Source organism: Neopelma chrysocephalum, unplaced genomic scaffold (assembly GCF_003984885.1).
Source record: "Neopelma chrysocephalum unplaced genomic scaffold, ASM398488v2 Primary Assembly neopelma1_42b, whole genome shotgun sequence".
Lineage (NCBI taxonomy): Eukaryota > Metazoa > Chordata > Aves > Passeriformes > Pipridae > Neopelma > Neopelma chrysocephalum.
The window spans coordinates 4,940,931-5,075,743 of record NW_020897701.1 but is presented as its reverse complement, the minus strand read 5'-3'; the positions used below and the strand labels follow the sequence as shown (position 1 = coordinate 5,075,743).

The 134,813-nt window shown below is 42.0% G+C and overlaps 1 protein-coding gene and 1 long non-coding RNA gene across 3 annotated transcripts; one reads left to right on the top strand and one right to left on the bottom strand.

The window, feature by feature from the left end:
• The first annotated feature begins 11,792 nt into the window (after nt 1-11,792).
• Nucleotides 11,793-14,998, top strand: LOC113964660. Its single transcript, XR_003533251.1, has 3 exons — nt 11,793-11,879; nt 12,016-12,084; nt 14,908-14,998. It is a non-coding gene; the product is annotated as an uncharacterized LOC113964660 (long non-coding RNA).
• A 21,063-nt stretch (nt 14,999-36,061) lies between these two features.
• On the bottom strand, nt 36,062-116,216 carry ELOVL6 (ELOVL fatty acid elongase 6). 2 transcript variants are annotated; one of them, XM_027677032.1, is made up of 4 exons: nt 115,940-116,216; nt 64,190-64,321; nt 41,853-42,004; nt 36,062-39,855 (listed from the first exon to the last, which is right to left on the bottom strand). In XM_027677032.1, the coding sequence occupies exons 1-4, from the start codon at nt 116,026-116,028 to the stop codon at nt 39,431-39,433; spliced, it is 798 nt and encodes a 265-aa protein (XP_027532833.1). In that variant the 5' UTR covers nt 116,029-116,216; the 3' UTR covers nt 36,062-39,430. The 2 variants fall into 2 exon arrangements, with proteins under 2 accessions (XP_027532833.1, XP_027532834.1); XM_027677033.1 differs by lacking the exon at nt 115,940-116,216 and adding an exon at nt 70,323-70,399.
• Between the last annotated feature and the right edge of the window lie 18,597 nt (nt 116,217-134,813).

Below are 134,813 nucleotides of genomic sequence, written 5' to 3'. Positions count from 1 at the left end.
CCACCTTCAGAAGACAGATGTATTGCACCTACTACTGCTTACTGTATGTTGTAATTACAATAGTCCTTTTCTCTTTTCTCATACCTAATAATCTGTATGAACTATAGGAAGTACATCAAAACACACTATGAGCCCAATTTTGTAATAGAGGGGTGACCGTGACCCTAGAACTGAACACTATCAAATGTTAAGGCAGTTGGATCTGTATCTGACCTACCTTGAGGCTTAATGTAATAATAAACCAAACCTAAAATCTTCATCCAGACAGTGGCTCACTACTCTTCTTCTGCATCCCATATAACATTTACTCAAAATGCAAATTTAGGGGTTTGTGGCTGAGGATGCTGCTACCTTAGAGAGTGGTAGTGAGCACTCAGGAGCTCTTGATTCTTTTCCTCACTCCACTACTCATGGGATGACATAAGGCAAATAACTCAACAGGTCCTTGCAAGGTTTTCCACTCTCTCCACTAGAAGAAAAAAAGAGAAGGAAAGAAAGAGAGAGAGAGAGAGAGAGAGGCAGGGCATAAGAATTGTTACATATATTCTAATAGCTCTTGGTGTGACATGGTTTTTTTGATTTTTGAAAGAAGTAACCACAGAAGGGCTACTCTTGTAAACAAAGCTAACATTAAAATCAGTGGACTTGGGATCAAGCTGATTGAGATTTATATTTCTTTCTGCTTCAGAGACAGACTAAGACCTGTTTGAAGTGGGTGCAGCTTTAGCAACGTGTTGGCATATTTTACATCAGATCTGAATCTTACCCCATTGTCACATTATTATATGAAAAGAGTGAGTATTGTACACCCTAACTTATTCAATATTTAATTTTTAAATGATGTTAATTAATCTTTTTTTTGGTAAAACTCAGCCCTTTGTCTAGAGCCTGTTCACCACAGAGTCCATCTTAAATCTTAAAACGGTTAAACTGTGCTAATCTGTGCTAACAGAGGTGAATTCACCCTCTGTTTATATGTGTAACGATAAGCAGATCCAGATCTAAGATTTTAGAAATGCTTTACAGAGCAGAAGTATTGAAGCTCTGCATCAGCAGCTTCAATAAGTAAAACACAGGTATGTTTGCTTCACTGTGTATTTTAGGACAAAGGGAGCATTAGAAGCACTAGAATGTATTGGGGTCTTCTGTTCTACAGTAACACAGGGCGTGCAGTGTGAAGTCTGGTTCAAGAGCCTTTGCAAAGATTTCAGCCAAGCTCATGGTGTGTAAGCCGGGGTGTGCAAATGCGCTCTGTACCACCCAGCTTGCTCTAAGCAAGAGAGGGAAGGGTGGCTGGGTTCTTTAAACAGTTAGACCTAACAAATGACTCGTTTTGAAGTCTTAGGAAAGAATGTGTACTAGAGTGCACTAATACTGGCAAACAACAGAAGAGAAACGGATACAGCCAAAAGTTGGCAGATCTTCTCTTGGAATGTAAAGAAGGTGGTGGGGGAAGCCAACGATAAAAAGCCTAGGTGTTATTCTTTCCACATGTGTTTATAGAAAAGGGATAGATTTCACACTTCACCTTTTTCCAGTTTAATGTGTATTTTTTCTTCTGGTTTCTTTTTGGCTGCTTTTTTTTCCACCATCTATTGTTCTATTACAGTTCATTCAGCCCTACATTTTAGATGGCTTTGTAACCTGGGCAGTATCCCTCTGCTTCCCATCTGCAAAAACAAAGGGTCATATTTGATACACCATCAAGCATTTGCATTTATCCTGCATGCTGTGCATAACTAACAAGCATCCATAGTCTGCTTCTTCAGATACATAAAAGCCAAATAAATGCCCACAAGCACAGGAAGCATCCTAAATGATGACTTAAGAAACAGCTGGCACATTTTGAATCTCCTCATCATAAAGATGAAATGGGAGTTTATTTATCCTGTTAATGGTCTAGAAGAGACAGAAAGAATGAAGAAACAATGGTTAAAGGCAATGGTTCATCAGAATAGCCTTTCCTGAAGACAAATTTAGAACATAGCTCATATGACATAAATTAATGTAAGTTCTTCCTTACAGGTTTCTCCTCCTATTACTTCCACGTGTGAAACTACTATTTCTAATGCAGTGTTTTGAGGTTCTTCTGGGTGCATGTTTGTGTGTTTCCATCTTTACAGTAGCATATTTTGAATTAAAAAATTAAAGATTTAATAGAACAGATTATGTTATTAAACTAATGAACAATGAATATATTAAAAAAGTACTACAAAGCTGGTTTGTTCAGAGGAACAAAACTTTTTCCAAGGGCACAGAGCCTCACTTTTGCCCCAGCCCATGAAAGAATCAGGTCTGAGCTACCTCTGTGGGTGAGGTTCAATTCAGTACTTCTGGGCAGAGAGGTGATAGAGCCAATCTGCAACATGTATTCACGCTGGATTATGCTTTACACACATGCCCACTGTTGCACTCAAGCCAATAGGGAATCTGGATCAAATGCCAGCATAATTTTGTTGATTACCTAACTGAACTGTATTGACTTATCACACACTCTCTGTCTTACTGAGTGACCACCTAGCCCCATTGAAACACACAGATTTGTGCAGGAAAACCATTCATCTGCTTCACCACCACAGCTAAGAAGCAATGTCCATTGACACTTTGTCAAAAAGGAATTTAGATATTCCTGGAAATGTGTAGCTTAAAATTTTCCATCCTATCAGGTGAAAGGGACACAACAGTGAATTGCTTCAGTGTTTCAGATGTTAGACGAAAGTGACATCCATCTACTGGTACTCTGAGCAGGATGATATATTTTTCTTTAAAACTCTAAGAGCTAAATATAATTGTGAGTGTACGATTTGCCTTCTTGGCTGCTGGATAAATAAGGGATTGTGAGCTTGAGGTAGCATCTCCCTACTGATGTATGTCTACAATCAGTATTGAGATAACGGAAAGGCTGGCTAATTCTCTGCAAGATTTCCAGTCACAGCTTCAATCCTGCAGGTCATGAGATGTTTAGGGTTTTCTTTTCGTGTGGTGGGTTGGGTTTGTTTTGGGTTTTTTTTGCCCCCTTCAAGCCTTTCTGGTTTTTTCTTGCAGAACTTTGCAGGTCACAAGAGTTTGGCTAAGCTTCAGATGAGTCCATGTGAATGTATAGGATCACAGGTGAAAGGAACCTTTCACTGATCTGGTGAATGCTGCTAGAGCATCTGGTTTTGTAGAACTCTCAATTTGTTTTTAGATTTTAAGAGTATTTGCATTCATTCAATTTTCTTCCTATACTTTGATTACTCCATTTATTTTCTTAGGAAGGGCTTTGGGGCCCAATTTTTAATCAAACTTGTAGCCGAGGGCATGACTTAGCTGTAGGAGCAGAGAAAAGCCTCAAAAACAAAGATTGAAATGATCAAGAGAATACTAGATATATTGTAGAACTCTTACAAACCCCCCATAAATGAAAATCCATTTATTTACTAGCAAAGATGATCAATTGAAAATGATTAAATAGTACATCAAAACTGTTTGTACAACATTAATTCAACTACTTTGTTCATGTGCATTACATTAATTTATTTTCTTTCCTCCTATGGATTTTTGGTCTAATCAAAAACAAAATGATTTAGAAAAGATTTACATTAAAAATTTAATTTTGGTGCTCAATCCTGATTGTAGTTTGTTGGCAAAATCCCTAATGTGGTTTTAGAGAAAGGAAGCACTAAATTCATTTAAACAGAATCCCAAAAGTATTGAACCATTTTCAGATAGAGCTTAAATTCTAAAGTTGAGTTCAAACGTGCCTGGTTCACAGCACTAACACCATTGTGCAGACGTTCTGTGTTGTCCCTTTGTCCTACTTCACTATCGCTGTTCAAGCTGCTCCATCAGAAAGACTCAAAAAGTAGAAATGTCCCTGATAATGTCAATTAACTCCAAACCCATATGCCTGTTGTGCTTATCTTTCAGTAGGGACAGCAAGACTTTTATGAAACCTGTTCACATCTGAGATGCATGCAGAAGTTAAACTCAGTGAGTTTAGGAAAGGATGGAGTTCCAGCTAGAACAGTGAATTTCCTGACTTCTGATTAAAACCAGATGCTCCGTACTGTTATAACACAGAGTTTTATGGGTGAATACAGCAATATTTTGTTTCATAAATGTGTGCTTTACAACAAATCTAATGGGAATTGTAAAGTAGTACCTCACAATATCAATGTTTAAATGTCCCAGCATAGTATATTAAAACCATAGCAATTCTTTGCTCATGACACAGCTGAGGTGCAAATCCATATGCTGATACCCTCTGTAAAATGTGTCAGATGGAAGATAGAAACACAGTCTCTCAGGACAATATTTCAGGGCCAAATGCAGTCTCTCATGGGAGGTCTTTACAGATCGATTTCTTGAGGTTATGAAAAATAAATGTAAACATTCTTGCAAATGTCTGTCAGCATTTAGGGCTTTGCATTATGTATAACTTCTGTCCATTTATGTCAGAAAGAAACATCACGGTGTGTCATACAGACTTTCCTATATTACATACTAAATGTATTGGTGTGTCAATGGGATTTGGAAGACAATCTTGTCTAGCTCAATGTTTGCCTTCCTGGAAAAAATTATTTGCACATCTACATCCTTCTCCAATGGAAAAATCCCGTGTAAAGCATTTTTTCCCCTTTCTTCCCCCCCCCCCCCCCCCGATTCCTTACTCTGGAAAGGTATCCAGCCATGTAGAAAGAAAAGCAAAAGTATTGAGAGATGTACTCTTGGGCCAGTAAGGGGTGGAGCCAACTGGGGAGCTGTCATTCCAGTTGCTCTTTCCCCTGCCTGACCTGTTAGCACCAGTGCCACAGACCCATTCATGCCAGTGCCAGACCCAATAGTTCATACAGGAAATAAGGAGGCTTTGGTTGTGTCAAGGCTACTCGAGCTTGGTGCCCCAAGTTTTCACCCTATATTACATTTTATAGCAGAGGAAACTTGCCTCTGGAGTAAGGTAAGGGTTGGACTTACTGCACAGACAGTGGCCAGAGTACTGAGGTGTGATTTGTGACTGAAGCAGCTGTACTGACAAAAGTTCCTCGTGTGAATGGATGTACACAGATTAAATTTACCTTTAATTGGGGTTGGAGGTGTGGTGTGGTGCTGGCTTTCTATGTCCACTTTTGGTTTTTTTTTCTGTTTTGCTGGAGTCACTCCCTCTGCTTTCATTGATATTTCCCCAAATCCAGTATGAACATGAACCCATGAAGGCAGATTTCAGACGCACAAGGTTTCATTAAGTAGCAGATATTAGAGCTATAGTGTTTCTTCTATAGTGCTCACTCCAAAATATCGGAGGAAAAGAGCTGTCACAAAACATTAAACATCATTTTTCTTTAGGAACGTGAGTCAGGACAAAACACCATCATGGAGTGGTTACCTCATTTCAGAGTTACAGTGGTCAAATTGTTGCAGTGGTTCACCTGTAAAGATCAATTCCTAAATAAGGCATTATGCTTTTTTTCCAGTTACTGCTGGTATGGTTGAGATCAGTAGTGCTGGAATGGGTTGGTATCTTCAATCTTTCTCCTGATTTCTGTGTCAGGGTGTCTGTATTTCCATAGGGAGTACAAATGAAGGCATTATATGGATGAAAGTCTGGATCATCCTGGGCAAGGTCCATCACTATAACTTTTTGATCTATGGGGGAAAAACACGTCCTTTTACTTTAGATCTATTTGGTGTTTGTGAAGACATATGGAGTGAGAATACTGGAAACCACATGCCTGCATTTATCTGAAGGTTGGGGATTACCTTCCTGACGGGTGAGAAAGAAGTTGTCTCAAATCTCATTCAAACGTTTCCTTTGTTTCAGTAAATCCTGGAAGAGCGACGAAGTATAGCAAATATGTAATTTTGACATGAAAAACAGTCCAAAAGGGCCTGAAATGAAACCACAAATTCCCTTCAGCTAGGCACAGAGATTGAGTGTGACTCTTGCAAATGATCTGTTCTCGCATGTTGAAATTCCAAATGTTGGTCTCGCTCCTTCTTCTTCTCTTTTTAATTGAAAAAAAAAAAGATCATTGCTCCCCCATCTCATTAATTTTTCCAAGTCTCCAGGGGTATTGAATCTCTCTTCCAAGTAACTTAAAGCAGCCCTTGTACATTATCTTAAATATGTGCCACTGTCGGCTCTTTGAGGGTCCTGCATCCAGGTATCAATCTGGGGTGCTGGTAAGAGAAGGACTTTAAGGAGAGGATCTTCATGTTCGATCAGACTCCTTCTCACTTTGACCTTTGCAGATCAAATATGACCTGAGGGACTTTATGAGTCAATGCAATGTAGCAACTTTCTGTTCTGGTTCCAGGTTCACCACTTACCTGCTCTTTGAGGTTGGTCAATGTGGTGCTTTATTTCTGTGTCTCTACTTTGTACCTCTTGAGACAGACAACCAGCTCTTTGGACACATGAGACATCCCTACTGTGCAAAGCCTGCTTATGCCATGTCCTGCAGTCCTGTGCCCAGAGACTTGCCCATATCTACTCAAGTCAAGGCCAGAGCAAGATCACCCATTTAGTCTGGCAGGCTGGGCATGAGGCTGGACGATGCCATTGCTGGGCTGGAAGCAGAGCAGAAGAGTCTGGATGCTGCTGCAACATGGTGTGGCTTAATAATGCTCACAATTATCCACAAATGGTAATAATGAAAATACAAAGTATGGTATTGCTGTAGCATGCAGCACTATTGTCTATGTACAAAGTAGAACATGTGGGGTTTTTTTCCACTGATCTTCCACTGGAACTGGCAGATACGTTCTTGTTAGGAAAAAAGTGTACCACTGAAAGACCCATGAAAATTACTTTTCTGAATGATCATTTGCACCAGCTCAGTAGTCATTTTGCAAATTCTAATGTTAAACATTAATATATTTCAGTGAGTGTCAGGTGCCAACATATTTTTATTAGTATATAGGTTGTCACATCATTGCTCTCAGCAATACAAAGTGATGGCATTCTGAGAAACATAGAAAGCTGCTGTTAACTTTGCCATCCTCTCCTTCCCCACTGAAGGTCCCTCTCCATTGCATTGTATCATTTGAATTTGAGAGCAGTGTTTTACCTTTCTACAGATTTACTTAAGGCAAATATTGGTGTGATGGGAATCTGTAACAGACTTTCTGCTCACAATTGTGATGTCACATCAACTTTGTGACCACTTCACTTCTGTTTTCAACTTCTCTGGCATCACCCTTTAGGGCATGATGGAGAAAAATAAACCAAACCCAACCATAAAGTTCCTATATAAGCAAAATAAAACGCTGGATTAAACTGTCTGCTGGATCTGACTGAAAGCTCTGCAATAAGGGGCAAGCTGCTTTTTAGAGGGGGTTGGAAATGGCGTAAGCAGGAATTTGCAAAACAAGGCTGTACATCTGTGCAGGCCTCTGGAGAAACAGAGGGAGGAAGGCAGGGAGGTCTCCTCTTTTATTATCTGATGAACATCAGTCCCTTTGGTCAGACTGCTAGGCGCCTACTGCAGCTTAACCTCAGATTAACATCTGCTTCATTTCAGTGTCTGTCTGATAGTGATATCAATAAACATCATCATCTTACAGTAAAAGCTGATAATTAAATCTGTGCCTGCTGACTCACTATCTATTGTGCCCTGGGGAATAATTGCAGATAGTGAAGATTTAATAGATAAAAAAAATATTTTGTATCTCACTGAGTAATGAATATGAAGCTCTTGTAAGCGCGATTAACTACATACAATGTGTATCTATAGATCATATGAAGTGCAGCCAGAGGCAGGCTGAACTTCCCTGTGTTTTTGTAGACTTGCTGTAAATGGGTAAGTCCTGTTAACCAGATCTGGATCCGTTACACCAGGATGGTACCTGCAGGTGTGACCCCTGTCTCCTTTGGCTTTGCAAATATCTGTGACAACTGAAAAGAGTGTATTGGAGGAAAAACGCAGGTGAGCACAGTGTCACATTGCACATACATTTGCAACGAAGAGCTCTTCCACTCTCTAGCAGGCAAATCTACTGCCAGGCTTCAGTTGGACAGACCCGCTTTTGAGCTACAAAAATCAATTTTTCATGATTTTCCTCTAGACTGCCCCATGGTATCTGGTAAACAGTCTCTTGAAGTGGTGGGGCGGCACCTACCACCAGCGACAAGGAGTAAGAAACATCCTGAAGGAAAGTGTGAGGCATGAAATGCTTTGAGCAAGGCAAGGGCTGACAAGCACTTTCTAGTGTTACATGTGAGGCCCTGTTAAGAACAGAGCGTCGTTCAGCGGGGAGACTCCTGGCCAGCAGAAACAGCTCTCCAAGGGCCTTCTGCACAGTAGTGGCTGAGCATCCTGCTGAAACCAGTGCACAGCCCCCAGCAAAGTGATGGAGAGGTGCTCTTGTCAGCCTCCATTCATCACTCGCCTTGCCTCTTACTGTCACTGCCAGGCTGAGCTGTAGAAGACAGGAGCTGCAGAGAGCTCAGTCCCCAGCCCTGGAGAGGTTTATGTGGATGTTCAACTCTCTGGGCTGCCAGAGTTTCTTCAGTGTTGCTGCAGGCAGGTTCAGAGTCTTAATCTGAGGGGTTTTGATTTGTCTATTGAGAAGACAGAATGGGAAAAAGAGAGAGAAAGGCAAAAGTTGATTCCAACTCAGTGTATTTTATGATTTAATTTTTCTAAACAGCCAGGCTACGTATTTGTATATTCAGAAAAAGTCACTCTCAAGAAATGAAAATGCGAAGGCTGAATTGGAAGAAGAGTACAACAATGTAGCTCTGCCATAAGCAAGAGAAAAGAGACTTCTTTCTTGCATTTTAAATCAAGTTTTGTCCTGCTGGTTTGGGAAAAAAGATAGAGCATGGTGTAAAATCACTTGCATAAAAACTAATTTAAAAATAAGTTTTTAGTAGGTAAAAGAGTAAAAATCAGTTAAAATGTTTCAATTATGTGCACATTTATTTTCTTCAGTCTACCTGTTCAAGACTCATTGGTGTAATTCACCTAATGTCATTTCTTCTGGAGACGGACCAAGGGACACATTTTGATCCTTCTGTGATTGCGGCACTACATCATCAAACCTGCATGAGGATTTGGGCTCACTTCTGAAATAGTGTGTGCAAGGTATTTGGGGTGCTGCTAGCAAGTGATGTACTCTGGTATGTAGAAATTCTAGCTCTGCATTTGGGATCTGCTCTGCAGGATATGTCATGGAGCCAGCCAAAACTGAAACTGTCCCTGGAATCTTTCAGGGTTTAATTTGAAGGTCTGAATTTAGTGCAGCTTGAGTTGTTTATGAGTGAGGATATTTAAATACCCCTTCTAGACGTTCCTAGATTGTAATACAGTTAAAATTTATTTAGATATAATTAAAAAGCCCAAACACCGACAAATGTCCACCCCAAAACCTCACAGTACTACACTATACTGGCTGTCAGAAGATTAAAGCAGAGGGAGGTGAAATATCACAGTGTTCTAAATATGAGAACACACAAAACAGGAATCTGGGGACCCATATTTAAAGAATCTTTAGAGATCTCAGATATGCTGTTCCTACTTTAGTTGCTTGCTTTCATTAAAACATGCACCGTTATCATGGATTAACACATATCATGTCATGAAGGCCTGATCCTGTGAATAGCAAAGGTAATTTGGCCCTTGATCTTGATGGGCTTTCAATTCAGTTATTGAGACAATTTCTATTTAAAAGAAAAAAAAATATCTGTAGCTCTATGTGTGTATTTGATGCAGAGACCCAACCAGAGATCAGTGACTTGCACCAATATTTTATGCAATGCTTCAAACTGATGCCCATTTGGCAGGGAAATAGCAGACTGAGGAAAGACAATGGGACACATTTGTCAAAGTTTTCATTGGCAGGACAAATCTCCTTTGCCAAGACTTAGGCTAAAATCTTTTGCTTTCACTTTTCCCATAGGGACAGTCCCCGTGGTTCAGCTATGTGCATTAACCCACTTAGCTGCCCAAAAGTGTCTATTGAGAGAAGGGAGAAACCCTCACTCTTACCCTCTCCAGAGGGGAGAGGAGGGGACACTTGAGCTTTGTTTGGCTTAGCCTCTTTGTGATTGTATTTGCATTAGGAAAAGAAACTTTGTGTTTAGTGATAGATGAGAGTGGCAAAAGCCTCTGGGAGACTGTGGGTGGTCTCATAGAGTCTGAATTTCAAATCATCCTTTGCTGGAGATTCAAGGGTCTTCCATACCCCAGTGAGGCCCTGGGCAGCTTGGAGAGAACCAGGCATTCCTCCACTGCTTTGAGCACATGGGAGCATCTTGCAGTTTTGGGTCTCAGAGGCATCTTCACCTGTAAACTGGGGATAGGGCACTGGGGGACACACAGCCCCCTCCTGCCCCGCTTGCTGAGCCTGAAGCTTGGACAAAGGTTTGCCCTTTCTCTGGGCAAACCTTTCTCTGGGCTGGGTCCTGCAAGCTGCTGTTGAGCTTAGCTACAGTGCTGCTTTGCAGCTCAGAGAGGGGCAGGTTCTGGTAGGTGCCGGTGACCAGAAAAACTTGCTAGGAAAGGTGGTCTGAGGCTCGATGGAATACCATGGGTGGCCAGGTGGGGTCAAGGCAGCCGGCCAACATACACAAGGCTGTATCATCCATCTTCCTCCTGGCATGGGCTGCTGAGCCATGCAGGTGGGCATGGACCTGGCCAGTGCAATGGAGCAAGAGAATCCTAGGGAGCTGGCATTAATTGGATAACTTGTGCATGTTGCTTTGAACATATGAAAAGGTATAAAATGCTAATTATTATTATGAGCCCTTTTTAATTTACTGGTTGCTGTTTTCTTTAGTGTGCATTTATACAGGGCTTCTGGCAAAAGGGACTGTTATTGTTAAAGTTTGGGTTACATGTCCAGTGCTGTCTTGGAAAAATTATATAATTTGTCCAACTCAAGTGAGACCAAAATTAATGGAGCAGGACTTACATAAATGGAGCAGAGCCAGCTCATAGCCTTTGCTCTCTGGCGTATACAGATTCCCCAGAAGCCTTTCTACATGACTAAATGTATTTCAGTTGTGTTTCTTGAAGGAATGGTAGCTCAGCGTGTAATAATATTTGCCATATCTATAGAGAAAACACTTTCATCCAAACTCGTAAGTGCTTCACTGACATTAATGAATCCTGGCTGGAGAGAAACATTATTTGTATTTCTGAACAGGGCACCTGAGGCATGGAGAGACAGTAAGTTTCGTGAGTGAGAAAGGCACTTACATCCACCTGTGCAACGTGATCTCTGTGGCTGCATTTGCTAAAGCTGGGCGGATGTTGACACCTGTGGCTCAGCAGCACCCTCATGGATGGTGTCAGCATTAACCCACCTCTGTCCTTCTCTCATTGCCCTTAGTGTTCTCACACCTAAAGTTAAAATGCCAAAGACTTTCAAAGATCTTGCTGATTCTGCATGTTTTCACTGCTTTCAGTGGTTTCTGGTTGGGCTTGAGCTTCCACAAATTGACACAATAGAAAAAAGTAACTAATGATACTGGGATTTGTGCCTGAACTGGGATCGCTTCCCAGCTCCCAGGTCACCTGCTTGCCTTGGCCAAACCTGTCACCATTGCTGAATGAGACCTGCACGTATCTCTTCTGCTGGCACCTGGTATCTGAGTGATGGAAACCTAGGTGCACAGGAAAAAAAAGGAGCTGTGACAGCCTCCACCAGGTCCCTGCATGAATCATCAGGGCAACATGATACCCAGACCATGCAAGCAGCACGTGTGCCAGAGAGCATGAGCAAAGATATAGAGTTCAGCAGCAGCTCGCTGGATCTGAGCGGGGTTCTCCAAACCGCCAACTCCTTTCGGCTCCTTGAAGCATATCTGAGGAAGCTGATAGGGATGGAATGACAGGATCACAGCCTGTGGGGGACTGTTTGGCAAGGGAATTGTACAGGCTGTCTTCCAGCAGGTGGTTTTCTATGAGCTTGGTGAATCAGAAGGAAAATAATTTGTAAACCCCTGTTATCGAGAAGGTGTCTATTTCTTTTCTAGATCCTGTTGCTGGTTCCTGGGTTACATCTCTAATTTTTGCATCTGGTACACAGCTCAAGCATGAAAAACATTGTTCCAAGTCAGCAGATGGATGAACCACTATAAAGGTAGTGGCATCTCAGGTGAGTTTCCCATTGGCTTTACACTACACACTGTTTCCTCCCTTGTTTTCTCTTTAATTTTTCCCAATAAGTATTCCTGGAATTGACAACTATCATGTTGAAATCCACAAATGCAAGTTGCAAACCCAGGGAACTTACTTTTCTTTTGGAGCTGTAAAATAAGGTATTATTAAAAGCCCAAGCTGTACTGTTGCCAGACAGTACCATTAAAAAGAGGTGTGAAATAATTTGTATGCAGTTAAAAACCTGTGCAGTGTTTCTCCCAAAGCTCATATCAAGGCTTTTGGGGGCGTGTTGGGAGGATTTGACAATGATGACTATATGTTTGAGAAAATGCACAGCAACAGCCTTGAATATGTTAGGGAATTTGTGCGTATTTTTTTCTTTTTTGGGGAGTTATCTACAGCAAATTGTTTTGCATTATATTGTCCCTAAACTATCAATTGGGAAGAAATTTGATAAAATGTGCACAAGAGGAATAGAAACTAGAACTATTGTTTTGATGTGACAGGTATGAAGATGAAGAGATAGAGAACTGATTTAATTTCTATACAGAAATGTGTAACTGAAGAAAAAAGGGAATTGGGGGAGTTTGGTTTAGAAAGAAGTTCTTTTCTTCTTCAGGAAAATTTGAAGGTTCGTGCTGGGCTCTGTGTGGTGGCCAAAGGCTTCTTTGGGAAAGCAGGATGTCACTGAGCTGCAACCTGTATAATTTGTCCACGGACAACCAGGAGTTAACTGTAACTCTGATTAAACTAACTTTTTCAATTGCCAAGGGGTTCAGTGTCCCTGGATTTCAGAGTATCTTGCAGACAGATCAGGAATTGGGCTCTAAACTCCATTGGAGTCATGTCATGTAGTTTTTATTTGTAGGAGAATTGTGTGCTGGAGTTTGGTTTTGGGCATTTGTACTCAGTGTTAACATCTTCTTTCCTTTAATTTTATTGTTCAAACCCTTTAGATATGGGGTTTTACATGGATTAAATTAGGATATAACAGTCATTGTTTAGTCTTCCATTCAAAACTACAATAAGTACATTTAAAGAAAAGAAGATGTAGCATTTAAGTAAAGGACAGTAAGGAGTGTATACCCAGAGGGGCTGTCACTTTAGATAAGTGCGACCGCAAGTTCTGTAGCATGCTAACATAGAGAGCTGGTTTCTTCATGTGTTAGTTTTGTTCACTACTTGATATGATCAGGAATCCAGGAACTGTTTAACCCAACTCAGAAGAATAAAAGCTATATTGAAGTAGAATGCTGATAGGTTTTCAGGATCTTATATCCCATAGTATATAGGGGAAAGATTACTCCAGTCTGTATTCAGCACGTAACAGTAAACACTAATCTTGTTATTTACCATGTTCTAAAAACATATCTTTTCAGTAATGACATATATACCTGGATGACTGGGTTAATCTTTACACCTTGATTTATGAACCTGTTAACAAGCCTTTCTATTCTCTCTGAAGGAGGGTGCTATAAACACTGTAATTTAATCATAAAGCTTTTGACCTTAGCACTATCAATAGGCGGCCTTGTTGCTGGTTTAGCTTGTATAGGAGTATGTTTGAAAGTTGGTATTCCAAAAATATGTTTGCTATGAATTAACATTTGAGTGAATTTTGGCAGCTACTTTTATGTCTGGTTTTGTCTGTTCTCTGGTAAAAAACTTTATCTAGAAAATATCTGAGAGGAGTTACATTCAGACTCCAAATGCAAAAGTATTCAGTGATACAGAAATGTATATAAGCTACACAGTTATTTTTGCTCTCTCAGCCAAGGGCTGGAACCAGTCCCAGTCATGGCCAATAATAGCTGAGCAAAGCTCAGTCTGGAACATTAAGTATTTCTTTACAAACTGACTTGGTAGATAATTATATATGTGCTTATTGAAATAATTGGTTAATTAAACAGTTGCAGATATTTGCAGGATAGTGTTTGCAACTAGAGTTCTACAGAACAAAATAATTCATTTGACAATGGTAGAAAGCAAAATGCATTTGAGGAAATTACAATTGGTTTTAGATATTCTGCAGATGGAAAGAGACTCTTACATCATGGGATGTGTTATTTATTGAGAATCAGTTGTTCCAGCTCCAGTTGCAGATGAAAGACAAAATTTAAACAGATCAAAAATTACAGAGCAGTAAATGTGAGATTTAAAATTCAAGTAGGAAATAGAAAAGAGCTATTTCCCCATGGTTGAATTGAGATAGTGACTTGGGATGAGATCCTTTTGACACAGTTTTGCTTCAAGGAAGAAATGGTCTGGAGGGGAAGAAAGAGCCTTATAGAGTGCATAGGGAGAAGGAGAAGACAACAGGCTAAAGTTAACTTCACTGTTTTACACTTCAGCAAATCCTCTGGATGTCAAGGAAATGCGTTGTGAAAGCTTTGGTCATACCATCTTCTGCCTAATTTTTCTTTTGTCTCCCATTTCAAGGAATTTAAAGTGGAAACTTGGGAAATGTTTTGTTAGCTAACACTACTGACCAAGACTTGTGGGGGTTTTTTGATTAAAAAGTTGGTGAGCTTTAAAAGTACACTTTGAAGTGGGTTTTACTGGTCTGTTTGATTTCCATGTGGGTTCGAAGACTGACCATCAGGAAGAGGCAGTGACTACAACAGCAAAGCAGCAAACAGTGCTTCTTCTTTTGTCTCAGAGGGGTAGGATGTTCACATTTGGAGCACAAGGCCTGAAAAGAGTGCCCTGTGTTCATCTCTTTCAGGTTATCACTGTACCTGTGCTCTTGCAATCTCATAGCATTTATCCTTAAGAAGGTCTGATAAAGCAGCATAGTAACATTATTCTAATTTTTCAGGTTGTAGAATCAGGAAGAGAAGGTAACTTTTGTCCACTGTGACAGAAGCATATTTGAAGCAGAAAGATGAGTCTCAGTATCTCACAGTTTACTCACATGGAACACAAATTCCAGAAAATAAGTCATTTGAGGACTCAGATTAATATACTGATTACTGTTTTCCAAAATAAAGGACTGTTATTTATTTTTATTGCTTTTCAGGTGTAATGGTTCACAGCAAATAGTAGGGACTGCTCCTCCTCCAACCCTGTGATGCTTTTCCATGAAACTGTGCCACCTCTTCTACACCCATGTCTTTCCTTTCTCCCACACCTTGATGCCCCTCTGACATTTTTACCTGCACTGAAAATGTTGGTTAAATGTATTGTTATACTAATTACTCCATTTACAAAAATACAGTTGTAAGCTTTTCCTTGAGTACCTTGCCTTACATGCTTTTCACTTAAATCCTCACAAAATTACAAGTCTTCTTTCTCCTCAGTCATATGTTTCAGCAGCTTTTTACTCTCACTCTTCAGTGGTTTCTGGATCTTTTCTTTCCAGTTCTTCCCTTTGCTCACTGGGGATGCTTCCTCTTTTGTCTTTGTGAGATGCTGTCACATAGTTCCACCAAGCCACGTGTAGGAGAGATTTATTGCAAACTAATGATAGCCCCTGTGTTTATTTGAGCTGCTGTCATGTTTAGTCTCCATCAAGGCGCAGTGAGTGGCTGCATCACTGCCTCTCACTTACAGGTTTTTTTAAATGCCACTTTCAGCACATGTTGTAAAACACTGCATGGTGAAGATAATTCATTTTGTTAGTTCTGAAACACAAAACTCCTCTCACCAGCCACCAGAAAGAACCTCACATAGGTTGTATAAATGACTTTGTTATGGCCAGGCTAGATACTGGACTCATAGATTTTTGCTGTCATTACCTGCTTAAGTGGAAGTGCTAACAGGAAAATTCACACTGACAGTATAGCATTGGTTTACTATGAAGTCAGGTAGTAACAGCATCCAGTTTTCTCCAGCAAGTATCTACAGCTATTCCACTTCTTGCATGTTAAAAGTTACTCTTGCTGTAGCCAGCAGCTCATTGAAAAAAGCCATAATAACTGATGTCCTAATCCTTTATTGAGCACCTGGACAGGAGTCATCTCTAGATGCAGCTTTTATGCTGGGTGTGACACTGGTAAGTAGATGGGGCAATTGGGAAGCTTTCCTGGGAGTCAAGATCGACCTGGAAGAAAGCAGCTCATAATGATGGAGCTTGTCTAAAGAATCAGATACCCATGAGAACATATCAAATGTAACTGTGGAGTTGCTTTGTCTACAGTGGCTCTTGAATGAAGGGAACATACACAACACTTAGCTAAATCAGAGAAAGGAAGCTATGGATTTATTTCTCTGCAGCTCTCTCAGAACGGAGTAACTAACTCTTCAACATCATGTTTAGGAAAATAATAATCTTTACTTTTACTCTAGGACTTCTCTGATGCTGAGTGATTTTAAGGTGTCAGAGTAGCCTGCTCAACTCACTGGGACACTTCAGTTTTATTCTCCACCTTTCCGACATCTCGCCCAGTTTAGACATTCCTCAATATTAGGAGGATCATCTACACAAAGACGAAATGACTGGCAATACAAGATATCTCTTGAGGGCTGGCATCTTCCTTCACCAGATAAGAACTTCCTTGGCATGCAGCATGATATCAGGAAACAGCCTGAAACTTGGGAGTCCTCCACACTTTGGAGAAAAGGCCTTCTGTCCACCTCATGTGTGGGATAGATAAAGTATGTGTTCATCAAATCATGATGTGTTTTAGAAAACCACTTCTGTGACTCGTATTGCATCAGTCGGGAAAAGGGCTCCCTAGAAAAGGGACAGCTGGCTGAGAATTGCTTCACTGACTTGTCCATTTTCTGGGGAGGAAGTGGGACGATCTGCTAGTTTTATGTGTCAGGCTGGTCCAGCAGAGGGGGCTTTTACACAGACGAGAGACAGCTTTGTGTGTGCAGTTACCAACACCCAGGTGCAAATGCTCCTGCAGCAGGAAACAGCAGTCTGACCAGAATCCAATTACAGCATTTAGGATGTAAACACAGTGAAGGGTTTATTAGATTAAATTTGTGATGCAGGAGACATTTCATATTTTATTTGTGCCTGGACCAGTCGACTCAAGACAGCTGGTGCAGTATTGTTATTGTCTATTACAAAAAAAATGTTCCCTTGTTGTCACTCCACCTTCCCAATCACAGGATGTTTGAATAATTGCTATAAAATATGCTCATGCTGATGAAATGTAGCAGCAGCTATATGATCTTGGAGGAAACAATGATATAAAACCTCAAAATATTTTAGAACTATTTATGCAGCACCTAGAATTGACCCTCTATAACATAGAAAATGCTCTATTTGTGGTTCTGAAATGCCTTGCTTGATTGTTAAGCTAGTTCCCTACACATGTAAAATTAACACTCCATAAAATAAAACTTGGTCATTTGTGCAAGCAGGGCCTCAATGAATAAGAGAAGTTATGACCTTATTTTTGACCACTAAGCCCCACTCCTTGCAACCAGCCACACTGTGGGTACATTACCTTTCTCAGATTTCATTTATACATCCCAAAATCATGCTTTACAGCAGTTCCTGGCTCCACCTCTAGTCAGATAGTGTTGCTATTTTTCTTTCATGCAGAGGCATATCTGAGTTGTGACCAAAAGTATTAAATAATGTATTTTCAGATATTTCCAGCATGGCTGAAGGTTTGATATAAATAATTTTAGGTGCAGAATGAGAAATGAAAGTTCTGTTAAGGTGGCTTCTACTGTGGAGCAACCCTAGCTGTTGAAATCCAGATGTGACTTCCACTGGCTTTGTACGTCCCTGTGCAATGTATATTTTAATCTGCTACTGTTTGTAAGCTATTCATCTTCTAAGATTTCTATATACTACTGCATATACAACAGTAAGCACTCTGGCAGACTCATCTCAACATCTTAATTGTGTTAATTTTTTTGTACTTGCTGGTTTGGTTTTGCGGGTTTTTTTCTTGCTGTAAATACAGTCTTTTAATCTGAACTGGTTTGCAACCTGCACTGCATCCTCAAATAGAATATTGTCAAATAATATTCAAGAAGAAGAAAGTATAATTTAACAGACAAGGGTTAAGAAAAATGTATTTTAGCAACCAAGTAGGAGGAAAAGAAGGAGAAAGGTGTGGGAAGAGCACCGTAGGAAGGACATGGCTGCTGCAATGTTTAAGAGTTGATAGGAAGGTGAAATCTGCATTTCATGAGAATGTCTCCTGGCAACTCTCTTTCAGAGTGACCATTTTTTCCTGAACATTTCTGCAAATTGAATTTATTATCCGTTTGGCAAAAATTTTCATCACAAGGTCCATATACTAATGGAAAAATCCAGGAAACTATCCGAGACTTTGGACCCAGGACTCTGCAGGGCAGAGGGATTTATGCAAGGCAATGCAGGTGATACAGTTTGTGATCTGCTTTCATGGTAGAGAAAGGATATGATGTCTGAATGAAGAGAGAATGTGCTTGCTTGGGAAAAACACTTGAGCAATTTGAATTCTTTGTCATCCTTTTAAGCATTTGACTCCCCGTGGCAGAGTGGAATCCATATTTGTATGAATTAAAGCCCAGCCACAAAGAATAACAAGTTAGCATAGCATAGTTGGTTCAAGTAATTAAAATCTGACAGTGCCTCTCTCAGCTTCTTTTTTCTGACTCAAATTTTTCCTACCTTCTCAGGCATGTCCAATAACAAGTAGCATAACTCCAAAACGTCCCATGTGACTAAGTAAATGAGCTTTATTCATTAAATATGCTTTTTTAATACAGTGAATTTTCAGTGATGCACAAAGACCATGCATAGTAATTGAATATTGGAACCTATTCTTCAAGCGTAGTCCCATGCTATCTAAATTGTGGTAGTGGTTTAATCCTTTGTCTCTAGGCTAAATCTCAGCGGGAAGACAAAAGATACCCCATTATGTTAAAAAAATAAAGACACCTAATCCTATACTTTAACACTTGCTGATGAAAATCCACATAAATTCTGCCACCATCACTGGCCAAGCATGACCACTGAAAAAATACCAGTTGATTTTTATAGAGTTACAGTTTTTCTATTATAATTTGCTATATATGACAGAAAGATTGATTATGCTTTTAATACCATTTTGCCTAGTAGCTGCTTGAGAACTTCTTTTGGCTGTTTTCTGCAAGTTGAGTACACTTACTTGGTCATATCTAATCCTCTGGAATAAACCCCAACTGTTCATTTTTAGAAAGTGAACTTTTACAACTTTATTACTGACCATACGAATTGGTAGTCATGAGTTTTATGTTTCCTAGTTGTACTTTGTACAACTCTAGCTTGGTAAAAGTAATTGAGGAAAACCCATTGAGGGTTGCAATAAAAATCACGGAAGAAGAGGGTTGAAAGGCAACCCAGTAGCTTGTCTGGTTCTTTCTGTTCCAGGATAAGAACAACTACCTTTATACTAATGTTGTATTCTGTTATCATATCTTCCTAATACATTTTTCAATACTTGTGGAAACACCACATCACAGCCTTGCCTGCAGTACACTGCCCTACCACTTACCACTACCCTATGTCTAACCTTGAAACAGTGTGTACTATAAATCCTTTACTCATTCTGTGAATGCTTTGAAATATAATAGATGAGCCCAAAAAGGTCAAACCACATGTCTGTTTCAGAACAAAACTTTCTGAATGACCTTCCTCAAAATGGCAGTTTTGCAAAACCAGCATCACTGAAATGGTCAGGGCTTTCTGGTTTACGAATAATCAGGACTATGATCAAGAAACATGACATGAGTGTGAGTAGTGAAAAATGTCCCCTAAAGAAAAGCCTTTGTACGTGGTATGAGATGAAAAACAACATTGCAGCTTGCATATATGTGTGTGTTTAAAACAGGATTAGTTTCCTATTCATCTCCAGAAAAGGAGATGCTCTGTGGTTTGCAAAGTTCAGAAGAAGCTCTGTGAATGATATTTCATGAAGTTTTGAAATTACTTAATAGCATGGAACAACATGTCCCACTGTGCAAAATCATTTTGACTGAAAGCCACTGGAATATAATAAAAATTATTGCTGCCTCTGCAAAATTTCTGCCTATCCCCAGTACAAGTTTATAAAGAATTAAAGGAAGGAGATCACTATGAAAAAAAATTAAAATCTCAGCTGATACATAAATAGCTAATCATACAGAACTAATTTGTAACTTGGGAAGAGCAGCAAAACACTGACCCTTGTTTGCTTTTTATCACATTGAATAGTTGCTGTGTTTGGACAAATGGGAATAACTTTGCCAAGATTTCCTATAAGCTGTTTCTGTGGTTTGATACTCTAAGGGAAAAATTATACCACAGAAGAGCTCGGGTTGTGTTATGGCTTGGTACACTGACAAGGGGTAAAAATATGTTCAAAGCTTACCTGCTATACGACTATGAGAATAGCCTACCCTCAGAATTTGATGGAAAACCAGACAGCCTATATTTAGGCAGTGGGCAACTAAAGACCTGACCATCTCAAAGCAAAGCTCAACCAGCTCTACAGCTTAGGTGAGGCTTGCAAATGTTACTTCAATGCAGATATTTACTATGCAGGTGAGCACAAGGCATCTTCAGCACCTCAAGGTTTTCTAGGCAAACCGTGCCTAGGGCCAGACACTCCCTACTGACTAAAACTCCACCAGCCTGGCACTGAGAGCAAAGAAACTGATGGAAGAAGATCTTCAACTGCCCAACACTTGCTCAGAACCTGGCTGAGCTGGTGCAGCCCTGCTGTGTAGCATTTCTGTGCATGTACTCCTGGCTGGATTAAAACCAAGGAGAAGCTCCCATTGCCACTGTCCCAGATTATCCACTGAGCTCCTACTCCAGCGTGCTGCAAAACCCACATGCTAGGGGTATTAGCAGGATAGTGGATAAGCCTAGGAGTCAGATCTCCTCCTCTTCTTCACTCTTTTTCTCTGGATTAAAAATAAAATTGTAACAAAGCACATCTAATTTGCAGTGTTTTACACATAGATATTGTAGCTAATGCAATGAATTTAATTCTAGTGATGATCTTTGATCTTGCTCCATGGCAAGATCTTTACAGTGTAAACAATAATTGAGTGAATAGTCTTAGAATAAGGATTCTTTCATCATTTTTTAGCATTATCATTTTAAGCTATTTTTTGGATCAATAATATAGCCTTTTTTTTTTTTTTTAAAGTAGCTGCTGAAATTCCATGTGGTAGTCAGGCTATTAGGAAAGACATATTTGCTTCAATATTCTTTATGTCAGATTCATGGAAAATTAATAACTGCATCATAAGAAAGAAAAAGAGTGGTTTCTATTCCCAAACAAGAGTCTGCCTTGTTGAAACCTCCGAGCATCCACTTCACTTTGATTGCGTATGTTCATTTTTTCTTTGATCGCCTCATTAAAAATGGAGAAATGATTGATTTGCTCTACTCTGTTCTGGCCTTAACAACTTTGCAAGCTGTGTGAGACAAACAAAGACTCCTCAGAAAGGAGAAGAAGGAAAATGAGAAGGAAAGAAAATGCTGAAAGGTCTCTTGGCACTGTGAGTTGAAGCAAAAAAAATTGATTATGACAGTTCTTTTAGTGGCAAAGCACAGACCTGCAGAAATCAAGTGTTTAACTTCTCAGGAGGTTGGTCTCGTGGTTGATGTATTGCCTAACAGCAATGCAAGCCATTCATGTTACTCTGCAGACACATCACCATGCTTTTACTGATCATTTCTGCAGAGGGAAGGATCAAAGATTACTCTCTCGATTCAGAAAAAAATTACTTAATCCTGCTAAAATTCCTTACATCATTGCATAACTGCTCTGCTCTACCATGGAAAGCAATGCGAAGCACTGGGTAGCAATTTGTGCTAGTTGGTTCCCTGCTGTGAGATGAACTCATGCTCACTTGAAGACCAAGTTCTAGTTAGAGGCTCTGTTTGCTCCTCACACAACCATCTCCATATTCATTCCAGCCTTGATGCATCTGTCTTGCCTCTGCGTGAGCAGAGTTACTGTCTCAGAGTTTTAGGCCACTTCTGGCTTTACCATTTCTTAAGGGCTAATCTGTCCCTTTGGGCTGCTGACTTTCTGGATAGCTCCTTCAAGGACAAAGTTTCATAAGACCTTATTAACAGCAGTATGTAATATTGATCTATGGAATATCAAAAAGTTTTGCTTTAAAAAACTTTCAAGAGAAAAAGTGACACTAGAGCACTTAGTCCTTAGTGAATGGAAAGAAAATTAGCTTTTTGCCTCAATGTAATTTTCTGAATCTTCTCAAGGGGGTGCTGCCATCTTTGCCAGTTTGCAATGTGTGAGTAGTTCCCCACTGACTTGCTGTATAGCCTCCATTATTTATTTGAATACTTCCTACTCCATTACAACTCCCCCAAATCACATAAACACCACATTTAATGTAGAGAGAACCCTGGGGCTAGCTCATATTTTGTAGATGTAGAGGATTAACTCAAAAGCACAAGTTGTCTGAAATGTTTTGGGCATCAGATAAAAGATGAGAACCAGTGGGTTGACCCATCTACCATGTATGTGCAATCACCTCCTGGTCTGCATTCCTGGGACAATGGACAAGAGGAGTGAGAAAGAAGTTAGGATGAAAGGGACAACAGGTGGGAGTGAGGATGTGCATCTGAAATACACAGTATTAGTAGGAGTCATAGAGGGACCTGACTCTGACACACCTGCAGGTCAGCTGAGAGAATGTTGTCATTCCATGCTGCCGGCTCTAAGCTGATACAGGTTACCTTGGCTTGCAGTTGTCCCTCTGGTGCTCTGAATGCTGCCAAAGAAATCATAGAGCCATGACTGTCTCTGGAGAATGGTTTTGTCCATCCCATTATGGGCAAGTAGCCCATGCTTGCATCTATATCACACTGCTTTTTACCTTAATGGGCCAAGGATGCATTAGAGATGCTTCCCACTGCTAGGGCTCTGCCAGGTGATCCAGCTTCTCAGAGGCACCAGCAGAGAGAAATTCATCATACTCCCACCTGTCTGCTCCCTCTGTCAAAGAAAGGCAACACAGGGCTGCTGGATGCAACCACACAGGGCGAGAGCAGGAGCAAGACAGCACGGCTGTTGGGCAGGGCTTTCCCAGAGGTGTGGGAAATGCCGCTTCCAGATCCTGCTCTACTTGATTCATATCAGGATTGGTAAGAGAAGGCTTTTCTCATCAGTCAGACAAACCCCAGGTCTACTAATTGAAGAGACAGTGGGCAGAGTGGGTTTTCTTCACAGCTTCTGTATGCACAGTCCTTCCCTTTTAAATACAAAATATTATTATGGAAGCAGGAATGTGAACTATGGTCATTTATGCAGGAAAAACAGATCCTCAATCCAGACCATTGAATGAGTCGCTCCATTGCAAATTCTCTCTGGTTTTCCAAGAAACAAATTTTAAGTATCCAACAGGAAGCAGCTATTTAATATGTGTAAAAAAATTGAAATCAAAAGTGCTAGGGAAACTGTAGGAAAAGTGGCACTGAGCCAGCACTTAGGTGATTCCCTTTCTCTGGATTCAGTGCCTGTCACCTTGTTCTGCTACGTGAGCATTTAGAGAGGAAAATCAGTTTAGTTAACCTTTTTTTCAGCAGAATGTCTGAGAACTCCATTAATAAAAGTCTGCAGGCAGGAGGAGAAACATGACTTTTGTTTTTTAATTTGAGGACTGTAAATTTTTATTCAAGGGACTGATGTTTTACCAGGTAATGAAGCAGCCTGATTAGCAAATTTAGAAGTCTTTCATTTGTGCAAAAGAAAACAGACCAGCAGTCACTTTCCAGACCCACATTACTTTTAGCAGGATCTCTGCACTCAGGTTGGTGACCCGTGGAGTATCCAAATTGATGTTGTGATTTCTTTTGCATTTAGCAGTACGACATGGCACGACCTCTGTAACAGAGCAGGGCTGTGGCCCAGCTTTGTCCAGCAATCAACTGGGCAGGTTCTGGGAATGCTGTGCAGCCTGACTCCACAGCAGGTCCTGTTTCTGATGCAGGGCTGTGTCTGCACCACTTGTGAGAGTCTGGGTTGAAACAGAGAGATGCAGCTTAGATAAGTGCTTCCCACCTTCCTTGGGGAGAGCCTTCAGCTGCCCTATGTAACTTCTTCTGTCACTGCTTGCCTCACCCTTATCTCACTAGGAAAGAAACCAAGAAACCAAGGCTGGTTCTTGTTTTTAATTTTCATGGCAAGATAAAATAAAGATTCCTTCCCTCTCAAAATATCTGCTGTGCTTCTCTTAAGGGGTACCTTAAAGGATGATTAAAGAATGCCCCAGAGACATTCACTTTCTTCCAATGATATATGTGTTGGCATATATATTTGTTAGTCACTCATTTGCAGTCACTTTCTTATTCCTGCCTGATTTCAGCTCTCTTGTCTAGAAAGCAGGAATTGTTGGGAATGTGTGTTTTTTTGCCTTATTAGATTGACTGAGAGGGTTGTCAAACAGGTATTTTTCCTCTGGATGCTATGCAGCTTTAAGAAGTCAGGTACTCTCCCAGTCATTTTCTCTCCCAGGTTTTGCACATACCTAGCTGTAGGCTTTGCTCATGGATCACAGAGTGATCCATGGTGGACGCAAGCTCAGAATTACATCTCGTCCACACCCTCCATAGTACAGGTTCATCACCACACAGTCCTCCTGATGGAAACTTGTTTTTTTTCCTTTCCTTCAAATTCCAGAAAACCTCAAATAGGCTTACATGTGAAGGAAGAAAAACAATATGAAAGAGAAAACACCCCTTCCTCCCTGTTATGTTCCCAGTGAGTATCTGCATGTTTCCTTCCACCAGGGTTAACTTTTCACATGAATATCCCTTTATGTACTTGAAAGCTTGTACAAACACAAACATATGACAATCCCCTTCCAGAGCATAAGGAAATCTTGTATGTATCTGAGTATCATGAGGGAGAGTAAGAAATTACATCAGGGCAGGCAAATTAAAGCCCATTTGTTACCTACTCCAGAGGCTTGTGCACTGGCTTGGTTTATCTCCCTTTGCAGGCTGGCCTGCTCAAGCTACTAATTTCCCCCTCTAGATGCACCTCCCAGCCTCCTGTCTCCTCTGAAATAACTAACTCCCGAGTTTGGCTGGAGCACTTGCTTCTTCCTCTCCTGAGTTGCAACAGCAAAACTCTAGGCACACTGTGATTTTAGGGTTGGCGCTCTCTGCTTTTAGCCAAGAGTTTAGTAACAAATGTATTTCTAGGAAGAAAAGGTACTGGCTGTTAAACCTAAGGGCTGCTATTCCAGCCCACAGCCACCCTCATGGCTGTCAGGGGCCCAGCTGCTGCTGCTCCTGCCCCTCTTCACTCAGGGACTCTGGGATATGCGTTCTACTTGTGGGCAATGGACAGTCCCGCAGCACGCATTGCCTTGGCAGCAAGAAGCAAGGCTTTCCAAATGTACGTCCTGCTCTTCCAGGTCAATACAATCCATGTACTGCTGACAGGTGATGGGAGGCTGGCATGGAGGTTTCACCTTCATGCTGTGTGGCAAAAAGGAAGGTGATGCTGGAAAGGGCATGGCATTTCTTAGTTGGAAAGCAACTCGGAAAAAAAAGTGCTAGAGGCCAACTTCTTCCACACACTTTGCATTTGAAGTCAGTGCCTTTGTCTACAGATCTGTCATCCTACTCGTTACCTTCTCACCCAGTCATGCTCTTTCTTGGCAAGGCAGTAACTACTTGATGGCTCCCTGCATGGGAATAAAGTTTCTTCCAAGCAGGAGTAGAGACCATTTTCCCTTCAATTTTAAACAAAGATTATTTTTTCAAAGTTTCCTTTAAATCCTGGTACCAGAGGAATGGGAAGAGGAGTTAACACAAGAACAAAATTAAGCTTCCCTTTAAGTTCAAGCCCAGAAAGTTGAAAACCTGGTATCTTAGGATCCAAGCCTGTGATGAAAGATCTGAAGTATTTTTTCTGAAAAGGCAGATTCCAGAAAGTTTTAAGGGGAAAAAAATGCTGTTATGGTTTCCAGGTCCAAATAACAGAAGGAAGTCAAATACCCCCTCATTCCCCAAAACACCATCTCCAGAGAGAAGGAACTTGTGAAGAGCAACAGTCGCTGGTCAGCTAGGTGCAATCCAGATGTAGGATTGCAGGCCATTGCAGAGCCCACTCTCCCCTTTGCTCAGCATGTGAAAATGCAGATTGCAACATACACAGTGTCTTTGCCTCTCAAATCCCATTTTTGGAAGGATTGGAAGAAACAGAGAAAGGCAGGTCAGTAGATAATCTGCACATGGATTGTGCATCTGTGGTAATTTTGTACTGCAGAGCAGAACCTGATAATACCAGCATGGTCTCTCATAAACCAAGAGAGGTCCTTCAAGGCATTTCTTGTGCCTTGTGCCATCTTCTATCTCGTCTCCAAATGGAAAGCTGCCAGGCTAAGTGAGGACATCCATATTCAAGTGAAACATGAGTAAAGTAATGAGTGGCAAGAACTTTGTTAGAAGATGGTTCATGCTTAGAGAGTAGGTCACACAAATCTCATAATTATGTACTACCCTCTAATTACAACATCAAGATTTTAATTTTCTGTCTTTGAAAACAACTTCAAGAAGCCTTGATGCAGTAATTACTCCAAATTTAGGATTTGTGACAGTCCTGCTGATGAAATATCTATTTCTAAGAAAAACATTGGCTCCCATTCATGATCATTGACATGACCACTGTAGAGACTAGCTTTAGTTAAAATACAAAAATATTTTCTTATGGATTTCTTGATATTTGTTTTGGAAGCATTCCCAGTTAATAATAATTATAACAGTACTCAAGCTGTAAATGTAGAAGATACTTAAAGAACTGATGAGTCACTCTTTAATGATTGATTCTTTCTGCAGTTAAAGTTCTATAGTTTAACTTGAGTTTTTTATTTTAACTATTCCTCTCTCTACAGTTGCAATCCCTGTAAGGTATATATTACTTAACAGTATAAACAGTCTCTGAAATAAAGAAGGACTATTTGTACTACTCTTGCACAATTTATGTCTACTGCCATCAGTAGGCACAGGCAGGGAAGCGTAACTTGGAATAGCTCAACAAAACAGCAAGCAGGACTGGATGGTTTGCGCTTGCAGCTCTTGTAAAGAATTATGAAAGTGGATAATATTATGTTACTCTTTGGAACCATGCCAAGAAAAGGAGCAGCAAATGATGAAACAAGGAGGTATCTTGTAGATACCTGGAGTGTTTGCCATACTGTAGCATTAAGCTTATCAGTAGGAGTAAAGAACAGTTTGCTTCCAGCATTATTGCTTAACTTCAAAATTAAAAAGTGACAGCTGCAAAATTACCAACTTGTTGATGTCTGATACCACACTTTGCTCTGCAGGCATCTGACCAGTGCTGTGGCTTTTTAACTACTGAGAACTTTCCCACTAGAAGAATGAATTCATGAAGGACTGACAAATGCATGCTGCGTATGGAATCATACAAGCCCTTTTTGAAGGCAGCATCAGGAATAAAACTGTATTCTGTAAACTTACTTTATAGTTGGTTGCCATTTCACAACACTGCAAGTTCAAAGTTTGCATAGGATACTTCAAGCAGTGAGCTGTTATTCATAATGAAAATTATATGTTCTTTTAAAAATCTCCGATTTTAAGAAGAAATTCAGTTGCTACCTCATAAGAAAATAACTTCAAGAAGTTCTATACATCAAATATTCACCTATGAGACCTCTGCATTTAAAATATTGGTATTTTATATATATAAATGCACACATACTTTTGATGAGTTTTCTAGATTTCGACAGAATTTAAGCAGCCAAGTTAGCTCCTGGTGCCTCATACTATCACTATCATACACAGAGGAGTATGAGAAAGTGAAAAAAAAAAATTAGAAAAAAAAAGTTTTCTAGAGACCCTTGTACAGTTTGGACTTACTGAAGCTGTACACAATTGAAGTTCACTCCTTTGAAAGATGGGATGCCAAGGAGTGATGCATGTCCAGCAGCCCTGGGCAGCCAGGAAGATCAGGACAGGTGCTGCTCAGCCCCTCTGGGGTTTGCAGATGAGCAGATGGCTCTGGCTGTAGCAATGTACGGTACTAGAGACACCACAGCATGTGCTGGTTTTCCAAGTTGTGGCAGAGACTTTTGGTCAGATGTGCAGTTATCTGCAGTTATACAAAAGCAGGCTTAGGAAAGTCTTTCTGGGTAATGTGACAATCAATTTGTCCTCTCCAAATACCAGCAACCTTTTCTTTCTGTTTTACATCTCAAGTTGTTTAATTTTTTAGAAGTTTAGTGCTTTTATTTCCCAGCATAAGACCCTCAAGCTTGTTATCATGACCCTAATGAGGGAGGTTGAAAGGAAAGGAAAGGAGCCTTTTTCTTGCCCAGTCTTTGCTGGCTCCTTCACTCAATCCTCCCTGTAATGTTATATGATGTTAGGAGACAGAGATGTCTTTGTTTCTGAGGCTCCCATGCAGTATTGTCTTGCCAAGCTTGCTTTTTGTGAGCCATGCCATTTTGTGCATGTGTCCTGGAGCCTACACCAGTGCCACAGGCAGCTTAGAGGACCTGCTACTGGCATTCCTGCTGCCCTCCAGGGCAGCACACAGCTTTAACACAGCAGCTACCTCCTTCCCTGCTACAAATGAATAATTTCCTCTGCTCAGAGCAAAGCCCTTAGTCTCACTCACTGATACACAGACAGAGGCCACACCCTGGGGTTGCAGAGCAGGGAGTAAGTAATATTTTGTCAAGGCAGTGCAAGTGAGGAGTCCCTGGGTGCCAGAGTGCTCCTACAGCAGCAGGGATGGGTAATTTAGCAAAGGAAGGTCAAAACTGCTTACAGCTGCATGGAAGAAAGCAACCCAATGCTAAAGCTGTGTAAGACCTTGGTAGTTGTCTGCCAGTGATTTCTGACTTCCTCACACTGAGCAAGCCAGGGGTTCCCAGCCTCTGTATGCAAATCTGAACAAGCCACCAACATTATATGCTGCGTGGAGTGGTCCTGGACAGCTGCCATATCTCATTTCTTGTGTTCTTCTTTTGCTTGAAGGAACAGGTTTTACCTGATTTAATTCAAACAAGTCTAGGATCAAGCAGAGAAATATCAGCTCAAAGGTGTCCTCTCAAAGAGACATATATTGCATAGGACCAGATATTCTGGAAGTTTGTTCCCGGGGTGTAGTGCATACTCAAAAATGTTTAACTCATGCAAATTTTTCTCCTGGCCCCCATGATTTATTGCACTGGATTGTTTCGTACTGACAAGGCTGGCTGTGAAAGTGGGGTGGGACCTCAGCTAGGACCAAGACTTTAGGCTGGAGTCTCTGAGGTTTTCCGAGTTTTCTCTTGAATGTCCCATCAGTTAAAAGCAGCAGAACAGAAACCAAGTTGCCTATATATACCATCCTTTTCTGTTTTAAATTAGCCCTGTGAAGAATATGACTATCTATCCTACACTCAACATCATAAGAGCATGAGCAGCCACCCATTCAAATTGCAGCTAGGAGCTTCAGGCACTCTGCATGGGTGGGTCAAGGTTCTCTTCTGCCAATCTAAAAAACCAGCTGCATGGGGTAAGTCAAGGGGCAGAAGGCCCACAAAGAGTCACCCAAGGCTGGCCAAGGCTGACTAGGTGTGGTGGTTTGAAAAACCTTTTCTCTGGGGCAGTAATGGTTTGCCCCACTGATAATACTAGACCAATCAAAGGTTCACATGTGCCCTACGGAAATTACATACCCACAGCAACGGAAGAGAAGGTGGTGAGGTAGTTTTTTAGTAGGTTGGTAGCCATGATCTGAACCACGAGGAAGCAGGGGGCCAGTGAGCCCCCTCTGGGGGCCAAGAGCCCCCAGCCCCAGCTGAGGCTACGGGTGTAGTGTCAAAGCTGGACCAGGTAATCAAGAGGTGGGAGAATTTCCTTACTGGCAGCAGCAGCAGAAAACATTGAAAGCGGCAGCGGAGCAGTCCTGAACAGACAGCGATGGCTGAAAGCCAGAAAGATAGCCAGGAGCAACAAGATAACATGAAGCCGGCTGAAGGACGCAGAGATGTTCCTGCAGGAGGGAGAGCTGGCAACGAAACAGAGGAAAACTCAACAGAGCTGGTTTGGGGTAAGACTGTATTAATTTCCCAAAACTCAGAGACCTGTTGAAGAGGAGGGGTGGACTTCCAAACCTTTAGGGAGTCCCAAAATGCAGCAGCAGCTAGAGCGAGACAGAGGAGCCGAGAAACCCGGAGTCGTCCAGAGAGTTGAACTAGGATGGAACACGGGGGAGGTGGCCGTGCCCTCTGCTGCTGCTGCTTCTGTCATGCTGGGAAGCTGAGACAGAGCAAAAGAGCTTTGGTAAGACTGAACTGAAAGCTGCCTTCAATGTTCTACCCCAAGAAGAGTGAAGATCTACAAGGAAATCCCCCGAAGGCTCGGGCTCGGGGTTGGAATTTCCACAAAGTAAGAACCAAAATCCTGACTGCCATACTTAAATCTGCTGCCTTAGGAAAATGAAGGACACTAACCAGTGCCACAAAAAACTGAAACGAAGGAACTGTGGCCTGTGCAGTGACAGAAAGACTTTTCTCTTTCCTTCTTGGACTTTTATTGAAGGAAAAGAGGAATTTAATTCAATGTAAATATGTATACATATATATAGGTGTGAGTAAATAAACCTTTGTAAATATTTTTCCCTTCCCCCAATAACGAATGGTTGTGTTTTGTCTGAAAACTCTCCACATGAAGTGAAAAAGATATCAAGTCCATACCATCACTAAACCCTCTCACAGGGGCAGACTGTGGGAGGGGGGGCTTGAACTTAAAAATTGGATCCTTGGGAGTTTCAAACCACCACACTAGGTCTTCTCCAAGCTCCTTGGGAGCACTGGCATCCCCTCTGAGGGAGACTCGTTGCCCACAGACAGGGCCAGGGACCCCTGGGACGAGTATTTCTCACAACTGCAGGATGCCAGGCCCAGCACATCTGCAGATGCTTGCTCTCTAGCTTTTGCATATCGGCACAGTCATGCTGGGTGATGTGGGACAAAGGAGGTGATATTTGCTTGGGGCTTGCAAAAGCTCTACCTGAAGCAACAGTTTCATGAGCTATGCTGGAAGTTTAACATACTTCCAGCCTAAGAATCTTGGATGCCAATAGTTGTGAGTTAAATTCTGAAATGGCACGGAGTTACCTTTATGAAATGCATAACTCTTTGAAGTGATAACAGGCCTGAACTGCTTTTATCTCCCTCGACAGGGACTCCATTATAAAACAGCAATAATGTTCCCAAGCAGACAGCATGCCCCGAAACAGCTGTGATCTTACCTATCTTACAGATAGAGACCTTGAATGATCATCGGCCTTTGTGTGCTCAGTTTATCTTATAAAGCCATGTTGAAAGAAAAAAGCAGAGGAGGTGAACAGCAAAGCCTTTGCCAACTGTATTTCACTGTCTAATGAATACTTAGGAAAAATCATTTAAACACTCTTAACAGTTCTAGTGACACCATTTGTATGCGAGTGCCATCATTGTACTGAACAAACTTGGGATCCCTGGTATTTCTAGAAAAATTTTAAAGGAAAAAATACTGACCAAAAAAAAAAAAAGAAATGGTTTATGTGTGACCTTTAAGGCCCTTTTAGCAAAAGTAAATTAATCTATATAACATTCCAAACTTGGTATTTTCTATTACTGATTCCTTTATTACAACTTGAGTTACTACCATTTCTAGGGTTAGATGAGTTAGATGCAAAATACACAAGAAGCCTCATGGCTCATTTTTAACAGGTCAAACTAAATTTCTGCATCATTTGATACTGCAGCTGACACAGTTAAGTGTTAGCACTTCATTAATATTTTTACTTGGAAGTGCAGTATTTCTATTAATGGTGAGTCGCGCTAACATTCCTAAACCAGCCTGATCTGAACAGGTGGCACTACACTCTGCAATTTCATTCCTACTGGAGGTGCAAAACAGGCTGTGGAAAACTTAGTGCCATTTTTTAATTTGTCATCTGGGCTGTGGAGGTGGTGGTGGTGCTGAAGCAAGGGTTTGCTCCCTACCAAACTCTTAGGCTTCTGAAGGGCTGGAAGGTGGCAGAGCAGGCACAGCTGAAGGCATTAATGTGAGATTTTCTGCCAGTGATTTTGTGGGCACATCACCCAGAGGGAGCACAGAGGTCACCAAGCTGCTTGGAAGAGAACGGATAAAGAATGTTTATTCAGCATTTTCACATTAGGCAATGTGGGAAACACTCAAGAAACTCCTTGGCCATGTCCAGCATCACTATAGAATCTGTGTTTGCTTGCATGGACTTACTGTCAGCTTTGTCAAGCATTTCAGCTTTGTCTTTGAGGCAATCGCTATGCATGAGGGACAAAGTGTAGCTGAAGGTAAGGCTGTACTGTACTCCCTGGACAAGCTGGCAGGAGAGTGTAAGCTATGGCTCTGCTGCTCCCCACCACTGTGGCTGTGTTCCTGCATGGGGTCAACTTAGGTCATTCATGTCTAGCATCTTCTCTGGACCCAAAACGTTTCTTCTTGCTGGGATAGCAACAGAGTGTTGCTGGAGTGACGTGGTGATGGATATGTACCTGGCCACATAGTGCTAAAGGACAAGCATGACACAATTTCTTTCATCTGATATCATCTTTCTGGGTAAGCAGCAGCCCATGCTCTGTGGGATGTCAGGATGACCAATTCTGCTGGGGACTTCTAGCAGAAGGTCATTGCAAGTCATGGCAAAGGAAACTAGAAAGAAGAGGTAATTTCTCTGCTTGGGGCATAGACAGTGACCCTCCTTACCCACAGCCTTGCCAAAGTCACTAGCAGTGTGTAGTACATCCACAAAACCTGTACTCCTTTGCTTTCCACAGAATCGTAATAAAAGAAGGATTTATTTACATGCTTAATCTCTACTCCTACCTCAACTATAGCTGTAAGCTAGCCTGGGTCACGGGTAGCTGCCAGAAGCATAGAGAGGTGTGTAGTGGAGCCAAGGAAATGTAGTTTCTGCTATAAGCCTGAAAAAATCCTATACTCCCCACATTCTAATTTTTTTCTCCCTAGTTACTGGAATTCTTCCCAACAGCAGAGCTGCACCTACCTTGGAAATCCCCCTCTGTTTGGCTACATTTTCTCTTCTGCTCTCCCTGGTATAATACTGAAGATGGTAGGCAGCACTTCCTGGGACATATATCCAATTTCCTCTTCTTGCTTCTCCACTTCGAGGCTGCTCCTTGGCCCAATTCCCAAACCAGTCCTCAGGAAGGTCACCAAGGTCTCTCACAGCCCCATGCATCCCTACTGTGGGCTTCCCACTCTGCTTTACCCTCTTCCCTCTCCCTCCAGCTTGTGCTGTCTTTGCTCAGAAACCTGTGGTTTGTTGTGGGGCTGTAAGCCTATCCATGGGGGGAGTGGTGGGGTTTCAGCAGGGATATACTGCAGTCCAAACATTTACACTTTGAGTTCCTCCTCTATTATACAGGTGCCTGTGACATACACATAAAGAAAAAACCATATGATGCTTCTGTGTGGTACACAAAAATATGAACTTTGGTAGAGATTTGCTGGGAAGTGACGTGTCATGCTGTAGTCTCATACCTGGAGAACCGCTTCTCTTTTTCAATAGCTGACTTGGTAGCAATACAGAGAATGTATTAGATTAATAAAACACAGAGACATTTTATTTGAACCAAAAGTTAAAATTTTATTTGGAATATCAATATACCCCAAAAAATAAAAATAAAAATTTCCTTTTATGTAATGAAATAGCCATTTGAAAATGGTAAAATAAAGATATTTATCATACTATTTCTTCTAGTTATTGTACACATATTTAAGGTTTTTTTTTCTGAATATAAATCTAGCTTAAGCTTTAAGGCTCCAAAAAGCCTCAAGCATGTAGTGGCCCTTTTGAGAAAGCAGATAAGTCAATCAGAGCTGGGTTTTTTCAGCAGACAGGGCTGTTTGAAGCTGTCCAGGACTGGACAGATGTGAGATTTCTCAGGAAGGTCACTCTTTCAGGGGAGTATTACTTTATACCCATTGGGAAATACACTCTAACCCCTCTTCATGCAGCATTTTACATTATGATGTCCTGGGGAGGGCCCTGGTTCCCCTTAGCTGTCAAAATAATGTGCAGATTTAATGATATTTGTGTTGGTACAGTTGATTTAATTTAAGAAATCAAATCCTACCCTGTGATGTTTGCTCTGCCAGAAATTAAGTCAGTAACAAGATCCTGGTCCTGCCTTTACCCCTGTAAGCAAAAGGTTTCTGTGCCCATGTACTGCTGCATGGACTGCAATGGAGCATTGACGATAGCAGGATCAGGGACTTGTCTTTTGCTTGCTTTTAACAAAATAAATGGAATGGAAAATGTATTGAAATAAAACAGTGAAAACCTATCAACAATTCTGAGTTGTAATTCTTCCCGTTTAGAGGGCTCATTGATGCTAGACTGGAAAATATGACTGAAGACCCATGTCAGCGCCTGAGTAATGCCCCGGGTGGTTCATGTCACAACTAAGCAAACAAGGGAATTTAGGTCTTGCATCACTGTCTGCAAGTGGTCTCCAGTGGGCTGAAGTAAAGCTCTCTGAAGTCACTGGAGATCTCACCAACAATCTCACTTTCAGTAGGCACTGGAATAAGTCCTGAACTTAGGTGGTATAATCTGAAATCTGCTCTGATTTATTCCTCGATCAAAGCCATCTTTAATACTTAAAGTATGAGTATGTATATGATTTGTATATAAAGCTGTTATACTTCTGCTACTGGTTCTGAAGCACAGGATAGACTACAACTACTAAAGATATTACAGCATTAATGCAGTATATCTTGCACTGCTTACAATGCTCTTTCATGGTCATAATAACTGGTCTCTTATGCTCTTCGTTGCCTGAAGCCACCTGAATATTGATCCCTGAGGTACCACTGCTTTCAACTAAAATGTCACAGATTTTTACTTTCAGAAGAGAAAAATAATAAAATACACTCAGGACTTGAAAAAATTATTAAACGATGGATGTTCCTACAAACAAATCCACAGACCCATGTTTGCACTGAAGGAGCCACTTCCTAGTTAACTTCTGCAGGAGGAACCCCTACACACAAGCCTTATTCCTCCAGCCACCTCATCCAGGGCACCTGGTGCTATGCAGCCCACTCTTTTTCCATGTTGCCTTTGCTCATCTTGGAAAGCAGTGAGCATTCAGCCTGGAAATACTTTGTCCTGGCATATGGAATAAATGCCTCCTTGCCTCTCCTGCAACTTGTGCTCAATATTTTATGCCTACTACCTTGCTTGGCTCTTTCAAGTGATTCTTTTTGCACACTTTGGCCCTTATCTTGTATTACTTTAATGTGAGATTCTGGTGAGAGGTCTCTTTTGGAGCCACCTGTTCCTAGTTGTGTGTTATCAGTGAGCCCAGACATAAATCATTTTTGACTGAGTTACAGAAGGTCTGCAAGAAAAAGAAGTTTCCTTCTCATCACAGGCACAATTTAAAGAGGCTGCAGAATTACCCAAGTTTTTGTTCTTTTGCTAACTAGTTGAAAATATTTTCCTTAAAGTGCTCACTACAGAGAAGCAGCGTTAAGGAAGGGCCAAATTCAGCTGGCAGCTGCCTAAGCATAAATCCATACCGACCTTTCTGGTTTTATTTCAGTACATTGGATTAATGCATCAAAACATAAAACACAGACTTCAACACTGGCAGAGTGTTGAAAGTTACACCAGTGTAACTTTCCTGACTTCAGTAGTGGATCCCATAACAGCATTTCCAGCGTCTCTTGTGGCTGTCACAGGTCCCATAATGCTTGGTAAATTTATATAAAGTTTGAGTTCCCCATGGCATGTGTGCAAGCAACAGAATTACAGCTTTCTTTAAAACAATTAGAGAAAAAAGGGTTCTGGTACTGGGCAAAAAACCTTGAAAGCGTGACTCCAAGGCTCAAACCAGCAGAAATATAAGACCCAATTATCTTGTGGCTCATAGGTTGGAACAGCTGGAGTATTGCTGAGGTGTCACTACATTAGGGTTGACTGGCTCGGTTTTTGTACATGTGAGTGGGTTAAATGTGATATCTAAATATTATGCATGTATGTTTTAGTGGAGGGGAAAGTAAGAAAAACAATGTAACTTGCTTTTGTCTTATCCTCAAATTCTTTAATGCCAGTTACACCTTTGACTTCAGTGGAAAACCTCAGAGGAAAAGCCTAACAGAATAGTAAGGCCATAGGACCTGTGTAAATGCATGTGTGATGTCATCTCCTGAAGCAAATGGCATTGTGACAGCCAATTCCCAGAGTGACAATAAATGTACCCTAATTTACGACTGTACCTTACGTGTCTGATCTTGCTGCCCCTTCCCTACATGTACGCTTGTCTGCAGCCTAGTCCCCCGCCAGGATGCCCACTGAATTTGGTGCTGAGTAACCCCTGCACACCAGGGGTACATCTGCACTGCCTGTTGAGGAGGTCACTTGGGGTGGTGTCTGCGCTGGAGCCGCTTCCCAGGCAGCAAGGAAGCTGGCCCTCGCCCACCCAGCCTCGGCTGGTAGGGTAGTGGGCACATCGAGGAGCGGGTGCTGGGAACGGTGCAGAGGTACCCACAAGGGCTTTGGGAGGATGGGGAAGGAGCAGGTGAAATTCTTGCTCCACTGAAGTCAGTGTCAGCATTGCCAGCATTGCCATCCAGCACAGAGAGGTGTGGGGTTTTTTTATGCCATTAAGGAAAACGGAGTATGAAACATGGTAGGTTGTTGTTTGCAACCCATCCTGTTTTCTGCCTGTGTTACACTGAGGTCACAAGTCCCTGCCATGCTGCGATATCACTTCTCATAGATAAAGTTTATGGAGTTTTTAAGTCATGAGTCATAAGCCTCAAAGTAGCAGGAGATGTGCACAGTTCCTTCCCCTCTGCTCAGACAAAAGGCAGTCAGGCACGCCAGCTCTGTTCAAAGCAAAGCAAAGCCTCCACTGACTTCACAGAGTCCAAGACTTCTGCTCCACCTTCAGCTCCAGACATTGGACCACTTCCACCCCCTCTTGCTCTATTTGAAGAACTCAAGACACACAGGACTGAGGGTCTAAATGGCACCATGGTGGACTTCTACCAATGCTTATCAGCTAATTGCAGCTTGACTTTAATTTTGCCTTTTCCACTCTTAACCGGTCTTTTTAACCTGCTTTTTAGCCAGGGCAAAATTAAACATGAGGAAAAAGGCTTATTTAGCATTATAATTATCTACTCCCAAGCTGTATAACAAAATGGTTTACACATTTAATTGGTTTTGTCTAATATTTCCACGTATACAGTAGTCCTATTAATGAATATCATAGCTTCATTACTGCATATCACATTTTGCTATGTTTTGTACGATAAAATAACGTCAGCACATCAATAACTTAAATAACACAAATGTAAACTCATTTTCTGCTTGTTATAATTATGATTTTAGCCTGAATAGGCTTTTGATTTGTAAGACCATTCACATAATATGGAATGTAACTTTATTTGTTTTTCTTTTGTATATAATGAGACACCAAAAGCCCTTGTCATCTCTTAACAGGATACTAAAGCAGCTCTGTTTCATGAATGACAGCACAATTAAAGCTAAAAATCATAATTAAGAAAACCCTTTTGTACTGTACAATCTCAAATTAAAGCAAGAAAGATAATGACAATCTTATGCATTAGCCAGGAAACGTGATTCTCTGCCACTGGGTTGCTTTTTCTTGTTGACAATTCACAGAATGTGTATATGGGTGTAGTTATAGGTGTGTGTATATCCTATGCAGAACAGCAGTCCCTATTTTGTTGATCTAGTTCTTCTAATTTTTTAGTTAAACTACCTAGCTGTTACAATTTAGAATACTACATTAACACATTTAACATCAAGTTTACATACTTGCATCTTTGAAATACTAGGAACTTTTACACATTTTATTTGGCTTTGTAAGGACTGAAATATCACAGATAATGCAACCTACTTGTCTTCGAAAGAATATGGCTGTTCTCAACTAACTCTCTAATGTTCAGAGTGAAATATGTTTCTCCTTATATCTGTAGCTGACTTCAGAAAAGAAAGAATGTCCTCTTAAGTGGTCAGTTACAGTACAGATTCTGCAGAGATACATATATATGTAATGAAGGATAATTCTCTCTGGACTTTAGAGTCAAGCTGTTGCAGCAGAATTACTTCGTTTAGACTAATTTTTCCTATACAAATCTCAAGAAAAACCTATTCCAAGTATGTTTTGTAGTAGTATCTCCACATGACCAGAGGAGGGCACTTTAAACATCTTTGCACTGCCCAGGAGGCAGATGCAGAAGCACAGTGATACCCAATGTCGTGCAGTCCTGCCACCTCTTCCAACCCAGGCAGGCACCCTTGCATCCACAAAAACACAGAATCCATATTGTACCACAGGGCTCTGTTCTGAAAACAGTGGGCAGATATATCACTCTCTTCTCACTAACTAGGATTTCTTCCGATTTCCCCCATTTAATTCAGTGTTGCTGCAGGCTAAATTAAGAGTAACGGATAATTCCTAAAAATCACATTAGGGGAGTTGTCTCCCTCTCCTTCCTGAACATCCCTCTGCTATTAGCCCCTGTTAATTTAGCAAATATTGATTGATTGATTTAACCCTCTATGACTTATCCTGCTGTAGAAATTCCTTGCCTTTAACTGAAAAATGCACTTGGAAAATGCACTCTCTGAGATATGTATTGCAACAGTGCATCTTTTCACATTAAACTCTTGTAAAAGTACTGCTCCTTTCCACCTTCTGAGGGAGGCGACTCTGTGTCCCAGATCTGCTCTCCTGACAGAGTACATAGCAGAGAAATCAATCTCTTCTCTTTTTCATTCATGACCACAGTGTGGAGTTCAGCAAGTTTCCATGCAGGAAACATCCTTTTCAGCTTCATTTTGGCTAAAGGTATCAACCTTCTATAGAAAAGATTTTAATTCTGCAATCTTACTGCTATCATAGATTTTTTTTTTGTCACTTCTGCTTTGTTTTGTTCAAGTTTAACGCTGAGAAGTTATTAGAAAGGATTTAGAAATTTTTTTTTTTTAAATAAAAGTCTCTCCTCCACCCTGGGGAAACACACTGCTTATTTAACATACTTTCCCCCCCTCAACATTATTCCATTTCTCTTTTCTTCTCTTTTCTTCTCTTTCTTCTTTCCTTTTTTCTTTTCTTTTTTTTCCCCTTCTTTCTTTCCACCTTTCTTTTCTAGAGCAGACAGGTACAAGAAGGAAGTTGTCTTTCATCAGCAGTCCTTTGAGATAGAGTAGAATTCAGTGAGTCCTCACCATGATAGGATCATAAACTTACTGGGTTAAACCAAGCTAACTTTCTCTAAGCTGCCAAGTTTTAGCTGCACCATACATATATGTTTCCTTGTGCCTTTTTTTCTTATAATTTTTTTTTTCTTGATGACCCTGAGCTATGGCTTCTCATTTCTACCACTAGTCAACCTTCCTTTCTTTTCTGGTTTTGCCAATATAGGCCTCAAAGAAAAAATGGCAGAAGAGCACAAAGTAGCTGAGGTACATGAGAGAGGACCAGATGATGTTCTGCACGTGGGAATGGCACTGGCCCTGCTGCATCCAGGAGAAGACCAGGTAATTGATCACGCAACCGATCAACATCTGAGTGATCTGCGACAAGGTGATGAACATGGCAAACTTGCGTGAGACTCTGAAGCCAGCAGCCCGCAAGGCATAGTAAGAGTACATAACAGCGTGTACTCCATAGTTCATGGTCATGAACCAGCCGCCGCCAGCCACCATGTCCTTGTAGGAATACCAAGAATAAAGTAACACAGTAATGTGATGGTACCAGTGTAAGAAGATGAGCTTCTGTTTCCTAAGAATAATGAATATAGTATCACCTGTAACAAAACAAAACAAAAAAACAAGGGGGAGGAAGAAATGAGAAACATATTAAACAATTCTATAATTAATGCAGTGCTCTCTTCCCTTTCCTGTTGCTGTAGTATACACTACTTTGGAGCAAGAAAAAACACCTCAGCTCTAGATCTGAGAGCTTGTCTGATCCGAGAGCCAGTTTGGCTCCTAATCTCTATGCAATCTTTAGAAAACCAGTGTATCTACATTTTCCTGTGTGAATAATCCCCATTTGAAAACTCCATAGGTTTACATGGCAGCCCTTTGCTGCAAACATAATCCATGAAAGTCTGAGGTGAGGTAGGCAGATGTATGTGTATCATCTCTGACTGTGAGACTGTCCATTATATACAATCACTGGAAGAGAAATGCAATAGAGAGCAGAAAACCTGAAGAGGAAGCAGCACACTGTCCTCTGATTCAAATGTCTACATGGAAACTTAACCTAGTTAAAATCAGTAGAGCCTTTTGAGCTAATATCCAAAAGGCTATTGCATACACAACCCACAATACTGAAAGGTATGTTATTGTGAGGCAGACAATAACATAAATTTCTTATAGAAAGAAATTGGGGTTTTGTTGAAATGCACATCCTCTTCAGGCAAATTTATCTTACTATTGTAGAAAAGTAAATTTTATTCCTCTTTCCTGCTTTTTTTCTTCCTTCTGCTTTTTGTGATTGCAATGAGCATCTCAATTAGATATACAGATATATGTATGTTACTTGGTTTCCATTGTTATAGGCACAGTGTTTCCAAAAAAATCCCTGAGATTTGAATCTGGGGACTTATTTTGATTTATATGAAATAGATTTATATAGGATAGATTTAAGGAAATCTATATCATGAATATTAGTCATGGTGGAAGCAAAACTGCACTGTCTGCACAAGGTCTATAATGAGCCATAATGCTACTGTTTACTTCATTAGCTTGAAGATGTTGATTCACATTTTAATAAGTAATCATGTTCAATTTATTGTTGCTGTGCAGTTCTAGCTGATGTCTCCCAGTTTTCACAACTACATTTCTGTGGGTTTGCAGTAATTTAAGCAGCAGGAAAACAAGGGATTCTGACACAGCAAGGCAACTGGTGTCTGTCTCTTTCTAGTTTTCATGCTGATGAATTTCTTTGCTCTAATTTTCTGAATCAAATTATCCACTGAAAGGTAAAGTCTTATTTTTGCTGTACACCTGAACACAGTGATAGCTGCAGCCCTTTGAGGTTTAGTGAGAACATCCTCTAAAATGAAAGCTGGAGGGCTGCTAAATCATTGCCTCCTCCTTTCCATTAAAGCAATCTTTTCTTACACTAATAAGTTGTGAATGAGAACACATTAAGACTATTAAGTTGCCTTTGGCATGTTTATCATAAATATCCTTACCAGAAAAGTTGTTGGAAAGATAGAAGTTCATAAGAATCAGGACTGGAAAAGCTAGAGATATTATGGGAAATTTGTTTCTATTCAGAGGAAGCAGACAGCCACAGCTTTCAGTGCTCAGGGAGGAAGCACTTAACTGTTCCTAATTGTATACTTAGATGTGTATTAAAGGATGAATGCTACAGAATGGAGGCAGAACCTGACTCAAAGCTTCTTGCTCACACAGCTGCTACAGCCCAGCCTTCACTTCTGTACCCATGGGGTCAGTGACTGACAATTATGCTACTCCTATTTATCTACAAGCAGCTCAGGAAGAAGTATGTACCAGGTTGCTTTTACCTCTTGACTACCCTGCTATGTATAATCACTGCAGTTTGTTCCTGGGCTGGGAATGGTCTTATTCAACTGCACATTGCTCTAACTTAGCCAGGCTGGAATTAATCTCTAGAGACTAAAATATGCAGTTTGGGCTTCGTTTATGTTTATTCAGTTTTTCTAAGACTTAAATGAGATTTTGACAGCACTGAGACCCTTCTTGTGCTTCCTGCATGGACATTTCTGCTCTAAATATGCACAGTGAGAGAAAGAGAGAGGGTACTCACCTAGTTCGGGTGCTTTGCTTAGCACAAAAGCATATGCCCAGAATTTGCTGACAGGTCCAATGTAAAAACTCTGGTCACACACTGACTGTTTCAGGCCTTTGGTCATCAAAATGTACAGCATATAAGCACCAGTTCGAACAGCACCGAATATACTTTAAAACAAAAAGAGAAAAAAAGAAAGTTAAGTGGACATTTGAAATCTACGTGCCATCACTTCAAATTATCAAGGGAAAAAGGCCATAAATGTGCTGAAATAATAAGTTTGAGACAGCCTAAAAGCTGAAGCAACTCTGCTGGCTTCTAGGAATTTATTTTGAACTCAGACTTGTAAACTGGACTGCAGCTGTATCCCCTGGTGAAAGTCTGGAATGGTAACATCAATGGTTTCATTTCATTACTACAGGAACGATCCTTTAGTTTTCAGGAGCAGGGAAACATCTACTTCAGCTCAAAATGACATGCAGAGTTTTGCTGCTGATGGCCGGGAAACTAGAAGAAATGAGTTGATAAAGAGCTGTATCATCATGATAATCAGGACAAATTCCCTCTTCTGGTTTTCTCAGAGTTTTCTCTTGTCTCTCCCTGCGCTTGTTATACCCACAGGAGCTGGAGCACAGGCAAACCCAGGCAGGACATACAGATCTTGATGGAGTGTCTCAGTCAGGGCTGGTGTTTTGGTGTACATGCTTGACTTCATCTCTTAATGGGTCGCTGCTAACAGAGGGAACCACCAGTTGAATCAAGCCGTAAACAGCAGATTCACCCTCACCTCATCAAAGTGAGATGTAAGGTAACAGTGTTCTGTAAATTAGAAACATTGAGAGATTTGCAACTATATTAATTTAGTGCAATTACAGAGGGGATAGGTTGACATCCAGCTGATATAAGGAACGAAGGCTTCTTTCTCAGCAGCAAGGAGCTCTGCAGAAGAAACTGACTCACTTTTACAGCAAGAACATGCTTGCCCCTTGCCTACCATTGTAGCTTGTTGGCCCTTTATAAGTGTTGGTGAATACTAGGTGAAGGAAGTAGCTTTCAAGAAAAAGGAAGAAAAACGGACCCAATCTCATTTGAGGTTGAGTATATCTTACTTTATGCCTACATCGTATCCCCTTTTCCCTCTACCCAGCTCCATCTTATCTATCTCCCTCTAATTTCTTTGTGACCTTGACCTACCCTGGTTCCTGCTCTGCCTTGTTGTCTTTCATGACTATAGCCTGGCAGCAGGCAAAACAAGCCACATAAAACTGAAGTATAAACACATGTGGGCAATGCATGCTACCATTTATGCAAAGTATGTGAAATAAGGAACAGTTCCTCTGAAGTTATAGATTCTCTGTTATTTGTCCTTGTCTTGTGAAGTCAGTATTTAAAAAACATGTATTAAAATCACCAAGGCAGCCTCAAAAGTTGAGGTCTACGGCAGTCCTTTTGGCACTTGGTCTGACTAGATGGTTCTAGTAAGCCTGCTGAACACAAATACTGCTTACTTAAACTTTTATATGATTTGCATAAAGTATTTAGATTTTCAAATCTGCACCATTGACATACGCAGTCAAATCTGTCTGCTGCTAAGCAACAGTGCAACTTGCTCTCCCCTGCCCACTGCAACCAAGTGGAGTACCACACTGTCTGGTGCTCCTCGGGCTGTCAGTGGCATCACAGATGGGGCTCTACAGCCAGGTAATGCCCAGGGAGAAATGCTACATCTTGACTCCCCCACCATTATCTTCTGAGGCAACCATTGTGTGAGGTTTCACTGTGCCATCAGGAAATTCATACAAATGTGAGCACTTATGAAGCTACTATTATTATTTGCTATTTGCATAGGGGTATTTGCTCATGGGCTCTATTGCCAGATGAGTCCTCTTGAGCTATGTGCAAATAAACAACCCTCCTGCTGTGGTACAGGTATGCTGAAGAAGTTCAGCTGAGCCTGAGTTTCCCATTAGCACTGCCCACAGCAATGCCTGCATTCCCAGGCTTAGGCAGGACAGCTACTGCAGTCTCTCGTGTTCATCCACCCCTGTGGGCAGAAAAGACAGTGCAGTATTCTTAGCATCTATGCAGCCCATAGCATATCCTCTCCACGAAGGTTGTTTCCTCCCAGAAATGCTCTCTCAGCACACTTTTCTTATGTCTTCCAAGCATTGGTCCTTTTACGTCAGCAGACTGCCAAAACCGGCAGGAGGAGTTTTGAAATGAGGTGCAACTCATTCTGTGTCTTCTCTGGCATTTAACACATGCACTTTTTTTTTCTCAGGAGTTGCATTTCTCATTCCCAAGAAGACAGGAGATCCTGACAGCGATGTGATCTGATCACCTCCTGAGGCAGTGAACTCCTCAGGCTAGCCAGGGCATGCTGCTGCTTGCTCCTATGTTTTGGGTGGTGGCAAAACTGGGTGGAGGAAGATCAGACAGAGTACCTAATGATACGCTGGTTCTCCCATTAGCAAACACATCACTGCTGACATTAAAATGGGAAAAAAAGGAAATTTTAAATTATAAAATCAAATGGCTGCAAGCAATATCCCTTTTCTTGTAAAGTAGCTACATTGCCTTTTTAAAAAATAATTTATTAATAAAGTTTTAAAACCAAAGAGAATTCTGTGCCTTGAACACAAACCCAGATGAGAAGAAAGCTTGTTCGAGCAACAGGCAAACATTGCTTTAACTGTGATTGCGTATGGACACCCAGAGATCTAATCTGGACTGATAACAGAGCCAAAGAGTCTCCCTTTGCTGTGCTTGAGATTATATTGATGGTCACACACTGACTGTTTCAGGCCTTTGGATTACAGAGTCTCCCTTCGCTGTGCTTGAGATTATATTGATGTAGTTCTTCCTGTCTTTCTGTTTAGCAAGTATTGCAGAGTTCTCCTTGGAGTGCACTTGCACACACACATTCATTCACACTCACACACTTACTTTTCTATAATTCCAGAGGATGGTGGCTTCCTCTAGTTCTATGACTCTAGAAGTGAGTCCAGTTACTGCTCTACACAGTGTGAGTCAGACTAATCTGAATTTTCATCAGCAGAAACCAAGTTACATTTTCGTGTAACTCACAAGGGAAGGTCTTATGAGTAAGGAGGATAGCAAACTAGAAGTAACTGATTCAATTACCTAAATAGACACTGTGAGCAGGTAGCTGATATGAGATGTGCTGCATGCCAAAACACTACCTTGAGAACAAGTACGCACCATTGGAGACAGGAAAAGGTCTAATGCACAACTGCAAATGTGTCTTGGACCCAGAGAGCCAGGACTGCTTTTTGTGCCTCTACCACTTAATCTTGTTTTTTCTGTAAGGTAAGATCAACCAACAAATTTCTATCTTGCAAAGACATGATGTGCAGCAGAGTGATGACACTGCTTGCTCAGTAAATCACTTCTGCTTCATTCTGTCCTCGCCCTGGTCTCTGCTGTAGCTTTTGTGAGGCATTGAAATGAACTGCTTACCAAAGCAGTCTGTCTGGTGGGAATCATCTGCAGGGATTTTAGAAATAAGGTAGCAGTGAATTACTGTACAATTACAGTCTTTTGCAACTAGAGAGACCGATCAGAAACAAACTGCACCAGCTAATGCAGCGTTCTCATCTATTCAGACTCAAAATATCCTACATTGTCCTCCCTTCAGGCAGTGACTTCTCTTGTAGATTAACAAATGCCCAATTTATATTTTTAGTGTCCATAGTATGATCAAAATACATCCATGAGTAAAATAAAAACTAATACTTTTCCCTCTCAAACTTATTTTCAAACAAGGGTTGGTGGCTTGACTGTGGCTGGATGCCAGGTGCCCACCAAAGATGCTCTATTAGTCTCTCCCCTGGGCAGGGGAGAGACAATAATCAAAAGGCTCCTGGGTCAGGATAAGGGCAGGGAGGGATCACTCACCAGTTACTATCATGGGCAAAAGAGAGTTGACTTGGGGAAATGATTTTATTACCACACAAATTAGGGTAGGGTAATGAGAAATAAAAACTAAACCTTAAACCCCCCCTCCCCTTCTCTTCTTCCTGGGTAGAACTTTACTCCTGAATTCTCTACCTCCTCTCCCCAGAGGCTCAGGGAGGAGGGAATGAGGAACAGGGATTGTGGTCAGTTTTATCATGCGTTGTCACTGCTGCTTCTTCCTGATATGAGATGTGCTGCCACTTCCCCTGTTCCAGCATGGGATCCTTCCCACAGGTGACAATCCTCCGCAAACGTCTCCAACGTGAGTCCTTCCTGGGAGCTGCAGATCTCCATGAACTGCTCCAGTGTGGGTCCTTTCTGTGGGGGGCAGTCCTTCAGGAACAGGCTGATCCAGTGTGGTTCCCTGCGGGGTCCTAAGTCCTGACAGCAAACCTGCTCCAGTGTGGGCTCCTCTCTCCACAGGTCTACAGGTCCGGCTGAGAGTTTGCTCCAGCACAGGCTTCCCACAGGGTTACAGCCTCCTTTGGCCTTCCACCTGCTCTGCTGGGGTCTTCCATGGGTTACAGGTGGATTTCTGCTCCACCATGGCCCTCCATGGGCTGTAGGGGCACAGCTGCCTTACCACAGGCTACAGGGTAATCTCTGCTCCAGTGCCTGGAGCACCTCCTCCCCCTCCTGCATTGACCTTGGTGTCTGCAGGGCTGTTTCTCCCACATATTCTCACTCCTCTCTCCATCTGCAACTGCTGTTGAGCAGTAACTTTCGTGGTTCTTAAATATGTTATCCCAGAGGTGCTAGCACCATTGCTGATAGGTTGGCCTTGGCCAGCCCTGGGTATGTCTTGGAGCTGGCTGGCATTCACTGAGGAAGCTTTTAGCAATTTCTCACAGAAGACACCCCTGTAGTCCTCATGTTCCCAAACCTGGCCATACAAACACAAAAAAGAGGACCTCAAAACACATTCTATGCACAGGTTAGGCACAGCATTAAGGAGGGAAACTGAGGGCTGGGGAGTGGCTGACGGGAAGACAATGCAGGCGTTGAATACTGAAGACAATGCAGGTGTTGAATGCTGAAGCTGCTTTCTGCTGTCTCCACCCTAATTGTCAGGAAGGAATGAAGTACTTGTTTCTCAAAAGCCCAAGAGGGCAGCAGGTAGCTCAAGACTTCAGTCCAACCCCAGCTGCCATTGTAGCAGGCTCAGCTCCTCCTCACAGTGGAGGTCACTGCCCATTTTTGCTAGAGCTGCTTTCTATGCACACGCATCTCTGCACTTGGCTCCTGACACATCTGGACATCCCAGCCCAGGATCAACACTGCAGAACTCTGCAGAGAATGTGACTTCCACATAAAAACAAATTTAAAAGTTCAGCACAGAATATAGTAACATGTCCTAAAGGCTTACCACAGAGTGGAAAGTCTCTGGTTTGCATCTTTTAAAAGAACTTAAATCAACCAAACAAACCATGCAATCTGTATATGCAGAACTAGATAAAGATGGCATTGAAGGGGATAAAAGTCTTGACTAGAGCTATGGTGAATGAAAAATACGTTAGCTACAAGCTAGGGATCAGAAGTGGAGTATCTATTCGAAAGCATGCCATCCTGCATACCCATCACCAGCAGAGAGCAGCAGGGAGGCTGCAGACAGCAAGACCCAGCTGAGCTGCACAAAATTAAGGGCTGGTTAGGACTTCAAGCAGAGCCCTCCTAACCCAGACCCACAGGCTGTTCAACATGGCCCAAACCACTGGCGCCCAGCTGTTTAACGAGTCTCTGAGGTGTCTGACTACCCTCTGCCTTGGGTGTGCTGTGCTAGTCCAGCAGCGAGCTGGTCATGCACCCAGCCAGAGCTCCCACAGGTCCGGTTCCAGCTCCCAGCCTGGGGCCCAGCTGCAAAAGAGAAGAAATCTTGATTCTGTCCCAACCTACTTACATGGTGACTCACAGGAGTCCCAGCAGGTGAGTCTGTACCCTGGGAGCACAAGGAGGTGGCAAAAACATGGTCCTCCTCTGTGAAAGCCACATTGAGCAGCTGAGATGACCACACATGCAAGTCACAGCCCTCTGACTGCATCTGGCTTATGCTGGAATGGCAATAAGGAAGTGGGTTCTTTAGTTTTTGTTGACTCTTTTTCATTTTAGCATGTGAAATATTTACAGAGGAAGCACTCTGAATTAAAAAAAAACTTCTAAAGGGCAACAGGTGAAGAATGTGGAGCTTCCTACACCTTCCTTCATGACAAATCAAACCACGTTCAACTTCTCGTTCTGTTCAGCAGCAGTGTTTTGGTGGACATACCAAGTTTCCCTTCTGCCGCTGAAGAGCTGGTCTCTTAACATAATAAAATGACCTTTCTGTGCCCTTCTGATTTAAAACCCACAGTCCTCAAGAAAGAGGAATGAGTTGTTCTGCTAACACTGAGGCACAGGAGCACAGGAAGCACAGCAACCCCCTGGTCTGACAGGCCTGAGCGGCAGGGTAGTCCAAGAGCATACCTAGAGACAGCAGTTACTGTAAAAAGGGGCAACAGAATATTTCTGTGCTCAGCCAAGCAACAGAAAACATGTAAAATATGAACTGATACTGAGGAAACGCAGGGAGGAAGCACATGTAAGAGAAACAAATCTCAGAACTAAGTTTGATGCAGCTTCATCAAACATCACTGAACTTCCCACCAAGACAGTTGTCAAATCTGTAAAGAAACTCCCATGAGCAAAGAAACTCAGAAACTCCTGGTATTTTACCAAGCAGCATGTACTAAGGTGGGTGCATCTCCATGTGAAAGAACATCTCACATCCTTCAACCATTCCCTTTCTGTTCTTTTCAACTCATTCCTAAAAATAAGTTTGTAACAAAGCAATTTTTCAACATGAGTGGTAGGTTTGTTTTGCAGTTCTCTAGAAGTATTTATAGAGTTTTTCCTCTCTACCTGGTACGGGTAAGCTTCTCTCCACTCACTCTTACCTGGTCCCAGAGGACCAGCCCATCAATGATGTGCAGCACGCAGATAACGTAGCAGGGCTAGATAACTGATTTCTTTAGAAATTGATGTATTCTGTTGCTGCAAATTAAGCTGTTTGAGGGAGATTTCTATCTGTCTCCCATAAAACCCTGCTTTGGCCACATGAGAAGCAATGATAGGTTTTGGCTGACTCAGCAGATACCAAGGCACCTCTGGAGGATGCAGGCATTCGAGGGGCCACTCGCCTTGCAAACCAGCGCAGGGAATGGTTTTTTCCATGCTTGCCACAGTATTACTTTCTCCTAGGTGACTTCAGATAAAGTTGGCAGACCAGTGTTGGGAAATGGCCCGTTCCAGGGAGGAAGCATACAAGAATAGGTCCTACCTAGCAAACAGAGCAGGAGTTCTGGGAACATGCATTTGTATGGTGACCACACACTAAATACATATGACTACATACATATAATACCACTGTATTATAGGAAGAGATACCTAAATTATTATCTGTGTAGACAGGTGAGTTAGTCGGATCACAGTGTGCTTGCTGCGTTGCTATTTCTGCGGTGATTATCAAACCAGTGGGAAAGATGGAAGATTTAATGAACCATTGGGCTGCTCCCAATCTAGAATCTGTCCTGACATTTTGTGGTGGTTTCAGGTCCCCTAGGAGCAGAGTACTCTGGGAAACTGCTAACCTTTATGGCAAAAAGAGAAGACTGTCAAACAAAACTTTAGCAGCTAAACAGAAGGTTTATGGGAGTCTGTCCTCATCATCTGTAAAAAAATAGATGAAACTGCATTTTTTCCAGTTCTCTCAGGATATGGCTATAGAGGGAGTAGTTTCTTTTTCAAGTTGAGCCAAATCAGAAGGGAATGTCCAGGTTAAAGTGTTTATCTGGATGGTATCAAATGAGAAAAGAATATTAGAGTCTGGTTTGTGCTGACCAGAACTATGGACCAACAGCCTCCTAACTTTTCCTGGTGCTTAGGTGCTTATTCAAAGCTTCTTGTTCCAAAATCTTTTGTGGGTAGACATGCCAGACTGTTTTGAGGCTGGGAAGTGAATTAAAACCATGAGAGTAGCCTCCTTAAGAGCCTGCCTGACAGAGACAGCACTCCTTCCACTGCAGGCAGAGGACTGGTGAAACCTGGTCACACACCAACCTTCCAGAACACTGAAGCAAAGGATGAGTGATAAATATGTTTCCTGGCTAATTAAGTTTCATTAAAATTGCACATCCACAGGCACATGTTTACAGGGTATCACAGACAGTGAATGTGGGTCCTCCGAGCCCCACTTTCTGGGGGTTTTGATATGACCAGGAACGTAGCGAAGGAGCAGCACAACCCACCAGAATTTGCAATTGTTTTGATCTGCTTTCTGATATCTAAGCTGCTCTGGGAGGTGTTTGTGGGCTGGCTAGATTTCATTGCAGCTGTTCCACTCCTTCTTTCTTTTTTTTTTAAATGAATCACCTCTTAACTCTTCTTGTGATTTTTTCCAGTGATGTACACTTTCATCCACACTTAGCCAGCTCTGCGGGGGGAGGGGAGGAGCAGCACCACCTTCACTGGGTAATGTGCAATACATGATGATACAGTATTAAAAAAAAAGCTGTATTTTCCAGATGGAATAAATTTTCTGAAAGAAAGGAGGAATCAATTAAGCCTATGAAAATCTTAATATATAGTTTCACTAAAAAGGTTGTCAGACTACTTAAATGTTATCTTAGATGTGACTCCTTAGTTTTCCTTGATGATATTCAATAGGATTGAAGTTATGTAATTACCATAAAATCGTGCATCTTCTTGTACTTAGGTGTAGAAACTATAAAGTTGCTTTAGGCTTATCTTTGATTGCTAAATCATGATATTTGCACTGTACGGTGAGAAACCATACACTAAGAAGCCAATCATTAAGTATAAATGAAGTGTGGGTAATGACTGAAAGCTATCATTTGGCTGTTGTTCAGTGATCTACATGGAATTAATGGCTCTTATTTTGATTTCACAGAGTTAGTGAGACCTGTCATGCAATATGACATGTCCTCTGATCTCACAGAAAAGCAACCTGGGAAAGGATCTGCCACCCAGCATCCTAAATGGTCAATGTGACACAAGGACAGCCTATATGAAATATTCATTTGCATTAATAACTGACTAGAAGAACCAGCTTTGTAAGTCTGCACCTGGTTATTAAGAATATTTTACTAGGTTTGTGGAAGAGAGTTTCATTTTCCAAATTAAATTAAGCAGTCTCTTGGTGAGTGAAGGATACACAGCGATACAGTAATCATGTAAGTGATGAAATCTGAAAAAGAATAGTACTGACTATGGATTTGGTCCCTCTTAAATCTAAATGTAATATTTTTTAATTATTATATAAGCATTTAAAGAAAGGACTTCTTAACAGTGAGGTACCTTGAAATCCTAGAGAGACACTTGTTTAAATTACAGCTGATGAACTCAACCCAACTGTTATTTTCATAAGACATGGCAAAGAAAATTAATGTAATTAGGCTGTTGTTTCATCATCTTTCAACATTTCTGAAGTGCTTTCAAGCAACGACAAGGTTAGTGATGGAAAGGGAGACCTCTTCCTGCAGAAAGACTGTTGTTACAAGACACTTGTAAAGCACTTCTCTGTTTTACCTCCCAGAACCAATTCAGGGACCTCCCCAGAAGACTCTGTCTCCTCATTGAATCAACCTAAGATGAAAAGGTCATCTCCATTCTCTCCCCATAGCAGACCTTCTTGTTGCCATACCAAAATTTTGGTCTCCTCTGCTTTCCAACAGCAAAGTGACCTACCACCTCCAGCTTGGGCCGTCCCTGAGTTACCAACATCTTAATAATATTCAGGCCAGCAACTGCTTTAGGCCAGATGTTCCTGTGTGAAGAACTGCTAAGTACAAAGCTGTTTATAAAACGGGGTCTCTTCAGGTTCAGACCTAACTTCCTTTACACTTCTGTCTGTGTTGACATCTTCAAGGCCCTTAGCATGGTATTTGTGAATACCTCATAGAACCTAAGGGCCTTTTTACTCGTGACAGCCTCATAAGGTGGTTAAGCATAAGACCCATTTCAAAGACAGAGAGGTAAACTGAAATTTAATTGTCCTGTCAAAAATCTGTGTCTGAGTCATGATGAGAAATGATGTGCAATGTCATGAGCTGTGGTTCAGTGCCCTACCATGAGGTCTGTTTGATGCAAGCAGAAAGAGGTCTGGGCTCACTCTGTATCAGTGAAAACAGTATTACTGAATTAACAGTAAATACGCTCCAGTAGGAGGAATTTTCTTCAGGAGGAATAGTTCTTTGACCTACTACAGATTTTCTTTTCACTTTTTAAAGTTGCTTTCTAAACTTTCAAGTCCCAGACTCTCCATCTTAATTACCTGAGGTACACCTATATCTTTCAAGATAAATAGTTTATAGGCTTAAAAGCTGTTGGTACACTTCTTAACAACAGACTTCATTGTCTGCACATTTGATATTTTGGCAGCACACTTTCAAGACCTAAAAATACAGGTTGATAGGCAGAGACATACTGTACAAGTTTACAAACTTGTGCTGTCCTAGAAACACTAAGAGCTTGAAAAGTTTTTGACCTAACCAGAAGACCAGTCCTAACACTCAGTCAGATCCTTGCTTTCCAGTTCTTTTCCCTTGATATGTTAGGCAAATACCAGTGTGGATTTGGCCTGATGCAGCTGGACAAAAGCCACAGAGAATGTGAACCTATGGAGTTAGTTTTAAGAGCATCCCTGCTTGTATCTCCCCTCCACAGTCACACCTCTTGAGTTTGCGCAGGACCAGACCACAGCAACTGACCTTAACCACAGGAGAAAATATTTGGATTTTCTCCCTTGTGGAATTTTTGCAGTTGTTCTAAGCATTGTAATTGCTTGCATTAATGCTCCTTGCCGATCCCCTTACTCACACCAGTGGACTCCAGAAGAAAAGCAGGCACAGATCAGAATCCATGATGGGGGCTGCCTAACTCTTTGCAACATGAACAGGTACAAAAGCTATGCTAGTGAGGTGAAAAATTCAATGCCAATACTCTGAAAAACTCCTGTTCTCTTTTACTAATGCCTTCAGTTGATAAAACTACAAAAATGCACTTTTAATACAGCAATTGATTCTGTGGGAAATTCATTTTGAAAGGCTTCTATCCACCCAAGTCTTTGAAGGAAAAGCCTGAAGACATAACCAGTGAGTCAACCATGGACAAAACCAGAACCCTAAATTCTCACTTTAAAAGGAAAAAATCTAACTATTTCTAAGTCAGTCTTGCAGAGGACTGCAATGATTGTTTTTTATATGGATTAAGGACTATCATAACATTACTGAGAACGTAAGCTGAACTTCTTTCTGCTCTATACTGTTTGCATTTCACTGGGAAAAAAAATCACACTGGCTATAATTTTCTCATCTTTTCCTTTAAGAAAACTAATTTGGGGCACAGATGTGGAAACAGGTTACTGAGTCTTCTCTGGTGGTGCTAAACTATGGTAACTATTTACATGCTCGTTCTATATTTAGAAATTTTAGTGTAAAACTGCAAAAGCAGAGAAGGAGGTTTGTACTAACATATTTTACCCCTTGTTAACTGTGTTTAAACAACAACGTGCTCAGTTACTACAATTCAGTTGCTAGCAGATATTTGAAAGAACTCCCTGTGTCCTCCCCAGTCTAGTATATATACGAACTTACTTGGGACCATTATTTATTCTCTTGCAATGGGCAGGAACAAGAAAAAATTATGGAAAAAGCACCTTGGTCTCATGATATACTTTTTTCCTATGGTAACTGAACACCTTTAAAAGCACGTTTTCAAAAATTAACAGTCATTTAAGAGCACTTATGTTAATCTCATTCTTTAAAAAGAATACAGAACTCATCCTCTTCAGCCCATGTGTCTGAAAGGCTGCAAGGTATCTATATTCTTCATAATGCCTAAACCACTGTAATTAAGAGCACAATTTTCACAAATGTTTTAGACTAGGAAATCTTTCTAACTTCCCAAACTCCCTTAAAGCTTGTAATGGCTAATGCCTTTGTTCCCACTTGCAATTTTACCTCTCCAGCTGAGAAAGGAGAGGGAATGCATTATTTGAAAATGTTCACTTTCTTTGAGGAGGTCTAACTAGCAATGGGCACCCTCTGTGGCACTTCGCTCTCTGAGCTCCTGTACCCATGCATACCACAGTGAGCTCTGCTGGCCCTCTTGCACTGGAGCTACCTTACCACTCATCCTGCAGGCAGGCAGGGTGCTGCCTCCACTGCCCTGCTGCCTGCCCAGCTGTGCTGCTCTGGCTGGTTGCATGGCCATGCCGTTTAACTGGACTGGTGAATGATGCAGATAAAATAGTCTCTCCTCTACTTTTTTTTTATAACATGATTTCTTTGCTCTTAGTCACAGTGGAGGAAATGAAGACCATGGAAGGCAGGAACTTTTCCAGCCAGTCTTGGCACTAGAGAGTTCAAAATGTGGCACCATGCTCTGAGCAGCTACTCTGCTCTGGGAACCATTGAAAAGGCATTTAAGACAGTGGTTTGCATCTCTGCTGGATCTTGTTTCAAGCATTGTTCCTTTACAGAGTGACAGAAAATTCCAGGACTGACTCAAAATCTTGGAAATACACTTATGCTACAGTCAAGAATGCAGCAGGAACCATACCAATGCTGTATTAAGTATCATTATGTTTACTACAAATTCTGTCTCTATAATCCACTGCTCTGAATAACAAAACTGGGTTCCTCCAAAACATACTTACACAAATAGTTACCATCTCTGCAAGAGCATGAGAACACCAAGAATTTAACAAGCCCCATCCTTCTGATGCCTTACTGCCCAGCTTCTCCTCAGCCTCTTCCCCTGCCCATTTCCTAACTGGGAAGGAGAACAGATGGATATCGCAGCTCACCCACACAGTCCTCCTTTGCCCTCCTTGAAGGTGATGGAGACTCATTCAAGGTGGAGTCCAAGCCACAGCATTGTCAAAAAAAAAAGGTAAGAAAAGGGGAAGATGAGCAATAATATTTTTTTTCAGAGCAATAATATGTTCTTGCTTATCCTAAAATCTGATAGTTAGCAGTACTGGATGTGTTTTATAATGGGGTGCTCTGGCTCTCAGTACCATGAATGTGAGCAGAATTCGTGCTGATCTTTGCAGTTTTTATCACTCTTTTTGGCAGAAGACTTTTCTTTGCATAAATTCACGCATACTTTGAGGTTTGGGTTCAGTCCTATCAAAATCTCAAAGTAAAATTTGAGAGAATTCCCCTTCCATCTCTAAAAAAGACTCCCATCACTGAACCAAGCACACAAGCCTTACTTTTCAGACCTCTACTGTATCTGACCCAGATGCCTTTCTAGCAACTTTTTCAATGCAAATAATTTGAGTTTCCAGTTGGGACCAAAACCTGATGTCAGGCCAGCTCAGAGTGATTTAAAAATTGTGCAAATATTTAAAATGGCTCTAAGAAATAATATACCATTTGTGCAGGTTTATATACCCATAAGCATATGCATACATGCCTGGGTGGTGTTTAGTATCCTATGCGATAAATTTTGGGGAGGGTAATGAGGTCCATTGAAGTGACAGCTTGCTCTGTGGTTTCTGAGTGAGGCCACATACTGTGTGCCTTGCATCAGCCTATTTTTCTCCTCAGCAATAAATCCTTCCATGTGGGTCCACTCCCTTCAGCCCTTCCCTCTCATTGGCAGATTTCTTAGTCACAACTCACCTGGCTCCCAAAACCATTTCTTTGTCTGCTTTATTGACAAAAGTGGAAAGAAAACTAAACTTATTTCCTTCTTTCCCCAGGGACCTCAGTAAGCATACTCAAACAGTGACATCTCTGCAGGGCCCTCGATCAATGGACACTGTCATCTGGAGATTTTAATCACATTAACACCACAGTAGAGGAAAATCCATCTGATATTCCCTTGCTAAAGTGGCAAGCTCAACAAATTCTGCCAATTGCTGCAACTACTACTTGTAAGGCTTATTTATATGTGTGGATAAAAATCAATCTACCACAGCTACCGCCTTCCAGTCCCTTCTCAGAGAGCCTGAATTCTCTCTCCAGGAAGTGCAATTTGATCCCCTAGACCTGCCTTCCCTATGACTGCAAATAGCTATATTCAGACAATCCCGAGAGCAGAGTACAAAAAAAGTCAATGAAATGAAGTTTTGTGAGCTGGTGGAAGAACCTGCACTGCTTACAAAGCATAGTAGAAAAACAAATGCCAGGGCTAGATCCCTACCAGTAGTCTGTGTAACAGAGGAGAATATAATTAGTGAAGGTAAAAGGAGTTATACTTGCATGGAGAATCTTACAGAGTACTTGGTAGCTACACAAGGCCCGTTGGGCTTTGCTAGAGATAAGCAAGGAGCAATGGTCATGTTGAAGGGCAGCTGCACTCAATCATTACCCTAGGAACATGAGAGAATAGCATAAGCTGCTTACAGGGACACCCTGGTAATAATACACTGCTGAAAAACATATAACTGTTTTCTTAAGTGAATGAAAAACAATTTTTCAGTTCTACCCATGTATCCCTGCATCTCCTCTGACTTCCAAAGAGTCACAAGTTAATCAATAGTTATCACCTATTATCTGGTCTTGCCAGTGTGCTGCTACCTGACACTGCGCCCTGATTATCTGGTTCGTGGAGGTTAGGAACTTGCAGGAACAGTTTCTTGATGAAAGCTGTTACTTCTTGAGCAATAAGTCACTATTCCATCACAAAATAACAATTGGACTTTTGTAGTAGCTGAAGTTCCCTGGAACTCTGTGAAGGCTGTATACCTGGTGAGATGGTTTTGTCAAGAAACATCTTCTAGTTCTTAGATATTTATTTCAGCAAGTTTGGACTGTGGCTAAATGACTAAAAAGGAAAAAAATCAATTTTCAACTTAAGTATTGTATGTGGTGCAAAATCTCATATGAATTAAGGAATGCATCTGAGGATTTCTAAAGTAGCCCATGAGGATTCATAAGCACAGTGTGCCTCTTAAGCAATCCTTAATGAATGCTTCAGGGGCATTTGCACTTGTTCCTGTGTCGCTTCTGAAATTATTCTCAGCATCCAACATTATCTCAAGGCAATTTTAGAATAAGTGTAGTATTGCAGAGATTTAAATGATAATCCGAAAAAAGTGGCATTATCCAGTTCTGCAGGATAAATTAAAGATACTTATGGGATCAAATGTATCAAGTTGGCAGAGTAACTGTCATGTATTGCACTGAAATGTATGTATTCAGGAGTTTGAAATTATCCTATGCAAATAAAGCCGAACAGTAATAAAGTAAAAGATTTAGCAGAGAATCAAGCCAACCAGTGGAGCCAGCCATCAGTAAAGCTGTAAAACTGGCAGATAACAAAGTAAGCAAAATCTAAGTTACAAGAAAAGACTAGCATTTGACAGAATAAAGAAGGCTTGAAGAAGCTAAAAGTTATAATACAGCTGTAATGAGCTGCTCAGATCCATAAATTTAATACCAATTGCAGGCCTGGAGCCACTGACCTTTTTCACTCTCCAGGGCAGTACTCCTGTAAGCACCTAGAGAGGTTCAGATCTCAGGGATCTGCCTACAGTTGGTAAATAATAAATACAGTCTTCTTATTCAGCAACCTAAGGAAGATGCTGAATGGTACAGGCACGAGGACACACATTTGTTAAGAGAAGTTAAACTTGTCAGAAAACAATGACTCTCCTAAACCACAGCTCAACACCCGAATGCAGCCAAGCCCTGCACACAAGCACTGTTGGGTTTGGCAGTGTTTATTAACAGCTCGTCCGCACATGAAGTGTTGGATTTGATAGGTCATGCAAGTTAACACCTCTCAGTGTTTTATTCCCACTGTCTCCAACAAGCACAAGCTGTTGGGGACTTACTCAGAAGAAAAACACACAGGGATTTCAGTTCCCTGGGGATTTCTGCATGGAGGAGGTCCTTTTACCATGCTCACGAACCAAGTATTGAGGCTGAGTAAAATGCAGAAGTGCTGCCACAGGGAGACAGTAGGAAGTTTGATTCCTTTTGAGTTAATTAACTACTTTATCTCTAGTGCAGTTCCATTCTTAAGCAACCAGACGGATGTTCTTTGTTCCTCAAATACACTTTTCAGTCTGCTCCCCATTTAAAATTGAGAGACATATCTCACTCCCAGGGGCTCTGCTTTGAGTACCATTCGTACTAAGTGGTGGCCTGCAAGGGCTCCTGTGGGCTGGAACAGGATGATCTCATGAGGAAGGTGTAATTCAAGGTGACACACTGAGTGTCAACATACCCACTGATTGTAAGAGAGGAGAAGGAATAGGGGCAAAATGAGCACAATGGCTTTCCAAATAATGTACTGAATTCACTTTGCTAAGATGTTCATTTTCCAGCAATAAAGATAAGCAAGCTAAGTCAGAGAAAAGAAACTTTTAAAGAAAGGAAGCCCATCTTAGCACTGAAAAAAAGAGATTTTCACAATAATTTTTAGCCAGTCCTATCCATATCTCCTGTAAACTGGAATCAGCCAGGTCTCACGGTGACTCCTTGGTTTACTTTTAGTTAGGCCTGATTAGGTCAAAACATTAAAACCAGTTTACGTTAAAAATTACTTTGATGGACACAACAGAATCCACAGCAATAAAAGCAGAGGTAATGAAGGAGTGAGATTTCAGAAGAGAATGGGCACAGCATTTTGTCACATGGCATCAGTTACAATTCTGGATATAAGGATAGTTAGAATAAATAAGGTAGATACTGGAGATACATCTCCTTGACAGTACTTTATTGGTCTTGTCTATATGTTTTTTATTTTAGTCTTTATATTTTTATCACCTCCATACTATTTTTTTAATGCCAGCTAGCACTTGTTTTGCACTGTATGAATTCACTCTACATAGCACTGTTTGTTCTCCTACTGGGATTACAGCTAAGTTTATGAAAAAGAAACTTTTCTTCTTCAACTGTTAAATCGCATATAAGGGATTTTTGTCTTCTCTCCAATCATTCTGAATTTCTTCTGTTCACCCAACTTTCAACTTCTGCTCCAAAATGGTAATTTAAAAGATGTTTCCTTATCTGTTACATAAGAAAATCAGGTAAGTATATAAAGATGAACATGGTCCTATAGAAATAAATTGTTAAGTATGTATACATTAGGCCTTTTACTGATTTGGGTTCTGAGAAATGTCCTACTGAGCATACACATTAATGCTTCACAAATATAGGGAATGTTTCACCTGGAGTTCATTTGCTTTTAAATTTATAAGTGAGAAGATTATTAAGTCACCTGAAATGCTGTTTATTAATTTTAATGTTATTTGGTAAACATTCCTCTTTTCAGTAACTAATCTTTGAATATACTGTCAGGACCTTATAAAATTTCAGAGTATTTTAAGATTTTGATGAGTTGCTCAGCAACACATGAAATTAAGTTGTGTTTAATCTCCATGGCAAGTATCTGTGAATAGCAGCTCTTGCAACAGGACATAAATCTCAATCATCTTTCATCACTTTTCCTAGTTATAAGCACGATTACTAGAATGTATTTGAGAGTCACAAATCCAAGCAAATGAAATAGTTTCTTTAAACATATGTGTAGTCTTTTCCATTCAATTCAGCTCAGAAGTGAATTCCTCACATAAAGACGTGTCTCAGAGTGCCTTGTCAGGAGCCCTCTGTGAAACAAGGCAAACCCTTTACAGCATGCTGCTGTGCTTCCAGTAGTGAAATAGTTAATACCAGTCCCATAAAAGCAAAGTGAGTCACCTTCTTTTAGTGAGACTCTTTGGTTTTGTCTTTCAAATATAAGACCTGTTGCTGTTGGAATACTTTGCTTTTGAGGCTCTGGTTAGCTTTGTGGCAGGCAGCTAGTGACCTTTTAGCTACATTTGATACCATTTCTACGACTTTGAGAGAAAGTGTTTACCAGGAAGAAAGACATTTGGAAACTCTGTATTGACACCAATTCATTTCAACCACTGCTACAAAGCATAGCTGGGTTTGAATCAGAATCTCAATGATCTCAGGTGATGATAATTGCTTTGTGGTGATGTAGTTTGGTTAGATGAAGAGATATTCCTCCTCTCACTGCACCCACCAGCCACGGTCAGGCTTAGCCTCTGCCTACAAATGATTGCATCACATTAGATGTTTTAGCTTCTTTGCCTCCGCTATTGATATGACAGTATTCCTGAGGGAAAAAAAACCTTTTACTATTATTAGTTAGTGCCTTGACCCTGAAACTTCTGTTGTCAGCCCCTTAAGGATGGAGAGCATATGAAAATGCTGCCATGCTGCTGGTCTTGTGTGACGATGAGGTGATCAAACATGTTTAAGCTCCTTGATAGAGATGCTACCCACACAGAATCCGTGGTCTATAAAAGGAATTACAAAAACCCATCTGAGATGTAATGTAATGAAAACATGAATAATTTTATATCCTTCCATGAATCCTGGCCTCAACTTTGCTGATTTCTACAGATGCCAGAATGACACTTTTGATACACTCCAAGTAAAACATTCAATGGATGGCCTTAACTTTATGTTCAAAATGTCATGAATATAAAACTGGCAATTCAGGTTTCATGTGTTTTGCAGATTTTTAACCCCAGGAAATACTCAGAAATACAGGACTGACTGTCACTTTGGTTATGTAGGTGAATCAGCAATGGTTTCCTTGGGGTTTTATGGGACTGAAGAGAGATCTTTTGTGTCAGCTTCCTAACAGGGGGTTCCCATTGACATAGAGCAGCACAGGACTGCTCCCCCACAACCTCGGTACATAACCAGGCTGGGCAAAATCACTTAAATAAAGTGTAGAAAACAAAATGAAACAGAACAAAACGAAAGACTGGAAACATTTCAGACAACAAATCTTCAGTGCCTGAAACAAGTCAACAAACCTGCTAGGGAATAAAAAACCAAACCAACCCCACAACCCAAGAGAAATATCTCAAACTAATTTCTCAGCAAAAGATTCCAGAAGATCATTTTTCCACAGTGGTTTCCAAGTCAAAAACAAGATTTACTGTCACTGCTCCTACAGAAGTTTTCACTGAGAAGTGGTAACCTATTCCAGAGACAAAATGTTCAAAACTAGACAACACTTTCAAAGGGAAATAAAGCTGCTTTTTTTTCCTCAGAAGTCCTGCTAGTTGCCAGTATTGACACAAAACTCACTCTTGACCGGGCTCCTGAATGCTCAGCAAGCTCAGCAGGGTGGTGTAGTTGTTTTGTTTATTTATAAGCGTGGCAAGTTTCCTACTGTAGCAGCTACCACATTTAAATGATCTTGGCAAGAGCAAAGCATACAGGATACGTTCTGAAGAAGGACCATGTGATTGCCTGGCAGGCAATTTCCTCTTTTTTTTCAAGACCAAAACACATCTTTTCAGCCTCTGCTAAGTGTTACTATTTCTGAGGACATTTGAAGCAGGTAAAATGGTAGGAGTGCTAGAAGGGAGACAAACAAGTAGTCCAGAAAAAAGCCTCACACTGACCTTGAGGCAGAATATTGAGGGCTCTCCGGACAGGTTTTTCTTTCCTCAGTACAACCACTTGTGGCAAATAAATAAATTACTTAGAATTTCTGCAAGGTATTTTAAAAGTCTTATTATTTTAGCATCCCAGAAAGCCAAAGAGGAAGTCTTTTTAGAGTTAAGGAGCATTTTCCTGGATCCATAGTAAGTCTACAGGCAGAACATTGGCATCTAAATTTATCTGAATTGACCTTTGGAGGAAGCAGGAATGTCTTTCAAGCCAACTATATATAAATGAAACACCTAGTTATGCAAGGAGCCAGAAAAAAAACAGATCCAAGTTATCTGGAAAGTTTACAGCATTCAAAGTCCTTCTTGCTAAGAGAGTCTGTAAGGCTGGGAGTGACAAATGGTCCTAGAAAGCACAGCGGTGCTGAAGCACCAGGTAATGGATCTTCAAGTGAACACTTATAAGAAATCTTCATCACAGGTTTTAATGATTTCTTTGGCATTTCCTCTGTTTTCTAGGCAAAAAGTCAAGGGGGTTTGTATGGGATTGCATGTTGCTATGGAAGTTACAAAGGTTTCAGCCTCTGTCTTACTGCAAGCATTTGGAGTTGTTTTTCCCCCTTCCCTATTTCCCTCTTCTTCATGCTACTCAGTGCCTCAAAAGAGCAAAGCATAGTTGTAATCAACTGATGTCCACTAGCAAATTCAGCAGGTTAAATGCACAGTGCTTTTGTGTAGGCCAAACATCTCACACTGCTGTTCAGCTCTTCCCTCTCCACCCTGCTGTCTCATTTCCTGACACAGAGGAAAGTGTAAGTTCTGCAGTGCTTGGGGAACGTTTGTCCCTGAATTGTGTTATTTGAGCTGATGGAGGAAGCAAACCCTGCAGTGTTGAATCTTCTCTAACTGTGCCCTTCTGGCCAATGCTTCTCATCTGCACAAGTAGAGCTTAACTTGAGTGCCTGCACTGAGGTGGTCTCTGTGGCAGATTCATCCTGGCAACTTGTAGCTTTAAAACCTGAAGTCCACAGTTTTTATATCACCCAGCATCACTCAGCAGCTCATGCTGACCATGAATTAGCTATTTCATACGATTATGATGGGAAATTACAATTAGAAAGTAATGAATAGGTTGATTTCAAAGTCCATCTAAACAGTGTAGTGTAAATTCATGCTATTCCTTGATCGCTGCATTGATCATGTATGATTTTGGGATGAAATTAACTAGTGAAATTGCTTTAAAAACCTCAACACGCAAATGTTAGCCACAGACCCACTTCAAAATAATGTGATTTTTAAGTTTGCTCTACACATCTCATGCAAAGGACAGTTCTGAAATCATGCTTCACCCCCCCAGACTGGGAGTTAAACTACAAAGCCAGTGTAAGCCAGCTAGTTTCTGGTATCTATATGCAATAAGAAAGTGCAATCAGAATGTGCATTTTGGGATCCTGCTGACTACAAACCACTTCAAAAACTGATCCTCAAATGAAATGCTATCTAGCAACCAATTCAACAGCTGTTGAAATTCAGCCATTACTGTAACAAAGGACAACAATTGCTTACAGGACCTTAACGCAAAATGATGTTAAACACAGCCAGAAGTACAGCATCAAATGCAACCAGATGAAAATTGTAAATTTTCACAGTGTTAGAACTTGCTCTTAAAGTTATCTAGATTGCTAAATATTTTGTCTACTCTGAGATATTTTTAAGGTGTTGAGGAACAATTAAAATCAAGCCAAAATAAAGTTCTTCTGTTAGCATGCTCTAGCTGTTAGAAATACAATTTATTTTCCCCTACCAGAGTTTTGGGAAGTCTCAAGGTGATATAATTTTGGAGACAAAAAGGAAAAGTCATGAAAAAACCAAACTTCTCCATTCCTGCTTTATTTCACTTTGTAAAACCTCTCAGCTAAAATTGTTCCCATGCTGTGAAAAATCATGCACCATTCACAGCTGCTCAGTAAGCAAACCTGTTTTATGTACTTGTGAATTAATATAATCAGTAATTATTACACTGAAATTAGAAAAAGATACAGGTATCAGTGTTTGATAATGGTTTGTAAATCTACAATTTACAGTCCCAATAAGCACTGAAATGGTGGATAACCCTTGGGTCATCTGTGTACTGTTACTAGTAAATTGTACCAAAAGTTCATTTGTTTGCAAGGACTATTTTTATAAGCATTTGTTTTTTCATTCATTTATCTTCAGCCTCATTAAAAATTAGCATATTGAGCAGCTAAAATGGAATTAAGGTTGGTCAGTTGTATTCCTGACTTCAACAATTATCCAGAATCTGAACCTGACATTGCCCAGACTCGATACGGTATCACAGCTAGACTGAGTGACACACAGCCAGAGAGATGTGCATCACTAAAAACCAGCCTTTCCCTGTGGAGCCACCTTTTTGCTGCACTCACAAGCAATTTGTGATGGAATAACCAGAAGCCAGATCCTGATTTCAATTACAGTGGTCTAATTTACCTGTCATCAAAGCAGTGACCTTAGGTTTACCTCACTGTAATGGAGAGCAGAGTCTTGACTAAATAGTCCATATATGCACACATAAAAATGTAATACGACTAGTAAGTGAGAACAAGACTAACATCTTAATATGTTTATTTCCACTTGTAGCTTGCATGGTAAATTTATTGCAATGATAACTGTTTTTTTCTCATGTACTTCCTTATTTTCACCTTTGTTCTTCAGGAGGGTTATTGATTTCTCTCCTCTTCAAATGCTGTATGATCTGGCAAGTCAACGGGGAACCATTTCACTGGTGAGGAGTGGATCAGGATACAATCCTGAACAGCAGAACTAAAGAAATGCCATTTTTGGGTGAGCCTGTTGTTGCACCAGCAGTGCTGATGTATGTAAAGAACCCCAAAGCCCCTTTGTGGCGTGATGTCAAAGGCAGTTGGTGTGAAGAAGTGCCTACCTGAAGACGGCAAGGCTGAGAGACCAGAGCACTAGCGGTTTCCTCAGTTCAAATTTTGCTCGTTTGTTCATTAGGTGCCGACCACCAAATATAAAGGCAGCATACAGAGCTGAAAACAGGAACGATTTCTTCCTGCAAAACAAAACCAAAAAACACCTGTCAAGTGTTGAATTAGTATTAGGTACACAGCAGAATCACATATGGACATCACCGCTAAGGGCTTTTGTATTTCCTCAAAAGAAAACTCTTTTGAAGACGTTCCTGCATCCCAGCTGAGTTTATAATTTCTGTATGAATCTACATGCCTACACATAGAGTCAGGGCCAGGTGCAGGCAAAACTGACCCTGGGGAAGTTCTGAAAAAGAACACCCAAATTTGGCTTCCATTCTTCCCCAGTTTCTAAAGACTGAACTTCTGTGAGGAATAGAATAGATACTGCAGAGCCCAGACACACTTCTACAAGTCCAACATGGCCGATACTTGAACCACCTGATCACATTTTGTGCCTCATTTATCTTTTTCATATAAATTCTTGTTTCCTGCAGGATCCTTGCTACCTGGCAATTTAGTGTCCAAGAAGACACTTAAAGATCATGAGCACTGCAACACAACATCATGAGCCTCATGAAAAGCAGAGAACCAGCAAGGAGAGGTCAATAGCCCCATAAAGCAGCAGTGATCATGCTGGGTAGCATTGCCCTGCGGCAAAAAGCCCTGCCTGTGAGTGCCAGTTCAGGAAATCCAGTGCACTTGATGAAACGTCAGGCAGGGTTTTGTTAAGGAACTCCAATGATACTATTCAAATTGCAAGTTTTATTTTTAAAACTGCCTGATAGTAGTCCAGCTCAGCAATAATCACCAAACATTTGAACTCTGCTGCTATAACTCATTGTAAATCAACCAGTAGAGGTCAAAAATAGATTCGGCCTGGGATTCCTTCCCACACAGCACAGTATTACACTGACTAAGACATAATTTATGTACAGCATTAATGGTAGCCTAACTGGATGGGCATCTATTCAAGCACAGAATTTTCTCCACAAAATCTATAATTACATTCACAAATATCAATGGACTACGATTTTGCACCAGAAGGTTCTGGTCCTTTCTGGACCCCAAAAAGAAAATGACAAACACTCTCAAGAAAGGTAACTACTTCATTAACATCCCAGAAAAGGCATCAGCAAGGTACAAGACCTTTTGTTCCTTCTGATGCTGGAACCCCAAGATACAGGAGTAGCACACAGACCTGTGATCAGGTCATGGCATGCTGCCCATGCTTCCTGTTGGTGGCGAGGCTCACCCACATTGTGGTCTTGAGATTTTTTATAGGATTTTCAACTGGATGTTTAAATGAAAGTGTGTTGCTTCACCTCAAGACAAAGACAAGTATATGCTGCGGTGTCACTACTGGTACCAAGTAGGTGCCAGCTCCAGGCTCTTCCATTATGATTAGCCAGCTGAGGGTACCCCACAGCCAGTAACACATATAGCACAGCACAGTCCTGAAGGCCAAGCAATACGTGCAGCACAGTGTGGCACAACACAGCGTGTGCCTGCGCCTGCTCAAGGGAACTGGTATATGGAACACAAGACCCTTGATGGACATGGGTCTTCCTGCAAGGTTCAGAAAAACACATCTCTTTGGAAATACAAAGAAAGCACATGAGACTTCACTCGAGAGAAATGAATTTTATATAAGTTTGAAAACTAAGTAAAAACTAAGCCCAAGGAGACTGAGGCATACCAATATGGATTCAGCAGCATGTCATTTTCTGCCCAGTTAGAAACTCCTCAGTTTCTGCTGATGTGTTTATAGCTCTGTGTTGCAAGACAAAGGTAACTGCATGAAAATCTACCCAGTCCTCTGCACTGAGAAGGGAGGACCTGGTGCCTGTGGCTTCCTGGGTGAGCTTTAGCATTCATGCTGGCAAATTCCTCAGAAAGACCAGGACAACCACAGGTCCAGCAACCTCTCACCTTGCACATTGAGAGAGTCTAATTGCTATGGCAATGGTTATTACAACCAGATTCTGAAAACCACAAAGCCCTTATTCATCTCATAATACAGAAAAAACCCCATTCATTTTCACTTCTCTGGGCTTGGATTTCACAGTCAGGGAAGGGGCAGAATCACCACATTTGATCTGTATGATTGCAGTTTAGCTTGTCTGGACATCAGTAAATACTTGTTAACTAGTCCGGGTAATGATGAACCACCTCAAACCTGCTGGTATTGAACCGCCTAACTGTTTAGATAGCATTTATGGGTTACAAGATAGAAGCAGGCTGTCAGTGTGAGGATGGACTGCATTCTCAGCTCCTTCCCTCTGCAATTTTATCAGCAGCAGTGTGCAGAGCAGGCCATTGTCAACCTGGGCATGGGCGAAGGAAGGCAAAGGGAGTCTGATGGGCTGTACCCGCAGTCTGCAGTCCTGTCCTGGTTGCCCCTGGGCATCAGGAGAGATGTCTGCTCTGCATGCTTCTGCCCCTTAAATCCCCAAAAAATGTGGGCTTACAGTCAATGCAGACAGACAGCAATGCACATGACAAGGTATGGAGATATGCATACACACGTACAGCCACTTGAGCCAGGTCACAAGTAGGGGTCCCACAGGAGGGACCCTGCAGCCCCACGCCATGAGGGAGGTGTAAACCCCCCACCTCACAACACTGCAGTGGGAGTCCCTCATGCCAGAGGCATGATTCATGCATGCAGCTCCAAAGCAACCAAGAGCAGTGAAGGATGCCAGCTCGAGTAGTGCAGGATGACATCTTGAGGAGAGCAGGGGAAAAGACTGCAATACAGTGCTGCCATGCAACTGCCAACAGGGAATAGGCTAAACAAGCTGGGATGGGAGGGCATCAGGATTCAAGAGGAGTAGCTAGAGATAACTTTGCAGGAAGGCAGGCAAGAAGCAATTCATTTCTGGATCATATACAGCCAAGACTTCAACGTAATGGTTTGATTTCAGTTCTAGTTCAAGAAAAAAAGACCAGTTTGATTGAGTTAGTAGCTCAGGTCTGTTAGTTAGTAGCTCTGTGTTCTGTTTGACTTCCTTCTTCCTGAGTCAGCCAGATAATCTATATATTTACAGCAAGTAACATTTCATTTTGCTTCTTATTACTGAAACTTTTTTTGTGAGTTTAGTCAGTTTATTGAGGTCAATAGTTACATTACACTAATTTGAACAGATGAATTTTAGATCACTTTTAACAGTTTTGTAATGAGTTCAGCATTATTTACAATGATGGTAAATTGTATTCCCCCAGTATACAGCTTTGTATCAGCAGTGGCAGACATTTCACTGCATGCATGATCTGAACCACTGAGAGCAGCTTCAGAGTAAGCAGTTTCAGACAAGGAGGGACACAGTAGTATTATCTCCATCCCTCTGTTTTGACAACTGCTGATAACTTTTGCTAACTTTTAGCATTCAAAGGACTTTGAATTTTCCCCTCTTTGCAGCATAAAAATGGTTGAAAGAACTGGGCAGGCCAGGTAATAGAGTTACAAAGGGGTTGTAGAGGTATGCACTCTCAAGATATCTGATTAACTGCATTAGACTGGTATTAACCAGTTTCCTACCAGAGTTTTTATGATTGATTTTCCCAAAGGTTCATGACTATACTCTGGTTCCTGGGCTGATGACACAAAGCAGTGGCGATCTGGCAGCACTGAGTTATATCTGATAAGATTTTAGCCAAAGGAGAGTAATGTCAAACAAGCATTTTGAAAGACAGAGGTTTGGAGTTGTTCTGGAGCACTGTAAATTTTCATTTCTATTATTTGAAGAGAAACTAAATAGAGCAGAACAATGACAAAAAAATTAACCTTGAGACTAAAAGAATAAAATCCCCCAAAGTAATTCAGTAGCAGACTCGCATCCAGTAACTTCACTGTTAGCACATTCATACATTTGTCTTCAATTCTGTTCTGTAGGGTAACACAGTAGACATAAAGACAGGGCTGCCAAATCCTCCACATTTTTCTGGCATTTCTGCTTCTCACAGTTGTCTCCCACCTTCCTACATTTTCAGACTTCAGGGACTAAGTACTATCTCTACTGAATACAACTCTGTGTTTCCCTGATGAAAGTTGCCAGCTCTTTCCCCCTTTACAGGTTTCTGGAGAACTTATAAAAGGCTCTACTTGGGCTGCGGGTTACTACTAGAAAGGGAGGCAAGAGCCTGGGGCTACAGGCTGAAGATAAGAGACAGATCTTCCAGGTCAGTAGCACAAAGGTGGCTGTATCATGAGGCAAAGGGACAGGCAGAAGCAGCTGACCTGATGGGAGAAAGAAGAGGAAGGACAAATGGCAAGCATGGCAGCAAATGAGGGCAGATGGCAGCCATGATATAGATGTGAAGCTGGGACAGCATGGAAGGGAAGGAGGCTTGAAGTCCTTTCTCTGCTGAAGCCTCTGGAAGGATGCTTCCTGCATCCATGGGCACACCTATGGCAGAGAAATCGAGACAGGAAAGAAGAAAAGGAGAAGAAGTATAACTGAGAAGAAGAAGGCTGAAACTGGGGCTGATAAAGTAAGACAGAGGAAACACAACCCACCAGGAACAAAGCTTCTCCTCATTTCCAGACAGGGAGTCCCACCCACGAAAGCCCAGTCAGGCACAAAGGAGTGACAGGGACAGGTCAGCCACCCAAGCCTCAGGCAGGAAAACATAACACTGGTAATAATCCAAAGAGGAAAACAAATGGCTCAGGAGTAAGAAATCCTGACTTCTCCAGCAGCATGTTATTTATAAAATACTGAAAATACAAAAATTACGACAGTATCCTAAAATAAGAGGCCTGAGGGTGAGCCTCATGTGCAGCAGCATGAGACATCCCCGTGCCTCTGATGCAAAGTGAAATAGCCCTGAATATTGCAGTCCTGCTGAAGGAGGTGGTTTCAATCCAGATGCACTGTTGCCATTTTCCCCATGAAAATCGCAGACTGAGTCATTATTGTAGAGTTCTCTGATGTTAATGAGTAAACTGAAACAGACATATGTATATGTTATAAAACTGACTATTTCCATAGGTTTCTCCTTAATAGTTAAGGAAAAAATCCTTATAGAAATGCCCAAAGGATAACCTTATCACAGATCTTTTAACTATCTTCTCTCATGTAATACAGGATTATCTGTGTAAGAGATAATCTACATTTAGTAGAGGAGTAGTCATATGAAGCAGAATTAGCCCCCTCTTTTTACATTCTATAGGATTTTTTAAAAATTTTTTTTAACCAAGAATGCACATGCAAAGCTCATTTTTTAAATTCACTACAACTTCTCCATATGCTGTAAAGGGAGAACAACAGGTAAAAAAAAATCCTCTGCAATTGCCAGAGCAGAGTGCTTCTGGCAAGTAATTGTGCAATTTCAGATTCCTGATGTTCTTTTGCCCTTCTCCATCACCATTTTATTGATGTAAAAAAATAGGCTTACTGAAAAAAAAGAAAAAAAAGGAATGTTTGGTTGTATGAAATATAAGGGAATTTTCTTACCTGTTTCTCCCAGCTTTCAAGAGAAAACAAGAACAATCACTTGTGTTTATAATTGAAACTGCTAACTTGAGAGCCTATAACTAAAGTGCTTTAACCTGAACCCATGTGAATCACACAGCATTTCCATGTCCGCAGATCACAGGCATGGCTGGTAGCCTTGCAAAGTTACTTTCTCTCTGGTGCTTATTTAAAAATAACACATTCTGTATAAAAAAAAAGGGTGTGAAAATGCTTCTCAGTCTCTCGATGTTTCTACCTCAGAAATGCTGTCAAAACAAAGCTTTCTCTCTCTCTACACTGATATAATTTTGACAGAACCAGCAAAGAGAGATCCAATGTGTGGATATGTCAGATCTGCATATGAAAATATAATTTGTACTCCTGGTTTCGATTTGAGTTTCTGCAGCTCTTTCCCATTGAGCATACCAGCCTTAATAATGGAGAGAGAAGGACACACAGAAGAGGATATACACATGCCAACTGATTTATTCCTACAGCCCAATATCCTTTGACATTTATATTTAGCACAGCAATGATGACAGTCACACACACGTGTAGGTGACTCACTGATGATGGTCGTTGACGTAACAAGCCATCAGAGAGTAAACAGGGATGTATCTCATACCGATCATCTGATCCCTTGATTTCTAAAGACTGCCTCTCAAATGACCATTTCAGCCTCCTCATGGCAGGTACTGTTGGATGTGTGGGTCTGTGCTTCCCCCAGTGCCAGAGCAGCTCTCCAGGCACCTCTCTCCCTCCTGGGAGCAAGGGAAGAGGAGTCAGGGCCCTCGGAAGACATACCTGCCAGGGACTGTTATTCCCCCACATCTGCCTTCTCTCTAGAATCCTGTTCCCCTCACCCAAGTCATGTCATTACTGACAGACAGTACTTGTGTCATTGCCCCAACTCCTTAACCTACAGAAAAGAAAGGAACACGGTGCTGGGAGGCTGCCAGAAGGACTGCTGTGGGAACTGTCCCAAGCTCGATTTGGCTGAAAAGGATGGAGGATGAACAAGACTTGTGTGTGCACTCCTTGCTCCATGAGAGCTAACAGCTGAGCTGAGGCACAGCCTAAAGTCCGGGTCCCTCATTGCCCAGGTCCAAGAGGGAAGGATGAGAGCTGCAGGGACAACGACCTCTGAAGAGTAGAGTAACTATTTTTTTGTGGTATATCACCACGTCATAGCCCGCTCTGGTCCAGTGGAGGCAGCATCAGTTCCCCACCAGTCACCTTGCTGCCCTCCCAGGGAAACAAGCAGCTGTGCCCACCTGAACCTCTGCCCACATTGCATTGAATCAGACCCAGGAGCAGAGAAGCAGTCTTGCGTTGGCAGGGCAGGAAACAACCCTAAAATTACAGAGGAGAAACAAGGGCACGGCAGAAGGTGGCTCATGTCCTGCACCTCCCTGATGGTTGACTTTGTTTTGTTGAAATATGTTTGCCAGTTGTTTGTAACACTCATTGTTCATAGAATATACCTGTTACAGAGTACTAGCCATATACTTAAAATGTATGCAGCTAGGGACAAAAACAGCAGCAAATTTTTCTTGCTTTTTCTGTGAGTGGGAAAATGTAAGACAAGCATAAGGGTGAGAAAAGAAAGTTAAAATTCAGGAACTTTTTTTTTTTCCAGAGGCAAACTCAGCTCTGAAGCACATAAAGTCCCTTGTTCTTTATAAGCCTTATATAGGCTTGATAGAACAAACCATAAACCCATAAAAACCTCATAAACTACAATCCCAAATGTAGAAAACATCACAAGAGAAAAGAATCTCTCAAACAAAAAGCACTTCAGAAAAAAAACAAACCAAACAAACTCCAGAACTTTGGGTTTTGAAACCAAGTTGCCAAAATTTTGTTATCACTAGAAGGAAAATCAGCTTCATCTCTGGCTCTGCCCCACACTTCCTCCACTTTTAAATTATGCTTTGAATGGGGATACACCCAGTGGAGATAGCAGATGATAGTGTGCTTGCAGTGACAACAGCCACCCCTGAGTTTTCACCTTGCACAGACAGCGGTGGGTTGGATTGCTGGGATGAGCCCTACCATACCCTCCTACCCAGTTGGCATCCCAGATGACACAGTTCAGCCTGAGTCAAAGCCTATGTCACGCCACCTTCAATGCCCCCACTTATCCCCAGGGATGGGCCAGCACCTGACCTCACTGTTCCTCACACTGATCATATGTAACAAGCACTTTTGCACAACCCTCCCAAGATATTGCCAGAGCTAGGAGTTGAATCTAGCCCAAGAAGAACCATAGGAGCCTACTGGGAAAATTATGACCATTCCTGTTCCTGTTAATAGCCTTTACAGCAGGTCAGTGTAGTCTGAGAAACTCTTAAAATTCTTAAAAAACTCTTAAAAAAACCTCTCCAAATCCATTCATATTACTCCGACAACAGATCTACTTCTTAAGACAAAGGCTTGGGATTATAACAGTGACAAAGTAGGATGTCCCAATGTCCCCTTGGATCCACCATGGGTTTTTCCAGGCTTTGCTGAGGCTTTCAGGCAGTCAGTGGAGAGATGGCAGAAAGCAGAGAAGCTAATGTAGGTCATGGGCACTGGAGGTCTGATGAAAAGCTACAGTACTTTCACTTCTAATTTCATCAATGTAAATGTAAACCTCTGGCCTCCACAGTAAAAACTGGAGCTAGTAAACACAACTGCAAGTGAACTTAGGGACTACTAACCTACATCTCTCCAAGTTGAAGTCATTCTGTTTGTTCCTACATCTCATTTGAAAGCAGTTAATGAAGATGCTAGTGGAAGTATGTCATATAGACATAGCATGAAAATAACTCATCTCCAACTGCCTTAGTCCTTTGATCTGCTTTATCTGATCAAATGAATCCATGATTACAACATTTAATAACTTTACACTTAAAGGAGTACGTCAACATAAGTCCTTCAGCTCCAGGAAGCTCCCTGAAGAAACTCATATATGTTATTTATATAGACAAGTGCTGCTTTTTTAAGCCGCTTAGTAGATAGATATTTGTTTAACAGGACACAACACAACACAAGTAACAGATCAATAAGAATACTTTACTGAAGTTACCTTTGCACTTACGGAAAGCCTATCCATCACAGTGGCATGCTCAAGTCTCTCCACTATTGCAAACGCAACCTGTAAACAGTCTTGGAAATAATGTCTGTTGGATCTCAAAAAACATTTAAGTAAAAAAAAAAAGTAGTCATTCAAAATGAAACATGGAAAATGCAGGGATTGCAACTAATGTGTTATTCTTCCACCTGTCTGCCCTAAAAGACATTCCAGCAGACATTGCTTCTTTCCAGCCTTCTGCAATACAACCTCAGAAAATGATGTTGCTACAACTGTCAGTGGATTGCAAAACACAAACAAATAAAAACTGTTCTGATTTTCTTGGGAGCATTCACAGCCAAAATAGACATGTATGATTTTCCTGTGGAGCAGAGCACAATTTTAGAAACAGGTCATCAAAAAGTAATGTACAAATAAGCCCTTACAGCTAGGGCTTGGTGACCACCTAGAAAACATCACTCCATAACAATTTCAGTGCTGGAAAACAATTAAATTATCCTGGAGGAAACCAAACTGAGGGAGTGCCTGAAAAGCATAATAATTTACAATATATACCTACCACCCTTCTCTTACCCACCTAAAGACCTAAAACCATACAGACAGATCAGAGCAAGCCAGGAATACAATCGGTGGCCTATTTGATTAAAAGGGGATGCTGGTACCAGTGACATTGCAGTAATGGAGCTGTGGAATCAAATGTCTTGCTTTCAAACCCTGTGAATGCTCAGGTGCCCTGTGGAAGAGAAGGGAGCTAAATGAACTTATAGAAAAGGACATTTTGGTAGAGAAGCAAATGAAAGAATATCTTCCAGCATCCCTTACTGAAGAAAAATCAGGTCATCTGGAGAACAACTGCTCTGATTGGTCCCACAGTACTTTTGATGCATGATGTCAAGCACTGCTTGATGTATCCAATAAAATCTTCAAGGACATCTGACCTTTCTCTATTGCTGAGAGAGCAAGTGACAAAGGATGCTAATGGAAATGCTGTAGTGAACCTGGACCTAACTCTTGACTGATAGGAAACCAGAAAAAAATAGGGCAATCTTGTCATAATCTTTTCAACTACCTCTCTAAAACAAAGAGCTCTACCCAACAGCCATTTTCCTTCTTAATCAACTGGAAATCAGGTAAGAACAAATACAAAGGTGTTTCAGTGGAGCTCTAAACTTGCAACAGGAAGCAGTTCAGAGTAGCTAGGAGGCAGGTTTATGTGCTGCTACCTCCTTTCAACATGATGCTTTGCCACTTGTCCAACAAGTCCACTGGCAGAGAAGGTAGCATTAGCTGACTAAGTTATCATTAACAAATGGCAATTTCATGAACTAAACCTTACCACTGCTTACGTAAGAATTTTTTGCTTTTCATTCCCAGTGGAGGCTTCAGTCTCCAGAATAATAATAATGGCCCATCTTCGTGAACGAAGATTTGGGGAAAGGTCTTTTACCTTTCCAGCCTGCGCAATGGATTTTTTAGGTGAGACACAGCCTGCGCTGAACTGAGCCCACCCTTTAATCCTAAGGTTCATCTGCCGGGGCCAAGCAAGCTTGGACAATGGCAGTGAGGTCCTCAGGACGTAGGTTTGTTTAGAGTGTCCTTCTCATAGATGGATGGCCACACAGGGCTAACGACCTCCATCAGGCCAGGAGACCGGGATTTGAACCCGTGGTCGCAGCAGTGAAAGTCCTGCACGCTAACCACTAGGCCACCAGGGGTCTCAAGAATAATCTACTAATAAATTTCCCAGTACTTTCAACCTGTCACAATTCCTATGTCATTGACCATAATCTATAGCTTCTCCATTAAATCCAGAATTGTTTCACTTGAAATCAGTCACGGCAGTACCTTTAAAGCAGACCCTTTCAAAGGTGAAGGAAGAGGCAAACTGGCCTGAATCCAACTAAAATTCTTTGAGGAGTACATTAAACACAATGAGAAACACTGCAAGCAGTAAACTAGTATGAGTAATTTTCTAATTACTGTCAGAATTTTCAGGATCTGATGTAGACAAAATTGAAGTGGCAGGATGACATTCCTAAACCTGTAGTGGAAAAAATGAGAGCAAGGAACATAGCAAAAACTATACAATCACCAACACCCATTCCTCAGCTAAATATCACAGCGTGGCTGTTTCCTGCAGACATCCCACTTGCAGTCCTGAACCAGCCTGAAACAATCAGAATAAACCATCAGGAGTGGCACAAAGCAGTACAAAGTACATGGCATTAAAGTAGCTTATCTCTATCCTGTCAGCAATATGTTTGTGACAGCTTGTCCTGGCTTTCCACATCTGCCTACAGCTTCATGCTTGGCATAGGCCCCTTCCTCTCTCGAGGTGGCAGGACCTGCCAGCTCTCCCAAAATAAAGAGTTTTGGTCTTTTTGCTTCCAGCTCTGAAGGTTTGGCTGACTGCATTCTGCCCTCAGGCACCCCCTCACCTAATCAGATGGGATACTAAACTGCTTAGCAGTATTTCACTTTCCATCGCAGTATAAGAAGACCAGGTTACTAAAGGATTAGCAAGTATAACATTAAAGTGTTATATATACAAGAGAGTTGCCTGTCCTAGTCTCTGCTAAATCTTGGTCACAGGGGACCTGTTAAAAGATTGGAGATGCCAAAAGGAAAGAAATCACAGACAAACAAGGTGATGAATCTTGACTATGATGGAAGTGGCTGCACACATGACCTCATGAGAAGGAAAAGGAGCATTACCAGGAACACATTTTTAAACAATTCACATATATCAACAGTCAGAACTTAATGGTTATGATCATTAAGGGGCAAAAAGGAGAAAAATATCATCTCAAATGAATAAGAAAGCCTGTTAGCATGTCAATGATACTGCTTCAGATTCTTTTCAAAAAGGACGCAGCCTCTCATGAAGGCAGAAAAATCAAGTAAGTTACCTGACCTTTGTTTGTTCCCAAAGGTCACACAACTAAAATCTGTCATCTCCAAACATATTCCATTTGCTATTCTTTTTCTTAATTGAATTGTCTGCCACTGATTACCTCTGTAACTTGTGGATGTTGCTCAATTTTCTCTCCATGGCAGATTTACTAACTTATGGTTGGCCTATAAAGAGGTAAAAAAAAAAAAAATCTGTTTCAGCACAAAGCCAGGCTACTCCTAAATTAATTTCTGTATCACATAGTTAATATAGTAGAATACCCTCTATCCTCATGACCTATGCTTACCAGCTTTTTTTTCCTGTGGCTGTTGTAAGATCAGCAGTAAATCTGCCTCTTTTATCTGCCCACTGTTTCTGCCATGTTATGATCAGATGACACATGAACCTGTTTACATCAGTATCTGGTTCAAGGATGCTCTATTCCCTTTGCAAAGGGAATACAAGAGTCCTCTGGCCCCTGTGTGCAGGATCTGGTAAGCAAGAGAGAGGGGGAAGAAAGTGATCTTCCCAAAGATACTGTTTCTCAGAGAATGCCCTGAGGTGCTGCAGTGCTTTGCAACTCTCCCACCAAAACTGGTTGAGACCCCTGGTGGCCTAGTGGTTAGCATGCAGGACTTTCACTGCTGCGACCACGGGTTCAAATCCCGGTCTCCTGGCCTGATGGAGGTCATTAGCCCTGTGTGGCCATCCATCTATGAGAAGGACACTCTAAACAAACCTACGTCCTGAGGACCTCACTGCCCTTGTCCAAGCTTGCTTGGCCCCAGCAGATGAACCTTAGGATTAAAGGGTGGGCTCAGTTCAGCGCAGGCTGTGTCTCACCTAAAAAATCCATTGTGCAGGCTGGAAAGGTAAAAGACCTTTCCCCAAAAAATCTTCGTTCGCAAAGATGGGCCATTACTTACCAAAACTGGCAGCAGCTAAACCAAAAGAACACCGAGACACTGGGCACTCTCACTGCACCTGGTGGCTCCATCACACAACTCACACATGCCAAGACTGGGCATCTTTGATGCCTTCTTGCTAAGCTCACATGATCCAAGTGCCTACCACAGTCTGCATGGGCGGGGCACTCCAGTTCTGGGCATTAAGTACATACTAACAATAGCGTGCTTTCACGAGCCTCTCTCCTCGGGGAAGGTAAATGTTATCTCTTTGAGGTTGGTAATGATCAACGGAATGGCATATTTGCCACCCAATTAACTTCAGTGCCCAAAGAAAAAGTTGTAATGCCGTATATTCAACAAGTTCTTCCACTTCCATCATACTCTAGAGCAAATGGGAGTTTACTAATGTTTACTGCTTTTAGCTTTGTTTCTTCTTTAGCTAAAGTCTGCTTTGAGATTAATGAGTGTAAGCACACTATAAATGCGTATCAGAGACTTCAAGAATTACTCTGCATCTGGACCAACATTTCACTCCAGCATGTTTTCCAAACGGCAGACAGTCTTGGAGTTGAAAACATCAAGGGACAAGAGTTTACTTATGTTTTAGGGACCTACACCAGTGATTCCCCTCCTGTCCCACTGCAAGGGATTTTGTACTTTTTTTGATTTCCCCAGCTCACTGGGACTCTGGCCCACTGAAAACAAAAATATTTAGAGACCTTGACCTGCACCAACAACTGACAAACACAGCCAACCGACAAACAGCCCCTGTGTTTGCCTGCATCCTGGCTGCAGTATTGCTGTGTTGAGGTCAATTTGTCCCTGCACTGAGAGCCAGGGCAATGGTCTTGGGCATGACCTCTACTTTGCTTCTTTGGGTCTCTGAGCTTCTATCTCCACGTGGTCAGCACAGTGCAAGGGTGCACCGGCTCACATGGATGTCCAGTGCAACACTTCATTCTGGTCCTTCCCATTAGCCTGAATCACAGAGGTGACTGCAAGTGCAGAGAGACGAATGCCAGAGAGAAATCTCTGAAGAAAAATAGTCCAGTCCTCTGTCTTTTGCCAAGAAGGCACAACATCCATGTTCAAAATACATTTCAGTTCAGAAGTTTCAGTCCCATTGGTACAACAACCTTGGCCAAACAAAAACACATTCAGTTTGTGATTCATAGCAAATTATTCAATTCAGCCTACAGTTTATGTTTTTGTTCCTCTACCCATCTACTCTACCAGCCAAAAGAATCAGCATTTCCTCACCTTAGATGTTTAGCAATCTCACAGGACACTGGTGACTTGTTCAAAGATTTATCAAACCTGCAGTTGCAGAAGTTTGTTCTTTTGGGGTACTGAATTTTTATAAATACAGCTTTGCACTTCTCATCCACACTTCTGAAAAACGCTAGTTCTGTGTTACAGCTGCCACTCCACCCATCCTGCCCCACCCCTGGCAGCTTTTACCCTGAATGAAACAAGGATATTAACATGGCTACAAACTAGATCATGGACCTAACTAGACTTTAGTCACAACAGCACCAGTCGCTATTACTTAAATCGGCTTGTGCCTCTTTCTTCTTCTGTCTATTTAAACATTGTGCTGATATACACCAAAATTCCTATAGCACTGTAACACATGTTATTCATGTCTCAGATGTGCTCGTTTGCTTGGATGGCAGAAGAATAAATCCCACTTCTACTCCCCACTTACTCCTGTTAAATAATACCAGCACTACAGATAACTAAATACTACTGATAATACTACCACTGGTAACATGCAAATAATGCTCTAAAATAATAATTAAAGAAAATGGATTTACTCACAAAACAGGTGATAATGTGGCACCATGTAATTTAAATTTAACCCAACCACAGTGCTGCATTTGCATTTACAGAAATACCATAAACTTTGAGTAAAGCTACATTCAAATTATTTGACAAAATTTGTTGCTCACAGACTTTCTGAAAAGGCTCATGAATTGGTTCTATTAGACCTCCTAAAACCTACTAATGACAGTATATATCAATAAGCAAGAGTTTGGGAGTTCCTTGAGACCAAGAAAAAGCTGCTAATGATGGGCCTATGTGAATTTAGTGGCTGCAGTTATCCAAAAGAGCAATGCAAAAATGTTCTCAAGCAGCTCCTTCTCTTCCTCACCATGGTATTCTGAAGCATTTTAAACCATGCAGTCATTTAAACTATAGGGGTGGCACACTGAAAAGCCGCCTGGCATATATCCTGCAGCCAAAATGAAAATGTGAAATTTCTGGTACTAAACTTAATCATCCTGCAGCCAATATAACTGAAAAGTGACAGAATACTGTCTTCATGTCCTGGCATGGCTTATTCTTGTATGCTAATCGATTTTGACCAGCATGAGCAGTCCTGGAAAACTCTTGATATCCGAGGTTCCATGAACCCACCAGGACTAGGGCTCCTTCACACAAGGAAGGCTCCTTCACTGTTTAGTTGGTTTCCCAGCAAACCTTGTGAACTTTCTAAATTGTTGTTTCTATGGTGTGCCTGGAGGCAAAATAAAGGGCTCTGCTGTCCCTTCTGAAGCTGTCAATACTGGCCCCCAAAAAAATGGAGGAAAAACGTGGCAACAAAAAACTGAAGTAAACTAAATTCAGATATAAATACAGAATAAAGGTAGGTCCTTTTCTTTCTTTCTTTCTCTCCTCAATGCCAGACTTGCTTAACAAGGCTCCCCTTAGTGAAATTTCTTTTATAATTAACAAATGAAAAGGAAATATGCTTCCCTGCAGTAAAAAAACCCAAAACAACAAGAAGCCCAAACCAAAACGCAGCTGCCTTTTGCAATTCATTTTCATTTTTAATACTGGGAAAAGGCTTTCCTTTCTCTGCTTAAGTAGTCTTACTTTTCAGCCATCTTTAATTTGGGAGGGAGAAGGGGAACAAGCAAGTGTCTTAAATGATTCAGGATTTCTGCATTCATATTATATGATAAACACTAACAAAATAACAGTGAGAAACAGTCTCTTAGCATGCAGGCTGGGGCAAATCTATCACAACAAACACAGTGGGTGGCTGATCTCACAAGGTCGGAAAGACTATCTTGATCCTCAGCCTGTGCTAACCACACATGCATTAATTTTTTCTTTTTTTAAAAGATCTTTTGATGCCCTACATAGGCTCACACAACTCTGCCCTGCTACATGCATATTAGAAGAACCTGGCAGGTTGAGTTTGCTCTCATGTAAGGGGGAAGGTGAGGAAGGTATAAAATCGCTCCACTTGGCACCAGAACAAACCCGTAGATGCCAGCCCTAAGTATAGGCAGGAAGATGACTCCCAGTCATTAGGACATCCAAACTCTGTGAGACTCTGCTTTCCAAGTGCAAAAACATTTGCCTGCTTCAAAGATGGGGCTTGGCAAGTTTGGGGAAAAAATAATTAAAGACTAGGTGAGGGGCTGCATGACCCTTCGGGTCCCTTACAAAATAAAACTGGGCTTAGGCACTCCTGCCTGCAGCCCATCACTTCCTGGATGACTGTACTGAAAGCGATCCCTAAGAACACAGATCCAGGAGAGGAAAAGCTCAATGGTGCTTGGTACAGGAGGGTGTGACGTGAAGGTGGCAGACAAGTTTCACCTTTACCCTACAACAGATTAGATGCAAACAGAAGCACGCAAACCTGGCACCTTTAATTTGCAAAAGCTTCTCCCTTGCCTTTCCAGTAAATATGTCACTTATAATAAGAGCACGTTGCCAATGCAAACTCCCCCAGGCTGCAAGGCTGGGAGGTGTTGAGCAAGATGTACACAGTGAAACTCTGACTTAGCCTCCTGCACAGCACCACAGCAACGAAACAATATACAGCCATCCTCTGAACAGGCAACTTCCTACAAACCACCTCCTGAGGAGAGCTGCAGAGTTATCAGCATGGAAGGGAAATTCAGAGAAGGAATGAAGGAAAAGTAAGTTTGCAAGCATTGAGGCAGAGAGATCTGCTCTTGCACAGCCATATAGCGAGAGTCAACCCAGCCCAGCTGCTATATCCTCTTTTGCATCGCTTCTGCATCCTTGCAGCCCAGTGGCAAAGGATGGTTGGTCTCTGTCCCCAGGGCCCCTGAAGACCAGGCCTGTCTAAACCCCTCCGACTCAGTGACCAGGAGTTGTGAGGTGGCTTGGGAAATGTCTCATTATTCTGGACCCTGAGATGGGCTGGAGTGGCTGTAGCTGCTCTGGTAGTGGGATCAGTAGGGATCCCAAAGTGGTCCCTGTCAAGGTATCCAGCCTTCCTCCAGCACAGTGCTCTGTAGACCCAGGGGTTTTGGCTGCACAAAAAAAAAGCTGGCAGCTCAACCCAAAACAAATAAATTAAAATTAAGATTCCTTTGGGGCTGACTCATAGCAGAAGTGTAGTCTTTTACTGGCCTGTGCTTCCCTTCCCCCCTGTGCTTGCCTCCCTTGCAGCAGAACGATGAAGAACTGCAGTTTACTAGGCTCCCACACCTCCCCAAGCCAAGCCCAGCTTTACTCAGCACTCCACGTCCCTGTAGCTACAGTTTAAAGGGCTCCAGTTCAGAAGGCAACTCAGAGCCAAATGTGTAAACACCTCACTCAAAAAAGCTCACCAAGCAGTACCCATGGACAGATTACTCTTCCTTCTTTTCATCTGTTTTGCTGAAATGCTTTGCTGCATCAGTGTGTTGATTTGGCTGACAATAGTGTGTTCCTGGGAACTAAAAAGTAAACTATTTGCTAGCCCATTTCCAGTAAATATGTCACTTATAATATGAGCACGTTTTTTCCTGGCTTGGTTTGGATCAGTGGCATTATTCTGTAGTGGTATCACTACAGAATAAGACGAGGATAAAGATTTCAGGATTTGGCCCTACACTATGTGTGCAGAAAGGAGAGAGAAAGGGAGCCTGGCTCTTAGAGATAACAATATTTATCTGAGCTTAAGTCTTGGTAACGAGAAGTTTTTACCAGCTGATGCTGACAAGTCTTTTGTAGTTTCAATCCCCTTTCCAAGAGACCTCCTGAAGGACAGCACTGCACTGCACTGACAGCACTTGGCAGCTCAGCACTTGTTGCAGCAGATGCCAAAAGGGCTGAAGGGGAATTAACTGAGTCACTCTCCCACTCCAAGTCAAGTCAGCCCAGGTCACAGCTGAGGTGACGTGGAGAGACCTGCACTAATCAACCTTTAAGGGTGGACAAAGGGCTGCCATGCTGGTGTTTGCTCCCAGTTGTAAATGCGCAAGGGTTGCCAAGCTGGTGTTTGCTCCCAGTTGTTCATGTGCAAGGGCTGCCAAGCTGGTGTTTGCTCCCAATTGTAAATGTGCTTTTCCACATATTTCTCTAGCTGTGGCCATGCATGCATCAAGAAAAAACAGAATCATAAAACCTTTTAGGTCAGAAAAGACCTTTAAGACCATCAATTGACCCAGCACTGCCAAGTTCACCACTAAACTGTATCTTTAAGTGCCACATCTGCACGTCTTTTAAAAGCCACTAAGGACAGTGACTCAACAACCCTTTCTGTGAAGAAATTTTTCCTAATATCCCATCTAAATCTCCCCTGGCACAACTTGAGGCCATTTTGTCTTGTCCTATCAATTGTTACTTGGAAAGGATGTCAGTGGATGGAGCCAGACTCCTCTCCGTGGTGTCAAGCAATAGGATGAGAGACAATGGGCAGAAACTGGAACACATGTTCCATCTGAACATGAGAAAGAACTCCTTTAGAGGGTGACTAAACACTGGAACAGGTTGGCCAGAGAGGTTGTGGAGTCTCCTCTGGAGATACTCAAAAGCCATTTGGATACAGCCCTCAGTAATGTGTGCCAGGGGATCCTGCTTGAGCACAGAGGTTGGACTAGATGATTTCCCAGGGTCCCTTCCAATGCAACGCATTCTGTGATGCTGTGAAAAAAGACCACCCCACACTTCGCTACAACCTTCTTTCACGTAGTTGTAGAGAGTGAGAAGATCCACTCCTGATCCTCTTTTTCTCTAGGCTAAACAACCTCATCTCCCTCAAGCTTCCTCACAGGACTTGTGCTCTAGACCCATCACCAGCTTCACTGCCCTTCTTTGGACACACTTTAGTGCAACTTACTGGGCAGTGAGGGCAGGGAACAACCCTTGCTTAGGGCATAAGCTGGTAGAAAGCATCTATTTATGCAGCTGAGAAATACAGCCCAGCAACTCCAAGCCAAACATAAATTCTGCAGGCAAAACTGCTCTACTGCCTGTAAAATAACAAACATAGTTGTATCCCTTCCTCTTTATCTGCACAGGCCCAGTGGGAAATAACAGAGTGAGGAGGCCAAACACTGCCAAAATATGTGGTGAAGCTGCATAGAAGCAAGGAGAGACTGCACTTCTCTCTTACTGCCAGAGAAACACTTAGGTCTCAGCCAGAGCTCAGAGGCATTAATGGAAAATTCCCTAAATTTCAGAGCACTTTGGAGAGATTGCATATTAATTGGTGGACTCTTGTTTTTGTCATTTTCCACCCCTAAGTCAAACAGCAAAACTCAACAGCTTTAATAATCTTACTTTATTTCTTGCTCCCGTAAGGCCCTCATCCAATATTTTTTCTTGATTAAGCAACCTTTCTTAAAGGACAGATCAGCTTTCAGTGATCTCTCCTTCTCTGCGACCTCTTCACAGGCACAGGTGCGCTGAATGTCTGTTCCCCTTCCCTGGGGTTCCCTGCAGTACCTCCAAGGTGTTCAACTCTGCCTTTTTCTGACTCGGTTGGCAAGAGTACCACTCCCCACATGGGTGTGTTGACTATATCACTATCGCTTACTAAGTGAAAAAGAAACATTTGAAAAAGCTATTCCTCATCTAAAAAATTCACGTGGCCCAGCTTCCAAGAGTGAGTTAAACAAAGGTATCTCAAGAGCAGAACTACATGTCTGACTGTGTTCCTGCTGTGGCCAACCATAGGAGTCAATTCAAGACATTTACAACCTCTGCATCCTCACAACAGACATTAGCTGGGAGTCAGAGGGGGATAGATATCACTGCAGGCTTGCCTTCCTGCTTCCTGGGGATTATCCTTTTGTGACTCCACTGAACACAGGTGATGACATCCCCGGTCCCTCTGCAGCTTCACTTCTTCTCAAGACAAACTGAGAAGTCCGCAGGCTGCTGAGGAACATTCCATACAAAGTAAGAGCAAGTTGCACTCTACTAAATAAAAAACCCAAGTTGTCTCCTTCTATTAATTTTTGGCCTGTCCAACCCAGCTGAGCCCATTACAGTTCATTTCATTGGCATTTGTGGCAATACTACATGATGGTATTTGCACTGGTGCCAGGTTGTCTGCATTGTGAATCTGCATTGTACAACCCCGTTACACTTACTCTAGTGCAGGTTTCTCTAGAGTATGTCTGAAGAACAGAAATAAAACCAGAACTTACTGGAGCAAAGGTAACTGAGCTTCATCTTTGGTTTATAATAGCTCATTGGATACAGCATGTATGTTACATATGAAAGTACCACCTCATGAACTTCATTTTAGGTAATTTGAAGTATCTCAGTTTAGTTGTTCAGATATAAAATAAATATATAATTATAAATAAAATAAATATATATTTTCCATGTCTGCATTGTTGTCTCGAACTTTGGAGACTCCCACCTGCTGCAATGCATCTGTAACACAACTGTGTTTGCTAGAGCCTAGAACAACACAAAGATCATAGATAATAAAGCCAAGAGGGAAAACTATCCTTTTTCCCTAACTTCTTAGACCTGTGAAAAATACCACAGCATTATGAGTCACATAAAGACATGTTAATATACATAGATTCACAGTAATAACTACCTATATACAGTATATTTCCTAACAGTGGACTGTTGGTAAATGCAGCTGACTTCAGGCCATAAATTACTATATAAAGTGGTTCATCTGCCTTAAATGCCTGTGTAACCTTGTTACTGCTCACACTTTTCTCACACTCTTTTACTTCACCCCAGAACAGGCCAGGGCCATTTTACAGACAGAAGACTGTGCTTCAAAAATAGACTTGGTCATATTCCTATCCTTTCTTTTGAGTCACTTCTACGAGGGAATGCTGTCCAATGGCAAGAATTAGCAGAAACAGATTTAAGGCTTCTTCCCTTTTCTCTCTCCTCCTCAACTTGCTCACCCTAGGAAAGAGAAAAACATATCTTGGACTGTAGAGCAATTAACTTCTCATAGGGTCTAGGATCATAAATACAGTGCTCTTGGATGATCCTTAGCAAAGAACTCTCTCTTTGGGGTCAAACCAGCCAGTTCCCATTCTGTGACTGTAGGGGAACCATAAATGACCACATGATAAGGACAACTTTGTTTTTCATTCTTGAAGGCAGCAGATACCTCCAAGTGTGTGCTTGGACCTCCACACCTCCATGCTGTCTGTGGAGCACATTCAGGTTCAGGCAGACATGGGAAAGGACCTGACCTGACATGCTATACTGGGTAAGGGAATTATGCAGTAGACAAATTGACATACTCTGAGCAAACTAGAGTCATTGCAGTGTTGGGCTGCTAGGTTAGAACTTGGGAAACTAGAGCTGCTCAGTCACAAACTTTCCTGTGCTCTTGAGCAAAGAAAAACTGATCATGTCCTTAGTCACAATCAGATGCCAAATTCCTACTGAAATCACTTGAACCTTCTGGGCTCTGGTCAGAATTCCTCGGTATGCTCAGGTCTCATCTCTACATAACCAAGCTAGTCTTGATATTGGATTGTGTTTGATTTTATCCAAGTCAATGACAACCCTCCTTTCCTACAACCTTTCTTATCTTGCAGAGTTTTTGGTGCCTGAGGGAGGAAAAAAGGCACAAAATATTGCCCAAGACCCTTTCTCTACTCAAACACACTTCTGATTATTCATTTCATTAATTGATTGTATTAGAGAACTGCAGCATCAAGCATATCACATTTCGGACACATTTGCATTCTCCTTTTTAATACCTCTTCATGATTTGCAATGTATTTCTCTCATTTAGAAGCAGAATAACATTTCCTAACACAGACTGAATTTATTCAGAAGCACAGAAGTCAGCTGCCTTTACCACTGACAGATGCACTTCAATGTAATTAGTTTCATGACTATTAATGAAATAACTCATTTGAACTTTTGCCACTAAAATGTTAATGAGTAAGACCAGATAGTGGTTCAGTAATGGGATATAGATCCTTTTACAGTTTGCTAGTTCAGATCTGGCCCATGTCCACCATGACCAAAGGTCATTACTACCTGAAGACTATTTGATAATCTGCGTGAGACGAGCTGGTAGCATTAAGCCCACGCTTAGCAAGAAACAGCCTTATAATTTGCTCTCAGCAGAAAAGCAAAGCAGAGAAAGGTCACTGCAGTGTGCTACTTTTACACAGCTGCGGTCAGAAAATTCCAGTTGTTAGAACTGTTCATCCATCATCTTTTGCCAGCAATGAATTCAATGAAGGTAAACAAGAAATAATTCGAGCTGAGAAAGCTAGGGGATTTTCTGTGCAAGATACAATTAGCCTCTCTGACTCACTGTCGCAGATTGTTTGCTTTTAGCACACTCCTAAAGAGAACAGGAAAAATAAATAAATACTAAACCCATAAAAGATCATACTTGGTCTTTCTAGGTTTTAGCCAGTCATTCACTAGGTTCAGAAAAGCATTTCAAAGGTGAACTGTGTTATTCCTGGTATATTGTTCCCTCTTGCCAGTCTGGCAAACCAAAAGGTTAAACATGACCTTCAGTAGTGGCCAACACATTGCATCCACTCTTTTAAAAAATTATGCACTGATATAATTGGGCACTGATATAATTCAGCCCATACATAAGCAGACCCAAAATTAATAAATTCATCCTGACAGCACACCAGTGCAAGCCTTAAAAAATATTGCTACCTCTTCACAGACAGTAAATAATGTGACATGCACATGCAATGAAATTATTTACTCAAGGACTTAAAAGAACTAGGACTTATTAAGTTTTCACAGGGAACTTTAGGAAGGGTAGGCACAACATAATTACTCAAACAGAAATTCAATCACTGCACTCAAGCTGGCAACCCTTCTCTTATGACTGCACACGAGCTCGACTGAGGTTATGTGTCTCACTAACAGCATGATACCTTCAGCACCACATTCCCTTGCATTGCCATCTAACTCATGCCTTTACGTTGAGTCACAACACAGATCCATAATGAATCCTGAACAAGCACCCTCCTAAAGCACTGATTTTGAAAAAAATAGGCAATGTATGCAATAAAAGCAATTCCCTAGCTTACCTTAGCTTTCTCCTTTTTTAGTCACCTAAGAATATAGTTTTATTTGGAGTAGATTATCTTCTGCAAGAGATTACTGGTGGGACATCTCACAAACCCTCACCATTTTTTGGCTATGGAAAATGAAATTAAAACTGCTCTGTGGCACCCAGGCCTCTGTGGACTTGACACTATGATGGGTGCACTCTTTCAGTTGTAGTTATGGGCTATGGTCTTCATCAAATGTCCATATGTGCAGATGTAGGATAAATGAAATGCTTGCAGGGGCCCGTTATTCCTTTAATTTTTAAAAATAATGATCAAGACTTAGCTTTCAGTCATATCATATAAGATAGTAATTCTGGCTTATGCTTTTTTTAAAGGATTGCAGCTTGGGTAAAAATCAGTCACTCATCTAACTGGGCAGTTGTCACATTTACATATATATATGACTGGGCATCAGCAATTGACAATACATGAAACAGCCAAGAACAACTTATTGAGTAGTGTTTGTCTTGGATGTCAACAGGGGACAGTGACTATACCTGCCTGCAGCTTTCAGATGCCAAGATCTTGGCAGTCAGTCCGGCTTAAATTTAAAGTGGAGCTGCTCAGTACCTTTTGCAGACTCTCATATGGTGTTTCTGACTAGGAACCTACTGGGGAGATATAACCATTAGTCACTTTGAAAATCTCCAGACGCAGTAGATATCGAAGGTTAATCATCTCACATCAGGCACGTTTCAAAGGGAAACTTTCACATTGTATCCTGTAGCCATAACTCCATAGTTACTGGCCCGCTCACAAACACTCTTTTCCCACCATTTCCAGTTTTCATACAAATATGTGCAGTAGAGTAATGAATGTCATGCATAAGATCCAAACAAATAATTAATTAACTAGTTAAGAACCCTCCAAAACCCACACCACATAAACAAACAGAGCTTTTGCCCAAGTTACACGTGCAACCTTCAGTAATAACCCAGCTGCTCTGTGCTTTCACTTGTTCTTCTCCAGCTGAGATATGGAGTCACCCCTGTGGTCCTTGTGTAAACTGACTGCACATGAACAACCTCTCTCAGTAAAACCCTCAACACTAAAAAGGTTCCAACTGAAGCCTTTGACAAACTGCAGTTTCTTGATGAGTGGCTAGTACTTTTATCTAGGAAGCCACACCATCAGTTTTGTCATCTTAACTACAATCACATTCAAATTACTTGTTTATTGGCTTTAATACTTAATCTAAACAGATTGGATGGCAGCTATTGATATTACAAGGCAAAGGCAACAAAAGGATTACCTCAATGTAGCAAAACCAATTGTGTCTGAATTCAGAAACTCGACAGGAAAAAGGTGCACTTCTAATAGCACTGCTTGAATACAAAGCTTTGATTCACTAGAAATGGGGCACTTTATTCTGTATTTATAGTCTCCCTCAAACAGCAAGCTATGGCACTGTTACACCATTGACAGATCTTTTTACTGGTTGCAATAATTTCTTTATTTTTTTTTCAAGTATTTGTGATTCTTCTGAAGTGGGATCTTGTGCATTTCACAGTGACGTTCCTGAAATAACTTTGAAGAAGAAATAATGAGCCTCCCCTTACTTTACAGGTTCTCTAATACAATGTAAGCAGCTTTACAAGGCTTAGCTAGTCTCTGCTGACCTAACGGCACATTTTACTCCTACAATAAACTAAAATAAGCAGCCTGCTTCCACAACAATTGACTAATTAACATAGTGATTTTGTTAGTTTCTTATTAAAAAAGCAATCCTAGTCTTTAAAAAATCAGACATACCAAGTATCAATGGAGGAGATTACTAGAAAAGAGAGAGACAGACACAGACATCTCTAAGTAAGCAAATCAATGTAGTGCTAAGGTTGTTGTGTGGGATTTGGTTTTGGTTGCTGGTTGTTTGGTTTTTTTTTTAGTTTCCAGCACTTCAGGGTAGTTTTTTTTTTTTGCCTCTGATTCCTTTTCTCAAGTGCAGACACTATGTTCAAATCCCTGTTGGCTGCTGTGTTTGAGTGCTCGCCAATCAGTGCTGTGGTGGTTATATGGGATCTGTCTGCTACTGAGTCACTGTGTCCCCGCAGAGAGCATGAGGTCACTTGCTGCTAGATCAGAGCACCCGCAGGGACGGCCCGGAGCTGAGCCGGACTATGACAATGTCTTTTACATAAGAGGCAGGCTCCTCTCCTCTGCCCAACATAAACTGTTCTGCCTCTACTCCAGAAGAAGCCAATAATGGGCTTTCTAATAACACATGCATTTAGGAAAGACAAGCTTGCAAAATTTATTATCTGGACTGTCTATGTCTCTTGCACTGTGCAAAAACAATACCTACATTCTATATACACCCTGTGTGCATACTGGTATTGGGAAGTTCTGGGAGGAGAGGGCATTTAGTTTTAACAAACTCGAAAATGGTTTTCTCAGACTCAGCCCATCACACCTTTGATGGCAGACAGCATTCAGTTGTGATGACTCTAGTCTACTTCATGTTTGCCCACAAAGGAATCAGCAAATTATGCGTTTAAACTGCTATGATTAAACTCTCAGAGCTGGTGCCTTATGGAAAAAAAACTAGGCAGCACTCAATTCAGTTTAAGCTATCGGGCAGAAAATTACATGTTGACGCAAACTTAGTTTGCAAGTGTTTAATCATTTTCTTTTCAAGTATTTAGTTCTATCTTATCTGAAAATTTGGGTTCTGAAATCCAAGTGGCAACTCTGAGCAGCATTATTTGATCAAATATTCTGTCATCCTCTGTCTTTACTCATTGCCAGCACCTTTTGCTTTCAGAAAAAAAATTGGTTTGCTACCCATAACCAAAGCTCAATGCCCTCAGTATTTTTGGATTCCTCATTTTCAGAGCTCCACTTTCTGGGTGATTTGGTCAAAGGTATAAGTAAATGATCATAATAATCCAGTGGGAAATGAAAGGCAATGGTATTTATAAGTATTGTTACATCCACAGCATATAATAAAACTATCCAGGTAAGAGACTGAACATACATTTAAGCTGATCCTATGAGCTCAGGAGCAAAAGTAAAGAAAAGGATGCACCTTGTCTCCAGGAGCTGTGTATATGTAAAGAGCCTTACCTCCCAGAGATGCCCCTATCAACACTGGTAACATATGAAGTGGTACAAATGAAGAACTAGATGTGGCAGTTAGAGTAATACAAGTTTTTAGCCTTGTTTCGCTACTGAGATTACAGAAACTCTACATTGAAGCTTCTACCTAGGGACTGATAACAATATATCCTTTTTTCTAAAGATATAACTATCTCAAGAAGAACTGACAGAAAACATTTAAGAAAAGAGCAAAATCTTCTTAGGTGCCAAAAGGTTTTACAGTAGCCTCATTATGTAGGTTACTAATTTGCTCTAATGCCGAATCAGACTTATTACTACCCACAATTGCTGTGCACAGGGTTCCACCTCTCAGGCACAGACCCTTGTTCATCCTCCCTTTACAAGACGGAAGAACTCTTCAGTGCTCAGTTATTTTCTTTCCTTTCTGGTGCTAACATGATGATTTTGGATTAAATCATCAGATAAATGTTTGAAGTTTTCCTCAGAGGGCATCTTCTGCGGCCCTTGCATCGTCTGCGAGTTCTTTCACAACTTTTCCGATCTTCACAATAACACTGTCCATGCTGGATACATGCAGAAAATTTTTTTCAATATCCAAAATAATTTTTTGCCTTTATTCCATGTTTGTCTTCTTGGACATGCACTCATGTCTCTTTGGACACGTTCTGTGCAACGAAACACCTGACCTGTCTATAACAGTAAGAGCTGATGCACCAGCACATTCTCCAAAAGAGCTGTTTGAAATCATTGGACCTCCAAACACACTGGGTGTACCATTAAACACTGGCTGTGTGCACTTGATTTCTCTACAAGACACTTTTCCAAAGATTAGAAACGATCAAGAGAAGCTGAAATTTCCTCATTCTTGGCTATAAAAAACTCAGAGGCTGAGCAGCACAAGACAAACTGCAAAATTATTAGGCTCCCCACAAAGGTTTGACTGGAGGACATTCCCAGCCGTTGGGAAGAAATATCAAAGAAAAAAAACTTAGGATGGCTATAACTAAAAGCACCACCTAAGACCTTAACCACTGCCTCATCAGAAGTAAGCACCAAGGCCCAGAAGTGCTCCAAACTGCAGCTCAGCACCTGCTTAACACGTTTTACACATCCTTCTTAGGATAAGATGGCTGAAGAATCAAAGGAAGTGCTGTGCAAACAACTCACTACGCAATTTTGAGGTGAAATTTTAATTGCACAAAAATGAAGGTCTTTGGCATTATCATTACAAAACCAAGTTTATCGTTGTCCTCTTGTGTGTTTGAATTGCTCTTGATTGTGCAAGTGAACAAATCACCTGGTTGCGCAAGTTACAGCGAGGTGACATTTATGCAGCAAATATATTTAAGAAACTGAACTTCTAAAATATTAGATGCATAAATGTAATTGTCTGGTTTCCTGTAATTACTCTAGGCTGCAATTTAAGTACCATCCCTCCAATACAACTTTGTAAAAACATGAATTCTGTACCATGTTCATAGATTCAAAAGGCATTCTTTCCTATAGCTATGGTTGTATTATCAATCCAATCTCATGTTTCATGTTGGATGATCACAAAATTCTTTTTAATGAAAATTTATGGGGCAGAAGCAAAGTGGCACTTCACACAGAAACTTCTCAGCCCAATCCCTGTATCTTCATGCACGTGTCAATCATACCAAGAAAAATCATCTTACCAAAGAGTACATGCATCGCCAGCCAAACAAACAAACATAAAACCCCTGATTTTAAGTTACAACATATATTTATTTCTTATTTAACTTTCTGTGGCTTACCAAGAATGTTTCGGCAGTCATCCCCCTATTGTGTCATTTCATTGTTTCTCCATAAAAATTGCCTTTCAAAAGTTTTCATGTAGGCATGCATCCATTCATACAGCACAGCCACATATTCTGGATAATCCAGACAAATAATCCAGCAAGTATCACAAAACCCCATAGTTTTTAATTGCAGACTTACAGGGGTACTTTGAGAACAATTGCCTGTGCCTTGCTCTCAACTAGCACTACACAGTTTTGGAAAGATCTGGGTCATCTTGGGCAATTCCAGAAGCTTTCAGGTTTCTGTATATGCAGTCAAAGTCTTCCACTGTATGCCTTAGAGGTAACGCGTCTCTGAGGCCAAATGAAAGTATGATATAATTTTGGGACCTTCACCAGTAATAAAACTTAGCAGTGGCGTCTTGAGTAGAGTTTGATAGCACTGAAACCTGTATCTGGTCTCACTTCTTCTCAGTCAAGAGAAGGGACATATATTTGCCAAAAGAAAGCCAAGACCAATGTTCACCTGCTGCTCTGCTTTGGTTACTGCTATTAATTATGCACAAATTCCTTGAACTTTCAAGGGTTTATGGATACCCTGATGTTCTGGTTTCATTTTGCTGGCACTTATTAAACTTTCAAAGGACTTCCCTGCCTCAGGTGGTCTTTTCCTCTTCTGATTTGATGGTACATCATTACTAAAGTGTCATGGCAACAAACAGGAAGCCCCAAGGCAAGCAGTGCAGCTCATCCCACAGAGCTCAGAGGATTATACATGGTAATGTTTATTTGTGCAACATACACAACTTCATGTGTGACCAAAGGGCAGGGGCGGACAGCTTGCATTCCCCAACCACACAGTGTGGCTACCTCCAACCAGCAAAAGCCATAATCATGACGATACTAACCTGGGAATGCCTGAAAGGAGGATGGTGCCAAGCTCATACCATGCCATCTTCCTCCCACAGCTAGCAAGAGGGGTACAATCTCTACAACTCCTCTTGCATAACTGAGGACTGAATTCAGCCCTCAGGTTTTTTTGAGCAAACTGAGTTGAAACACCTTTCATTACACAATGCAATTTGCCTGAATCAGTTCCTGGCAGGTGTGTGTGTGTGGGCATCAGGTAAAGTCAATCATGGAATTACAGAATCAGTTAGGTTGGAGAAGACCTCTGAGACCATCAAGTCCAACCTTTGACCAAACACCATGTCAACTAGACCATGGGATGAAGTGCCACGTCCACTCTTTTCTTAAACACTTAGAGGGATGGTGACTCCACCACCTCTCTGTGCAGCCTGTTCCAATGCTTGACAACCCTCAATGTCCTTGTTTTAGTGAGGGGGCCCAGAATGGGATGCAGCACTCGAGGTGTGACCTCACCAGTGCCAAGCACAGAGGGACAATCACTGCTGTGGTCCTGCTGGCCACACTATTGCTGATCCAAGCCAGGATGCCAGCGGCCTTCTTGGCCACCTGGGCACACTGCTGGCTCATGTTCAGTCTTTGTCAACCAGCACCCACAGGTCATTTTTCACTGGGCCACTTTCCAACCAATCATCCCCCCAGCCTGTAGTGCTGCATGGGGTTGTTGTGGCCAAAGTGTAGGATCCAGTGCTTGATCTCGTTGAACCTCAATCAACACACCTCTCACAACCAAGGGTGTAATTAAGAGGGAAATTCCCAAATGGCTCGGCCCACAGTTTTGCACAGGAAATGCAATGAAAATAGAGCATGATATTTCTTCTCCAATTGTTTCCTGTTTACATGAAACCCAGCACTGAAAGGACCCTATAAAGGCAAACCCTATAATTGCTAAGAGCTCCCCAGGTTAATCAGGTCTGCAAAGAAAGGTCCAGACCATGCTGTTCTCTTTCAAATTTTCTCCATCCTGGACTCCAAGGAAGAGGTTTAAAAATACAAGGCCCTTTTCTAGTGACCATTAAACAAATTTAGGCTTAGCCACCTTTACACTTGGGAGCTATGAGGAGTGATCCAGAAAGATTAGACAGAATACAGCAAATTCCTTTTGGCCTTACAGGAAATGGCAGCTTGAAGTTCCTTGCAAAGAAGCTAATTTTCTAAGCCTTTGAGATGTTGACGAGGAAGTTTCAATGATTTTTTTTTCCTCCTGGACTCATTCAACAGTCTTTTTGCTTATTTCCCAGCTATTTTAACTGCCTAATCTATACTGAATTGAACTAAATCTAATATAGAATTATGTGATCATCCTAAGAACAACTAAAATGGGCAGGGCAGGCTGATTTATTCATTATGATCTTCTAAAATGACTTCAAAATTTGCCTTGTGGAAAGGCTGTGACTGAGCCTAAAAACATTGTAAACCTGTGATTTTTCTCTCCCCACATAGACACTGAAGTGCACAGAAGAACGGATGGATCTCTGCACAGTTCTGCAAGCACAGAACTGGGGAAAGAGCATGCAGGGTCTACATGAGTTTGCAGTTGGGGCTGTCCACTATTCTTCTACTGATAATAGGTAGTAAGAAACAGCCTTATTGTAATGCTGTATCAGAGACTCTAGTCTGGTCACACTAACCTGTGCAGGTTACTGCATCACCTTTTGTTACTGAGGAATAGCTTATGTTAAACTTCAGATATTATTTTATCACCCTCTAAAAGGTTACCATTGAAATATGGAACCTGTCCCTGCAGTTAATTCTGATGTGAAGTCCCACGCTGAGCAGATTCACACATATCACGTGTTGAAGTTTCAATGCTCTCAGGAACTTGGCTACCTGATTTTGCCTGTAGGAAAACCTTTATTTTGGGAAAAGACTACTGTGCCTGTATTTGGTCTGCTACATCTGTTGTATAGTAGGACAGCTGTTATGGTCTCACCCATGGAGAGCAAAAAGAAGATATACTAAACAAGAGAAGAAAGCCTTGGTGTCTCAAGCAAAATTATTATTTTATAACTGAACAATAACTGTATTAGACATTAGCTGTTAGTAGAAAATATATGACTCTACCCACAGAATAACCTAAAGACAAAAGCTATCTTTCTTTGGAGAGCTTTTTCTGCAAGGTGAGAACATTTCACATCTCATTAAAACATGAAATGGCCTTGGGTTTTTGATTCTGGAAGTCTCTACTGCTACTTTTTTTCCTACTTACTTAACTTAAAAATTGGTCCTGACTTACGAATCCACTGGCAGAAAAGGACTAAAGTATAATGCTGAAAACTCTGCTACTGTATTCCAGACCACACTGCTAAAATGACAGAAGTTTAAGAATTTGGTCTCCCAAATTAACCTCTTATCAGACTTAGGATGGTTACCCAAGCAACACCAAAAATGTATTGTACATAACTGAAAAAGTTATAGAACAGAATTATATATAAAAGAATAGTAAGAGTGGTTGTTCTATATTTGGAAAAAGTAACTCTGGAAGGTTTGAAACCTTCTCTGAATTCAGTGAAATTAACTCATCTGAACTTTAAAATGTACAGCCTGTTAGAATTTTAGACCTAGTTCATACTCACTGTAGGAAATGAATAAGAATCAAAATCAAAGATTTTCAATATTCAAAAACTCTAGTATAGTTGAAACCTGGGCCTGAATCTTTCACTTTGTGCATGCAGATTTGCTGGATCTTCATTCTGAGGTGAAGTGGAAGCAGCTACCAGAGTGAGAGAAAGGGTACTACCTCATGCAGGACCACAGTCCAGGCTGGTACCAAATAAAATGTGATGCTGTAAAACACAAGAGTACACACAATGCATAGTGAAATGGGAACAGGGGTTTATCCCCATGTGTCAGTGACAGAGAGTGCAGTAAGTCTTTACAAAACAATGCTCATTGCATTGGCTTTTGAGCAGTGCCATAAAATTGAGACACTGCATGATGCTACTCAAGGATGCTACTATTTTCTTCTCATGGATGATAATGTTTGACATTAGTGTGACTGCAGCCTACTGGATAAATGTTTGGTGGAGTCCAAATATAGTTATTTGTCTAACCTGGATTAGAAATAGGATTCCCATTTCAATGTCTACTGGGATAAGCTATTTCACTAAACAGTGCCTAATGGCACAACAGGACAACTCTCTCTACAAAGTCCTGGACACCTTACAGAAGTGTTTATTGCCTTTGTTTACAAGCCTAAGATCAAAAAATGTCTTAAGCTAAACAGATCACAACATGAAAAAGTGAGAGGCAAGCCATGAAAGCCATATGGACGGAGCACTGACACCAGGAACCAAAGACTACAGCTTTGCTAATATGAGTTTCATCATACATGCTTAACCACTGAATTTAACCAGTGAAAGTGCTGTGTAGCCCTTCATGAACTAATAAGCAGCCAAGAAGAATTTAGAGGAATGCTAATTAAAGTGTACTTGTAAAAAAACCCAGAAACCCACCACAACAAAATTGTGTGAATATTTGCAGGTTAAGTACAACTTCTGCAAAAAGTGCACTTAATCTGATGAAAATCATAGAATCACAGAATGGTTTGGGTGGGAAGGAACATTAAAGATCGTCTATTTCCAATCCCCCTGCCATGGGCAGGGACACGTTCCACTAGATTGTGTTGCTCAGAGCCCCATCCAATATGGCCTTGAACAATTCCAGGGATGGTGCATCCACAACTTCCCTGGGCAACCTGTTCCAGTGCCTCACAACCCTCACAGTGAAGAATGTCTTTCTTATATCCAGTCTAAATCTACACTCAGTTTGAAGTCATTCCATCTTGTCCTATCACTATAGGCCCTTGTAAAAAGTTCCTCTCCATCTTTCTTAGAGGCCCCCTTTAGGTACTGGAAGGTGCTATTAAGTCTTGCCAGAACCTTCTCTTCTCCAAGCTGAACAACCCTAACTCTCTCAGGCTCTCTTCACAGGAGAGGTGCTCCAGCATTCTCATCATCTTTGTGGTCTCGTCTGGACTCACTCCAACAGGTCCACATCCTTCTTATGTACTCAAATCAGTGCTCCTATATGGTACTTTGTCATAATTGGAGAAGAGTTAATAAATAAAATTTGTCATGTCCAAGTACCTGCAATGTAACTGCAACACATCTGTAGGGTATCAACATCAGCATTGCTTTAGGTTGAGGCAGATTTAAACAGACATTGAGATGGATTTACTCATAAATCAGTCAAATATATAAATTCAAGGATTTGCACACATTATCTTGGGTTAATAAACAGTGAAGGCTGATGCAAGGAAGGTCAGCAGACATTTGGTGACAACATACACCAAAGAAAACAACAGACAGAAAAGCTTGACAAAATATTTAAGAAAATAACATAAGGATAATCTCTGTAAGAGAATCAAGTATTTATATACCTTTGAATCTCCTCTCTTTTTACATTAGCATTCTTTTACAGCTGTTCATGGCATAGGAAAAAACTTGTCCCATGGCATTAGTGGAAGCTTTGCCTCAGCAAAACATGGCAGGGCTGGGTTTGCTTCCTGAAACACAACAGCAAAAATGTAGCACCCACAGGTAGAGACTCAAAAACTGCTTTAGTACTTTTTTGATATTGGCCAAAAAAGGTGCCCCTTTGAAGAGATGAACAGTCAATTGGAAGATGCTCACTCATTGTGTAGCTACAGTTATACATCTTCAATTCTGAATAAACCAGGAAATCATCAATAGTCTTTACATTAAAAATGAAACACCGAATGAAACTTTTTTAAACTAAAGCAGGTGTACATATAATGTGCATTTAGTTTAAAACCTGATATACAAGATAAAAATGCCTGAATCCTGGAGTACCACCAAATCCTAGCTAGATTACTTTTTAATCACTGCAAATCAGGATAGAAATTGCCAGCTAGTAGAAGGTAGCCAAGAAACTCTGAAATTTAAAATTGAATTGCTGGAGAAGCACTTTTATGACAAAAGAAAAGATGTTGAAACAACACAGAAAAACGTGGTGGCTGATACTTATTCTATTGTGCTGTAGCCAGCAGGATGTTTTTCCCAGGGAATCTGAAGCTGGCTGAAAGCATCCCGTGCTAGGCTTCACTTCAGTGAACAAGGTCGCATGGTCTGTTGGGCAGCTTCTCAGACCTCCTTGGCTGGTGCAATGTTTTATGCCTCATTTGAACCAAACCAAATCTGTTTCTTTCTCTCTCCATCAGCCTTCCACCCAATGCCTCTGCCTGGCAGACGCAAATAGGCACAATTTTCAAAATCAGCCAGTGATGCTGCTTACAACGACAGCATCAGGCTCCTTTCTGCAGATGGCTTTAAATTTCAGTCCAAATGCAGAAATTAAGTCTATGCTGTTTAACAGCAGCAGAAAGAAAACCCTCCAAGTATCTGGGAAATACAAGTACTCTTTCAGAGTCCTGCCAAATCTGAAGCTTTAAAAAGTATCAACATACCATGTAGGCCAATAAGTAGTATTGGATTAAACATGAATGCTAAAGGTCTACTAAAGTAATTAAAATTAACTTAACAACTTGGACTTAAAAACCTCAAACTGCATTGAGATGTCTCAACATGCTTGTAAAATAAACAGCTGGAAAATCTGATCTAACTATCCATATAACTAATACATGGATATTTCCTTGACTCTGCCCGCAGCCCAAAGCATCTTCCAGAGGATATAAACCTCTTTCTATACCTTACAGAGAAAGTCAAGTGGCCAGCTTTAGGCTGAGGAGAGGATATGGCTCAAAGCTGAAGTGTCAGCAGTTTGAGGGCCAACCACGGCGGGAGTAGGCTTAGGGTTTCCAGCCTACAGGGTACTCTGGTAAGGCAATGAAGCCTTCTCCTCAACTCTCTGATAAAGGACATTTGAAAGCTGGGTGGCAAAGTCCTGGTTTCCAGTTTAAAATCTGCACTAAAGCAGCTTTTCATCCCAGAAATTCATCATCCAGCTGCACAAGGGACATAAAAATGTTATTGGGAGCAGGTGCTGCAGTCTGGAGGTGGGGAAGAGTTCATCTGTTCCAGTACCAGTGCTCACCCAGTCCTGTGAGAGTGTATCATGCTGAAGAAAAAGCTTATTGCTCACTTTCATTTCAAGAGAAATGAAGAAATATTTCAGCAGAGGATATCTAAACAGAATATATGCTACCACTGATAAAGGTAAGGCCTCTTTATTAAAGTTCTCGCATTATTGTCTGTTCTGGGACTGATTACTGTTCACTTGGGTAAAATAAATCAGTAAGTTCTCACTGCACAGGTTCAAGGTGCCAGGCACTGCTTTTAAGAGTCAGTAAAAATTAGTGGCTTTCAGAAGGATTTGGACAATTTTCTTCCCTCTCTCCAAAACTTCTTCAGCTGTATTGCCCCACACAATATCATCAATGTACTGCAGGTGTTCCAGAGATTCATCCTGTTCCAGTGCAGTCTAGGTAAGTCCATGGCAGATGGTAGGGCTGTATTTTTACCACTGGGGCAGTCGATTTCAGTACTGCTTGCCCCTCCAAGAGAAAGCAAACTGTAGCCAGCACTCTGCTGCCAAAGGGATTGAAAAAAATGCGTTAACAAGTGTACAAAAGTGTGTGTACAAGCACACATAATCCTGATGTTGGTTGAATATATATTTGGTCCATTATCTATTCAGAATCAATAACAAAAATGTAAACCCTAAAGTGAGTAAAGCTGGTCGCAAGTCCTTAGCATTGCCAGTGAAATGCCTGGAGGGCTTTCAGAGCTTGATTCAAGAAGCTGACGGTCATCCCCACTATGAAGAAACAGCTAACAGAAGACACCAGAGAAGCTGCATGTTTAATGCCCTCCAGCACTTACAAAAGTCACAGTCAAAAATGCCAAGATTTTTCTGAAATTTCTGTTTGTAAATGCTAAATATCACTGATCTCACTGAATGTGGAATACTGAAACCTGCAATAAGAAATCCTATAAATACTGTTTAAGTTGAAAAAAGCAATGATGCCTAAAAAGAACCAGAAAGGCAGCCTTTTCCAGGCTGAAGTTCCTTGAAGTGTCCAGGCACTCAGAAGATTGCCTCTATTCAGCTGCTGCTATGCAGAACCAGCATATGGAGGCTGTAGTTTCAACACAGCAAGGGTTTTGAAGGCACCATTGAAGCCGGATTCTGCTTGGTGATGTTGGGGAACGCTGTCTGTCTGCTCCCAATTTAACACAATGGTAATAAGTATGAAAAGGCACAGAGGGAAAAAGCATATTTCATTTACAGCAATGCTGCTACAAGGTGATTCTGTGTGGTATGATCTCCTGGGAATCCATACATAATGCTCTTTGAACCATGAGGGAAGGAACTGTCTGCTAATTAGCTTCCTGGTAGTTAGCCATGCAGTGTCATTCCTCACATGAGGACTACTGTGAAAATATTGGACATCATCTGATTAAAACAGGAGACAGGAGTGTTATGTGATAGCAACTTAATGAGATGGGCTTCAAACTAGACCTAAACAAACTGGACAAGAAAAATAAATGCTGGTCTGTTCAGAACAAAAGACAGATGCAACCATGCTCATACACAAAGTTTAGGAGCCTGGGCTGTAAACAGAAAAAACCTGAAGACATAATTGTCCTTGCATACTAACCTGGATCTTCAGACATTTTAGGACCATTGCTTAGGATCACTGGTATTTGAAAAGACATGTCTGAAATGAGCTGTACCTCCAGAAGTACAAGAGCACTGCACATCAAGAACAGGCATTCTTTGAAGTGGCAAGATACTTAATGGCTCCGGGTGAAAGATCAAGGTGGGAAAGCAAGCTGGGCTGTGAGGACGCAGGGCTGCTGCAGCACAGCCGTAGAGGAGCTGCCAAAGAAGCCCTTTCGGGAGCACCCTACAACCAGTGCAAGTGGAAAGCAGGGCCTTTGAACACCCACAGTTCCCCTAGGAAATCAGGACAGAGGGGACTCAGCAGCTCTGCTGTGGTTCTCAGCAATGCCTGGGTACGGCTCCCACTTTGGAAGCTCTTCCAGACACAGGCTGCCTATGTTAGTATCTTCTACAGGTGAAAGCACTAAGCTGCCTACCGACCATTCACTTAAGAGTTGGATTTGATGATCTTTGTGAGTCCCTTCCAACTCAGAATATTTTAAGAGTCTGAATTTAAATTAATCAGTCAAAACAGTATTGGAGAGCAGGACCTGAAGAGACAGCAAGACTGAACACAAGTGGTGGTGCAAAATGCCAGGCAATGATTCTGGGGATGGCCCTACCCCAAGAGCAGTGTGTCACTGACCTCCCTCCCACGCCAGGGGGGTTCAGACCTCTGTATTTTGTTCCTATTATTCACTTGCGGGTGAATTATATTAACATTTGTATCCAAATGTAGATACCTCCCACCCACATGGGAGCCAAACACAAACACGCTGATTATACAGTGTCTGGGGCACAGCCCTAGTAACAGAGATAAAAATCAACACATCCAGGGAACAAGAAAGAAAAAGGCAGTGCAAGAGTGAGTCAGCAAATGTAAGCAATATGTTAGTCAGGCAAGCATTTCTGAATGCACCACGAGGCTGCTCACGCTGCACACAAAGTCACAGCCTCAGTAACCTGAACGACGCACCACCCCGGTGTTAGGGTCCCTTCCTTTTGCAATGAGACCCCTGCATTTTCATACTGGTTTTGGGAAGGCTTAATGTCGATTTCTTCCACTGCTGCCCAGCTCCCCCCCTCCCCGCTCCTCACCTTAAGCCTGAGAAAGGAAAAAATCTGTGCCATGTTTAGAAAGACAGAGACGTGACCATGGAAATCTGGTAAATCAGAGCAGGCAGGCTGTGCTGCTGTGTCAGGTGTCATGATAAAGGCTGCAGGTTTCCAGGATTAGCCTGGTCACTTTGCAGGCCATGAAATGCTCCACCGAGCCTCTTTACAAATTAGCCTGTGTTCTGGCTCTTCCTCCTGCCAGCCTGCATTTCTCTGCAAAACAAGTCACTGAGTGCCTCTGAGTAGTGCCGTGACATCCCACCAGCGGGTGAACCTGCCCCTATGCAAAGAGCCACCGGACAACTCCTCTCTGGAGTCACACAGATCACAAACCATTACACCAAGTCCAATGGACACAGCTGCAGAAAGCAGCGAGGGAGAAGAAAAAGCAAGAGATGAGGCCAGGAAGTTTTACAAAAATCACCGGATTTCAAGTCACTAGCAAACTCATTTGCAGTTCCTCTGATCTAAATCCAGTTGTTCCGCTGCTTTGAAAATGCAGACTCTAATTAACTCATATTCTTATACACTCTGGTGCCCTGAAGGATACTTGCTTTTGTAAATGATATTTATAAAGCAAGGGCTATTTAATACCTGCTTAACATATATCCATAACCTTCAGAATGTCTCCTATGAGTCAACACAGCCTGACTTAAAATGACATCTTTCTCCCTCCTGTTCTGTAAGGCTTTCTGCAACGTACAGCCACTATCTCAGAGCAGAGAAGGCAGCACCCTTACCCACTGCTAACATTAACTGGTTCAACACTGGATAATGGGTAGTTTTATTCTGGAAGAGGAGCACATGCACAGAAAGGATTGCATGTAAGCCAGTCTCTGGGAAACAAGCCCTTTTCAGTTTAATCTTCACGCTGAAGAAGTGCCCCCCCATATATTACCATTTACTCCACAGTCAAATCTTGCATTTACATCCTCTTCACCAGCATTTCTGTGGGAAGCCTGCAGAATGGTGGCTTATTCCAACTTCAGCAGCACTCATATCTCTGTCCACACCAAAGCTACAGGTAATGGTAGAGCCATCTTGTACTCAGGCATAAAAACTCACATCCACTTCCCATTTACATCACAGATGTCTCCCACTGAATTGGAAGAATCCAGACCCCAATTTTAATAATGAAGGTCCTTGAAAGTCTGTAGTTCTCCAGATGGGTACCTTATCCACTCTTTGAATGAAGCAGGTCGAGCAGGATAGTCTAAGGTTGTTATCAGAGCAGACTGAGAGATCCAGTTAGAGAGGGATGTTTGTCCAATTCACAACTTAAGAGTCCCTACTCATGCAGCTAGAAGGAGACAGCTCTGACTGCAGGGGTGCAACACTTTGGGCACACGAGCCATGAATAACTCTGTATATAAGCCATCATGGGTACTATTTAGGACACATCACCTCCATGCTGTGCTGTGTCTGGGACTGCTCTCAGGAACCCCCAGGCAAGGCAGGTGGAGCAGTGTGACAATTTTCTGCCTCTGCTGGTCCCTTCTGCTCCACTGCAGGAGATCATGGTCCCAGGAGAAGCCAAGACAGGCAGCTCAGTTCACCCAGCTGTAGCAGTGGTTGCATCTGCGTGCCATGGGGCAAAAGTTCAGCCCTGGGAAGCTACTCCAGTGCCAGCAAACCCAAGGCAACCCACCCTGACATCACCCCCTTGTGCAACCTGGGTGACGGGAGGCTGCTCCTCTTGCCTCATACGCTGGCTGACATTCAAGATGTAGCATTTGATCCAGCAGGTACCATCCACGATGGTACCAAGTTTATGTCTGTATATGCAATGAGAGACTCTCAACAGTGTTAGGAACCAAAGTCTTGCTTTCTTTAAATGTCATATAGGACCTGGGTGCTAAGAAGAGAGACCTCAGCTGAAAGTCAGAGAAATTGGCCATTTTCATTCGGCAAGACTTCCATTTGAAATTACTTCAGGTAGCTCTCAGAGCAGCCCTGGTAGTGCAGATTCACCACTTTCAAGGCATCCCTCCTGTTCTTAGAAATGTTACATTATAGAGCTTCTGTCATTAAAGCATCTAACTCACCAAGAATGTGACTGTGAATTCTGTCTGGACCTTAGCAAAGGGAAAAAAGATACTAAAATACTGTAACTCTCCATGGTAATACAGTGAACACAAGTGTCCCTCTTTCAAGATGTACAGCTATTTTAACAACAGAAGAGCTACTTGAAACTCCATCAAGCCTCATTCTTGAAAATTTAAACAAGGTAAATGGGCTAAAGATGCCCAAAGTCATTCATGTCCCCTGTAAACAGCTACAACACTATCTAGTTTAATGGAAAGGGGCCTAACTCTGTCAGCAATAAATATGGATAGTAACTAAGGTCATCAGGACACAGCCTATGAAGACAAAATGCTGTAACATAATTGTTGTAGGCAAGATACCTGTGGTCTGTCAAAAGCCTCCCTCAATTCTATATGCCATTTTAAGGGAAGCAGTTGAAAACTGCTCACAATACTTGCAACAGTTCACTGAGATACACCAGTATCTTACATACTTAGCATGCCCACCCTGAAGCCACCAGCATTTCATTAGGGAAGATGCTCCATGACACCACAACAGCTGAAGTCATGGGGACTGCCAAGGCAAGAAGAGTATTTGGAAAGCCTGAGGTCAAAATCTGCATTCCCAGCTTTATTGCTGACACATGATAGATTCTAACAAATCCTTTTTTGTTACCCTAGTCCATTTTTCTTCTCAGTCAAGGGCATGCTACGACAGAAAGCACAAGGAAGAGCTCTGCTCGTTCACCCCACAATGAAAACCTGTGGTAGCTCTTACGATTTCTCTCTAATCTCTAGATTGCCCATATTATCAGCCTGGTGTGTATTTCTCCAAAATGCAGACACAATTTCTTTTCTCTTCATTTTCTTCTAGCATCTTGCCTAATTATTCCGTTTACAGTAATGACCATTTCAAAATATGTGAATTGTCATAATCATTTTACATACCAGATGCTACATTACATTTAGCCAACACATACAAGTTTAGGAACAAAATCTCTTACATTGAAGGCAACAGAATTTTTACTGTAGACTTTATTCAGGATTTTTCCATTTGGTGACTGAAAAGTGGCTTTTAAAATAGATGGCCCTTTTATATCAGGATACAATGGGCGCTGTGGAAAGCTACAAACAAGCACTCTTCTTTGGTTATTATTGTCCTTTTCCAGAAATCAAGGACGAAGTGACTTAATCAAAAGGTGGCAGTGGTCCTACTCTGATGCAGTCCTCTTTCTGTTCATCCAGAGATAGCTCAGGGCCTGGTTTGTACTGCCCAGCTCCACCAGCCCAACACCAAAACATGTGCCAGCTGTGTCCCACCCCGCAGGTTGTTTTACAGAAGCATACAGCCACCCGCGCTGCTGACCTGACTGGTCCTACATGGGAAGAAGATATACAGAAAACGAAAGAGGGAGGAGCAAAGGGTGATAACAAGTAAAAATCAAACAGGTATCTGAAAAAAAGAAGAAAAAGCATGGCGGGGAAGGAAGGAAGAAGGATTGTGAGAAATAGCTATGGTTCAGTTAGCTCCCTGGAGTCTCTCTACATTTGTTAATGAAAAGGGAGTGGTTTTAGAACACAACTTATTTCTCTCAGCTTCCTATTTCCATATGAGATGACTCAAGACACCTTACACAGCAGGCATCCATGGTCAAACAAATCCCATCACCATGCCTGCAAGGTGCTCCAAGGACTGGATGAGTGAACAGTAACATAAACTGTCCATAATCACCAAATACCATGATCTCAGACATGCAAACATCCTGAGCAGGATCAAAAGACATACATGAAGGAATCTGGGAAAGGGCATCCACTGTAACTACCATCTTCACGCAGGGGAACCATTACAGAAGGACCACCTCTCATGAACATCGAGGGACAGGTTTTCAAAATGTTTCTTTCAGCAGTTTTCTTTCATTTCTAACAAGTGTAAGCATCCTGAGTACAACAGCCTTGTGCCAGTCTGCCTCCAAGTGTTGCAACAGGAATATCTGGTGTTGATCCTATCTTTCAAACTAAATTTTTAAATTTGTCCATGGTCCAAGTGCTGATATAGGAGGGAAGTTCTTGGAAAATGCTGGAGAGCTCATGTGAATTTGTTAAAAATAAAAAACGTACATTTCAGACAGAATACCAGAAGTCAGTGAACAAGGACACATTAGCTGAGGATTCCTTCCAGTGCTATAGCATTACTTTTCTTCATAGTGTTTGGCTGTCTGGAGCCATCCTCCCTCTGATGGGACAGAAGCAAAACTCCCAATTGGGTCACAGAGATGGTGGCAATGTAGCTGCACAGATCTGGCTCTCATAGTACATGCAATAATTTATCTGAACCTTCTCAAAAGTAGTAAGTTTTGTCTGTCTGGGCTACTAGTCTTAAACTAAACCCACAAGCTGTTAGGGGCAAGAGAAGAGTTTTTTACTGTGTCCACAGGCAGTGCCTTGCCCAGAAGGAATCTTGCCAAGCATCAGGCTCCCCAGCAAGATTTAAAAATAATGTATTTAACTCCATAGTATTTACAGAGTTCTAAAATAACAAATAATGATGTAACAAAATAAACTGATTGTCTGTGTACACTGGCATTGCAAGAAAGAATGTCACTTTATCAGGCATGTGATCAAAAAAGGATATTTAAGCACAGAGGAGAGATCAGATCAGATCAAAGGTTGAATTAGGCCAGTATCTTGTTTCAGACAGTGGCCAACAGCAATATCTTATGAAAAACTATAATGGGGAAATGCCCTCACAAAATAATATAAAGACAACATTATGCACCTTGAAATACTTCTACCTGTTAAATAACCTGTTTCATCATGAGTCTGCAATCAATGCCGCACACACTCATCAGCAGTTCCACTTAGCACATCCTCACAGCTTCTGCTTTTGCCTAGGAAAGGCAGTGAAATCACTAGCGGGTTTTGCTGGGTTTGGGCCAGTTGCCCGAGCACAGAAGATGCCTGAGCACACGGGCAGGATCCCTGTACACCTGGGAGAGGGGCAGAGGTGTAACATGGGCTGGGGCAGCCAGCAGCCCCAGAACTACCATGTCAACAGAGCAAAACTCTTTGTGAAAGTGGAGGTAGACAAGAAGATCTAGACATCAATGTGATGTACAAAATAGCTTGGAGTTTTCCGCTTGGCTGCCAAGACCAGGAGGATGAAGAAACAAGAAGGAAGGAATTGAAATGTAAGGTGTCTACATAATTTCCTGCTAGTAACCAATGTTTCACTTGGTCGTGACCTGCAAAGACATGGAAAAGGAGTTGGACAGCCAGATCCTCCGAAGAGAACAAAAAGGAAGAAAACCCAGGGCTTTCAGCTGCCTGGAGATGTCATATGTTGGAAATAACAAAATTCCCATTAATGTTTACAGGGGACCTGCATTCAGAAGATGCACATCAGGAGACCTAGAGGGGAAATTCCCAATTAAAACTAAAAGGAAAATTACATAAGGAAAAAGCCAGATTTCATAAACATTTGTTAATAAACCCAGTATTTGAAAGGCATAGTGCAAGAACTTTGTCATCCTGCTTTTGTTTATACTTAAGGGATTTTACTGTCATCTTAAATAGCTCTTAATGGCTCTAAATAAACTAAAAAAAAAAAAAAAAGGAAGAAAAAATAAAAAAAGAAAACTGAAAACCATCTTTATTAGACAGAAGATCAGATTCCTCAATAATAGCATTCTGGTACTTTTTCTGAAATTAGCTTGGCCCATTGTTTCTTCCCCTTAAAATATTAATTGGCACTCCCTGGGATTGCTCTTTCCAGGTGTATTTATACTACTGATGGCTCAAGACATATAGGGCAGACATTTGTCCTTAATAACACTCTTGACTGACGTCAAGTTTTATGTCCAGGGGTAACTGAGGCCATCAGACATCAAAATCAACACATTCAATTTGAGGAGCTCACAACCTGGATGATGTCAAATTCATTTTTCACTATTTCTGCAGACTTCATATACTGAAACTAATTATCAACAAATTTTAAAAATTCTATTTAAAAGTTATCATTAGATGTTGAATAGTCTGAAGTTTTCTTGGACTATTTGAAGGACAATTCCCTTCATAAATTTGCAATTAAAAATGGCCTGGACTTTTGCAGTTTAACCACATGGTACCAACACTAAACTGCCTTGCCTCTAATATTACAGCAGCTCTTCTCAGTCCTCAGTTACCCCAATGAAGGAGACAAACTTTGTCCTACATCCTTGGCAAGAATAAAGTATTCTTCAGTGCTAGTACAAGCCTCATAGTAAGAGTGTAAGACAGTTATGTTTTCTGTATTGTTTTAATGTAGTTATTCATATGGGTCTTACCACATCAGGATCACTTTTTTGACATGGTAGAAAACCAATTCTGAATATCCCTTGAGAGGAATTTTACCTATGTTACAGTTGAGGAACTGAGGCACAAAGAGACCTTTTCAGAGATGACACAGCTCCTTGATTTCCATTGAAATCATGGGACTCAAGCACCTGACTGATGCCCAACTTCTACTAGGTGGCTATAGCTGCATTCAGTTTGAAGTCAGACTCCCCACATCCTCAGAGGTGTATCTGTCCCCTGCATACCATGCACTGAATAAACCATCACACGTGCTCTGCAAAGTCCCAAGTCCACTGGCATGAGGCAAACAACTGACTTGCATCTCCCCCTTTTCTTCCCTACTCCGAATATCAGCTCGTCCCCACAGGAGGTCAAGGACTGCTCAGCATGTAAGATCTGCCCACCACTTCATGCCATGTCCGCTCTGTAGGACCTGGGTCCCTTCTCTAGCCAAACCGAGGTTATGTTGCTTTTGGAATCCTTCCACCTTGCTCCTAGTTCCTGTAACTAGAACTCTCAGCAATCAAAGGATAAGACCTCCTCACAAAAGTCAACAAGATTTGCAATGGATGGTTTGCAATGAAGCACATAGTACAGGGCACACCATGAAGGGCAGTATCAGGTACCATTGCTACTTTGGATCTGAAAACCTTAATAACCACCCACGAGAACTGATACAATTTTCTCCTGGGTCTGAACACAGCCTGGTTGTTCCCTGTTCTGTTACCAGCTTGCAAAACGCTAACCTGGGTGTCCCTGCAGAGCTCTCCACCAGGCTGCACCAGCCTTACCCAGCAAACCAAGGAAGCCCCAGGGGATGTGATGCTGTGACACAAACAGGAACAGCGTGGCTTGTAGTAGGAGCAGGTTGGGGTGCTTTGATCAGGGACGGGGCGGTACAGCAGAAGGCAAACCCCTTCTACTCTAACCCGGGACAGGGTTCAAGTGGGCTGACAAAATGGTTGGCAAGAAAAAAGGTACTGGGTAGCAGTATGTGGGTAATGTGGTTACACAAACATCTCACGTTGATATAGTCTGAGTCAGTGAAAAGTTTATTTTATATTTTAGATTATGCTAATTTACATTTAAAAATAATAATATCTTTTAACCTCTGCCCATTTCCAATAAAAAAAGAAGTATCTGAATTCTTAATTAAGCTTTCCAAAAAGTGTTTTACATCATCTTGCCTTGTGCAGTCCCAGTGGACCCTGTGCTACAGAATCATTCTCAAATCTGTGAAAAGCTCCATGAACACCAACAAAAGTTCACTCTCAAAGCAAAGAAAAGAAACCCCAGTTCTGTACGCTCCAACACTTCCAGCTCTGTAAGCCTTTCCCTTAAAATTTTTTCCCCTTTTTAATCTCCATATTTATTCCTAAGAGTCAGGACATCAAAGTCAGCTGAAAAGGGCTTGGGATAGACTCTTCAGCAAGGGGCAGAGACTGCGCAGTGACATGATGGAAGAAAAAAGTACAAAACATCCTTTTATTCAGAGTACCACTATAGGCAGCTGTGGAGAAGAGACCGACAGCAAAACACAGTGCATAAACTTGAGAGTTAAATAGTCTGACAGACCTTTCTCTGCTGAGACCAGTGGGAATGTGACCACATTTGACTTTTTAAAGGAGTAGTAGATGTACTGGACATGAATGCTCATTGCATTTTTACAGGGGGGTCAGGGAAAAGGTCAGCTACGTAAGGCATTGCAGATCACACTATGAGTTACAAGCAGCGATCTCCCTGCTTTCCCTAAGCCCATTTAAAGGCAGCAACTACCAGCATGGAGTCCATTAAAAGAACAGGATCTAACAAGTTATTGTAGTCTGTCTACAGCACTTCTTTTACCAAACTATGGACAACCAGACTGTGCCCACTTGGGGGAGGAGGAGAACATGGAAGCTGTAGCCATGTAGATTTTATTCACTGCTTTTAAAGGAGACATTTTTCAAATGTCTCTAAGTTGCAAGGGACGACAAACATGTAACTAGCAGGATGAAAAAACATCAACTTAATAACAGTGGCTCATCATCAAGATACGACTAAAACACGGTAATTGGGACAGGAATGCTGCTGTGGTGCTCAGGAAGGGCTTAGAAGCATATGCAACCTGATAGCAGAATAGCCAACAGCAACTCACGTGCTGGCACATAAACTGCTGTTTCCTCAAGGTGAGGCAAAAAACTCTCTTCAGACTCAAAAGGGCCAGGGCATTCAGAGGAAGAAGGAGAGAGTTGGGCACTCTGCACTCCAATCTCTGGGGGAAATCAGTTTCTTTCCATCACTCCTCTGCCCACTCACAGAAAGCTCGCTGCTTCCAAGGGTTCACAGCACCACTTGCTACTCAGCCTGTGCTTGTTACAAACACCCTTCTGTTTTCACAGTGTACACTTAGTTGAGGATATGAGCTACTTTTTCAAAAGAGCTAAAATAAATCAGAATCCTACATCTCATCCTAAACTAAAATGTTCCCAAATGTCCATATTTACTTCTAAAAATTATGACAAGCTCCTAGATTACTCCTTACTCCATTCTTACAAAATTATTATTCCCAGAAGCACATGGTGTTTCACGTAGTAGAAGAGATGTCTTCACTCTCAGAGGCTTACAGTTACTGAAGCTACATGATGACAGATGTGTTCATAGGGAAAGAGTAAGCAAAAGGCCAAGGCCTATGTTTCAGTAGTAGGCTGAATCCAAAAGACATTGATGTATTTATCTTCAAGATGACATTTTGGTGCCCACCATATTTATTTTTTTTCCCCCAAGTCCACACATAGACTGAGAATACCTGAACTCTGAAAGGACACCTACTGTTATTCCACACAGACTCCATCCTTGTACTTTCAAGGAGCCAAAGCCCTGCAATACTGCACCAGTCTTTTGCTCAGACAGGCCTGTGGGACGAAGGCAAAGAGGTGGGTAATCTCTGCAGCACCAAAGTTGCCATGCACTGGTGGCTCTGTCAGCTCTATGGCCAGTTTGCACAAGAGAGCTGCAAAAATCCCCTCTGGAGAATGACATATGGAGGCAAGCTAAGTTCTTGGGCCAACTGAATTCTGCTCAAATAAAACAGTCTCTCTGTTGAAAAGAGCAATCATACATCTTCCCTTTGAGTCCTTGCTGCAGCACAGAGAAAAGGACAGGGTGACTGCAGCATCCCTCTCCACATCCTTCACTTGGCATCTAGCAAGAGCTCAGGGGGAAAAAAAAAGTAATTTACATCATTTTTTTGGCCGCTACGCACATATGCCTGGAGAGATATGCTCACAGCCTCTCACTCTTGATTTCTGCATGAAGTAAGAGCAGCTTAAGTGGATGAGGAGAGCTTGTTCTGCATTTACGAAACAAACCTGTCTAGGACGATGGTGCTTGTGTGAATTATTGAAAGGCAAGTGCATTTACAAATCCAAATTAGCTGACCATCTGCCCTTCCACATCTATCTGCAGTTTTGACTTGAAAGAGAATCACACCAAAGGATAAATTTCTCTCAGCACTGGCTGCACTTTCTGCCTCTGCCACATAAAAGTTTTGGTAACAAAATGTTAAAAATAACCTCCTGCGCGGATGTTTTCTTTCAAATACACAAACATTTATACTCACCTAAGGTTCACAAAGTTATTTCAGAATCGAGTTTGAGTTGTTAAAGCCCTTTAAAAAGCAAAACATGTCCAGCAGTCCTTATGCAGTGCTTCTCTCCTTACTGAATCATTACTTTTGTTAATGATAACAAAACCAGCCTGTTTCTGCAGCAGAGCCCCACAGCATCTTTAGGGAACAACCAGTTTCGCTTTCATCCTGCTCATCCTCCTCCACTCCTACTCAGCTCCTGCTACTATCTGCAAGCACACTGCCGGCTGTCAAGGGTTAAACCGTGGCTTTTCACGGAGAAAAACAGGAGAGGCAGAAGAGAGAGGAGCAAGGAGAGCCTGCCCAGGGCAGCAGCTGGCTGGAGGGCATCAGTGCCAGGGCAGGGATGGCCCAACCGCTGCAGCAGCTGACGGAGCAGCAGAGGAAAAGTTTCTGTGATTTTAGGCAAGCCCTGGCGTGACGTCACCTCGCCCAGATAATCTCGGCGCAGTCAGCACAGGCCTCCTGGCTCCCCATTGGCGAGCCCCTCGTCAGCAGACATCTGAAGATAATTATTATTGGCCAGACAATTATAACAGGAACGACTGTCACTTCGTGCTGATGCCTGAACCTGGTGCTCTGCAGCAGGATGGAGAAGGACTCCAGCGGTCACCGCTCCATCCAGGCATTTCTGTCTCTTTGGCTTTCCTAAGCACCAGACAGTTTTTGCTGCCTCACTGGCTGCAGCTCGGAATCAGGATCTTGGCACTACAACCCTCTTTGCTGCATGTCTGACAGAACTGTGAATTTTCAAAAATAATATACTTACCTATGAGAGATAAAGAACTAGAACTGCATTAATTCTCATACAGCAGTTTAAGGGGAAAAAAAATCCTCTGCAGAGTATTTACTTCATACCACTTCCCTGTTTGAAGAAGTTTGGGAGGAGGTGCTGGGAGAGTTTGATTTGAGAAATCATTTTAAGCAATTACTTTAATAATCATTTGACTTAATCCTGGTCATGCTTAAATCAAACCTCCCATGGTTTCAGCACAATATGATAGTGTATCTTAAAGTGATACTGTATTTTATATTCAAAGCTACATGATGGCACTATGCTTAAACTTATATCTACAACAGCTTTCCCGCAACATAAATTCTAAGAAGTTTCATGACAGTAAATGGACCTGTTAGTTCTTTAACCTCCCGAAAACCTGCCATTGCTTGTTTAGGGAAGACAACTAATTGGCAGCTCTTACCATCAGAGACCAGCAGGCTGGAGGTCTGTCTTCGCAGCCTCCAACTTTGCTCAGTCTCTCCTGCCTCCATGCAGGAGAACCAGGCAGTCTGGGGCTATACCATTAAGGTGTGCATAAACATAAAGCCAAGCACTCGGGGAGGCATGAAATGCATCAGCTTATAAGTATCACACAACAGACTATTCATTTTTCCTCTGTGTCAAAACAGTACCCTCTTTACAGCACTGCTAATCCAGGCCCAAGGTTTAAAGAGGTCTCAGTGTGATGCATGTTGCAGGAGGGGGTCCTCCATACAGTAAAACAGAAACATCTGGAATGAAGCAAGGAGGTCCTCATTCGCTGCCATTAGACCAATACGCCATCAGACAGGTTCCACTCATGTAGGACTCAGAGGGATGATTTCCAGGGGCAGATGGCAGTGAGGAAACAAGCCCTAGGATGAGGATGTGCTGAAGAAAAGCCTGGGTGCCAGCGACTGGAGAGGGCAGAGCACATGCACTTTCCCCAGGGAGTGATGAAGCTTGAAGTAGACTCAGAAGACTGAGGAAAAGGAGGGGCAAGCCTTGGCTGACCCAGACACTTCATTCCTTGCACCATGATCCTTCCCAACCAACCATACCAGTACCTAGGTGTATGCCACTACCCCGGGCTTTGCATTCAAGCTTTTCCAGCTTTAGCCTTATGCAGTTTTAATTAAAAGGGCTTGCTGGTGCTTTAACCAGCTCAGAAGTCAGAAGGTATGTAAAAGAATTCATGTCCATCCTCAAACTAGGCTACGTTTTCATATGCAACACAGTCAGACTCCAAAAGTCAGGGTCAACTCCTTAGAACCACTTCATCCCCCCTAACGCCCCACAGCCTTTTTTTTTTGTTTCATAAGGTATCAGGAAATATTTTTGAGATTAAGTAAAATAACAAGTGCCACACCTAAAGAATTTATTTCCCTCCATGCTGGACATCGCAATAGTATCACATCCTAATTAGTGATTACAGTGTAAAATCCTGCCATAGTGTTTCCTTAGTCTGTCTTGCTGCCCAAAGAATGAAAAAACGTTTATCCCTGCAAACTACTACTTAACAACCTCATCTTAGAACGCTCTTACATTAATGACGTGTACATTAAGGCTACTCCTACAAAGTGTAGAAGCCATGTACTGCCATTGATGTCTGCATACACAAACCTATTGAGTCACCCTGATAAGTAAAAAAGCCTTCTTGTGTAGCCCTTAGCTGCTGTATTTTACCAGTTAAGCTCCCTGCAAAACTCAAGTGCTTGAACAGGACCTGTTTCACAAAGCAAGTGCATTTCTTGAAGATAAAAATGCACAATTTAACCTGAAACTCAGAAGTCATCCTCAGCATTTTCAGGAAAAGCCTGCCACGACAGAGACCTCAGAGGGCACAGCTCCATTTCATTTCCAGAAACATTCCCAGGCCCCCAAGCAGATCACTCTCCTTTACTTTCATGTGAATCAAAGGTATTAATTCATCAGTTCCCTTAGAGAAGGGGAAACTAGACTGGAAAGCATGTGCACACAGATGATCATGTCTCTTTAGCTGTACAGCAGCAGCGTAACACTGATGGTCTCTTCCTCTGAACCTGGGAAGTGGGAGCCCAGCATTACAGAGTCCAGCTGGTGACTTCTGCAGCACTTGAAACTGCCAGGGATATTTTAATAACACTGCTTAGCATTTATATAGTACCTGACATCTTCAAGGCACTCAGCAAACATTATGTAAGTCATTAAAGCACCTCATAAGGGCATTTCAGCATTATTATCCCCAAATCCCCTGGTCTTTCCCTGCTGGGGAAACTGAGGCCTGGAAGAAGTTATGTAATGTTCCCAAGGTCATATCATGAAGCACAGGAGAGTCAAGAAGAAGATGCAGGAGTGGTGGTTGCTAGTCATGTTCTTTATTCTAAACTCCATCTCTTCTGGGTTATTTGGCTATTATATACACTCATGTATCACCCTCTCCATCCTCTTTTACCAGCTTGTCCTATTCTGATGCCAATTTTATTCTGGAACATGGACAGAATGGGAAGCATCCAACACTCCCAGCCCAAGAATATCTACGTGGTCTCCTTTTTCCTGAAACATGAGTGACACTAGGCACTCTTCAAGAGCTAATGAGCTCACCTGGAGGAGAACAGAGGCAGACATACATGCACTTAAATGGTCTTTTTAATTATGCTGCCCTTAAAAGTTCCCAGACCAGTCACTAGAGTATTCTAGCAAATCCCTGGCTGACATCCATCTATGATCTGGGACCATTCTGCCCTGAAAATGTAGACACCAAAGCCTGGGCCCAGAGACAGTCTTATCCTGCCATTGTCACATCAGGGTGGTATGGGTAGGGTCCTCATTTGGAAGCCCAAAAGGGCAGGCAGCACTGCCAAGGGAGGGCATGCTGGCAATGAGAAAGTTGGGGGCTAGCTCAGGAGACAGACCACAGGAGCAGCAGAAAGGGCAAGACTGGGCACCAGGCGAGGGTGGTCAGTGATGGTGCAGCAGCAGGGTGCAGGTGAGCCTGGGCAAGCCTTGAACACAAGGCCAGTGCAAGTGGACAAAGCTAGGGTGAGGACTGGGGCAAAGTGTGGGTAGGTGTGATGGAGAGGGGAATCCCGGTCCCGAGGACAGGCCAGCGGATCCCGCGGAGGGGGCAGGGGCAGCTGGGGCGCTCCTCCATCCCTGTCTCCATGCTGCCGGCCAGGGCCCAGGGATGCTCCCGCGGCAGTGCCGGGCAGAGAGCAGGCTCCCGGCACAGCCACTCCCCTTCGGCGGGCCGGGCTGTGAGCGTACGTGTGTCCCTTTGCGGGTCCGTCAGGCTCCGGCTCGCCGCGACCCGGGAAGCCCCGACAGGTCTCTGCGCAGCCCCGGTCCCGCCGCGGCTCGGCTCGCCCCGGCTCCCCAGCCACACGCACACGCCGGGAAAGTTAATAGCCACATGGCTGCAAATGAAGTTTTATTAGGAGCTGGGGGAGGGGAAGGGGAAGAGAAAGGGGCTCCACGGGGAACGCGGGCAAACGCGCAACTTGTTTGAACGGGGGCGTAGCGCGGGGAGCGGGAAGGACGGGCAGGGATGGAGGCAGGGATGGAGGCAGGGATAGAGGCAGGGATGGAGGCAGGGGAGGCCGAGGGCAGAGCCGAGGCACGTGTGCGGCTCTGCGCCGCCGGGCCGGGGCGGCGGCGGGGCTCGGGGCCCGCATCGCACCGCGCCGGCGGCGGGATGCCCCGGCCTTGTGTAACCCGGTGGCTCAGTCTCCGCTCGGGCGCGCAGGTAGCGCCGGCAGCAGCGCCCGTGTGCCCGCGCACGGCGGCGCAGAGCCGAGCCCAGCCGAGCCCAGCCGCACCGCGCCGGCCGGGCGCAACCCGCGCACCCGGATGGGCTCAGCGCCTCCCAGATCCGGGCGGGCGGCGGGGCCCGGGGGCGGCACTCACCAGTTTTCCTGCATCCACTGGATGGCCGCATGCTCGTTGAACTGCTTCTCGAATTCGTATTCCTGCAAAGTCAACACTGACATGTTCATTGGCCCGGTGGCTGCGGAGCCGCTCCCCGCGCCGAGATGCTGCCTGCCGCCGCCTCGGGAGCCGGGCCCCTGCGCGCCCGCCGCCGGAGAGCCCCCGCCTCTGGCCTGGCCCGCCCCGCCTCAGCGGTACCCCGGGTTTAGCATAGCTCCGCTCCCCTCCGCGCCTCTCCTCCCGGGCCCGCCGGTCTCCTCCTCTTCTGCGGCCGCCGCGCAGCGCCCGGGGGCGGCGCGGTCTTAGTGCCCGCCCGCCGCCGCCACCGCCGCCGCCCGGGACACCCGCCCCCCGCCGCTCCGCGCACATCCCGCACCGCTCCTCGGGGCATCCGCTGCGGGGCTGCACTCCTGGCGGGGAGGGACCCCCCCGCGCCACCCCAAGCCGTCAAAAATAACTACAAAAATAGGAAGCCCCCACCCCTGTGCTGAATCCATGCCGCAACGACCTGCGCGCCCTCCCCGGCCACCCGGGAAATAAAGAAGGACGAGTTAAGATTTGGGCAGAGGAGCAGACGCATATACTCCCCCAGAAGAAGCCTACACCCCCCCACACACATCCTTTTTGCATTTAGATCCCAGTGCACCTGCTGTGGCTGCTGCCACCCCGCGGGACTGGGCCCTCTGCCCCGGGGCCGGCATGCTGCAGGGGAAGGGGTTGCGGCTGGGTGTCCCCATGCGGGGAGCACCGTCCCGCAGACAAGCTTCCCTGAGCTCCCCCCTGTGCACAGACACACTTTTGGATGTTACAGTATGCATGGAGCTGGTGGAACATGGGGCAGAGACCCCGAGTCTAACTATCACCTGCTGAGCTCATCTCACAGCTGGGTCACATGGTGTTTATGTAGCCTTAATTTTGCCTTCCTGTCTCGTTTGCCACTTGCTGATGTCTCCAGCTGAGTTCTTCCGGCTCCAGCAGCACCCTGGATGTGTGTTACAGTACGAGCAGACTTAAAATAGTGGTCCCAGCCTCCACTGAGCTTGCAGTCTGAAGACAGGAGGTGAAATGCTTTCATGTCAGAAAAGCCAGCTGTAATTGAGCAGATCTGGCACAGGTCAGCATGCTCTTTACTCTCCTGTATTTTAGTTCTCATTGACATGGAAGTCTTTAATATTAAAGCCAAACACTCAGAAAATAAAAAAAAAAAAAAAGAGAGCCCTAAAGCCGTAGGACATCAGCAGGTAACCAGTCTGGTGATCCTGCTTGCATTTTTACTACCATGCTCTTCAGAGTCATGTTTTTCAGCACATTAGCCAGAAGGTCGGAGACCAGCTCTCTTACACTGGTTGGCTTCCTAAAGTTGGTGCCAGAGCTGGTGAGGTTTACAGGATGAAGCTGAAGGTTATAAAATGCTATGGCAAGGGCTCCTTTAGGGTTAGGATGGCTACAGGGTTTCAGATGAGTTTGACCATTGCCCCCAGGGTTTCTGTCTACCTAGGAGTTCAGCTGCCGTCCAGACTCGCAAATCATCCATGTGGCATTCAGTGTTCATTCTGGAGTGCTGACTGTGCAAGACATGACATAGAGGTTAAGTCACAGCAACACTTGAAAATCAGCTGTAACAGTTTCAGGAAATACAATTATAACCTGGAAACACTAAACCCCACTGGGATTCATGTGAGTCTCAAAAGCTCACCAGGGACTTTTCCAGGTTTTCTATAGCTCACAGGACTTCTACATAGGTTAAACAATCTGCAACGAATCCTACCTCCCTGCCTGTCCTGGTCTTATGGTGGCTATCTGAAAATTTCCCCTAACATGTGACTATCTGCAAGCTAATGCCTAAGCTTTGGGTTACTGTCAAAATCTGCATGAACAATGGAAGAACATATAAAACCTTGTTGGCCTTGAGGAGTTTGTAAGCCGTGCCTCTAGTTGATTATATCAATTGCAGTCCAGAACAATAAACAAAAATGTATGGTCTATTTTAAGGGGAAATAACTTTTAAGTAACCATTTTTGAAGTATTTTAGTTAATTCTCACATAAAAGCACGAACTTGAAGTAGTGAATATCTCTCAGGAGAAAGCATATGGGGAGAATGATACATTTTCAAGAGACAATCTTAGTCCCTCTGTGCACATTCATGTGCATACCTCTATATTGTTGTGGGTATATTTTTATGAGGTGCCCATCTAGTTCAGTAAGTGGATAGTTATTGAGCATTACTTTTTATTCTCTTTATTTAGCATCTCTCCTAAGGCTCTATAAAAAGCGTAGCAGCTAAATGGTACATTTTCTACCAGATATATGTTAGTGCTGTTTCCATTTACCAAAAGCCCTTTGGTTGAATAATGCAAGCAGGTTCATTCAGGATTTACAAATAACTCTCTAACCAGGTTGGGCACCTTACCATTATAATTTCTGCTACTAAGCTAATACTTTTTTCCTCCCTGTCATAGTGTTAATTTATTGCAAAAACCATTAAGCTTCTATTGCTGTAAGAAGTAATTTTGAATAGTTTGTTGTGCTGATGTATAACTGAGTTTCAACTAAACTCTTAGCAGCTGCTGGAAAATGAGATGCTATACTGCTGACAAGTCAACATAAGGTATAGTAAGTGGCAATGAGGGTTGATGTGATTTAAATGTAACAACAATTACTAAAATACACAAGAACTTGAAGGAGGCCAGTGTGTTCAAAACCTTATTTCCAGCTGTATCAATTAATGGATTAAAGGATTTAACATCTCTCTCTGTGATTTTGCCATACTTGAAAGCAAATTAACATACAAGTAATGGAAGGTATGGAAAACTGGGCTCTCTGATATACCCTGTAATCTAGAAGCAATTGGGTGATGCTCTTGGATAAGATAATGGGAGTTATATCAAGAATGAATAGTAGACTCCCTAGGACTACTAGCCGGTTCTGACTGGTCCTAACAAAGAGAGAGGTTTCATCAAGTTCCAGGCAAGAAACAAAAAATAGCCAAGGGATGGTTATTGGCAGCCCAAGTCTATGTGGCAACTCAGGCCTGCAAATCATCTGTGCCACTGCATAGAACCCAGACTCAACCATAGGTAGCTGGAAAGCTACTTGAGTGGATGCTATGGTAAGTCTAAGCAAACCCTATGAAGAAGTTGTTGTACTCATCAAGTGTCAGCTTATAATCAATAGTAAACACTAATCCAAATTAAAATGTTTTAAGGAAATTTAAAGTAGAATTATTGTGTCATCTTTCAGGTCTATAAAATAATCTATGTCTCAATGTACTCTTGTTCTGTTGTGCTACATTACCCAGGGACTTCAGCTTGATCATGCACCTAGAAATCACCTGGGTGCTCTGAAACCGCCTAGATCTAAGCTCTTCTGAAATATTTTTAGTGCAGGTCATGCCAGTTACAGCAGAAAAGACAATGGACAGGAACAAACTGCAGAGTGCACTACCAGGGCCAGGCAGCAGCTCCAGGGTGCAGTCCTTGTGGGTAGCTGAGATGGAAATCTGCTCCTCCTCATTGTCAGGGCTATGGTTTAGATTGGCTTGATAAAAGCTCACTGTTGTAAGTGGGGTAATTCTCTCCTTGTCTTCATTTGGTTCACCTCTTCAGTCCCTCTCAGTATTTCCTTCGCAGCCATAAGAAGCAGAAGCATTCTTCAATTGGTGCAGAAGCTCTAGGTCATGGTTTTTGGCAAGAAGCAGAAAATATCTGTAGTTTCAGAGCATATGAAGTCTTGTGTATAAAATGCTGTCCAACAGCAAGACCTCCCTCATTATAGCCATTTCCATATAAATCACAGAGTTTGTATTTGCTATGTTTGCACACACTAGTAGCAGTTCTAAGCATATCCCAGGTGGTATTCATTCATAGGCAAAAGACACTAGTCTTTTTCTACTTTGTCTGCCAGCACATCTGCAGACCTGTGGAGCGCTTCATCCGTAGAAGCTGGGGAGAGCACGACACCAACAGCATCCTTCCTTCCCTACCACCTTGGGTACGATGCTATCAGTAACTGTGAGAGAAAATAAATTGAATTTCATTGCTCAGAGCTCAACAAAAATAATTTGTTTTGTAAGACAAGGAGGCGAGATGCAGAAGTGAAAGGCAGAATAGTTCACATACAGGCACATCATTTTGGAACTGGATGCCTGTGCTGAACTACCTAAGTTTGCATGCTGAGGTCATGCTAAAGGTCTGTAGTAGAGGTTGGAATAGGAACTAACTTATGGTATTTGATGCTAATCCATATATTTTCATGATGTTCCTATGTATTGCTTTTTAATTGAATTAGTTAAAAATTGAAAAGATGGCTGAAATAATGGGGTTTGTGCAATCACGTTCTAAAGACTATTTTAATTTTACATTACAGTACAAAAGAGCTACAGAAGCAGAAAGCTTCATGTGTTTAGTGCTGTTATTACAGGTGTCTATTATGCGTGGGTATGTGTATATTTTGGGTGATGAGTGGAAAGATATAAACATAGCAACAAGTGTGTGTACTTCAACCTTAACTTTACATGCTTTTTTATACTTTGGATTTCTTGAAAGCCTGTTTCTGCATATTCCATGATCTTGGAAAGTGGGCAAAAAGCTGACAGGCGCTTTGGTAAAGTGGCTGTAAAGCCAAGTACTGGGCACCCTGAAAATCATGTGGTTGGGTTTTTCTCTTCTCGATTTCACCCTCTAGCAGTGAGATTGCCTGCCAACTGTGATTAAGAAAGTGTCATCAAGCAGGCCTGGACTCTTCACTTGCTTCTGCTCTGTGCAGGTTTAGCTGCTTCCAGAGCCAACACAACTGATACTGCTGTCTCTCCTGAACAAATCAGTTCACTCCCTTCTTAAAAAAACCCTGGTAATGCAACAGGGGTATTGCCAAATGGCTTATGGGCTCTATCCCAACTTTTTCAGATTGCACTACGTACAGACAGTGATTCTGCCACAGGGTTTTGTGCTGTATCTTGCAGTGGCTCTGGAAAGTCCTGCTGAGGTCAGCAGGGACTAGATGTGGTGGCACACTTGCTGTCTGAGGTAATGGAGTCAGTGATAGGATTTTGAAAGAGTGCTCAGCCCACTTGCTGCCTAGTTGAAGATGTAAACCATCACTTGGGCACTTCCTTCACAGCAGGAAGGCAATAACAGGATTAATTTCTGTTAATTATTGCTTAACTATTCCAGTTGAAGCTACTATTACTTTCTACTGTTATTAAATTGAATGTGAACGTGCTACACAAATGCCATGCAGAAAAATGAAGGACAGGACTCAGTCATCAGTTATGCTTCATAATCTTCCTGCTGCTGACGAGATCATACAGATATGCACAGAGGCTCACTGATTAGAAAGGAGGAAAAGAAGGTCTCACTCTTCCATGTAACAATGGGGCATTTAACCATACAAATAATGATTGTATTCTCTTGTAGGGATTTATCAAAAAAATAAACCCCTCAAATGATGCCTAGGCTGATTCTTCAAGACTGAAAACGGGAAATGATTGCTGAGCTTTTCTCTTGCTCATTCACTTTATCAGTGAGTGATAAATCCTGCAGTCAGTGAGGAAGGGGAAACAAAACCTGAGTAAATCTTTATAGTCACCTCCTCTAAAATCTTTAGCTCTGCATGGCAAAATCACTACTCTGTGCCATCTGGAATCTGTGCAAAAATAGTATATAAAAGAACTTTACTTTGCAATTTAGAGATGCATGCACTTTAGAGTACAAGAAAGAAATGTTTATAGAAAATTAGTTTCACAGTTGCACAGAGGATCTGTTTTTAAAGGGCTGCCTTTAATTTTTAGATATATCTTTGAACATCTTCTGCACAGGTATTTTTTGGCTGCATAAGTGCTTTTTGTTGGCATAAAAAGTGGTCTATGATAGCATTAGGTTGAATACATGAAGAAAGAGGAACAAATTAAGACAATAATAAAACTACCAGGATTTTTGTAGGAATTCAGTGGGATCAACAAGAAACTTTTCTATCCAGCCGTATATAAAATCTGCTGTCACTATTTCAGAGGTATGGGGAAGTCTGTGAGCAGGCTCTACCACTGCTACTCAAGCCTTGGAGTACCCCATATCCCAGACAGTTTTATCAGTGTAGTTGGAGCTGCGTTGTGTCACTGATAAGGACTCTAACATTAGTCAGTTCAGGCTCAACTCATTTTCAGAGATGGGTGTGTGGTACTGCTGTTTCAGATGTCCTCCAATACTCTTTCTGGCCTCCAGCAGCTGTTCCCCTAAATCCCATGTCCCGTCTACCAGCCCCAGGAATGGGGGATACCCTAGCCCACCAACTGGTGGAAGCAGACACCTGCAGTTGGGTACATAACCATGCCTGTGTGCCACAAGCTGTTTGCATTCCAACAGAAGAGCCACAGGAATGCCAGTCGTTTGGAGGATGAATGCTATTTGGGGAGTGTTCCAAAATAACTGGTCATCCTGCTCTCCGCACTCCAACTGATTGCCACACTAGCAGGGAGAGACTTCCTGGGTGGAAGGGCTGTACCAGCCTAGTTGCCACAGAAGGAGAGTTTCTACTCCCTGCTCTCCAGTTGGTCATGCACTTGCCCTGCCTCTGCACCACTGGCACTCCCCTGGTCCCTCCATCAGCTGATTCAGCTCACTATAGTGGATGTGTAAGTCATCCAAAAAAAAAAAGGTAAATAGCTTGTGTAGTGAATTGTGTTGGCTCCCTGAAGGGTCAGGTCTGGCTCATGGAGAGGGTGAGTAGCGTGGCTGGTGTTGGAGCTGGAGCTGGGATGCTCCCTTCCACTCTCTCAAAGGGGCCAAGCAAGCCAGCGGGTTGCAGTGGCCAACTCTTTAAATGGTGCATTTGGCCCAGGGGAAGAAAGATCACCTGCTGAGTATGGCAAGGGTGCTAAAGTGTGAAGTGTTAGTTGTGTTAGGGTTTTATATATTCTTGAGCAGACAGGTTGTTTCTTCGTTTCATCTACCTGGTTGTTTTTTTCTTGCTTTACTGCTTCAGTGGTCATCTATCTACCAATCTGTAACCTGGGAAATGCATATTATTACAGCCAGGTGTTGTCTGAGGGTAAACCCACGGCAGTGTAAGCTTACAGCAGAAACAACTTCTCACTAATAGAAGCATAGTGCATGAAATAGGTTATTGTATGGCCAGTTATTCTGACCAGAAAGGGACAAGTTCAGGTTTCCTCAGGTTGGATGACTCGTGCTCAATGTGGAAGAGGGCTCTGCTTGAAATGAGGTTTGGGTCCTGATTTGGAAATGAGAGGTTTCATAGTTCTGTTATTAGGGCCATACTTAAGTTGTCATATGGACATAAGGTAGGATGGGAATATATCTGTGTAAGTATTATTGACTATCAAAAAAAAAAAGGGTGATAAAATCTAGAACTATAATTTTTTTTCAGCCTTTTTAAATGTACAGATATTGGGAAAGTTCTTTCCAGGGATAAGAATTGCCTTCCCACAGGAAGATACAGAAATATACCACTGTCTTTAATTTCATACTTCATTTCCCTCTCCCTTTTCCAGGACAATCCAAAAAAGAGAGATCAGTTTTCCAGCATGCTCATATGATTATTGGATGAAGGCTTGAATACACATAGGTCAGGTATGGCCACTGATCCCCATGGGGAACTGACCAGAAGAAGATTTGCTCTTCATGAGCTTCCTTAGGAAGAGCAGTGAATCAGTGCATTTCTTATCTGAGCACCTCATCTGTTCAAACCAGCAGTTAGAAGACAGGAAATGCGTATAATGTGTGTCACCAGAAATTCATGGCATAGGCTCCAAAAGTTCAAGTGCTGATTCTTAATTACAGAAATCAACAGAATATTTGTTGGACTTCAGTCAGGCCCCAGAAGAATGCATGTACAAATACCATTTATGTTTATGCCACAAAACTGTGAACTTAAAGGTTTTTATTCATTGAGCTTAAATGGGTCAATGACAGACTTTCCAACATGCTTCTGACTAGTCACTTCTCTGCTTCATTTTCTCTCCGAAGAGCAAAACTAACAACTCTCCCATCACAGCAGATACAGCAAGGCTGAATTAATCACTGAGTGTTAAAAGTTAGGAGAGCCTTAGAAGAAAAGTGTTATTTTATGTACAAAGCATAATTGTTATGTTGTTTGTCTGTTACATAGTAATCCACAAAATTAAAATGTGCCGTATCCATACTGTTCATAGTATAAATGCTTGTCTGTGATTTGTGTGTGAAGAAAGACCTAGATGCCATAGTGCTGTAACTCGGTGTTAATTGCTTTCATGTTGTATAATATGAGAATTGCACTTGCCATGATGATCTACTGAGACAAACAGAAAACTCAAGTGTGCTTTTAGTCATGCCACAGAGGGAGAGCCCTGACTGGGGAGAACACAGAGCTAAAATGAACATTGGGAGGCTTCATAGGAAGAAGGGGTCCCTGAGCTCTCCCTCGCATAAGGAAGGCACATCTCCTGATTTGTAACTCCCTGAAGGATCTATACCAGCTTCTCTGCACGTGTTGGCTCAAGAGGAGGAATGCCTTTCCTCTGCTTGGCCCCTTTGAAATGCTGCACAGGCTAAGTGAGGGGAAAGGGACCTGAGCTGTCCCAGGCCAGAAGAAAGATCTCCCCCATCTCTGCCTCTGCCCCATGGCTCACTGTTGAACTAGGCACAGAAGCTAGACACAAATTATCATCTTATGGGTTTCCTGTTTCTTGCAAAGCAAGCACACTGCTCACCAGGTAACCCCCAGAATAGTGGAAGGTCTTTTGCAAATAGAGAATGAGGGCCAAATTCTCATCTCAGTCATGAATTCTGACCTTGCATCAGTTACCTGTAAATCCAGTACCATATCAGTAGGAAGAAATGGTAACCCTCAACTGCTAGCTTAGGAAGCCTGCCTGATGCACATATCCAATATAAGATCAAACATAATATTGCAAAAAAAGCAACATTCTGGCTGTGCTAGCTTCCTTTCACCTGCCCAGACTAGGCACTCGTGCTCTGGTGCCAAAAGTGGACGCTGCACCTCTCTTGTAAGTGGCAGGGACCAGGGCGTTTTTAAAGGACCCCAGCTTCTTTTAGGATGCAGCTGGGGTCGGCAGGAACCAGCCCTGCTAAGTGCAGGGGCATCTCCTCTCCCAGGAACATCCTCCGACTGATGCTGTCTCTGCCGCTGCCCCAACTCCCTGCTTCTGCTGGGTGGCTGTGCCCTCTGCTGGAGCCTGCGTTTTGGACACTGCTGGGTAAGGACCAGACCCAAAACCAGGCTTTGGCAAAGGGACCAGACAGTGCTAAAATCCAAGTAAGCCATCCACAGGCACCCTCCCACTAGTGTGTGCCCTTGAGGGCTGAGTAGGCTGTGCTTCTCCAGTCTGCTGTCTCAGGGATGGGGCTCTCCTGCGCAGGTTTTAAGGCCCCGTTGGTTGCAAAGGTGTCACCACTGGATGTGAGATGGACACTGAAAAAACCCTAGGGTCAGGCACCTGAGCTCTGGTGTTGTGCTCCCAGGTAAATTTTAGGTGCAGGGTGCAGGAAATCTCACTGTTGGTTCCTCTCTGCTCCAGTGGGAGTTTAATTAATTCCTGCAGTCTATACAGGAATTTCCAGCCTGTTAGCAGGCTTTCTTCCCCAATGCCCACTCCATCTCTCTCCTGCACTGAATATAGAGAGATTCCAGTCTTGGGACTGGGGAACCCTGATAAGTGGGTCTAGCTGCTGACCTAGTTTTTAGTGATGCTTCCTCCTCTGTTTGGTGGGGAGAATCAAGACTGTTGCACCAAGAGGTAATTTGGAGGTTGGGTCTGTAAGCTGTGGTCTGTGGAAGGCTTTTGTCACAGCTTCCCTGGATGTTTGAGCTGTGCCGAGTTCATTACTCGGTACCATCTTTTGTACTGTCCTGATTATTGTTAGGTACTTCCAAGCTATTTCCTTCTGTGCAGGGAAATACAACTCATATGGAGTTAAACGAAGTAGGTACAGCAAATAAGATGCTCTGCTTATGCTACTTATTATTTATAAACCTTAGGGGAATTAACCTAGTGAAATGTGTTCTACTGAAGGATGTCCTACTCTGGAGAATGGTTAGATAGGAAGACAGGCACAAGATGGATGAAGGTATTTCATGAAACTCATTTGCTAATGAGACGCAGATTTGGGGAAAGATCAGAATTACTGGGGCAGATTTTTACTGAGGGTCAACCACTTTAGCTGGGTGGGAGTCAGCAGAGGTAGGGCAGTTGACCTCAGCTGATTCAAGGTCACATCACAACTTTTTCCTCTGCTGACAGCAATGTAGGGAAGGACTCTATTTCACCTTCACATCCAGTGCAAACATCCCAAATCATGTTTTCATTAAATGCTTTTGCAAAGACCCCCTAGAGACCAAAATGAATACTAAAACATGTGCTACTGACTTATTCTTTCTGAGATGCCTTCACTGACAGACGTGATCTGCATTTTGCGGATAGTTTCTTCTCTTGCATACAAGAAGGGTTATGGGATCACCTTGATTTTACCTTAGAATAGCTAAGCATTTTTGAAGGGAGACTCCTAGGCTGGGAAATTGTGCTACAACAAAGTTAATATTCATGCACACACACACAATTACTATGGTCTACGCATAGTGATGGGATAGATTTCAATCCAATTGCAGAGCAATACTGGAAAATCCTCCCATATTACTAGCATTCTGGCATCTATAAACAAAAGCTTCCACACTGACTTGCTGTGGACCACCTAAAATGTTCCCTCAGGAGCCCTGAAGAAAGTGCTGTATGTGTCCATACCGTGGTTGGTGTCTAGACAAACATATCTTGTCCTGTTCACAGCTTATGTAGGTCACAGTCACTGTTTTGCTCAGATAAATGGGAAACACAGGCATATTTTTTCCATATTTGTTCTTAAATCCTCTGATAATAGCACTCCTTTAGGAGTTTTTCCTGGTGGTTTACTTCTACAGGCTTTCCAGTTTCGTTTAATTTCCTGATCTATTGACCTGAAACTTGTCACCTCTCAATTCACCCAAAACCAGTAAACCTCAATTTTGGAATAGTTGAGGGAATAAAGATGACAAACAGCACTACACACTGCATAGAATAAATTACTACCCCAAAAATTTAATAGAATAAAAAACGAATACCAAGCAGAACAGAAAGAAATCACATCTTTATACCCATCTGCACACACATGCCCCAAAACCTTTCAATTGCGCTTGGCATTTTGTACTTCTACACCACAGATTTTTCTAAGCATGTTGGCATAAATACATCCTTGCTATAACTCCAGTGATATTAATGACTGGCTTTCACGCAGGCTCAAAGGCCTGGTGCACTTGTTGGGATCAGCACTGCTCAAAGGAGATCCTCATCATTTTCAGTCACAGGCAAAGTGGTCAGACTGGCTGTGAGACTGTACTTTTGATTTTTATCATCTGGCTTGGCCTTTGGAAATTTCCTGTGAAATGCTACACCTGAATGCACTTAGAATAAAGCCCTGGATTTCTATAAAAGCTCCCAGACTTTGTGTTTGAGACCTTACTCTTCTGTTGTGATGGCCAGGAAGTCGATCTTGAGTCAAATCAAGTCCCTTTTGAAATCAATGGCAAAACTCTTTTCATCTGTGTTTTCTCTGCAGGGAAGCCATGCTCTGAACTAGAAGAAAAATAGCAGGGACAAAAACTACTGAGATCTATGAAGAGAGGCGAGAAAGGAAACTGAAGTAAAAGGGGAATTATTCTCGGAGAGTGTTAAAAAATTATATTCATTCAACTTTGTCACCGCTAGTTTTGTGTATAGAAATACTTAATGAAAAAGTAAATTGCTTTTCTATGCCTGTGTTTTAAACAACTATGCAACTTACTTTACCATACACCTTATTAAAGGTAAACAACATTAGCCTGCAATGTAAAATAGCTCCTAGGTATTTTGTAAAATGCAATGTAATGCACAACAAAATAGCATTTTGTATATTGTAACATGTTTGTAACACTGAAATGAAGTAGGATCAGAGATAATTCAGCGCTGTATATACCTACATATATCATGACTGGCATAGACAGGCTTTTCATTTTTGACAGCTGAAACTAAGGACAGTTTTCCTCCTGCCTTTCCAAAGGCGTTCATCTGCAGTTCCAGCCTGGAAAGTCACCACCCTCCTTTTCTAACAGGACAAACCCTCTACAAAAAGCTGTGCTGTAGCTCAAGCTGCAGGGAAGACTGAGTCAAAGTACAGAGGACTGTGATGATGAAAATGCAGGGTTCAGACTTTTATAGCACATCTGTAGCCCCTGTCCTCCTGCTGGCTGTAACAATCACCTTCTTACTCCATCATCTGTTTCTTCACTATGTTCACATTTTCAGAGCCTGGCTGACAAATACTGACAAATACCTTAGTCAGATGTTAAGGAGCTGGTTGATATCTCCTTTATTCAAATAATTCATAAATACAAGTGGGATAAGGACCTTAACTGCGGAAAACATTTTAAGGGCAAATCCTGCTCTATAGATTATAAGCATCTCTCACAGCCTAGATAAAAATATTTCAGGGATCTTCTGGCAAGATTTGTTTAATTTGTCCAAACCCATGTGTACCTACTGAAATCAAATCTTTAAACATGCAATATATCATTTTTATAACACCTTTTCTTCATCATCTAAAAGTATTTCAGATCAGAAACAATTTTCATTTAAATAGTAAGAAATAAAAAATGAAAAAGAGTGCAAACTTGTTAGAAATAACATTATAGCAGACATAGACGTATGGTAACTATCCAGGCCACAGCATGAGCACAATTGTACCATAAACTCTAATTATTAAACAAAAAAGAAAAAACCAAGTCCGGATTAAATTTTGTTAGCAAATGTAGTTAAGTATAATAAAGATTCAGTCTCAGGTGTGCTCACATGCATTCAGCTGAATTAAGTTGGATCCTGTGCTCCTCTCTGCCCCTGATAACATATTTTAGGATAAGGCAAAATTTCATCTCAATGCCTTTGAAACCTAAAGGTTCAAATTTTCATTCTGAAAAAGTTCTTTTTAATTGCTTTTTTTCAACTCAAGAGTAAAATTAAAGGCTTCAGTTACCAGAAAACTAGAGAAATATTAATTTATTGTTCCATTTGATTTGGGGGTTGGGAAAAAGGAAAAAAAACCCAAATGATTAAAGACCAACTTCAAGCACATTGCTTCTGTTACCAACTTCTCTCTGACCCTACAGGTCTGGCCTGGGTTCCTCACGATGCCACTGGCACTCCTGTTCTGCTTTCCCATGTGCCTGTGCACATCTCAGGCCCCTGCTACTAGCCTGGATCTTTCAGCCTGTGCTGTAGATAATATAATGGGAAGCACTGACCACTTTTACTGTAGGTTTCCTTTCTGGCTGTTCTGCTTTCTCTTGTGAGTCCTTTTACTCTTTCTTTCCACGTCAGAGTGCTGGGAATAGATACTGCCAGAGCCAGCACTGAAATGGCTCAGCTCCCCTGTACACGAACGTACCTAATTGAACCTGCATACAGGTACAGCTATAATTTGTGAGATGTGCACTGAAGCGTGCAGGCAATGATCCCAGCATTGCAGTTGACAAGCAGAGTAATAAGGTGTTCTCCTGTGCAGCTTGGATACCAACAACTCTCTCAGCTCTGACTGAAAAACAGCAACTCAGATTTTACAGAACAGGGGTTTGCTGCTGAAGGTGCCATGCTTTTAAAAGCGACATGAAAACACCTGGGAACTGACAGAGTTGAGATAGTCTTCTATTCCTACTTCATTATTTTGGGATACTCAGTCTGTAAAGGTTATGGTTATAAGCAGTCATAGTTAAAAGAGTGTCTGGGAAAACATGCTTTTCTATTGCACCAGCAATTCCCCTTCAGCGAGGCACTAAGGTGTCTTTGAGAGCCTCCAGATAAGAAATATCAAAAGCTGTGTGCATGATCATATTGGCCTCCAGAAGTGGAAATCAGCTACAACCCTTCCTTGCAAATGCAAGCAAAGCCAGTTATGGTGATCTCTGGGATCTGGACATTCGCATCACCAAGCAGCTCTCACACAGTGATGGTCACTAGCAACTGGGATTATATTTAAACCAACAACTTACAATGGCAAGATTTTCCCTTCTGTTGTCCCCTAAAATAACCTGAGAAACTTGAAGTTTAGTAAGAGACTTTACTGACATTGTCAAGGCTTATCAAAGGTGAAGTTGAGGCAAACACCTTTAGTCGTTATGTTTTATTACTCAGTGGAAGCTGATCACTGTGGTAAACCCTCCCTCCTCCTGTACTTTGCGCTGTGCACTAACTGTTCCATGTGACTTTGTGAGGGACAATCAGTGTGTTGCTGAAATGCTTTTTTAAAATTTTAATTTCTTTAAGGTATTCTGGTAACATTTCTAATCCATTTTCTGTATCTGTTATCTTTGCATTCCCAGGTAATTTATTTAGTTACAGCAATACCACTAAGAAGAAAAAGATCAACCCTTTGATATCAGCTTCTTTTATCAGACTTGGAAATACATATCCTTTCTAACCTGCCTCTTAGAACGAAACAATAGCAATTAAAGGTAGAAATCACAGTCCAAGATGTCCTCTGTCCCATCATCTGCTCAGTGGGGAGAGGGGAGGTCTACCTACCACAGTTGCTGTTTCAGTACAAATAACACCATTATGTACTGGTTTTAGCAACAGCAACAACAACAAAAAAGCATAGTACTTCTATTATACAAATACATTATCCACATAACTTTGGTGATAAAGCCTAGCATGTATCCTTATGCTAATTACGGATGATCCCTAATAAATAATTTAAGTTGAAGTCTGATGGCTAGGCATAGGATATTATTCTTCTGAGGGAGAATTATGTGGTTTTTAACATACCTAAGTCTCAGCATCTGGGTGACTACTAAATCTACCTGACTGTGCAGACAAGAAACTGTGTCTGTGCTCTTAGGCAAAACCAGGATTTTGCTTCTTCCTGAATTCAGCCCGTCCCATATCTAGTAAACAGCTGAATGGAAACAGTTGGTAAAGGAGGATATCTGCCAAGAAATGTGGAGAGCAGCAGCACCTTTAATATTTAAGAGTCCATGTTCTAGATTTAGTATCTCTGAATTTTGCACAATCCTTACTTGTGGCTTTAATTATTACACCTAGAGAGAGCAAGCTGGCAAGGTGCACAGTGCTTCCCTAGGAGCAATGGTAGCTGCAGTCTCACAGACACAATTTATGCACTTTATGCATTTGCAAAAACCTTTCAGTGATCCTGACAGGAGACAAGCACTTGGATGCCATAATGAGGTGGCAGCTTGCCGCTGTCCGAAGAGGGTATGGGACACGAGGAAGGGTGCAAGTAGAATGCCCTATTCACGTGTGCACACTGTCTTTTTTTCAGCTCGGGTGGGGAAAGGGCCAGAACATAGGGCGGAGCATGAGACAGACAAGCAGGGGAACAAACCAAGATAGGGACATGGACAAAAGGGGGAGGAGTGGAGGAAATAGGGAGCAGGCAGCAGGCAAACTCATGGCAAGCCTGGGCACGACCAGGTTGTGCACTGTGTAGTGTGAATACAATGAAACCACATAATAACAGTAAAGTCCATATGATAACTGTAAGGTCCATATAATAAAGTCCTGTCAATTGCTGTATGCTTTTCTCCATGCCTGGAACTGTTCCCATCCTGAATCTTGCTCCTTCACAGCAGCTGACGAATATTTACTTTTTCCTTTGGTACCTATCTTGTCTGCTTTAATTGGCTGCTTGGGAATGCACTTGGAAACCTGACACAGAGTGCTGACACACCGTCTCCTTACTGTGCTGCTCTGAGATGTGGGTGGGTGCCATCAAAAACATTTGCTTTTTAAACTCGAGTGGCAGTGGGGAAAGTTAGATGACCAATAAGAAATGATAAGGCCTATACCCATGATTCTATGCATGAACTTCAATTTCCCTCATCTCCTTTCCTTCCTTTCCTTGCTTTGCTCTTGTCTGCTTAGGATATACCTTCTTTGAGGCAGGGGATATTTTTTCTTAAGTTTTTTTACATTACACAGCATAGTGGGACTGCCATACAGAATTAAGGAAAATAACGATGACAACAACAACAATAATGATACAAGATTTCCTGGAATAAAACCCACTGACCTACAACAACAACAGCTACAACAACAATAATAATAATAATAATACAAGCTTTCCTGGGAAAAAACACTGACCTCCCAGAAAACTGAATTCTCCTGCAATAAATACAATTACTTCCTCCCAAGCTGAATTTGGCCTATTTTGGAAGATATTGAAACAGGAAAATAACCTAATTTCTTTGAGAATGTGCACTCCAGAGGGAGAGGTTGCAGTCATTACCTTTTAAAAATTAGGCTAAGAATTTTTCTCTTTGACATTTTCTAATGAGAGTTAATATTCAGTAATTTTAGCCATCTTCTGGTGAGATTAGAACCACTGCAGGAAGGCAGAACAGAGAAAATTCTTTTTTCACTACAAGTTGCTGAATTAACTGAACCTGAAATGCTTTGCAAATCTATCTGTGCCAGTGAAATTTAGAAAGAAAGAAAGAAAACAAACAAGATCTCTTCAGCAGGTTTCTTGCCTGTCCCACTTCCCAGTTACTTGGCAGCTCTCTTCCCGGGGGAGAAGATGCCAGGTAAGCTAGTCTGCCTGGCATACAAATCTCTGTCAGGCAAAAATTTTATATACTTCTAGGACTGAAGGCTCTAGCAATGTTTGCTATGTGGACAACATTAGTCAAGAGTAAAGATGCCTTCAAGTGCTGACATGAGGGCCTCAAATTGTTTTTTCCACTCGAATTAGGGCAAAACGGAACTGTGCAGTCTCCAAATCCTCAAAGGCATAGAAATGTGTTTCTATGCATAGATTTGTAGTTTTGGTCAAGTCACTCATTACATTAATAAGGGATTTCTGAATGATGGTCAGAAAGACAATTAGAAATATTCTCCAATAGTAAAAGCTTGGCTTTCACTATGAAAGCTTCCTTTGCTTGTCAGCAATCCCCTGCATTCAGCATATTGTATATGAAAACACAGGGTGCTTGTATAGGCCTGATTTCCCCCCCCCCATTTAAAGGTTATTCAACCACAGCAAAAGAGACTTTCACCTCCATAACAATGGCAACAAGATGAAAAAATCATTTCATTTTCCCTTGTTATTTTCTTCCAGTAGCAATGCTGTTAGCACTGTCAGGACAATAACATACAAGGATTTATTAAACGAGTACTTAAAAAAACCCTAATAGTTACAGGAAAATTGTTCAATGAGTAGCAAGACCATGCAAATATTACTGTTAATGGAATTTTCTAACTGTTAGACAATTTTTCAGAAAAGAGGTACAATTGCTTTATGCTGTCTCTGGGCAATGGCTAATTGCATGCTGTAGTTACCAGCATGTTTCCTTAGCTAGTCTCGAGCGTAGGTACATCAGGAATGTTAATTCAGCACAACCAGTACACCGCGTCTTTTGATTTTAAGAACACTTGCATCTTGCGGTCAATGGCTGTGTAAACTGTCTGCTGCTGGTCCAGAGCCAGTGTAGATGTGTCTGTCTGCTTCAGCAGCTGCAAACAATCCAGGGGCAGCACACAGAGGCCTGTGTAGCTATAAATATTATCATGCTGTGGCTGAATCTGTGAATAATAGCTCCCGTAACTGTTTGTGGCAGATCTGAAAACTGATGAAATTGTGACTGATGATGCGATAGAAGTTACCACTATGGAGGGAGCAGCAATTCGGCCTTGTGGTCCCATGACAAGTTTGTGGCCTCATCAGTATGTAGGGCAAAGCAGCTGCTGTAATCACAAATGACGGCTTGGGGTTCCTGGGCTCCTGAGGTCTCTGAGAAGACTTGCAATTCACAGGCTGGCCTAGTTTCCTCCTCTACCAGAAGGATGGAGCCTCATATGCCAATGCTTGCCTCAGCAATGGAGGGGAATATCAATCCTCAAGGCCCTAAGTGATGAGGAAACTCCTCCCAAGCACTGCTTACCCCAACAAAGGTGACACATTAGTAATGTTCAGAAAGGCTAGGGAGAACCTGAGCAGTGCACTGTGCTGCTAGGAGTCACATTTGTACCAAACTAGCATAGGAAGGCTGCCTGCAGCCTCACAGAAGGAAACAATGCTCCTACATGCAATTACCACAATCTCATATCACACATTCTCCTGCTTTTCCCTCCCTGAAATCAGTCTATGTATCATATATTTTTTCAACTGTTAAACATTGTGAATAGTTTGAAAATGTCTAGTTAATTTGTTTTTCAGAGCACCTGCTGCATTTTCTCACGTGTATTAGACAGGCATTAGGTGGCAGTATGGACTGGAGACTTTAGCATGGGGCAATGGGCAAGATATTCATATTCCTGACTCCAGTTGTAACATGGAAAGATTCTCTAAACCTTCTCTTTCATCTAAAAAATGGAGGTGTGAGTAATGATCCCCTGACATCCTGTGATGATTAATTAGCTAACGTCTTCACAGAGCTCTGTATATGAAAAATGCACTCTGTGAGTACAGAAATAGTCAGGTAGTTTTTCTTTTACATCAGTTTCATGTCACACATTTTGTCCTTGGTTTCAGCAGTGACACATTTGATCCATAATTCAGCCCGTACATTCTCAACTATTCTATTTTTAGATTTCAGAGAGGCTCAGATTGGAATTTATAGCGAAATCTAACTTCCCAAACCATGGTCTGACAAGACAGATCAGACCTAAGTACACAGTAGTTAGTGAAGGGCTGACAAAGTGCTTTCATAAAGTCATCACAAGTTAAAGATGGAAAATGCCTAGTGGGTCATTTCATCCATCTCCTTGCCTTTGAGACATTTTTCTTTATGGTACAGTTGTGCTAGTGCTGTATCTAAGCTGGT

Coding starts and splice junctions, on each gene's coding strand:
- ELOVL6 (XM_027677032.1), bottom strand. CDS start 116,028: ATGAACATGTCAGTGTTGACTTTGCAGGAATACGAATTCGAGAAGCAG. Junction 64,322..115,939: donor CAGTGGATGCAGGAAAACTG/GTGAGTGCCGCC, acceptor TTTGTTTTGCAG/GAAGAAATCGTTCCTGTTTT. Junction 39,856..41,852: donor AAGCAAAGCACCCGAACTAG/GTGAGTACCCTC, acceptor GTTTTGTTACAG/GTGATACTATATTCATTATT.